Source organism: Hemitrygon akajei, unplaced genomic scaffold, assembly GCF_048418815.1.
Source record: "Hemitrygon akajei unplaced genomic scaffold, sHemAka1.3 Scf000044, whole genome shotgun sequence".
Lineage (NCBI taxonomy): Eukaryota > Metazoa > Chordata > Chondrichthyes > Myliobatiformes > Dasyatidae > Hemitrygon > Hemitrygon akajei.
In genome coordinates this window covers 5,619,900-5,764,078 of record NW_027331930.1, presented here as the reverse complement: position 1 = coordinate 5,764,078, position 144,179 = coordinate 5,619,900, and the positions used below count along the sequence as shown (strand labels likewise).

The 144,179-nt window shown below is 46.0% G+C and overlaps 1 protein-coding gene across 1 annotated transcript; it reads left to right on the top strand.

The window, feature by feature from the left end:
• Nucleotides 1-54,247: 54,247 nt before the first annotated feature.
• On the top strand, nucleotides 54,248-106,415 carry LOC140720526 (nuclear factor 7, ovary-like). Its single transcript, XM_073035368.1, has 5 exons — nucleotides 54,248-54,307; nucleotides 87,198-87,431; nucleotides 89,230-89,252; nucleotides 89,340-89,458; nucleotides 105,641-106,415. The coding sequence occupies exons 1-5, from the start codon at nucleotides 54,248-54,250 to the stop codon at nucleotides 106,192-106,194; spliced, it is 990 nt and encodes a 329-aa protein (XP_072891469.1). The 3' UTR covers nucleotides 106,195-106,415.
• Nucleotides 106,416-144,179: the final 37,764 nt, after the last annotated feature.

Genomic DNA, 144,179 nt, shown 5'->3' with positions numbered 1-144,179 from the left:
TCCAATATACTGTTACTTACACTTTGAAATTACTCTAGTACTACTTATTTGAGCACGACAGCACAAAAAGGCCGTTCAGCCCGTCTAGTCCTTACTGAACTATTATTTTGCCTGGTCCCACCGACCTGTACTGGCCCATACCCTTGCTACACATGTAGTCATCCAAACCTCTCATCAATGTTGAAATTGATCTTCCTCTGGCAGCACACATTCCACACACACCACACTCCCAGTGAAAAAGTTCCTTTAAATTTTTCACATTTCACCCTTAATCTATCATCTCTAATGTTGAATTTTTTGAGGAAGTGACAAAGTGTATTGAAGTTAGAGCAGTGGATAGGTGTATTCAGAGAGTCAGGAGGCATGGGATACAGGGAGACAAGGCTGTGTGGATACAGAATTGGCCTGTCTCCCAGAATTAACTTCTAGAAGGCAGAAGGTAGGTGCATATAGAGGGTATTTTGCCTAGAGGTCAGGGACATGTGGTGTTCTGCAGGGATCTGAGCAGAACAATTGTTCTTTGCGATTTTATAACAGTCAAATGCACACAAAATGTTGAAGGAACTCATCAGATCAGGCAGCATCTATGGAGATGAATAATAAATCTACGGTTCAGGTCGAGACCATTCTTGTGGACTGGAAAGGAAGGAGGCAGAAGGGAGAATGAGAATGGTTTAGGAGGGGAAGGAATACAAGCAGACAGGTAATAGATAAATGGGTGAAGGAAGAGAAATGAAGTAAGAAGATGGGAGGTGATAGGGAGGAGAGATAAACATCTGAAGAAGGAATCTGAGAGGAGAGGAGTGCGGACAATTGCAGAACCGTAAGCAGGAGAGGTATCTGAGGAAGGTGCTGGAGATGTGAGGAGAAGACAGGAGGCGAAAGGAAAGCCAAACTGGAGGAGGGGAGAATTTTCTGTCAGTTGGGGAAATCAATATTCATGCTGTAATGTAGGCAGCCGGAGTATGATGTTGCTCCTCCAACCGGGGAGTAGGGTCATCGTGGCAGAAGGGTCGGCCATGGACAGGCATGTTGGAATGGGAATGGGGTGTGGAATTACAATGGGTAGCCAACAGGAGATGCTGTCCATCAGACCGCATGACATAGGAGCAGCGTTAGGCCATTCAGTCCATCAAGGCTGCTCCGCCAGTCCTTCATGGCTGATCCCAAATCCCAATCAACTAAAATACGCCTGCTTGCTTGTCATATCCTTCGATGTCCTGACTAGTCTGGAAATATCAATTTCCGCTTGAAATGTACCCATGGACTTGGTCTCCACCACTTTCCACAGATTCGTTACTTTGACTAAAAAGAAACAAATCTTCTTTCCCTCTGTTCTAAACGGTCTCCCCTCAATTTTGAAGCTCAGCCCTTTAGTTCGGGATACCCCCACCACAGGAAACATCTCTCCGCATCCACCACGTTTCAACATTCGGTACATTTCAGTGAGGTACCCTGAATTCTTCTAAATTCCAGTGGGCATAAGCCCAAAGCTGCCAAACGCTCCTCATACGTATATCCCTTAATCATCCCCGTGAACCCGGAATCATATGCCATGGTGAATATAGCAAAATTACTGAACAAAAATATTCAGGTCTGGTCACTACGGAGGAGACTGGAAAGAGTCCATGTCCCCATCTATCTCACAGGTGAAGGGTCACCTCTCCTGGGGGGTACTGTTTCTGACCTTGAATATTGGTATGTGAGTAGGTGAATAGGCATTTGTAGCACTTGCTGAGATCTGACGTTGATTATAAGCAGAGTTTGGCCAAACATGTTGTTTTCTCTGGAGTTGTGGAGGCTGAAGGGAGATTTAACAAATCTTTGTACGATCACAGAGTTATAGAATAGACAACTGGCATAGTTGTCCCAGGACTGAAATATCACAGACTAGCAGGCATGCATTTACACTGAGGGGAGTTAATTTGAATGGAAATATGCTGGGCAAGTTTTTATTCACATATTTTGGTGGGTGCATGAAATGCCCTTCCAGGGCTGATACTCGAGGCAAGTATGACAGAGGCGATAAAGTCCCTTTTAAATAGGTGTTTGAATGAGCAGGGAATGGACAAGTGAGGGTATTATATCAGCCAATGGCATTAGTTTAGTGGGGCATTAAATGATACTTTAATGATATGTTTCTGGACTTCATTGTTCAGTGTTCAATGTTGATCGGAATGTTGTTCCACCCGGGGACTGGATACAGCAAATCCGGCTGATTATATCAGTTCTTGTGAAATCTTCATCACCATCCACACCCTCATAGCAATAAATCAAACCTACATACTTTCTTGACAGTTCCAAGCAAAGTTATTATCAAAACCCGCATACATTACCACATACCTCATGGGCAGATTCCATTTCTTGTAGCTGCTTAGAAGAAAATTAAACACAACAGAATTTAATAAACACTATGCAGGGAGAGTCAAAGATGGAGAAACAACCAACGTACAGGGAAAATAAATTTGCAAATAAAAAATATATGTCGATGATATTGAGTTGTAGATTCCTTGAATGTGAGTCTGTAGGTTGTGGAACGAGTTGAGATTTGTTGGTGATTTAAGTTAGCCACAGTGGTTCATGAGCCTGATGGTTGTAGGGGAACAACTGGTCCTGAAGGGTCCAGTATCCCTCTCCCAGATGTAGTGATGAGAAGAGGTCATGTCCTGAATAGTCGGCGTCTTTTGGCAGTGTTCCATGGGAATGTATACAGTGGTGTGGATGGGTTTGTCTGTGATGGACGGGGCTGTATCCACCCCTTTCTCTACACTTTCTCTTCAGTAGATCGCTTTAGTAAACATGACAGGAGGTCGTCCAGGAATACAACACCTCACATCTGCGATAGTTTGTCATAAATATTCATTCTGACCTGTCGGGGTATTAAAAGCTGCCTTCCACTCATCCCCTTTATGAATGCGAAATAAATCAGAAGGGTTCCTCAGGTTCAGTTTTGTGATGATCGTTGGAAAAGTCCTGGGAAATTTCCTGGGATCATCATAGGTCAAAAACCTGGGAATGTCAGAGGCAGACTCGGAAACAGGGATTACAGTCTCGGGAACTCGGTGAGCTTCTGGGAGTCAGCCCAGGATGCTGCCATTGGACCATAACAGGACCATGCTATGAAAACCACGGATACCGTCAGGTGAGATTGTCCTCAGGGGAAGAAATGAGGAGAGGTCTATCGGTAACCTCAGGGTCCATCAAACATGACACATGCTTCCTGGTTCAAGATGTTGCTTGTCAGGAGCAGAGGCTCTCAAAGGGTAACCGAACTTAAAGGTTGGTACCCCTACTGGTCGGGTCACCCGCAGATCTAAAAAAATACCTGTGGAAACAAAGTCTATAAACGGCTGGAAGGGCCAGTTCCTTGGTTTCCAAGGCCAGGTTCACCAAAGACTGAGGGATGAGGAGGTATCTTCGAAACTGTCTCTATACTCCCTTTACCAACCAGTAAACCTTTGGACTGTGGGAGGAGATCGGAGCAACAGGAGGAACCCACAGGGACACAGGGAGATTGTACAAACCCATTAAAGGCAGCGTCCTATCTGAAACCCTGTACTGTAAAGCATTGTCACCACTACGCTACCGTGCTGTCTCGTAAACCGGAGTACGGTCGAATGACAATTATACTTCAAAATGAACTTGAGGATTATCGACTGCAGCGCTATCACTTGGAAGGGGGTGTGCTTCCACTGTGTGATGCACCATCAATAACTCTCCGAGACGTGAGGTGAGATATTGGCTTTTATTGACTGGAAGAAAGAATAAGCAGCAATTAACCACCATACTACATCCAGGCCTCAATCGCCTTTATACCGGGGTCTGTGGGAGGAGCCACGGCCAGTGGGAGGAGCCACAGGAGCAGTCAGCAGGGGGGCGTGTCCAGACAGGTATATGTAGTTCACCACACTGTGTCTATTTTGTCCCTGAATCTCTCCGTCTACTCACACTCACGTCCCAGTGGGATTTTGTACCGCTCGGTAAAATCAGAAAACATTCTTCTAAACGACACAAGGAATCTGGAGCAGATTGTTTTACTTTTTTTGTTTGTAAAGAATGAATCTCTGTTGGAGCGTGTTTAATGTTAATGTACTGTTCACTTTCTGACACAGGGGGTCCTGAAACAAAATCAATATTAAGATTCCGCCTCACCAACACCTGATCCAATTGTATTTCTAAACCCGAACCCCTTGCATACATTGAGCGGAATAAAGAAACACACAGACCGGTATCCCAGCAACAGTAAGCACTTGCAGCCGAAGCAGACAAACAGGTTTGGTAAAACAATGCCGAGGACTGTTGGGGGTTGGGCAGAACAGTCCGGGAGGTGGGGGGACGCACAGAAGCTCATGTTTACACGGAGCCCACCTGAGGGGGGTTGGGCAGAACACTCCGGGAGGGGGTGGGGAGACACAGAAGCTCATGTTTACACGGAGCCCACCTGAGGGGGGGTTGGACAGAACACTCCGGGAGGTGGGGGGAGGCACAGAAGCTCATGTTTACACGGAGTCCACCTGAGGGGGGGTTGGGCAGAACACTCCGGGAGGTGGGGGGAGGCACAGAAGCTCATGTTTACACGGAGCCCACCTGAGGGGGGGTTGGGCAGAACACTCCGGGAGGGGGGGGGGAGGCACAGAAGCTCATGTTTACACGGAGCCCACCTGAGGGGGGGTTGGACAGAACACTCCGGGAGGTGGGGGGGAGACACAGAAGCTCATGTTTACACGGAGCCCACCTGAGGGGGGTTGGGCAGAACACTCCGGGGTGGGGGGGGGGAGGCACAGAAGCTCATGTTTACACAGAGCCCGTCTGAGGGGCGAAAAGCAGATTTCCTTGACAGTGTGTAACTGTGGGGGCTCTCCCAGTCCCCCCCATACTGAGCATACACGCAACTTTAAACATTAAAATGAGTTTAACGAGGTGGACGATCCCAATAAAAAACACGTGGGATGCCTGGATAATGAAGACGTGAGCCAATTCAAAGTGGCAGGGTGAAGGGATACGGTTTATCCACTAGCAGGTCACAAACAAGGGGGATATTTCCTCGCTGCTGCATCGTCACATCCTTACCATGAAGCTGGTGGTGTGTTTCAGAATGCGTATGTTGTGTTGGCCATCAGTCGTGGCATTTATCTCAAGAACCATGTTGCAGCTCTCCAAAAGTCTGGTTAGACAACACTGAGAATTTTGTGTCGGGTCTCGTCTCCTCCTGATAGGAAAGACCTGGATGTCTTTCGAGAGGCATAGGAATTTTACCAGGGCATGTTTAGTTTTCGCTGTGTGCTGGTGTACGGCTGAATCACGACAAGCTGGAACTTGAACCTGAAGCGGTCGGGGAAAGGCTGCTGGAATGTAAACATCACTCACTGTAGACAGTTTTAATGTAGCTCTACATTAACCCTCCTTCTCCCGCGGCAGATTCCTACACTTCTGAATGTGAAGACATTTGAGGATTCTGTACAAAACCGGGCCCCAATGGTTACGCTGTGGATAAAATCTTCTGGAATGATGAGCTGGATTGTTGTTACCTGTGAGACTGGCCACACTCAGGGTGGAAGGCTGATCATCAGCAGACATCCTACCATCGTGATGTAGGAGCCACACAACATGTTTAAATAACAAAAACACACAGTAAAAAACAAATAAAAATTAAATCTGAATCGCTGCTGCATGTCGGTTACTGGTTCATATCCGCTTTACCTTGGGAAAATCACTGTGAGAGGGCAGAAATGCGGGATCCACTGTCAGAGAGCCGCTGCTGACCCTGGTGAACATAGAATCATAGAACCGAAACAGACCATTCGGCCCATCTAACTGGTGCCAAACTACCATGCTGCCTAGACCCATCGACCCGGTACCCCTCTTATACATGTACATATCCAAATTAATCTTAAACGTTGAAATCAAATCCGTTTCCACCACTTGCGCTGGCAGCTCGTTCCACACTCTTACTACCTGAGTGAAGTTTCCCCATCTCACCTTCCCGTTGAGCATTTCGACAAAAATTGGCTGAAATCGCTTCTCACTTTTATGCAAGAGCTCTTGCATAAACAGAATTATCTGTCTTTATCCAGTATACAAACGACATGTACACATTTACCCATCCCCATTACCAGAGACATTAAATATTCCACCGTGTGTGTTGGGAAACGCACCACAAAGCCAACCCGAGCGTGTCCCCTCTGTTTAAAACCCTTTTATGAACACATTGAATTGAGTACATTCAGCCGAACGACAGCAGAACGGCGAGTGTGTAAGGAGTGTGTTTACCGAACGCTCTCTGTCACAAACCGAGAGGCCAAGTCCTGCTCCTATATATTATGGTCTATGGTCAGAGATCCCTCAAAGTAGCTGGTCAAGTTGGTAGACAAAAGACCGTGTTACAAAGGGTTAGGCCATTCGGCCCATCGAATCTGTCCTGTCGTTCCGTCATGATTGATTTCTTCTGCTGTCGGATCTCTCTTCATTTTCTCATCCTACTGTTCGACAGGGAGTCAAACATAACGTGTGACCTTATGTTCAAGATTTTAGCTTATCTCAGAGGACAAGCTCAGAAATAGTAAGGAAACCATACACAGAGCTGAGAAACGATGCTAATGCTAAGAACTGTAAGGCAAAGAAATAAAAGCTGGTGCTTCTTAGGGCTATTATTTTGATAATAAAAGACTATTCACAAGATACCAATTTATTAACTAATAGGCTACTAAACTCTTCCAGGGCTTCCAGCCGGGTGCAGGTATCGATTCAAACGATATTCCGATGACAACCTCTGCCATCTTCATCAGGGATGATGCAGGGACATGTCTAGTCCAATGATGCCCAGCCATCATCATCCGGAGTCATTTCAACTCGCCTGCAGTGGCTGGCGTCTATCCACATACTTTTAACTTCTACCTGAACTGCTGAATTGGTAATCAACCGTACTTGGTCAGGAGCTTCCCGCCGAGCTTCCAGGGGTTCCTTATGCGGTTTCCTGACCAGGTCCCAGTCGCCATGGATCAAGCGATGTCCTCCTGCTAATGGACCACTTCAAGCAACAGAAACCTGTTGAGAATCAGACTGAACAGATTTGTCAGTTTTGCAAAATTATCTACTAAACTATCTGACATAACATGTCTATCAGCCTCTCTGAGATCGAGAGCTTCCTAGAGGTCGTCCCGTCACCACTTCTAATTGGCTACATTTCATTCTCATTGTTGGGGCTGTCCTGATGCTCCATTTCATCAAACAGGGGCCATGGTACGTCTTCCTTGTGAGAGCTGGTCAGCCGTTGTTTGATGATGCCCATTTATTCTCTCAACTTGTCTTAATCTCTCTGGTGGATGTGAACAATGAAAAGCCAGTCAATATTCATCATTCAACATAATTATTGACAAACATTTCCAGTGAGATGTGGTTCTGGTTTCTACCCATCCTGCAAATGTGTCCACTGCTGATATAAATATCCTTGGCTCGTTGGTGAAGTGACGTCATCCACTTGCAGATGTAAAAATGCATCAGGTGGGCAGCAGAGCTTGGTTGAGGTAGCTTCCCCGGTGATCCAGGTCTGTTTTCTGTTTCATACATCTCTCGGCTGTCAGTCGGGCTTGCATCATGATCTATGGATTTCACTTCCACTGGAAAAATCCGTCAATTACCTTTTGCACTCGAGTGTGTCCTCGGGAGTGGATTAGCCGAGCGAGATAAGGAAGCAGTTCAGCTGGCGCTACCAGACTATGAGTATTACCCCAGTCAGCGTCAGAAAAGTTTCTGTTATTCCCACTCTCTGTCTGCTGCCAATCAGCCAATGCTTTATCCATGCTACTATCATTCCTGAAATACCCTTCACTCTTATTTTCTTTAGCAGCCTCACCTTGTCAAAGGTTCTGAGAATCCAAGTGCACGATACCTACCACTTTTCCTGTCATGCTTTTTAAAGTCCTCAACGAAGTCAAACTGATTCGTCAGGCAAGGGTTTCTCTTCAGGGAACTCTGCAGACTCTGGCCTATTTTCTTATTTGGCTCCAAGTACCCCGAACCCTCATCCTTACTAATCGACTCCGACATCTTCCCAACCTCTGAGCTCAGCTACTCACTCCTTCCCTTCTTGAAGCATGGAGTGACATTTGCAATTTTAGACTTTCAGACATTTAATCCTAACTCCCTTTGCACATCACCATCAAATCTCAACTGATTCCTCAAATGACAGCCTCTACAACTCAATGTTATCATCATTTTTGTTTTATTTGCACCCTTTATTTTCACTGCACATCAGTTGTTTCTCTATCTTTGTCTTTTCTTGTGTAGTTTTAATAAAATTGGTTGTGTTTTTTTCATACAGTATAAGCAGCAACAAGAAATTGATTCTCCATGAAGTATGTGATTTGATAATAAATTTACCTAGAACTGCTAAGAAAGGATTGTTGGCTTGATTTATTGCTAAAAGCGTTTGAACGATGATCACGGTTTCAAAAGAACAGATGCAATCAGCCAAATTTGCTATCTGCCAATATAATGTCCCTAATTGTCCATTCCCTGCACATTCATTTACCTATTTAAGAGCCTCTTGATCCCGCCTGCCATATTTGCCTCCAGTATCACTCCTGGAAGGGCATTTCATTCACCCACCACAGTGTGTCAACAAAAAATTGCCCCGCACACTTCCTTTCAGCTTAAACCATCTCAGCTAAATGCTTGCTGCCCAGTCTGTGATATTTCAATCTTGGGACAACAAAACCAATTTTCTATTCTGTCTGTGACTCTGTAATCTTACAAACATTTGTTAAATCTTCCTTCAACCTCCACAGCTCCAGAGAATACAAATTTGTCCAGTGTCTGCTTATAACCTACGTTGCATCTCAACAATTGCTACACCTGCCCATTAACCTCCTCACATACCAATATTCTAGGTCCTAAACAGTGCCCCCAGATGAGGTAACACTTCGCTTGTGAGTTTGACCAACTGTTCCCCGTCCCCTCTGCAGTGACCAGATCTGACCACTAGAGGGAACTACTTTTCTCCTTTCCGGGTGATTCCGTGTTCACGAGGATAATTCCGGGAACGAAGAAGTTAACGTATGAGGAGCGTTTGGCATTTGGGCCTGTACTCCCTGGAATTTAGGTGAATGCGGGGGGAGGGGGGGCGGTCATTGAAAACTACCGAGTGTTTGAAAAACTAAATAAGGTCGATATTGAAAGAATTTTTCCTGTGTTGGGGGAACTACATGACAGAGCCTCAAAACTGAGGGTATTTTTTAGCCAGAGAATAATGGATCTGTGGAATGTGCTGGAGGTCAAGTCCGTGGGTAGATTTAAAGTGGAAGTTGACAGTTTCCTGTCTGCTCTGGACGTCAAAGCATATGGCGAAAAGATATGGAGTTGTTTGGGATCCGGAGTCAGCCATGCAGTGATAGTGGAACAGACTCGATGGGTTGAATGGCCTAATTCTTCTCCTACGTCATATGATCTTATGAAAAGCACCTCCTGTTGGCTGCTCATTGTAATTCCACTTCCATTCCCATTCCAACATGCCTGTCCATAGCCTTTCCTACCGCCACAATGAGATTACTCTCAGGTTGGAGGAGTAACATCATACCCTGGCTGCCTACCAACCTTACAGCATGAACATTGATTTCCCAACTTCCAAGAATTTCTCACCCCCCCCCCCCCATTCTCCATGTTGGCTCCCCTCTCATCTCACCACCTCTCCAGCAACTTTATCTGGTACCTCTCCTCCTTATCATTTTCCCACGGTCCACACTCCTCTTCCATCAGGTTCCTTCTTCAGCTGTTTATCTCTTCTCCCTATCACCTCCCAGTTTCCAACTTCACATCCTTTCCCCCAACCACTCACCTTTCCCCTCATCTATCACCTGCCCCCTTGAACTCCTTCCACTCCCACACCGCCCTTATTCTCCCTTCTGCCCCTTTCCTTTCTACTCTGCAAGAAGGGTCCCGTCCTGAACCAGTAACTCATTATTCATCTCCAGAGATGCTGCCTGATCTGATGAGTTCCTCTAGCATTTTGTGTGTATTACACTGTTATATAAATAGGAAAGAGAAAATCCCTGCAGAGCACCACCTCCAGGAAGAATACTCTCTATCTGCAACCACACTCTACCTTCAATGGAGAAGACAATTCTGTATCTGCACCGTCCAGCTCAGATCCCTGCAGAACACCACATGTCACTGACCTCCAGGCAGAATACCCTCTATCTGCCACCACCCTCTACCTTCAATGGAGAAGACAATTCTGTATCCACACATCCCAGCGCGGATCCCTGCAGAACACCACATGTCACTGACCTCCAGGCAGAATACCCTCTATCTGAACCACCCTCTACTTTCCATGGAGAAGACAATTCCGTATCCACACATCCCAGAGCGGATCCCTGCAGAACACCACATGTCACTGACCTCCAGGCAGAAGCCCCTCTATCTGAACCATCCTCTACCTTCTATGGAGAAGACAATTCCGTATCCACACATCCCGTGCCTCCTGACTCTGAATGAGCTTACCATGAGGAACTGATGCCTTGTTAATATCCATATACACCACATCCACTGCTCTAACTTCATCAATACACTTTATCACACCCTCAAGGAATTCAATACGATGTTTACGAAGATGTTACTGACACCAGAAGCTCTTGGTTATAGGGGAAAATTGAATGGGTTAATTTCAGTTCGAAGGAGAGGTGATTTGATAGGTGTGTATATTTTACGAGGGTATAGATAGGGTGGCTAAAATTTTCCAGTTAGCTTGGGCGAACTACATGCGGAGATGATCGGTTAAGGGTGAAAGGTGAAAATTTTAAGGGAACATCTTCACTGAGAGTGTGGTGGGTGTGTGGAACGAGCTGCTAGCAGAAGTTCAACATTGACGAGAGTTTTGGATGACTACATGTGTGGGAGAGTTCAGTACAGATCGGTGGGAGCAGGCAGAATAATAGCTCGGCAAGGTCTAGATGGGCTAAATGGCCTGTTCTGTGCTGGAGTGTTTAAATAAAATATGCTAACGTGAAGGGAAACTGCTGGCAAGGTCTAGAAGTAGAGACATAGATTGGAGCAGTGGCAACACCCAAGTTTCAGGAACTTCACTGATGATATTATAATGTGTAGCACTTGTTGTCATAGAGAACTGGCTTTGCTATTAGACCTGGGCATCAGCATTTTATTCAGCCAACAGGACCTAGTCTGTTACTTCGTTAAGTCTTTCTGTAACCACCGACATTCTTGGTTGCCGGTGTCAAATTACTGTTAGTGACAGGATCGTCATTGTGAGGTAAGTCTAGTGGCTGTAATGTGTCAGTCTTGTTGGATGCAATTGACGCAGATTTGTTCTTCAGCTGAGCATTCAATATCTGGTCCATGTGCCGTCTCCATACAGGGTCTCCAGCATCCACTTGTCCTCTTGGTAATCACCTGCTAGGACCTTTTCTCCAATCTTGAAGTTCCGTGCCAATCTGCTCAACTGCTCTTCCTCCATAGATCCGGTTTCAGGATGTCTCGTCAAGATCTCAGACTCCTGTTCATGAACATCATTGCAGGTGTTTGATTTGTCGTCGCATGGACTGAGTTCCAATGCACTAAAAAGAAAAAACCTGTTCACCTTGTGTTTCAGAGAAATGTCCTCCTTGTCCATAGTTTTGTTCGAATGCTTGAAGGTTTGGATAAAACTTTCAACTAACCCATTCGTTTCTGTGTGGTGGTGAGCTGATTTGAAATATCTGATGCCATTTCCCTGCATGAATAGTCTAAACTCCCCTGACGTCTATTCTGGTCGATTGTCACACATAATTTGTTCACCATCAGCAACTTGTGGAGAAGTCAGTTGTCAGAGTGGAGGAAGAGCAGTGATTGAGTTCACTGGTATGACCTTCTGCCACTTCGAATGAGCATCCACAGCAGCCAGAAACTCGGAATCCATGAATATCCCAGCAAAGTCAATATGCACATCTATCCACAATGAAGATGGCCATTCCCACAGGTGTAACGGTGCTTGTAGGGGTGCATTTTGAACTTTGTGGCATCCCAAACAGCTTTTGCCCAAGTCTGCAATCTATCTCCTATTCCTGGCCAGCACACGTAACTCCGGACGAGACTCTTCATCTTCACTGTATCCAGCTGTCTTTCGTGCAGAGTTTCTAACGCCCTGGTGCACAGTTTAGAGGGAAACACGGCACGAGGCACATCAGCGTTCTTTGACTTACCAACAGTTGGTCTCATCTCACTGAGAGCGCTGGAAACATAGGGCTGCCTATGAGCTGGCCATTCTCGCATGGTGATTTCATAGACTTCCCACAATGTTGGGTCATTCCTTGTTTCTCTTTCTGTTACTGAATGTGTTACTGGAGTTGATCCACCAATGAAGTCCCAAAATGTCGACTGCACTCTTTTCCATAGATGCTGCCTGGCCTGATGAGTACCCCCAGCATTTTGTGTGTGTCGCTTGGACTTCCAGCATCTGCAGATTCTCTCGTTCTCCTTTAAAAAGGGAGCATGCCTTATGAAAAGGGAGCTTTGCATATGAGAATAGGGTTGAGTGAACACGGCCTTTCCTCCTTGGAGCGACAGAGGATGAGAGGTGACCTGATGGAGGTGTACAAGATTGTTATGGGTGATGAACAGACCTGATGGACAATGGGGTGAAGAGTTAACCATTCCCCCCCCCCCCCGAGAAACACGAACTATTACTGTTGCTATGCTGACCATGAGAAAGAGAGATGGAAAAACAAGCAAGAACATCGGCGACAGGTAAGAGAGAGGGGGAAATTGCTGATTAACCGTATTGTGACTCCTTTTTGAATTATTTACTGTTTCGCTGCAAGGACAATAGTTTGCTCATAAACATTCCTCAGCGGACTGAAGGAGTAGCCTTATTTGATGGACACAGTCATTCAGGAGTGATGGATAGCTGAGTCCCCGTGAGTAGGGATAAAAGACAGGTCTGGAGAGACACCCTCCAGACACGCCAGTGGACACTGATTGAGTGTTGTAACCCACAAGAAAGGTGGGGGCTTCGGAGGTCGTTCAGTAAAGCTCACAGTGTTAAAACATGGCCGGTGGGGACTTGTGTGTGTGTGTCCACTCATGCCAGAGTGACGAGTCCACCACAGAAGAACGGTCTAACAGAAGGACGGAGAGGTCATAACTGAATGACCACACCGATACGACGGATTAAGAAAGCAAAGGAAGGTTTGCCTGACTGTAGCTGTTACATCTCGATCGCTCGCTCTCTCTCTCTCTCTCCGATTACAATACAACAACCATAATTACATCAGCACTCGTGAACTGAACTGAACTTTATACTTTTCTATGACAATTTATTTACCCCTAGACATCGATAGAGCTTGTTTATTATTGATTATTATTATTCCTACACTTTTAGGTTTGTTACTGCTAACTTGTTTTATATGTATATTTGCATTATTGATATGGTCTTTGCTTATTTTTATTAATAAACACCTTTAGTTTGTTACCACCAGACTCCAACCAATTCTTCTTTCTCTGCTGGTTAGACACCCAGTTACGGGGTAGGTAACAAGATAATGAGAGTCATTGATCGTGGGGTTAGTCAGAGGCTTTTTCCCCAGGGCTGAAATGGCTAGCACGAGAGGGCATAGGTTTAAGATGCTTGGAAGTAGGTACAGAGGAGATGTCAGGGGTAAATTTGTTTACGCAGATTGTGGTGAGTGCTTGGAATGGGCTGCCGGCGGCAGTGGTGGAGGCGGAAACAATAGGGTATTTTAAAAGACTCCTGGATGGGTATATGTAGCCTAGAAAAATAGAGCGCTATGGGTAAGCCTAGGTTGTTCTAAGGTAGGGACTTATTCGGCACAGCTTTGTGGGCCGAAGCGCTTGCATGGAGCTGTAGGTTTTCTGTGTTTCTATGTTACATACCTCGAGCAGACTAAGCAAACACACAGGCCGGTATCCCAGCAACAGTCAGGACTTGCAGCCGAAGTAGACAAACAGGTTTGGTAAAACAATGCCGAGGACTGTTGGGGGTTGGGCAGAACACTCCGGGAGGGGGAGGCATAGAATCCCAACTTTAAACGGAGCCCGTCTGAGGGGCGAACAGCAGATTCCCTTGAGAAAGCCTCAGGACAGGGCGACACTGTGTTGTCTCTCCCAGTCCATCAGTAATAACCCCACCAGCTGAACATACAGGTAACTTCAAACATTAAAATGAGGTTAATGAGGAGAAAGATCACAATAAAGACACTTGGGGGACCTGGATAATGAAGACGTGGGCCATCTCAAAGTTGGGATAGTGAAGGGATACGGTGTATCCACGAGGAGGTTGACAAACCTAGAGGGATATTTTCCCCGCTGCCCACATCATCATATCCTTACGATGAAGCCGGTCGGGTGCTTAAGAATGCATATGGAGTGTTGGACTTCATTAGTCGGGACATTAATCTCAAGGGCCATGTTGAGCTCTCTGAAAGTCTACTTAGACGACACTGAGTTCTGGTCTCCTCCAGATAGGAAAGTCGTGGAGGTTTTAGAGAGGGAGGGTAGGAAATTTACCCAGGGCATTGTTTTGTTTCAGCCAGTATGCGGGTGTACGGCTGAATCACGGCAAACTGGAACTTGAACTTGAAACGGTTGGGGAAAGGCTGTAAACATCCCTCACCGTAGACGAGCCAGTTCTACATTAACCCTTCATCTCCCTCGGCAGATTCCAACACTTCTGAATGTGAGGACGTTGGAGGATTCCCTCAAAGCAGCTGCACAGGTTGATAGACCGAAAGGCCATGATAGAAAGGATCACAATGGGAACATTAGGCCCGTCGAGTCTGCCTGCCATCCCACCATGACTGATTTCTTCTTCTGTGCAAATTCTGTTTGATTTCTGATCCTCAGGATTCTTCCACGCCCGTGGGCGTATAGTGACGCAGTGGGCAGAAGCTTCTGGAATGATGAGCTCAATTGTTGTTACCTGTGAGACTGGCCACACTCAGGGTGGAGGACTGATCATCAGCAGACAGCCTCCCATCGTGATGTGGGAACCACGAGCCATATTTAAAATGACAAAAACATAAATTTTAAACAAACAAATAAAAATAGCCGAATCAGACCAAATCGTTGGTCACTGATTCCTACCCGCTTTACCCTGGCCAAAGCAGCGTGAGGGGAGAGAAATGCGGGACACACCGTTAAAGAGTCGCTTCTGACCGTGAACATAGAATTATAGAACTAAAAACAGGCCATTCATCCCACCTATCAGACGCCAAACTACGGTGCTGCCTCGAGCCATCGACCGGATGCGTCGCTCCCCAAATCCCAGCCCTCATTACCTGTGCAGATCACTCTTAAATGTGGAAACCGAAGCCGCATCCACCACTTGCGCTGGCAGCCCGTTCCACACTCTCACCCCCTGAGTGAATGTTCCCACCTCACCTTCCCCTTCGGCACTTCAATGAAAAAACATCTGACATAGCTTCTCACATTTTTGCAAGAGCGACCAGGCCCATTTATTGGGCACCAGGACACACCATCTTTAATTACCCACAAAGTTTATTGAAGACTGCACCCAAACTAGACCATGATGCACCCCACAATGTAGTTACGATCATGTTACAAAATATACATAATTATCTATCTATATCCGGTATACAAACAACACATACACATTTACACATCCCCATCACCAGAGACATTGAATATTCCACCGTGTATGTTCGGAAAGGCACCACAAAGCCAACCTGGGCATATCAACCCAGTTTAAAACACTTTATTAAATATAACGAGGAAGACATTGAAGTGCATACAGACAGCTGAATGACAACAGAACGACAAGACAATGTTTGCGTGTGTAAGGAGTGTGTTGATCGAGCGCTGCCCGTCACAAGCCGAATGGCCGAATCCTGCTCCTGTATCTTATGGTCTCCCATCGTCGTGGAGCCTCAAATGCGGCTGCACATGTTGATAGACCGAAGGGCCATGAGATAAAGGAGCAAAATTAGAACATTAGGCCCGTCCCATCTGCCTGCCATCCCATCATGACTGATTTCTTCTCCTGTGGAAACTGGTTAATTTCTGATGCTTAGAGTTCTTCCAGGAGTTAAAAATAACTAGTGACCTTAATTTCAAAATTTCGGTTTATCTTAGAGTGCAAACAAACATACAAATCCTCATCAAACTAAACAAAGAGCTGAAAACGATGGCAAGAAGTGTAAGGCAAAAAAGTCAGCGTTTCTGAAAAATCTATCACTTCTATAATAAGATAAAGGAACTTACTTCGATGATGATGAATATTTTAACAGGATAATAAATTCTCCTGCTTCCAGCCGGGTAAAGGTGTCAATTTTAACCGATGTTTCCATTACAAACTCTGCCATCTTCATCGGGGATAATGCCTGGGCATGTCTATTCCAGTGGTATATATATTTCCGTCAGCCGCCCCGATTAGACATGCCCAGGCGTCGTCCCTGACGAAGATGCAGAGTTTGGTAATGACATATTGATTAAAATAGACACCTGTACCCGGTTGGAAGCCTGAGAAGAGTTTAAACGTCATCAACGCCAGGAAATCACTGGGTCCTTTATTTTAAATTAATACGCTGCATAATTTCAGTAAATGCAGCGCATGTGTAATGTGCTCATCCTTAAACAATGAAAAGTGAGAAAGGTGATATATCGGTATGGAGAGGCCACTGCACAGGATCGGAAAATGCTGCAGAAAGTTGTAAACTCAGCCAGCTCCTTCATGGGCACTGGACTCCACAGCATCCAGGACACATTCAAAAGATGATGCCACAAAAAGGTGGCATCCATCATTAAGGACCCCCATCACCCAGAACATGACCTCTTCTCATTGCTACCATCAAGGGATGGTACAGGGGCCTGAAGAGCCACTCACTGTTTCAGGTACAGCATTTTTTCCCTCTGCTATAAGATTTCTGAATGGACAACGAGCCCATGAACACTTGCTCAGTATCTTCCCTCTCTTTTGCACTACTTTTTAAATATAATGTTGTACATACTTCTTGTAATTTATACTTTTTATTACTATGTATTTCCATGTACTGCTGTCACAAAACAACAAATTTCACCACATATGCGGGTGATATTAAACCTGATTCTGATACACAAACACACACAGCTGGGCTCAGACATACAACACTCCCACATTCCTCCCTTTGTGACACCCTGCTTGCTCCGTGGCCCCCGGTATGAAGCTCAAACTGTTGCAACACCTGCCCTTTAAATTCATGGCTGAGGCTGTGTTGTGTCTGTTCACTGCATGAGTTCGATATTAAATGAAGAGCATTGAATGAGAAGGAAGGTTTGAATAGAAGAATAAAGATCTCCTCTGAAGGTATATGGGGTCCTGGTGAGAGCGTACAATGGAACACTGTGCACAGGTCTGGTCTCTCTCCCAGAGAGTCAGTCTGTGGAATGAAGGGAATGAAGAGAAGGTTTCCCAAATTGTTTTGGGTGGAGGGAAGGATGAGGAGGTGTCCTTAGAGAGATTATACGGACAGGGTAGCGGTAGGTATGATGTTTCCCGGCTGTGGTTTGGAACCAGGGATCCAGACTCAAAATCAGAGGTCAGCTCAGCAAGACAGAGATGAGGGGAAAGTTTCTCACCCAGAGTGCAGTAAATATTTTGAAATTTCTCCACAAGGATTCTGAATTGAAAAGGCAAATTTGGTGTCTCAGCGATGTTGGGAACATTGCATGAAAGTGGCGCTGAGGTGAAAGGTCAGGCATGATTTATTTTCTAAAGCACATGTTTGCCTTTGCGGTGAGAGCACCTCAGATCCATCAGCAGCCGCTGCAGTTATTTCATGTTCTCGTTATTTATTTCCCGAGAAAAATAAAAACAAACAAAACGCTAGAGGAACTCAGCGGGTCAGGCAGCAACTGCAGCGATCTGTGGAGGGAAGTGGACAATCGACATTTTGGGTTGAGACATTCCAGATGAAGGATCTCGACCAGGAAAGGCGACTGTACATTTCTCACCACAATTCTTCCAGGATAATGTTTCTTACTGCAGGTTCCAGCATGTGCAGTCTCTTGGGCCTCTCTGTTCAGAACTTCTCCCTTTCAGTCCGGCCTCAGACTGAACCAGACTCTTCTCTCCGGCTTCATTTCTGTTCTGCTTCCTCTTCAGCCCATCACGCCTACGGGTCGCCAACAGCAGCTTGCCAGAGACCCCAATCCAGGGCCTGGGTTGGTGGGCCCTGTGGCTTCTTTTTTCACCACACGACTTCAAACGTCTTCCGGGGATCGTCCTTCTGATCCCAGGGATGGTCCTTCTGATCCCGGGGATGGTCCTTCTGATCCCGGGGATGGTCCTTCTGATCCCGGGGATGGCCCTTCTGGTCCCGGGGTGGTCCTTCTGATCCCGGGGATGGTCCTTCTGATCCCGGGGATGGTCCTTCTGGTCCCGGGGATGGTCCTTCTGGTCCCGGGGATGGTCCTTCTGATCCCGGGGATGGTCCTTCTGGTCCCGGGGATGGTCCTTCTGATCCCGGGGATAGTCCTTCTGATCCCGGGGATGGTCCTTCTGATTCAGTTGACGTTTCTGTCGCACTGTTTTTTTGTCACAAGCCCAACCCTCCTCCTTTCACAGCTGGGCTTAGGCAGTCCAGGGCCACGTTTTATTCACTGTTCCCACCCTGATATGGAAATAGCCACATTTTTCCTGAATGAACACATCCAGCAAAACCACTGTCAGTGCCCGACACTGCAGCGTGCAGGGGATCAGCAGCTCCCCGAAAGTGAAAGCATTCTGAATCAGGAAGTGCTGGGAGTTAACATGGCTTCGAAAGGACAGGCCGAGAGTTGGACCGAGGAGACAATTTGTCCCGTCTGCCTGGATTTCTTCACCGATCCGGTTATACTGGAGTGTGGACACAACTTCTGTCGCTCTTGTATCACACGGTGTTGGGAAAGGGAGGAGAGAAACTCCTGCCCGGAATGTAGAGAGGAGTTTGCTGACCGCACCCTCAGGGTGAATCGGGCCTTAGCAAATCTGGCTGAAAAAGCTCAAAATCTAAACCTGAACCCGAAAGGGAAGGAAAGTAAACGTCACTGCGAGGAACATGAGGAAGAACTGAAGCTGTTTCGTGAAACGGACAAGACACTGATCTGTCTGGTCTGTAGAGATGCGGAGGAACACAGAGAACACCGCTTCATGCTGATTAAAGAAGCTGTTAAAATCTACAAGGTAAAATCAACCTGAATTCAATACTGACCCCATCGTCAAGTTTATCTCCAAAGTCCGATCTACCGCAACACGAGCCTCTATATCCAACTTATCCTGACATCTTTCACCATCTCCAGCCGGATTCTACCACCAAACACATCTCTCCCTACACCCAGCCCACTCAGAATCGCTGTCTACGTCACTCCTTTATCCACTCGCTCCTCTCCCTCCTGGCACTGACACCTGCAAGCGGGACAAGTGCTACACCTGTCTCCTACCTGTCTCCTGCTGCTGTTATGTATTGAACCAGAGGTGATTAGGTAAAATAACCCTTAGGAGACAGTGCTCACAACATGATTGAGCTCAACTTGAAATTTGATAAGGAGAAAGTAAAGTCTGATGTTGTAGTATTTCACTGGAGTAAAGGAAATTACAGTGGTCTGAAAGAGGAATTGGCCAAAGCAAACTGGAAGAAGATGCTGGCAATGATGACAACAGAGCAGAAATGGTGTCAGCTTCTGGGAAAATGAGGAAGGTGCAGGATCGATGTATTCCAAAAATAAATAAATACTCAAATGGCAAAAGAGTATAACTGTGGCAGACAAGGGAAGACAAGCTATTGTAAAGGCAAACGAGAGGGTCTACAACAAGTCAAACATTAGTAGGAAGACAGAGGATTCAGAAGCTTTAAATACCTACAGAGAGGAACTAAAATAATCATTGAGAGGAGAAGAATGAAATTTGAAACCAAGCTAGCAAACAATATCAAAGTGGATAGCAGAAATTTTTTTTCCCAAGTAGGTAAATAAAATAAAAGAGATGAGAGTGGTAATAGGATCGCTAGAAAATGAGGCTGGATATACATTAACGGGGGACAAAGAGATGGCAGATGAGCTAAATGAGTACTTTGCACCAGTCTTCACCGTGCAAAACACCAGCACTGTGCCCGGTGTTGAAGGGTTCGAGGGAAGAGAAGTGAGCGCAGTTACTGTTACAAGGGAGAAGGTGGAGGACACTAGCACTGTGCCCGGTGTTGAAGGGTTCGAGGGAAGAGAAGTGAGCGCAGTTACTGTTACAAGGGAGAAGGTGGAGGACACTAGCACTGTGCCCGGTGTTGAAGGGTTCGAGGGAAGAGAAGTGAGCGCAGTTACTGTTACAAGGGAGAAGGTGGAGGACACTCGCACTGTGCCCGGTGTTGAAGGGTGCGAGGGAAGAGAAGTGAGCGCAGTTACTGTTACAAGGGAGAAGGTGGAGGACACCAGCACTGTGCCCGGTGTTGAAGGGTGTGAGGGAAGAGAAGTGAGTGCAGTTACTGTTACAAGGGAGAAGGTGCTCAAAAAGCTGAAAGACCTAAAGGTACATAAGTCACCCAGACCAGATGAACTGCACCCTAGTGTTCTGAAAGAAGTAGCAATAGGCATTCTGGAGGCATTTGAAATGATCTTTTAAACATCATTTGACTCTGGCATCGTGTCAGAGGACCTGAAAATTTCAACTGTCGCTGCTCTCTTTTAGTAAGGAGGAAGGCAGCAGAAAGGAAATTATAGACCACTTAGCTTCACCTCTGTGGTTTCGAAGATGTTGGAGACAATTGTTAAGTATGCCCATATGGAATACTTCGTGACACAGGACAAAATAGGACACAGTCAGTATGGTTTCCTCAAGGGAAAATCTTGCCTGACAAACCTGTTGGAATTCCTTGAGGAGTTACAAGTAGTATAAAGGGGATGTAGCAGATCAGGGGTGTCATTTTAGGTCACGGGCCGGATTGGGCAAAATACAGCTTCATGCGGGCCGGATCAGTCGGGCGCGTGCGAACGCAGCTTACGTTGCCTCCGTTTTCTCAGCCTGCTCTCATGTGTCTCAGTCTCTGCTATAACTACAAAGTGTTTCACTTCACAAATTCTGTTTTTCATGAAGAAGACTGCCGAGCAAGCATTATTTTTATGATTGGTATTAACTTATAGTCATAGGCTTCAAGAAAGTTGTGCTGAGGGAGAGAGAAAAGTGATGCTACGTTGGCTGAGATTGTTTTGGGAGCCACACCCTTTACGTTAATAAACTATTTGAAATTGAGCATCAGCAGACACAAATGTAGACCTAACGAAACAAATTGTAAATGTAGGCTGCACAACTGCACCTAATTCTTATTAGCCTGCTTCCAGCAATCAAACCCAGAAAATGAACGGAGTTAGCCTCTATTTTTTTTATTGAAGTGATCACAATTTACAATAATAGAATAGTCAGAAATTGAATGAATCACAATATTATGACACAATATTCCATAATGCATTCTGCTTACATGTCGCAGAGCATCAAACAGTGTCACTCATTTTTCACTTGATGCTTCCAGACACCTGACATCTGTTGGTCTTAACCAGCCTGTCAACATCAGGGACCAGTTTCTGTGCAGTTCCGATTTTCATAATGTCATTTAGATGTTTGTGTGTCAGCTGCGAGCACAGTTTGGATTTGTTAATGTTCATTATGGGGAACGCCTGCTCACAGAGACATCTTGTCCCGACCATGCAAAGGATCTTTGAGGCAAAGTCTGTCATCTTGGGGTACATCGGTCCGAGGTATAGATAGAATGAGTCCAGACTCACAGTCTCAAATTTATATTTCAAAGCCGAGTTACACTGAATTTCAATCAGTTCCATTTGGAGTTCCTCCGGCACATCCGATGCTGCGGTGACGGCAAACGCCGAGCAAAATAGTGAGAATTCCTTCTCGAGCTGACTGAAGACTTGAAAATGATTCTGAAACTTACTTTCCAGCCGTGATATTCTGTCCTTATAGCTGTCCATGTTGTCATTATTACCATAAGCGACATACATAGACTGCAAAGAGGGGAATTGAGCTGGGTTGCTCCGGGATAGTTGCACCTCCCACAGGCCTAATTCAATTTGAAAGGCACAAATGCTGTTGTAATATTCCATAACAAGTTTGTTTGGGCCTTTGCATGTTAACATTAAACACATTTAAGTGCTCTGTTATATCCACCAAAAATGCAAGATCGTGAAGCCAGTCTGGGTCATCGAACTCTGCCACTGGTTTCCCTTACTCATTGATGAATAGTCAAATTTCCGCTCGTAATTGAAAGAAAATGTTTGAGCACAACACCTCTGCTCAACCAGTAGACTTCAGTGTGGTCGGGTAGGCCGTGTCCAATAATACTTTTGGACAAAAGAGTGTGAAATTGCCGATCGTTGAGTCCCTTGGCTGTAATAAAATTAATCGTTTTGATTACTACATCCATGACATTGTCCATTATCAGGCTCCTGCTACATAACGCCTCTTGGTCTATAATACAATAACAACGCCAGAACTCTTGCTCTGGATTCTCTGTCTGAACTTTCTCTCTGAGTTTCGCAACAACACCTGCCTTTTTCCCGACCATGGACGGTGCGCCATCTGTTGCCATGCTGACTCCAGTCAACCCCTAGTCTGTCCAAGGCCTCAACGAGGCCGAAGAAAACATCGTTCGCCGTTGTGGAGTTTGTCATGGACACCATCTCCACAAACTCCTCTATGACGGTCAAAGACACCACGATATTCCCAATTGAGCTACATCAGTCACGTTGGTGCTCTCATCAATTGCAATAGAGAAGGCAATAAATGACTTCACTTTGACTTTTAGGTGACTGTTCAAATCTCCTGCAAGGTCCCCGATTCTCTCTGCCACAGTATTCCTTGACAAGCTGATATTACCAAAAGCCTGTCTCATCTCAGGGCACACCAGCACAGCCGCCGTCAGCAAGCATGCTTTGATGAATTCCCAATATGAGAGGTCAATACTCCCCAATGCCATTAGGCTTTACAATTCTACCTCCAGGACTTAAGAACTTTTTAAAAGCTATTAATGCTTTTTGAGACGGTGATTTAGATGCATATCATATTTTTTTACTGAGTTAAGTATTGTATGTAATTAGTTTTGCTACAGCAAGTGTATGGGACATTGGAAAAAAAAAGTTGAATTTCCCCATGGGGATGAATAAAGTATCTATCTATCTATCTATCTATCTATCTTTCTTCGTATGGCTTTGACGCAGCAGCTATTTTGTTGGCAATAACATAGCTGGCCTTGACAGATCCATCATGAGTCTCTCGACTTTTAGTGAACACTGATTGCAATTTTCTCACATCTGCTTCAAGCTCGTTCTGAGTGGTCCTGTGTATTTGTCATATTTCCTCCGTGTGACGTTTCATGGTGCCATTTGATATTGTACTCTTTCGTCACAGCCACTGGTTGCGAGCACATCAGACACAAAGGTTTGCCGTTGACCTCACAGAAGAATAAATGATCTCTCCAATTATCATTGAATATCGGACCTTTGATGTCAACTTTTCTTTTCTTGGAAAGCATTTTGAACCTTGAGTATTGTGAACAGTTTCGGGCTCCTCATCTAAGGCTACATCCACACTACGCCGGATAAATCCGTAAACGAAGCTTTTTCTCTTCGTTTTTACCCCCCCCCCCCCACACTAAAACGGCATTTTTATCCCCCAAAACCAGAGCTTTTCAGAAACACTTTCCAAGGTGGGTATTTTTGAAAACGCTGCTTGGGAAGCTCAGTGTGGATGGAGTAACCGGAGACTTTTGAAAACGCTATCAGATGGCAGAGCGCTATTTCATTGTTTTCTTGAACACAACCTAACAATTTCAGAACAGACGGCAACGAGACTGAAGCAAGAAGAGTTAGAAATGTACTCAGCAAATACTTTAACCCATAATTTACTGAATAAATAAGTATACTGTACTCACTTTGCCGTTGTTTGTCCTTGCTCATATGAAGGTGGTTTACCTATTTACGCAAGTACTCCTCTGACAATAGATGTGTAACAGCCTAATGTAACATTGTATGGAAATACAAGATAATACTTGTTATACATATAACAAGGCGCTCTATTAATGCAACAGAATTAGTCAGTTTTTCAATGTTCGTCGTCAGCCTGGTCAATCTGTCCGTACGCTCCAGTATTTGTTTTTTTTTTTAACTTTTAAGTTCTCCTGCGCGAGAGCCAGCAGCTGTCCGTCATTTTAAGTTTTTCTAGTCTGTAACTACACAAACGCGCACTTTTATGGCGAGATTCGAAACCAAACATGTAGCTTGTTTTCGGTAGATGTGTCCTGAGGAGGAGATTCGCCGAGTGTGGACGCCAATCATTTTTACGTGAAACCGGCGTTTTCAAAATTATCCGGTCCAGTGTGGATGTAGCCAAAGAAAAGATGTGCTGGGATTGGAGAGGGCTCAGAGGAGGTTCACAAGAATGATTCTGGGAATTAAAGGGTTATCATACAAGGAATGTTTGATGGCTCCAGATGTGTACTCGCTGGAATTTACAAAGAATGGTGGGGGGGGGGGGGGAAGATCTCATTGAACCTTTTGAATGTTGAAAGACCAAAACTAAGTAAATATGGAAAGGATGTTTCCCATCGTGTGGGAGTCTAGGACAGCCTCAAGATAGAGTGGCATGCATTTAAAACAGGTGCAGAGAAATTTCTTAAGACAGAGGGTGGTGAATATTTGGAATTTGTTACCACAGGCAGCTGTGGAGGCTGTCGTTGAGTGTATTTAAGTCAGAGCTTGGTTGGTTCTTAATCGGCCACAGCATCAAAGGATATGGGGAGAAGGCCGGGCAGTGGGGCTGAGGAGGGAAAGAAGGAACAGCCATCATTGATTGGCGGAGCAGACTCGATGGGCCAAATGGCCTAATTCTGCTCCTATGTATCATGGTCTTAGGGTTTTATAGTTATCAAACCACCACATTGAACCAATGTGAGACTGAGCCCAGGCGCACCAACAAGCATTGACATGGGTCAAGATTTCATCTTGGGAGAAGCACACACAGCATAACTGGCCTGGCAAAGCTCCCTCACACACATACACAGGAAGGATTGGCAGATTGTAATCAGAGCATCAGCAATGTACCTTGTTATTGCCTTCAGCAACCTGGAAACCAATCTATTCAGACATGGTAATTTATTTATTTAAACAAGTCAACACACACCAGACATGTGATGACACACTGTGACATACAAATACTTCAATGTGTACACACACCATCTGATATTTACCATAATCAACAGACACACACAGAGTAACACAACCCATACATACTATTAGAGTGTGACACACCGTCATCAGGAATGAAATCTGTCTGTCCTGTGGCACAAAGCTGCTGTCTGAAGTGTCGTCACATCAATAGTTCACAGACAGAGGCTGAGATTCTTCGGGAGGATGATCACGGGAGGGTTTTAGCAGATGTTGAAATGAAATCCTTCGGGAGAGGTAACATAGGATTGGAAGTTGTAGAATCATTGTGAGTAAAGTTACAAAACTACCAGGTTAAAAAGACCCTGATGAGAGTTATGTACAGGCCTCCAAACAGTAGCCATGAATAGAAATGGTATACAAATTTCACCAGGAGATGGAAAAAAAGCACAAGGTGACGGTTGGAATGAGGGATTTCAACATGCAGGTAGATCAGGAAAAGTCATGTTGGTGCTACATTCCAGGAAAGGGAATTTGTCGAATGCCCGCGAGATAGCTTTTTAGATCAGATTATGGTTGAGCCCAATGGGAGAAAGGCAATTCTGGAGTGAGATTTGTATAATGAACCAGATATGATTTTGGGAGATTACGGTAAAAGAACCTTTAGGAAGCAGTGATCATAAAATGATAGAATTCAGCCCAAAGTTTGAGAGGGAGATGAAGTCAGATGTATCAATATCAGAGTGGAGCAAAATTAATTGCAGAGGCATGAGGGAGGAGCTGACCAAAGTTGATTGGAATGGGACACGAGCAGGGATGAATACAGAACAACAAAGACTGGAGCTCCAGGGCAATTCGGATAGATAAATCTCAGAGAGGAAGAAGTATTATACAGGGAGGATGAGGTAACCGTGCTTGACAAGGGAAGTCAAAGACGGCATGAAACCAAAAGAGAGGGCGTATAACAGAGCAAAAATCAGCAGGATGTTGGAGTATCGAGAAGGTTTCAATAATCAACAGAAAGCAATTACAAAGTGATGCACCATCAATAACTCACGCTGAGAGGTAGGAAGTGAGATATCGGCTTTTATTGACTGGAAGAATAAACAACTGGAAAGAGGGAGAGCAGCAGCCTACAGTCACCTTTATACAGGGGTCTGTGGGAGGAGCCAACAGGAGCAGTCAGCAGGGTCTGTGGGAGGAGCCACAGGAGCAGTCAGACAGGTATATCCAGTTCACCACATTCACCTCCCCACCCCCCCCCCCTTTGTTTTAAAAGAGTCCCCAAGTATATTTACAGGTTAAGTCTATCAGGTGGTCGAATCGTCTGCTGCGATCTGCGTAGCTCCGGCTGCAATTGCACAGGTGCCGGAGGTGGTGTTTGCACCGGAGGCGGAGAGTGGGTTGGTTCTGTCCCAACTGGAGGTGTCAAGGATCCCTCGCGTGTGAGCGAGGCCCCCGGAATAGACGCGTACGAGATGCCCGGTACATGAGCGTCGTGAGGAGTCTGGGTGTGGCACGGTGTGTGCGGTGTCACCTCGGGTACAGGGTTCATAGTTACCGTGGAGTGTACGGGGTAGTGGTCTGCTGCTCCGGCGGGCGCCAGGTCGCGGACAGAGACCGTGTCCTCCCGCCCATCAGGCAAGACCACGTAGGCATACTGGGGATTAGCATGCAGGAGGTGAACCCTCTCGACCAGCGGGGAGTACTTACTACTCCTCGCATGTTTACGTAGCAGCACTGGCCCCGGGGACGTCAGCCAAACTGGTAGGGTGGTCCCAGAGACAGACTTCCTGGGAAAAGAGAATAGGCGTTCGTGCGGGGTGGCATTAGTGGACGTACACAACAGGGAGCGGATAGAGTGGAGTGCCTCAGGGAGGACCTCCTGCCATCGGGAGACCGGCAACCCTTTTGACTTAAGGGCTAAAAGTGTGGCCTTCCACACTGTGGCATTCTCCCGCTCCACCTGGCCATTCCCCCGGGGATTATAACTCGTGGTTCGACTAGTAGCAATGCCCCCAGCTAGCAGGAACCGGCACAACTCGTCACTCATAAAGGAGGACCCTCTATCACTGTGGACATAGCAGGGATATCCGAACAGAGTGAAGAGCTGGCGCAGGGCTTTTATGACCAACGTGGTAGTGGTGTCGGGGCAGGGAATGGCAAAGGGGAATCGCGAGTACTCGTCAATAATGCTGAGAAAATAGACATTGCGGTCGGTGGAGGGAAGGGGGCCCTTAAAGTCAACACTCAGTCGCTCAAAAGGGCGAGTGGCCTTGACAAGCTGCGCAGTGTCAGGACGGTAGAAGTGCGGTTTGCACTCAGCACAGATCCGGCAGTCCCTGGTCATCGCCCTGATGTCCTCCAGGGAGTACGGCAGGTTCCGGGCTTTAATGAAATGATAAAATCGGGTGACCCCCGGATGGCAAAGACGGGCATGAAGGGCATACAGCTGGTCGAGCTGTGTGCTAGCACACGTTCCCCGGGATAGGGCATCAGAGGGTTCATTGAGTCTGCCAGGCCGGTACAGGATATCATAATTGTAGGTGGAGAGTTCTATTCTCCACCGCAAAATTTTATCATTTTTGATTTTGCCCCGCTGTTGGTTGCTGAACATGAATGCAACCGAGCGCTGGTCGGTCAGCAAGGTGAACCTTTTGCCGGCGAGATAGTGCCGCCAGTGCCGAATAGCTTCCACTATGGCCTGGGCTTCTTTCTCCACCGCGGAGTGCCGAAGTTCAGAGCCTTGAAGGGTACGAGAAAAAAACGCCACTGGTCTGCCTTCCTGATTGAGGGTAGCAGCCAGCGCGACGTCAGAGGTGTCACTCTCTACTTGGAAGGGATTGGTCTCGTCCACCGCATGCATCGCTGCCTTGGCAATGTCTCCTTTAATGCAGCTGAAGGCCGCGCAGGCCTCAGCAGAGAGGGGAAAGGTGGTAGACTTGACCAGGGGGCGGGCCTTGTCTGCGTAATGGGGAACCCATTGGGCGTAATAGGAAAAAAAAACCCAGGCACCGCCGGAGGGCCTTGAGAGTAGTGGGAAGAGGAAGTTCTAACGGTCGGGGTCAGGGCCAATGACCCCGTTCTCCACGACATACCCAAGGATAGCGAGTCGTGTGGTTCTGAACACACACTTGTCCCTGTTATAAGTGAGGTTCAAAACGTCGGCCACTTGGAAAAATCGTTGGAGGTTGGCGTCGTGATCCGACCAGTCGCGATCACAGATGGTGATGTTATCTAGATAGGGAAATGTGGCCTTCAGTTTGTACTGATCCACCATCCGGTCCATCTCCCTCTGGAAGACTGAGACTCCATTGGTGACACCAAATGGAACGCGCAGGAAGTGATAGAGCCTGCCACCCGCCTCGAAGGCAGTGTAGGGGCGGTCTTCTGGGCGGATGGGGAGCTGGTGATAAGCGGATTTCAGATCTATTGTCGAGTACACCTTGTACTGAGCTATCTGGTTGACCATATCCGCGATGCGGGGTAGGGGGTACGCGTCAAGCTGCGTGAGTCTATTGATGGTCTGGCTATAGTCCACAACCATCCTATTTTTCTGCCCAGTCCGAACAACGACCACCTGGGACCGCCATGGGCTTGTGCTCGGCTCAATAATCCCCTCCCCGAGCAGCCGCTGCACCTCTGAATGAATAAAGGCCCTGTCCCCTGCGCTGTACCTCCTGCTTTTAGTCGCCACCGGTTTACAGTCCGGGGTCAGGTTGGCGAACAGTGATGGGGGTGGGATCTTGAGGGTGGAGAGGCTGCAAGTAGTGTCAGTAGCACAGCTATCGGCATGGTGCTGGGCGGGATGTGTGGTTCGGTGTGTATGTGCGTGTGGTAACTGAGTATCTGGCGAAGTCCCACCAAACTGAGGATTCCGGACAGTGAGTGGTGGGAGGGGCCCATCATATGTCATAGTCACACTTTCGAGGTGGCTCTGGAAGTCGAGCCCCAACAGCACAGGTGCGCACAGTCGAGGCATGACCAGTAGCGCAAAGTCCCGATATTCTGTGCCCTGCACCACCAATGTCGCTACACAACCCACCCGGATGTCTGTGGAATGCGACACAGAAGCCAAGGTGATCTTCTGACGTACTGGCCGCGTCACGAGTCCACAGCGTTGCACTGTGGCCGGGTCAATAAAACTCTCAGTGCTGCCCGTGTCAAACAGGCAGCTAGTCCTGTGCCCCTCCACCAGGATGTCCATCATCGACCTTGCGAGCTGGTGCGGGGCGCTTTGATCGAGGGTCACGGAAGCCAGCGTCGAACGGGGCGAGTCGGGGGCGGGGCCTGGTGACGCCGTCAAAGATGGCCGCTCACATCCGGGCATGCAAGATGGCGGCTCCCAGGTCGCACACGGGTAGGTAGGGGCGGGGCCTGGTGACGCCGGCAAAGATGGCCGCTCACATCCTGGCATGCAAGATGGCGGCTCCCAGTTCGCACACGGGTAGGTAGGGGCGGGGCCTGGTGACGCAGGCAAAGATGGCCGCTCACATCCTGGCATGCAAGATGGCGGCTCCCAGTTCGCACACGGGTAGGTAGGGGCGGGGCCTGGTGACGCAGGCAAAGATGGCCGCTCACATCCTGGCATGCAAGATGGCGGCTCCCAGGTCGCACACGGGTAGGTAGGGGCGGGGCATGGTGACGCCGGCTAAGATGGTTGTTCACATCCGGGCATGCAAAATGGCGGCCCCCAGGTCTCAGACGCAGCGCTGCTCGACCCCGCGCGCGGTTTAGATTTACAGACCTTGGCGAAATGGCACTTCTTCCCGCAGCTGGAACAAGTCGCTTCGCGGGCCGGACAGCTTTTTCTGGAATGTTTCCGAAACCCACAAAAGTAACAAAGGTTGGCGCTTGGCGAGGTCGGGGAGTTTGGGACACCGCGACTGGCAGCGGCGTTGGCGAATTCGCCCGCAGGAACCGGTGGCGGCTGGGAATCGCGCGGCTGTACGGCTTCGGCGTACAGCTGTGCAGCCTCCAGCGTATCCGCCGTCTCTATCGCTGAGCGTAAGGTCAGATCAGCTTTTTCCAGCAGCCGCTGGCGCAAATACACTGACTTGACCCCGGTCACAAAGGCGTCTCGGACCAGGAGTTCCGTATGCTGTTTCGCTGTGAGCGTTTTGCAGTCACAAGTCCGCACGAGTGCCTGTAGAGCTCGGAGAAATTCATCAGCCGACACCGTAGGCCGCTGTTTTCGGGTTGCCAAGCGATGCCTGGCATAGACAGCGTTCACCGGGCGCAGGTACTGTCTTTTGAGGGCGTCAAGCGCTCCTTCGTAAGTCGAGAGGTCTCTGATGAATGAATAAACTTTTGGGGCGACTCTCGAGAGCAGAAGTCTGTGCCTAACAGCGGGGTCGGTTGCCCGAACCTCCTCCAAGTATGAGTGGAAGCACACAAGCCAGTGTTCAAAGGCAAGAGCTGCGTAAGGGTCCCGGGCGTCCAAATCCAAATGTAACAGGGTTGCCATGTTTTAACTTCCAGTCAATAAAATTGATGCACCATCAATAACTCACGCTGAGAGGTAGGAAGTGAGATATCGGCTTTTATTGACTGGAAGAATAAACAACACTACATCCTGGGGAAAGAGGGAGAGCAGCAGCCCACAGGCACCTTTATACAGGGGTCTGTGGGAGGAGCCAACAGGAGCAGTCAGCAGGGGTCTGTGGGAGGAGCCGACAGGAGCAGTCAACAGGGTCTGTGGGAGGAGTCACAGGAGCAGTCAGCAGGGTCTGTGGGAGGAGCCACAGGAGCAGTCAGCAGGGGTCAGTGGGAGGAGCCGACAGGAGCAGTCAGCAGGGGTCAGTGGGAGGAGTCACAGGAGCAGTCAGCGGGGGGTCTGTGGGAGGAGCCACAGGAGCAGTCAGCAGGGGTCTGTGGGAGGAGTCACAGGAGCAGTCAGCAGGGGGTCTGTGGGAGGAGCCACAGGAGCAGTCAGCAGGGGTCTGTGGGAGGAGCCACAGGAGCTGTCAGCAGGGGTCAGTGGGAGGAGCCACAGGAGCAGTCAGCAGGGTCTGTGGGAGGAGCCACAGGAGCAGTCAGCAGGGGGTTTGGGAGGAGCCACAGGAGCAGTCAGCAGGGGTCAGTGGGAGGAGCCACAGGAGCAGTCAGCAGGGTCTGTGGGAGGAGCCACAGGAGCAGTCAGCAGGGGGTTTGTGGGAGGAGCCACAGGAGCAGTCAGCAGGGGGTTTGTGGGAGGAGCCACAGGAGCAGTCAGCAGGGGTCAGTGGGAGGAGCCACAGGAGCAGTCAGCAGGGTCTGTGGGAGGAGCCACAGGAGCAGTCAGCAGGGGGTTTGTGGGAGGAGCCACAGGAGCAGTCAGCAGGGGCCAGTGGGAGGAGCCACAGGAGCAGTCAGCAGGGTCTGTGGGAGGAGCCAACAGGAGCAGTCAGCAGGGTCTGTGGGAGGAGCCACAGGAGCAGTCAGCAGGGGGTCTGTGGGAGGAGCCAACAGGAGCAGTCAGCAGGGGTCTGTGGGAGGAGCCACAGGAGCAGTCATCAGGGGTTTGTGGGAGGAGTCAGCAGGGGTCTGTGGGAGGAGCCACAGGAGCAGTCAGCAGGGTCTGTGGGAGGAGTCAGCAGGGGTCTGTGGGAGGAGCCACAGGAGCAGTCAGCAGGGTCTGTGGGAGGAGTCAGCAGGGGTCTGTGGGAGGAGCCACAGGAGCAGTCAGCAGGGGGTCTGTGGGAGGAGCCACAGGAGCAGTCATCAGGGGTTTGTGGGAGGAGTCAGCAGGGGTCTGTGGGAGGAGCCAACAGGAGCAGTCAGCAGGGGTCTGTGGGAGGAGCCACAGGAGCAGTCATCAGGGGTTTGTGGGAGGAGTCAGCAGGGGTCTGTGGGAGGAGCCACAGGAGCAGTCAGCAGGGTCTGTGGGAGGAGTCAGCAGGGGTCTGTGGGAGGAGCCACAGGAGCAGTCAGCAGGGTCTGTGGGAGGAGTCAGCAGGGGTCTGTGGGAGGAGCCACAGGAGCAGTCAGCAGGGGGTCTGTGGGAGGAGCCACAGGAGCAGTCAGCAGGGTCTGTGGGAGGAGCCACAGGAGCAGTCAGACAGGGTCTGTGGGAGGAGCCACAGGAGCAGTCAGCAGGGGGTCTGTGGGAGGAGCCACAGGAGCAGTCAGCAGGGTCTGTGGGAGGAGCCACAGGAGCAGTCAGACAGGTATATCCAGTTCACCACACAAAGCCATAAGGAGTGAAAATGAGATATGAGGGAAAGCTTGCCAACAATACTCGAGGACAGAAAAACGGAAAGTGTAATAGAGAGGCAAAAGTGGATATCCGACTCCCTAGAATAGAGGTCGTCAACCCGTCGATCTCGATCTTTGAGACTTTCCCAGTAGATCCCGAAAAAAAAGAAAAATAAATACACAAATACAGTTCAGTGATTGTTTCCGGGTTGCGGGGTTTTCGTTCCGTTCTTTTTGCCCAGTGCGCACGCGCATACCCCCCCCCCCCCCCCCACGCAGTGTACTTCAGTGGTCCCCAACCACTGAGGAAACAATATGAGTCTGTTGCACCTTTCAATGTTCCCTATCACAGCCACTGTCGAACTTGAATCCACGGGAGGTCATCAGTCGCCTAAACGCGCGGCCGGCGGGAATACCCGATGCTACTGGCCCGGCCGGTGGGAAATGCCGATGCTACTATCCCGGAGCGCGGCTGGCGGGAATGCTCGATGCTACTGGCCCGGAGCGCGGACAGATGGCTCTGAAGCTGTTTAGCACACCGAATGTTCGTGGGGAATCCCCTGCTAAAATATTCGCAGACGACCTAATTCGGGCTCAAGGTTTCGTAAGTATCAGAGCAGCTACCGCGCTACGATCTGCTAAAACAAACTTTTGTCTGTCGATAGATCCCACAAAGGGCGCGGGCCTCTCGGTCGGTCGCTCTGTTCAGACTGCGACCGCCGCGGCCCTGGCACGGGGACCTCCGACCCTGACCTTGTCCTCTCACCCCACCCATGACCAGCCACACCTGGCCAGGGCATTTGGCGGCGAGCGGGCAGAGGATGGAGTTCGGGCCTGGAGGCTGTCTAATGCGGCAGTGAAACCCTCTAAACTGCTTCGGTACCTTGAGTCCAAGCACACTGCACTTAAAGACAAACCCGTTGAGTAAAAAAACATGACCAGGGCGGGACAGCAGCTAAGTGGCAAGAGTCGCAGGATTTTACTTCCGTTCGTTTCTGCCCCGGTGCGCATGCGTCTGACTAATCAATTTGGAGTCGGTCTCGCCTTTTACTGAGGCCGAGGTAGTAGATGTTGGGCTTATAAAGGTTGGTGACCACTACCCTAGAAAATGACACTGGAGAGGAGAGATGTGACAAAGGACATGGCAGAGGTACTTATTCAATATTGTGTGTCAATCCTCACTGTGAATGATAACAGCTGTGCGTCAGAAATGTGAGAGTGTCAGGGGAGAGAAATGAGTGCTGTTGCTAATACTAAGGAGAGAGTGCGTGGGAAGATCGAAGGTCTGAAGGTACCTGGACCAGGTGGACCACACCCCAGTGTTCGGAAAGAGTTAGCTGAAGAGAATATGGGGACATTAGTAATGATCTTTAAAGAATCAATAGATCATTCAAGACGATTGGAAATTGCAAAGGTCACTTCACCCTTTAAGAAGGCAGAGCAGCTGGGGAAAGAAAATTACAGGTGAGTTAGTCTGGATGTGGTGTGCTTGGGAAGATGTTGGAGTCCAGTATTAAGGACGAGCTTTCGGGTACATGGAGGCACATGATAAAATAGGGCACAGACAGCATGCCTTCCCTTAAGGGGAAACCTTGCCTGAAAAGTCTGTTGGAATTCTTCGAGGAACACAAAGCCAAGATAGACAGAAGGATGATTTGGATGACTTTGTGGCCAAGCTTGCAGACGATATGAAGATAGGTGAAGGGGCAAGTAGTACTGCAGAAGCTCGGAATCTGGGGAAGGACAGAGACAGATCAGGAAATGGGCAAATACGTGATAGATGGATTATCGAATAGGGAAGTCGTGCATGCACTTTGGTAGAAGGAATAAAGGCACAGACAATTTTGTAAACAGGGAGAAAATTCAAAAAACAGAAGTACAAAGGGACTTGGGTGTCCTTGTGCGGGATTCCCTAAAGGTTAACTTGCAGTTTGTGTCAGTGGTAAGATCGGCAAACTCAATGTTTGCTTTCATTTTGGGAGGATTAGAATACAAGAGGAAGGATGTAATGCTGAGGTTTTATAAAGATTAGTCAGACCATATCTGCAGTATTGTCAGCAGTTTTGGACCCTTATATCGGAAAAGATGTGCTGGCATTGGAAAGGGTCCAGGAGGTTCACAAGAAAGATTCTGGAAATGAAAGAGAACATATGAGACATATTTGATGGTTCTGGGGCTGTACTCACTGGAGTTTAGAAGATTGGCTGATTTATTATCCCCCTCAACCCTATTCTCCCGCCTCCTCCCCATAACTTTTGAGACTCTGACTAATCAAAAGTTTACCTATCAACTTGTGCTTTAAAGATCACACATGAGAAAATCTGCGGATGCTGGTAATCCAAGCTACACAGGTCCTGATGAAGGTCTTGCCTGGTCTCCTGTCTGGAGAGAGTTGATGTCTGGAGGATGTGGGTGGGTCGAGGACCAGATGGCACAGCCCCCGACTGGAGGATGAAAATCTGCGGATGCTGGTAATCCAAACTACACAGGTCCTGATGAAGGTCTTGCCTGGTCTCCTGTCTGGAGAGAGTTGATGTCTGGAGGATGTGGGTGGGTCGAGGACCAGATGGCACAGCCTCCGACTGGAAGATGAAAATCTGCGGATGCTGCTAATCCAAGCTACACAGGTCCTGATGAAGGTCTTGCCTGGTCTCCTGTCTGGAGAGAGTTGATGTCTGGAGGATGTGGGTGGGTCGAGGACCAGATGGCATAGCGTCCGACTGGAGGATGCTCATTTAGAACAGAGATGAGGAGGAATTCCTTTCGCCAGAGAATAGTGAATCTGCAGCAGGCAGCTGCGGAGGACAAATAATTGTGTATACTTAAACTAGATTAACACACACAAAATGCTGGAGGAACTCAGCAGGCCAGGAAGCATCTCTGGAAAAGAGTAGACAGTCGACGGCTTGGGCTGAAACCCTTCATCAGGACCTGTGTTGCTTAAGGATCTGTGCATTTTCATCCCGTGTCCTAATGAGGGGTTGTGGGCGATTGGGTTGTGGGAAAAGGGACAAAGGAATACTCATCCCCCAACTTTGTTCCCCTCCAACTTCTTGTTACGTCTACACACACAGTTCACCCACAGGCTTTCCACCCCTCCCCCTCCTGGTTCTGGTTCAATCGCCCGTTCATCTCTCCCCTACTGGTTCCCATTATCACCTCCTTTACTGTCTCAAACCATCACACTCCCCCACTTCACACTCACAAATGAAAGTGAACATTGAATGAAGGGCCTGTTCCTGTGCTGTACTGCTCTATGTTCTCTGTTCCCAGTTTCGAAGAATGAGAGCAGATCTCAGGGAAACACAAAATTCTTTCAGGGATCAACAGGCAGGAGTGAGGGAGGATGTTTCCCCTGTCTGAGGAGTCAAAGGTCAGGGGTCACTGTCCGTTTGGAATTATCAGCACGTGGGTGCATACAGCATAGAAATGTTCCCTTTGACCCATCACCTCTGTGCTGATCTATTTACCCATCTACATTCATCCCATTGGCCGGCATTAGGTCAGTCTCCCTGTGTGTCTTGCCTGTTGAAGTGTCTGTCCAAGTGTCTCTTAAACACAGAGGACTGGAGGCCTGTGACCTGCAGAGGCCGGGTTGCTTGTCATTCATATTAATGATTTGTATGAGAATGTAGATGACACAGTTAGTAGGTTTGTGGGTGACACTAAAATTGATGGTATAGTACACCGGGCTCTTGATCAACTGTAGAGTTGGGTACAGTGACAATGTTTTAAAATTCATCTTGCCAGGGACGTGGATAAGAAAGGTGGAAAGGAATAATGGGCAAATAGACCAGCTCATTAAAGCAAGCTGGTCGGCACGAACAAGTTGGGCCAAAGAGCCTCTGTGACCTCCTTTCACTCAACCCCTTCACATCTTAATCCACCCCTTTCCCGCACTCGTTTCTGCTGTCTCTCTCCCCTATTCATTTTTGTTCTTGTGGGAAGATGTCGATCTGAAACGTAGACTGTCCAACTCTCTCCACACATGCTGCCTGACCCGCTCGGTTCCTCCAGCATTTTGTGTCTGTTTGATTGGGAAATCTCTGCCCTCCGTCCAGCGGAAAGATATTGGAGAGATATTAGTTGCCCACCCGCTTCCCTGGGAAAGGTTGCCTGTCAGCAACCCGACTGCGCCTGAGGCCCACGGGCGTTCCACTGGTCCTGGGGACACTTTCCTCGAGTGTTCCCCCAATCTCTGGGGCAGCGCTGCCTAAGTCTCCCCCCAATTCCCGGGGACTCTCTAATTCACTGCTTCTCCCCCCAGTCTCTGTCACACTGGATGTGGAAACAGCGAATCCATGGATCGAGGTGTCTGAGGATCGGAAGAGTGTGAGATGTACCCGGACCCGGAGGGATCTCCCTGACACTGGGAAGAGATTCACAAATTTGGCTTGTGTGCTGGGATCGGAGGGATTCACATCGGGGAGACATTACTGGGAGGTGGAGGTGACGGGGATTCGGATTTGGGGTCTGGGAGTCACCGCAGGGTCTGTGAAGAGGAAGAGAGGGGTCGGATTGAGTCCGGAGACCGGATTCTGGGTCATTGGGTGGTATTGTGACGTGTTATATCGGGATTATGACATGATGAAAGTTCGTAATTCCCCAGAGACCCGTCTCGCTGCTGGTCCCATCCCCGGGAGGGTGGGAGTTTATTTCAGTTACGAGTCCGGGACAGTTTCATTTTACAAAGCGGAGACCAAGTCCCATCTCCACAGCTTCACTGGGAAACTTTATCCTTACTTTGCGACTGGGGATGAAAACAAGTGGCTGAGAATCTGCTCCGGTTCCGCTCCGGGTCTGTAAATGGGTTGGGTCCTGGGACTGGCGTCAGGAGTAAGATCACTGTAAATGTAAATGTGCGGAGAGTGAAATAATCATGAGATGAGAGTTGTCGATCCATTAATTTTAACTCGTTCACCGCGTCCAACAACAGACTAGAATAGTGTCCTGAGCTCCCCCGGGTCCTACAGTCCACCTGAACTGAGACAAGTTAAATGGGACAAGTGGGGGTGGTGCTGACCGGAAAAGACAGTAAAGATTGTTCATTAAGTTCATCTGCCATTTCTTTGTCCCCCATTACTACTTCACCAGCATCATTTTCCAGTGGTCGAGTATCAACTCTCATCTCCCTTTCACTCTTCATGCAACTGAAAACTAAACTTTCAGTAACCTGATTTATATTACTGGCCAGTTTGCCCTCATATTTCGTCTTGACCATTCTTATGGCTTTTTTCATTGCCTTTTGTTGGATTTTAAGAGCATTCCAATAATCCAACATCCCGCTCACCTTTGCTACCTTATATGCCATTTCCTTAGGTTTAACACAGTCGTTAACTTCCCTTGTCAGCGACAGATTCCTACGCCTGCCATTTGAGAACTTCTTCGGTGGGACATGTCTCTCCTGCTATTCCGACATCCGTCAGCCACCTCTGTTAAGCCGTCATCCCTAGAGTAACGTCCCGATACAATTGGGACATCACCATTATTATATGCCTTTGCCTGTTCAATACTGTGAATTAAATTAAAGTCAGTCCTACAACTTAATAAAGTTTTTATCTGAAAACTATCAACCCCTCAAAGATTGTACTGAAGATTGCATTTGATTTTTTTCACCCATATCTGCTTCACACTGAAATAGATAGATAGATAGATAGATAGATAGATAGATAGATAGATAGATAGATAGATAGATAGATACTTTATTCATCCCCATGGGGAAATTCAACTTTTTTTCCAATGTCCCATACACTTGTTGTAGCAAAACTAATTACATACAATACTTAACTCAGTAAAAAATATGATATGCATCTAAATCACTATCTCAAAAAGCATTAATAATAGCTTTTAAAAAGTTCTTAAGTCCTGGCGGTTGAATTGTAAAGCCTAATGGCATTGGGGAGTATTGACCTCTTCATCCTGTCTGAGGAGCATTGCATCGATAGTAACCTGTCGCTGAAACTGCTTCTCTGTCTCTGGATGGTGCTATGTAGAGGATGTTCAGGGTTTTCCATAATTGACCGTAGCCTACTCAGCGACCTTCGCTCAGCTACCGATTTTAAACTCTCCAGTACTTTGCCCACGACAGAGCCCGCCTTCCTTACCAGCTTATTAAGACGTGAGGCGTCCCTCTTCTTAATGCTTCCTCCCCAACACGCCACCACAAAGAAGAGGGCGCTCTCCACAACTGACCTATAGAACATCTTCAGCATCTCACTACAGACATTGAATGACGCCAACCTTCTAAGGAAGTACAGTCGACTCTGTGCCTTCCTGCACAAGGCATCTGTGTTGGCAGTCCAGTCTAGCTTCTCGTCTAACTGTACTCCCAGATATTTGTAGGTCTTAACCTGCTCCACACATTCTCCATTAATGATCACTGGCTCCATATGAGGCCTAGATCTCCTAAAGTCCACCACCATCTCCTTGGTCTTGGTGATATTGAGACGCAGTATGTGTTTAAAAGTTTCATAATGACAAAATGTACACAACAGTCAAGGTTAGTAGAGCTGGGACTTTTCTCTTTGGAGCGTAGAAGAATGAGAGGGGACTTGATAGAGGTCTACAAGATTATGAGAGGCATAGATAGTGTGGATAGTCAGTACCTGTTTCCCAGGGCACCAATAGCAAACACCAGAGGGCATAGGTACAAAATTAAGGGATGGAAGTTTATGGGAGACATCAGGAGTAAGTTTTTTACACAGAGGGTTGTGAGTGCCTGGAATGACTTGCCAGGGATGGTGGTGGAGGCTAAAACATTAGGGGTATTTAACAACCTCTTGGACAGGCACATGGATGAAAGAAAATTAGAGGGTTATAGGGTAGTGTGGGTTTAGTACTTTTTTAAGGATTATATGGGTCGGCACAACATGGAGGGCTGAAGGACCTGTTCTGTGCTGTCATGTTCTATGGTTCTATGGTCCTATGAGACAGAATGAAGTTTTCTAATTAAGGCATAATTAAGCATAGTGTTGGCAATTCTAAGTCGTGTCAATATCATCCCTTCCCTTCCTGTTTTAAGCCCTTCTTCCATAAACCCAACTTGTTTATGTATTCTGTAAAGGCATCAGTCCTTATGTCAATTTTCCTACAGATCTTGCCATAAGTCCTGAATTCTTAACCCTACCATCCGCTTAGCTTCTGATTTGCGAAGTGGAATGTCTGTATTCTCAGTTGAACTTCTAACAGGTTTTGTTGCTAAACAGTCAACCCCATCATTTCCCTCAACAGTGCGATGTGCAGGGCCCATAAGCTGCAGACATATGAACCGAACTTTGTATATGAAATAATGCTTGATGAGTTTCCAACAGTCAATCTGACCTACTGCTAGAATGTCCTGTTTTAAGGCTCATCAAAACCGAAAGAGAATCTGAACAAATTACAAGTTTGCAAGGACCAATTTCCTCCACACACTGTAACCCTAAAATCAAAGCAAAGAATTCTGCTCCATAGACCCACAAATGGCTGGTAAGTGATTTCTTTATCATTACCTGCAACTCAGGCGCACACAAAAAATGAAAACAGACACACCAACATTCACAGTTAAATTATGTTTTAATCCATCTGTAAAAATGCTGACCGTATATTAATAACTTTCATTAATATACTTGTGAACCAACAGACTCTCAGGCAGAACGGAATCCAGTTGTGTAACCTAAAATTAACTACAGTCATTGGAAAAAACAACAAAGTGGGGTTACCGAGAAAGCTACAGTGGAACATACTGTATCATCCAATACACCCATATTCCCAGCGTATTAAGAACCCAGCCACCCAGAACTGAAAGCATTCTTCTTGTGATGTTCCCAACCACCCTTTAGCACAGGATGTTCAATCCAATTTGTTAACATCATCTTCCACCTCTGTCCCTGTAAGGGCAATTGTCCCATTTCATCCAGTAAAGCTGAAACAGGGGACGACCTGACTTAACCACAACACAATCTTAAAGCACGAAATGTATCACACCCAAACATCATAAAGTTGAAGAGGAAGGTGATCAATAAACCACAAACATAATCAAGAACAGATCGTTTAAACAAACGAGATTGGTCAACAAATATTTTCATGTAACACCCCAGAATACTCACAGAGATAATGAAGAGTATTTAAAGTTTCTTTACATTTATCAATTATTTTCTGATCCGGTGCTGCCATGTCAGCTGGAATGCCTCAAAATCTTACCACTGACACTTTTTAAGGAGTTTGACCATATCATTTCCAATCAAGTGCAGGTCCATTAATCCTGTTTGTAAAGCACATGACTTGTGTTTTTGCTACTGAAAACTTAAATCCCATCTATTTGCCGACTGTTCGACCTTACTAATTGTTAACACATCCTATATACAATAAAAGTGAAATTTCTACCTCTAATCCATAAACCTCCATCATTTGCATATAAGGATTTATAGAATGAAAAACCTATCTCAGAGAAAAATATTATTAATTATAATATAACAAATACTGTCTACGGGATCCCAGTCTCAATCTCATAACAACCTGAATATAACTTTCCCACCCAAACCTGACACAAAACGTTCAATTAAAACAACTCAAAGTTAGATAACAGCCCCTCCATCCTCATTTCCACAATTTCATAAAAATTCTTTCCTTCCATAAATACCATCTGCCTTTTGAATAGTAAAAATACTGCTGTTACAACATCTATATTTAACTGGCTTTACTAATACCATCTTCCAAATATAAAAATGAATTCAATGTCATACTTGCCCACCCATACCTTTACAAGACGTACAAATAGAAACAATCAGAAAATATTGTACAACAGCCCTCTCAATTGCATTTCCAAACATTAATCAAAAGTCCATCCTTCAATAAATATTATTTGCCTTTTCAATATCAAAAATATTGCTATTACAACATCTTTATTTAACTGTACTTTCCTAATATGATCTTCCAAACCCAAACTGATTCCAATGTTATTTAAGGCAGAGATTGCCAGGTATCTGAGTAGCCAGGGTATCAAAGGTTCTGGTGAGAAGGCGGGGGAGTGGGACTAAATGGGAGAATGGATCAGCTCATGATAAAATGGCAGAGCAGACTCGATGGGCCGAATGACCGACTTCTGCTCCTTTGTCTTATGGTCTTATTCTACCGTTCCAAATTCCCCTCTGATAAAACATGAAATTACCTCTTTTATCGAAAATATAATTCAAACACTCGATTACCATACATTCCACAAGTTTACATAAATGAGACTTTAATGATATTGGCCTACAAGAAGGAGGATCAGACGGGGAGATCCAGGTTTTAGAATGGGAACTACTACAACCATTTTCCATGAGAAAAGTAGATGGCCAAACCTCCAAATACAATTCAGAAAGTTCATATTTTCACAAAAGAAAATTACACATACCTGTTGAATCAAGATTTTCTACAAGTTCATGATACATTTTATTCCCTTTCACAACACTATACTCTGCCCCTTTCCTTATAAAACTGACAACACCACCCCTCTACCAACTAACCTGTCAAGCCAAACGACAATATAATCCTGCGCAGGAATGAAACTTAAAATGTGCAGGTTTCCTGAACAGATATAACATCGGAAGAATCTGACAAATCAGAAATAAACTGCTTAAAGTGTTGACCATGTAAAATCAGGCTTCTTGAATTTCACTTCAATATTTCAATCCGATTACATATCTTCACAAGTAGACTGGGATGCAGAAACCCCCACAAATCAGAGCTACATTTACAGCTTCCCACATAACACTAGTTACACCAAGATACCTTTCTGCAGCTTTCACAATAATTTTAACTTCCTCAGTAGGATGAGATGTCTGAGCAGTACAATTCACCACATTGGTTATAAACATCACAAACTTCATTTTATCCAGCAGTGAAGTATCTTTGGTGAGAGAACTGTGATGCCGGCACATATCCACTGACGTCACAGTCTGTTCTCTGAGTGGGATCACTTTATCCAGTTTACCTGCTCTGCTTGCTGTACTTGTCCTTGAACTGGCCCTTCTGCTCACTGTGTTGTTCTGAACCAATTGAACTGGTCACTTCATGCCTTACTAAACCAATCCCTTCTGCCTACACAAGGAACACTTCCCTCCATTCTCCTCACATTCACGTGGTATCTAATAGCCTCTATCACATCTGCCTCCACCACCACCCGATATTCACTCCAGACACCCACCACTATGGGAATGTAAAACAAAACTTGAAACGCAAAACACCTTTAAACATCCTGAGTCAGGTTTTTAACATCATTGTCTTTTCTAATTGTTTTTTTTTCCAACAGCAGCTATGCAGAGAAAAGATACAAAATTACACTAAATTACAAAATACTTCAATAGTGCAAAAAGGACCAATGAGGATGTGTTCCCCCTTTCTCCTGAAGTGCATGCCCACTGGCATTGGACATTTCCTCCTTACAGAAAAAATCCCGGCTGTCCACTCTGTCTGTGTCCCTCACATTCCCGTAAACGTCTGTCAGACCTCCCTCAGCCTCTGCCACTCCGGAGAAAATTACCCGAGATTGTCCGGTCTCACTTTATCCAGGCAGCATCCTGTTTAGCCTCTTCCACTCACCATCCAAAACCTTCGTCTTATTCCTGTCTTTGAATGCAATTCTCCAGATGTGATTAAACTAGAGATTTATACAACTGCAACATAACTGCCTGACAATGGAACCACTATCTGGGAGTTATGAACTCGGATTCCAAGATCCCCCTGTAGATCAACACAGTCCAATCTCGCCCCATGAATATAACAGCAACGAGATAATGCTTAGGCTTTATAAGACACTAGTCAGGCCACACTTGGAGTATTGTCAACAGTGTTGGGCCCCACATCTCAGACAGGATGTGTTGTCATTGGAGAGAGTCCAGAGGAGGTTCAGAAAGATGATTTCAGAAATGAAGGGTTTAAAATATGAGGAGCACTTGGCAGCTTTGACCCTGTGCTCACTGGAACTCAGAAAAATGCGGGGCATCTCATTGAAACCTACCGAATGTTGAAAGGACTGGATAAGGTGGATGTGGAGAAGGTATTTCCTGTGGTGGGGCACAGCCACAAAGTTGAGGGGCCACCTTTTCAAACAGAGTTAAGCAGCTTATTTTTTTATTAGCCAAGGTGTATTGGATCTGTGGAATGCTCTGCCACAGACTGCAGTGGAGCCACCTTTCCATCATGGCTGGCTCAATGGGCCACGGATGCAGTGCCGGAGGATTGGAGGGTAGCTCTTGTAATTCCGTTGTTTAAAAAAGGCTCCAATAGTAAACCAGGTAATTACAGGCCAGTGAGCCTGACATCAGTAGTATGTAAATTTTTGGAAGGTGTTATGTGAGATCGGATATACAAGTATTTGGACAGCCAAGGGCTGATTAAGGATAGTCAGTATGGCTTTGTGCGTGGTAGATCATGTTTAACAAATATTGTAGAATTTTTCGAGAAGGTTTCCAAGAAAGTAGGTGAAGGAAAGGCTGTGGATGTTGTCTGCATGAACTTTAGTAAGGCCTTTGACAAGGTCCCACATGGGAGGTTAGTTCAGAAGGTTCAGACACGAGGTGTCCATGGAGAGGTTGTAAACTGGATTTGAAATTGGCTGTGTGGGAGAAGACAGAGAGTGGTACTGGATGATTGCTCCTCAGACTGGAGGCCTGTGACTAGTGGTGTGCCTCAGGGATCTGTGCTGGGACCATTGTTGCTTGTTGTCTATATCAATTATATAGATGTGGTAAATTGGATCAGCAATTTTGCTGATAACACCAAGATTGGAGGCATTGTGTTTAATCTGGACCAACTGGAAAAATGGGCCAGAAAACGACAGATGGAATTTAATTCAGACAAGCATTAGGTGTTGCATTTTGGAAGGACAAACCAAGGTAGGACATACACAGTAAATGGTAGGGCACTGAGGAGTGCGGAGAAACAAAGGGATCTGGGAGTCACAAGTAGACAGGGTTGTAAAGAAGGCCTTTGGCATCCTGACATTCATAAATCAAAGTACTGAGTACAGGAGTTGGGATGTTATGCTGAGGTTGTATCAGGCATTGGTGAAGACAAATTTGGAGTATTATCTGCAGTTCTGGTCACCTAACTATAGGAAGGATATCAGTAAGATTGAAAGACTGCAGAGAAGATTTACTAGGATGTTGCCAGGTGTTCAGGAGTTGAGTTACAGGGAAAGATTGAACAGGTTAGGACTTTATTCCTTGGAGCATAGAAGACTGAGGGGGGATTTGATAGAGGTTTACAAAATTATGAGGGGTATAGACAGTAAATGTGAGTAGGTTCTTTCCACTTAGATTAGGAAAGATAAAAATGGGAGGACATGGCTTTAGGGTGAAAGCGGAAAGGTTTAGGGGGAACATGAGGAGGATCTTCTTCACTCAGAGAGTGGTGGGAGTGTGGAACGAGCTGCCATCTGACGTGGTAAATGTAGGCTCACTCTTAAGTTTTAAGAATAAATTGGATAGATACATGGATGGGAGAGGTCTGGAGGGTCACGGACTGGGTGCAGGTCAATGGGACGAGCGGAATAAAGTTTCCGCACAGACTAGAAGCGCCAAATGGCCTGTTTTCTGTGCTGTAGTGTTCTATGGTTCTATGGAGTGAATTATCGATCGATTAATTTTAACTCGTTCACCACATCCGTCAACCGAACAGAAACACCGGGGATTCAGCAGCAGCTGCGGGCGGCGGGTCCTGAGCTCCCTCGGGTCCTAAAGTCCACCCGTAATGAGACAGGTTAAATGGGACAAGTGGGGGCGGTGCTGACCGGAAAAGACAGTGAAGATTGTTCATTAAGTTCATCTGCCATTTCTTTGTCCCCCATTACTACTTCACCAGCATCATTTTCCAGTGGTCCAGTATCAACTCTCATCTCCCTTTCACTCTTCATGTAACTGAAAACTAAACGTTTAGTATCCTGATTTATATTATTGGCCAGTTTGCCCTCATATTTCGTCTTTACCATTCTTATGGCTTTTTTCGTTGCCTTTTGTTGGATTTTAAGAGCATCCCAATAATCCAACATCCCACTCACCTTTGCTACCCTATATGTCATAATGTGCAGACATATAAATCAAACTTTATATATGAAATACCGTTTGACAAGTTTCCAACAGTCAATCTGACCTACTGTCAGAATGACCTGTTTAAGACTCATCAAAACCGAAATGTATTCTGAGCAAATTATAAGGACCAATTTCCTCCACCCACTGTAAGCCTAAACTGTTGGGAAAGAATTCTGCTTCCTATGCTGATAAATGGCTATAAGTCATTTCTTTACCATTACCTGCAATTCAGGCACACAAAAACAGCCACACCAACATCCCCAGTAAACTTAACTTTTGATTCATCTGTAAAAATGGTTACTGTATGATAATAACTTTCATTAATATACTGATGAACCAACAGACTCTCAGGCAGAACCGAAACCGATCGTGTAACCTAAAATCAACTGAAGTCATTGGAGAAAACAAGGTGGGGTTACGGAGAAAGCTACAGTGGGACTTATTGTATCATCAAATACACCCATATTCCCAGCGTGGTAAGAACACAGCCACCCAAAACAAAAAACACTCTTCTTGTGATGTCCCCAACCGTCCTCCAGCACACCTTTAACAGGATGATCATTTCCTTGCCCCCGCAAATTAATCCAGTATGTTGACATCAACTTGAACCTCTGTTACTTTGAGGGCAATTGTCCCATTGCAATCAGTAAAGCCAAAACAGGAGACGACATTACTGCACCAGAACACAATCTTAAAGTCTGTAATTGTATCACATACAAACATTTTTAATTTGAAGATGAAGCTGATCCATTAGCCACACAGACATAATCAAGAACAGATCAAATTAAACAAATATAATTGGTCAACAAAGATTTTCAAGTTGCACCCAAGAATACCCACATAGATATCTGAGGAGATTTAAAGCTACTTTACATATATCAATTATTTTACTGATAGGTGCTTCCATGTCAGCTTATTATCCATCCACATTCTGAGAAATCTTGCCACTGCCACTTCCTCAAGACATTAATCATATAATTTAAAATCAAATGCAAGTCTATTAATGCTGTTTGTAAACCACGTAATGTGTTTTAACGACTGAAAGCTTAAAATCCTCATCAATCTGCCCACTGTTTGACCTATTAATTGTAAATTGCAATTAAAACCTCTAATCTATAAAGCTACGTCATCTGTATATTGTGATTTACCCAGGGTATCCCATTTTCTCATCTCAGAGAAAATATCATTAATCATAATATTAAATAATGAAGGGCTACAAATACTGCCCTGTGGGATCCCATTCTCTATCTCATGGAAACACAAACATAACATGCCGACCGGGACTTGGACAGTCCATCCAAAAAAAACTCAAAAAAATTATACAATGTCCCCTTCACTCCTAATTTAATCAAAAGTCCTTTCTTCCATATCATTTCCCTTTTCAGTATCAAGAAATACTGCTATTACAACATCTTTATTTAATTGTGTTTTCCGAATATCATCTTCCAAGTCTAAAACTGAATCTAATGTCATTTCACCCTTCCAAAATCCACTCTAATAAAACACTTTATCACCACTCTTTCCAAAATATAACTCAAGCGCTTGATTACCATACATTCCATCAGTTTACATAAATGAGACATTCACGATATAGGCCCTTAACTAGAAGGATCAAATGGGGATCTGCCAGGTTTTAAAATTGGCACTACTATTTCCATTTTCCATGAGGAAAGTAGATGCACAATTCAAACATTTAATATTTTCACAAAAGCGAATTAGAAACAATTACAATTTCAAATATCACTCTTTTTTGGGAACACCTGACCTGCATTATTAATAGACTTGTTAAATTCATACAAAGAAATCTCTCCATCAGTGATACTATCATTACTACAGCTGACTTCCAGCACATCATTCCAGCACTGAAAAACATATCCCTACATTGTTTAACTTCTTCACTTAAATTATCCTGATTATGAATCTCAGCAAATGACCCAGCCAGTAACACAACCTTCCCTGTTTCAGTAACAATCATTTTGCCCTCATTAATCAACACTGGAATATTATGATCCCCACAAATCCCCCCATTTTCTAAATCATATCCCAAACAATTCCAAGTTTGATATCCCTTCCAATATTATCTCCATATAAACTCCAGTAAATCACCTACTTCCTCACCACGGCCTTTGCCCTTTTATTGTTAATAATGTCACTCGGAGACTGATGCACCATCACATAAAAACTCACATTTCTCCCAATTTGCTTCCTGTCCCGTTATAAATCCAAATCCAAACTCATAAAGACAGGAAGGCTGACTGACGTTCACATAAACGTTCACATAAACGTTCACATAATCACCCTCCGAGTTCCCATTTGAGCGACATGCACCACAGCCAATGACAGCAGGGGTCAGTGTTACATCTGAGCTACGATAGGCTGGAGGGAATCGGCCCATGATCAGCCCCTCCTCTTCCGCTCCATCGCCATGGCGGAGGTCAGCGATTCGCTTCTGTCGCTGTTGCCGGCCTCGGCGCCCACAAGGACGGGTGTGATTCCCCTTCGCGCCTCGGTGGGTCTGTTTCGGTGACGTCTGTGGTGGCTGACGAAACATGCTTTGACAGGGAGCGAGCGAGGACAATGACTACAACTCCCAGAAGGCCCCACTGATGACGTTGTGGTGTTGTTCAGGGGTAAGTTATCAAAGAAAATGGAGGGAAATGTAATGCATTACGTTTTCTGTACTGTGTCGTGCCTTCAATAAAAAAATAAATTAAAAGAGAGATTCCAGCTAGAAATAGATAGAACATAGAACAATACAACACAGTACAGGCCCTTCGGCCCACAATGTGCCGTCCCTTAAACTCTGCCTCCCTAAACTTAAATTCCTCCATATATCTGTCTAGTAGTCTCTTAAACTTCACTAGTGTATCTGCCTCCACCACTGACTCGGGCAGTGCATTCCACGCACCAACCACTCTCTTGAGTATAAAATCTTCCTCTAATATCCCCCTTGAACTTCGCTCCCCTTACCTTAAAGCCATGTCCTCTTGTATTGAGCAGTGGTGCCCTGGGGAAGACGCGCGACATATCAACTATACCGCTGTCATTTCTCCTCTCATCCTCCTTCTCTCCAGAGAGTAAAGCCGTAGCTCCCTTAATCTCTGATCATAATCCATACTCTAAACCAGGTAGCATTCTAGTGAATCTCCTCTGTACCCTTTCCAATGCTTCCACATCCTTCCTATACTGAGGTGACCAGAACTGGACAGAGGACTCCTTGTGTGGCCCAACCAGAGTTTTATAAAGTTTTATCCCCATGGGGATGAATAAAGTATCGATCTATTTATCTATCTATCATTACATCGCGACTCTTAAACTATTAAATCCCTCGATTTATAAGTTAACAACCCATAAGCTTTCTTAACTACTCTGTCTACCTGTGAGGCAACTTTCAGGCATCTGTGGACATGTAGCCCCAGATCCCTCTGCTCCTCCACACTTCCAAGTATCCTGCCATTTACTTTGTACTCTGCCTTGGAGTTTGTCCTTCTAAAGTGTACCACCTCACACTTCTGCAGGTTGAACTCTATCTGCCACTTCTCAGCACTCTCCTGCATCCTATCAATGTCTCTCTGCATTCTTTGACAATCCTCTTCACTATCCACAACTCCACCAACCTTTGTGTCTTCTGCAAACTTGCCAAACCATCCTTCTACCCCGATATCCAGGTCGTTAATAAAAATTACGAAAGGTAGTGGTCCCAGAACTGATCCTTGTGGGACACCACTAGTCACAACCCTCCAATTCGAATGTACTTCCTCCACCACAACTCTCTGCTTTCTGCAGGCAAGCCAATTCTGAATCCACCTGGTCAAACATCCCTGGATCCCATGCCTTCTGACTTTCTGAATAAGCCTACAGTGTGGAACCTTATCAAATGCATTACTAAAATCCATGTAGATCACATCCACTGCACTACCCTCATCTATATGCCTGGTCACCTCCTAAAAGAACTCCATCAGGCTTGTTAGACACGATCTGCCCTTCAGAAAGCCATGCTGACTGTCACTGATCAGACCATGATTCTCTAAATGCCAATAGATCCTATCTTTGTGAATCTTTTCCAACAGCTTTCCCACCACAGATGTAAGGCTCAATGGTCTATAATTATCTGGACTATCCCTACTACCCTTTTTGAACAAGGGGACAACATTCGCCTCCCTCCAATCCTCCGGTACCATTCCCGTTGACAATGAGGACATAATGATCCTAGCCAGAGGCTCAGCAATCTATTTCCTCGCCTCGGATGCAGAACTGGGAAGTGGCAGAGGGAGTTCAACACAGATGAGGAGATTCATTTCTGCAGGTCAAATTTGAACACAGAATATAATATTAATGGTAAGACTCTTGGCAGTGTGGAGGGTCAGAGAGATCTTGGGGTCCATGTCCATACGACACTCAAAGCTGCTGTGGAGGTTGGCAGTGTTGTTAGGAAGACGTCTGGTGTGATGGCCTTCATCAACCGTGGGAATGAGTTCAAGAGCTGTGAGGTGATGTTGAAGCTATATTTCTCCTAACCTGTTCATAAGTAATTGTAATAAGATGATGAGAGGCTTTGACCATGTGGATAACCAGAGGCATTTTCCCAGGCTTGAATTGACTAACACGAGGGGACGTAGTTTTAAGCTGCTTGGAAGTCGGTACTGAGGGAATGTCAGGGGTAAGTTTCTTACACAGAGAGTGGTAGGGGCATGAAATGTACTGCCGGCAGCGATGGTGGAGGTGGATACAATAGGATATTTTAAGAGACTCTTAGATAGGTTCATGGAGCTTAGAAGCATAGAGGGATATACGATCAGGAAATCCTAGGCAGTCTCTAGAGTAGGTTACATGGTCGGTACAACATTGTGGGCTGAAGAGCCTGTAATGTGCTGTAGATTTCTGTGTTCTGTGTCAAAGACAGGCAGAGGGATTAGTTTAAATGGACAGGAGGACAGCATGGAAAGGTTGGGCCAAAGGGCCTGTGTTAGTGCCGTAAGGGAGGGGTTCTGTCCCAACTATCGACTCTATTCCCCTCAACAGATGCTGCCTGACTTGACAACGTTCTTGAAAAGTTACATTCAGTTCCGCTTAGCATTCTGTACAAAGGATGTTTTGTGCTGGAAGAGTGCAGAGGAGATTCATCATGATTGAGGGGGCTTGTGTTCATAAGTCCATAAGGCATAGGAACAGAATTAGGCCATTCAGCCCATTGAGTCAGCCACCTTTCCATCATGGCTGATCCCAGATCGCACTCAATTCCAGATATCTGACCTCCCGCCATATCCTTTGATGCCCTGACCGATCAGGAAACGGTCAACTGCCGCCTTGAATAGACCCAGACACTCGGCCTCCACCGCAGTCTGTGGCAGAGCATTCCACAGATCCAATACACCTTGGCTAATAAAAAAAGTAAGCTGCTTAACTCTGTTTGAAAAGGTGGCCCCTCAGCTTTGTGGCTGTGCCCCACCACAGGAAATACCTTCTCCACATCCACCTTATGCAGTCCTTTCAACATTCGGTAGGTTTCAATGAGATGCCCCGCATTTTTCTGAGTTCCAGTGAGCACAGGGTCAAAGCTGCCAAGTGCTTCTCATAGTTTAACCCCTTCATTCCCAAAATCATCTTTCTGAACTTCCTCTGGACTCTCTCCAATGACAACACATCCTGTCTGAGATGTGGGGCCCAACACTGTTGACAATACTCCAAGTGTGGCCTGACTAGTGTCTTATAAAGCCTCAGCATTATCTCGTTGCTGTTATATTCATGGGGCGAGATTGGACTGTGTTGACCTACAGGGGGAATCTTGGAATCCGAGTTCATAACTCCCAGATAGTGGTTCCATTGTCAGGCAGTTATGTTGCAGTTGTATAAATCTCTAGTTTACCCACATCTGGAGAATTGCATTCGAAGACAGGAATAATGCGGAGGTTTTGGATGGTGAGTGGAAGAGGCTTAACAGGATGCTGCCTGGATAAAGTGAGACCGGACAATCTCGGGTAATTTTCTCTGGAGTGGCAGAGGCTGAGGGAGGTCTGACAGACGTTTACAGGAATGTGAGAGACACAGACAGAGTGGACAGCCGGGATTTTTTCTCTAAGGAGGAAATGTCCAATGCCAGTGGGCATGCACTTCAGGAGAAAGGGGGAACACATCCTCATTGGACCTTTTTGCACTATTGAAGAATTTTGTAATTTAGTGTAATTTTGTCTTTTCTCTGCATAGCTGCTGTTGGAAAAAAAACAATTAGAAAAGACAATGATGTTAAAAACCTGACTCAGGATGTTTAAAGGAGATTTGCGTTTCAAGTTTTGTTTTTCATTCCCATAGTGGTGGGTGTCTGGAGTGAATGTCAGGGGTGGTGGTGGAGGCAGATGTGATAGAAGCTATTAGATACCACATGAATGTGAGGCGAATGGAGGGATGTGTTCCTTGTGTAGGCAGAAGGGATTGGTTTAGTAAGGCATGAAATGATCAGCTCAATGGGTTCAGAACAACACAGTGAGCAGAAGGGCCTGTTCAAGGACAAGTACAGCAAGCAGAGCAGGTAAACTGGATAAAGTGATCCCACTCAGAGAACAGACTGTGACGTCAGTGGATATATGCCGGCATCACAGTTCTCTCACCAAAGATACTTCACTGCTGGAGAAAATGAAGTTTGTGATGTTTATAACCAATGTGGTGAATTGTACTGCTCAGACATCTCATCCTACTGAGCTAATTAAAATTATTGTGAAAGCTGCAGAAAGGTATCTTGGTGTAACTGGTGTTTTGTGGGAAGCTTTGAATGAAGTTTTGTTGTATCTGTATCCCAGTCTACTTGTGAACATACATAATAGTATTAAAATATATCAAGGAAATGCAAGAAATCTGATTTATAATGGTCAAGACTTTAAGAAGTTTATTTCGGATTTGTCAGACTCTTCCGATGTTACATCTGTTCAGGAAACCTGCACATTTTAAGTTTTTGTTCCTGTGCAGGAATATATTGTCGTTTGGCTTGACAGGTTAGTTGGTAGCGGGGTGATGTTGCCAGTTTTATAAGGAATGGGGCAGGGTATAGACTTGTGAATGGGAATAAAATGTGTGACGCACTTGTAGTAGAAATTCTTGATTCAACAGGTATGTATGTTGCATCTTGTGTGAAAATATTAACTTTTTGAATCGTATTTGGAGGTTTGGCCATCCACTTTCCTCATGGAAAATGGTTGTTGTAACAGTGTCCATTCTAAAACCTGCACCTCCCCGTCTGATCCTCCTTGTTATAGGCCAATATCATGAACGTCTCTTTTATGAAAACTTGTGGAATGTGTGGTAATCGAGAGTTTGCATTATATTTTTGATAAAAGAGTTGATCTCACGTTTTATCAGTCGGGAATTCGGAAAACTTTCGAATCAGTTTTGAGTTTGGAAGATCATATTAGGAAACACAGTTAAACAAAGATCAACACGTACAAACAAGCTGGAGGAACTCAGCAGGTCAGGCAGCGTCCGTGGAAACGTTTCGGGCCGAGGCCCTTCGTCAATACTGAAGAAGGAAGGGGCAGGGGCCCTACAAAGAAGGTGGGTGAGGGTGGGAAGGAGAAGGCTGGTAGGTGCCAGGTGAAAAACCAATCAGAGGAAAGATCGAGGGGTGGGGGACGGGATGCAGGGAGGGGATAGGCAGGAAAGGTGAAGAAGGAATGTAAGGGGAAAGCACTATGGGTAGTAGAAGAAGGCAGAATCATGAGAGAGGTGATAGGCAGCTGGAAGAGGAGGCAGAGTGAAAGTGGGATGAGGGAAGGGAGAAGGAGGTAATTACCGAAAGTTGGAGAATTCGATGTTCATGCCAAGGGGTTGGAGACTACCTATATGAGTGTTGCTTCTCCAACCTGAGTTTAGCCTCATCATGGCAGTGGAGGAGGCCATGTATGGACATATCCGAATGGGAATGTGAAGCAGAGTTGAAGTGGGTGGCAACCGGGAGATCCTGTTTGTTGTGGCAGATGGAGCGGAGGTGCTCGACGAAGCGATCCCCCAATCTGCGTCGGGTCTCGCCGATGTAGAGGAGACCGCACCGGGAGCACCGGAGGCAATTCATGCCCCGACAGACTCACAAGTGAAGTGTTGCCTCACCTGGAAGGACTGTTTGGGGCCCTGAATGGAGGTAAGAGAGGAGGTGTAGGGACAGGTGTAGCACTTAGGATAAGTACCCGGTGGGAGATCTGTGGGGAGGGACGTGTGGACCAGGCAGTCGCGGAGGGTACGATCCCTGCGAAAAGCAGAGAGGGGTAGACAGGGAAAGATGTGCTTAGTGATGGGGTCCTGTAGAAGGTGGCGGAGGATAATATGCTGGATCCGGAGGCTGGTGGGGTGATAGGTGAGGACGAGGGGAACACGGTCCCTGTTGTGGTGACGGGAGGATGGGGTGAGGGCCGGAATGCATCCTGGGCTCCCGGTGTGGCCATCCACACCGCAATGCCATTAGCCCAGGAGTCAGTGTAGATGTGGATTGGTCCGGTGGTGTTTTGGAGGGGGAGGGCTACTGCTGCCAGCTCGGCAAGTTGACTGGAGCCCCCCTCCCTCTCTGTGGTTAAATTTCCCCGTGGCGGGATGAAGTGCTGCCGCTGTCCACAATGGTTCCCCCTTTCCAGCGGCTGGAGCCGTCTGTGAACCAGCCGTGCAGTTTGTCGTCGGGATCGAGGGAATCGAAGGGTTGACCCCAACACGCTGGAGGGTTGTACCTTGGGGATGTCCGGGGCAGGGTTCTGGGACTGGGGGAAAGCCATGACTTGTTCATGGGGGCGGCTGATCCCTTCAGGACCGGGTTCAGCCCGCTCCACATTGTAGCTTCCACTTGACAATGGAGGACGGCCCTCTCTGTGGGAGGAATCAGGGGGCTTGACCCATCGCATTATGGGGAGATGGGGGCGGAGGACGACAGGGTCGGGGCCTGTTTGGCGTTCTGCGTCGATGAACGCCAGGTAACAGGCTAGTAGCTGCCGCTCGAAGGGGCTGTAGCGCGCTCTGCGGCGGGATTGCCTGGGAGGATGGTGTGCTGGGCACCTGTATCGACAAGTGCCATCCACCTCTGCGTGTTTCCCTTTCCCCAGTGTACTACGACAGGTATATGTGGCCTCAGGTCCCCCGGGCGGGAGAGGGCGAGAGAGCAAATGCACCGGTGGCCCTGGCCTTCATCCTGTGAGGTGGGGGGAGAAGGTGTGCCACCCCTGTGGTGAGGCGCCTTGGTGGCTGAGGTGGGACATTTCCCGTCTCAGGAAATCTCTGAGTTCTGCCCTCAGGCAGTTTCAGGTAAGGGAGGTGCAGAGTGTGGTTTGGTGTGGGCATGGTCTGGCTGGGCGGTCTTGTTGTAATGCAGAGAACGAAGTGAGATTGGCGAGAAGAAAGACGGGGGAGTGGGGAGAGGAAAGAAGGGGGAGTGGGGCCTGGGAGAGAGAGATGAGGGAGAGAGGGCAATAGAAGAGAGAAGGGAGTGTGGAGTCCGGGAGAGAGACGGGGAGTGGGTATGAAGAGACGGGGTAGTAAAAGAGAAAAGGGAGTGTAGGGGAAAAGAGAGAGAGGGAGAGGGAGAGGGAGAGGGAGAGGGAGAGGGAGAGGGAGAGGGAGAGAGAGAGAGGATTGAAAGAGGGAGAACACAGAGTGGGGAGATGAAGAGAGATAAAGAGAGATGAAGAAGAAGAATAGGGAATAAGTGAAGAGTAAGGACCAGTGTGTTGTGGAAGAGGGATTCTGGAGAAAGGGGAGTACAACAGTGTCACTCCACTCTTCAGGAAGCGAGAGAGGCAGAGGGAAGGAAACTAAAGGCCAGTTGGTCTGACCTCAGTGTTTGGGAAGATGTTGGATTCGATTATTAAGGATGATGTCTCAGGGAACTTTGGGCAAATGATAAAAAGGGCCGGAGTCAGAATAGTTTCCTGACAAATCTGTTGAAATTCATTGAAGAAATAACAAGCGGGATAGACAAAGGACAATCGATTGATGTTGTATACTTTGAATTTCAGGCCTTTGAAAAGGTGACAGACATGAGGCTGTTTAACAAGCTACGAGCCCATGATATTACAGAAAGAGTCCAGCACAGATAAAGCAGTGACTGATTGACAGGAGGCAGAACGTGTGAATAAATGGAGCGTTTTCTGTCTGGCTGCAGATGTCCAATGGCATTCCACAGGGGTCTGTGATGGACCGATTATTCTCTGCTATATGGCGATGACTTGGATGATGTATTTGATGGCTTTGCTGCAAAATCTGCAGAGGACATGAACAGAGATGGAGGGAAAGGTAGTTCTGAGGACGTAGAGAGGCCACAGAAGGAGCTGGACAGATTAGGATTGGAAACGGCAGATGGAATACAGAGCATTCATTTCATGAGGACTAAAAGGTAAAAGCAAGGACGAAATGCTGGAACATTAAAAAGCTCTGGTGGGGCCTCACTTGTAGTATTTTGAGCAGGTTTGAGCTCCTTGTCTTAGAAAGGATGTGCTGAATCTCCCGGGGGTTCAGAGGAGGTGCACGAAAATGGTTCCAGTATTGAATAGGTTGTCATATCACCAGTGATGTCTCTGGGCCAGAATTCAGAAAAATAAGGGGTGAACTCGTTGAAGGAGGAGCCTTGATAGAGTGGATGTGGGCAGGATTTTTCCTGTGATTGGTGGGTCTAAGACCGGAAGAGCCATTACAGAGGGCATCCTGTTAGAACGGAAATGAGGAGGAATTTCTTTAGCCGGAGTGGTGAATCTGTGGAATTCTTTGCCACAGGCAACGGTGGAGGCCGAGTCTCTCTGTACATTTACTACAGAAGGTCATATATTACTGATTGTTCAGGGTGTGAAAGGACACGGGGAGAAGACAGGAGATTGGGTCTGGGATGAAATTGGATCAACCAGGATTACATGGTGATATGTTAAAGCAGAGTCGATGGGCCAAATGTCCTAATCTACTCCTGCACCTTATGGTCTTATGGACTATCTGCCTTTTGAACAGTTCTGTCTCTTTGGGATGTGTATATCCTGCGCTTTCTGAATTGCTTCCCGAAATTCCACCCAGTCTTGCTTTGACGTTATCGGTGCCAAAGGTCTTTTCCAATCACTTTTGGCCAGCTCCTCTCTCACGCCTCTGCAGTTTCCTTCATTCCACTGCAACACTGCATCTACGTTGTGCTTCCCCTTCTCAAATTGCAAATTCAATCCCAGTTCATTGCATCACACCCTATCCTGAATAGCAGAGCCCTTCGTGCAGTGGTCCCCAGCCTCCAGGCCGCCGACCGGTATCGGGCCGCGTGGAAATGAAATGATTTGGCGATAGTGGGTTTAACCACGAGCTGCTCTCTGAAGCCACCTCGCAGGCATTCTAGAAATTCTCCCTCGGGGCATCCAGCACCATCCGGGTTTTCCCAATCTATTTGTGAACTGAAATCCCACATGACTATTGTAACGTTGACCTGCTGACTTGCATTTTCTATCTCCCGTTGTAGTTTGTAGACTACATCCTTACTACTGTTTGGGGGTCTGCACATACCTTCCACCAGGGTTTTCTTTGCACTTGCAGTTCCTTAGCTCTACCCACAACGACTCAGCACCTTCCGACCCTATGCCAGCTCTTTCTGATGGTTTGATTTTATTATGTTTACCAACAGGGCCACGCTTTCAGTGATGCCCACAACCTCATGTATGCCAGTCTGTAGCTCTTCCTCCACGTCAGTCTGTACAATGCGCGCATTCAAATGTAATACCTTCAGTGCTGTGTTCAGCCTTTTAGATTCTGTGCGTCTTTTCCATTACAACTCATCCTGTCGACTGCCAGGTTGCCCTATCAGCAGCCTCTCATTGCCAGCAGTCTCACAACATACTGTCTCTGTCTACAAACCAACTACCTCATCCTCAGCGGTAGCACATCGGTTCCCAAACCCCTTACCTAACTCACAAAATTTCTTTTCAGGGCCTGCTGACATTTTCTACCTGTCATTGGTTCCAATATTTACCAACAAGTCTGGTTGCTCGCCCTCCCCCTTTAGAATGCCAGGGACCTGATCGGAGTCATCCCTGTCCCTGGCACCTGGACACATCTCACCATCCGGGTGTCTCTATCGCCACCACAGAACCGCTGGTCTTTGGTTGACAACAGGAGGAACTCTAACCCTGTTACGGCGGAGGGAGGATCGGGTGAGAGTTAATGATCTGGAAATGGAGGGGTTGCCTCATGGATCAGAGGGAATGAAAGGTTGGAGAGGCTTCAGTTGTTTCCTCTGTAGCGATGGGGGCTGAGGGGAGACCAGAGGCAGACTGAGGCTGAGTAGAGATCAGAGAGAAGAGAACCAACATCGGTTCTTCATCAGGTGAATATCTCAATTACCAGAGGACGTGATTTCAAGGTGAGTGTGGGACAGTTCAAAGATGATGTTTACCTGTGCCCCGGTACTCCACTCTGCTCCACAGTCCTCTCTCTCTCTCTCCCTTTCTCCCTCTCACTCCCCCTTAACTCTCTTATCTCTCCGTCTCTCTCTCTCTCACTCTCTCTCTATACATATACAATTCCTCAATTTCCCTATCTCATCTTTTTCTCATCCGTACTCTTTTTCACCCTCCTACTCTTTCCTCCAAACATTCTTCACTACACAGTCACTAACCTGCATCTATCCCTTATTGTCTCTTCCTCCGTTTATGCCTAACCTTTCGCTTGCCTCTCGTTTTCTCCCCAATTCCCCCTTTCCTGTAGCTTGCTGTCTCCGCCACCCACCCGTCCAGACCAGCAACCCTCCCCCACCCCGCACTAGAATGACGGTTTTACACACTCAGTGGATTACAGATGCTGTATAATTTCTCGTCGGTTGGAAAGATTCAATGTTCTCTCAGAAGATAAAGGCTTGTGGTTTCTGGGAGAGGCCTGTAAGTTTCCGTTTAGTGTGCTACAGAATAGGCGGCGGAGGAGTGTGGAGAAGGGGGGAGAGGGAGGGTAAGTGAGGAGGTAAGAGAGGGGAAAGGAGAGGGGTAGAGAGAAGTGGAAGAGAGAGAGAGACAGAGAGAGAAAGAGAGTGACAGGCAGAGAGAATGAGAGAGGGGGGAGAGAGAGAGAAGAGGAAAGGAGAGGTGAGCGTAAATTGGGACATTTGCTTTCAATGAATCAAGGTACAGTGATAATTTTTGATTCGCATCCCGTCCATAAAGATCAATTCATCACCTCGAGACTGGGAGTGCGGGGTTGCGAAATGTGAGGGACAATTAATTAAATGAACGAATCATACAGACCAATTAATCACAACTGCATTAGGGAGATTGTGAAGTTAGTGGTCCATCTCTCAGGAAGTCAGAATGTTCGACGTGTGTGGGGTCTTTGATAATGTGGACTGTTTTATTGAGGCAGAGAGATGTGTAAACAGTGTCCACAGTTTCCATGATGTACTGAACTTGTTCACAGCTCTCTGCAGTGTTTCCGGTGGTGGCCAGTGTTGTTGCCGTGACAACACGACTAGTTTCCGCACAGGATGTGTTCTGTAAAAATAGAACAGGCTGACTTCCTGTTGTCAGTAACCAGCTCTATTGTGTTGGTGAAATAGAGGAGTTGGGGAGGAGGTAGACTAAGGGATGATGAGATGTGGGGAGAAGTAAGTGAGTAGAAGGAGGAGAGATATAACAGATAAAGAACTCGGGGGAAGTTGAGAAGCAGGAGATACTGGGAAGATGGAGAAACAAGACTAAATGGAACCAGACAGGAGAGGAATTTCACTCTCACCCTCTCCATCTCCCTCTCCATATCCGTCCCCCTCTCTCAATCCGTCCCCCTCTCTCACTCCCCCTCCTCTCTCCCTCTCTCTCCCCCTCTCTGTCTCCCTCTCACGCTCTCTCCATCACTCTCTCTGCCTCTCTCTTACTCTCTCTCTCTCTCTGTCTGCTTGTCTCTCACTCTCTCCACATCCACTCTCTCTTCCCCTCTCTGTCTGTCTCCCTCTCTCACTCTGTCATTCCCTCCCTCTGTCTCTCCCTCTCCCTCTCTGTCTCTCTCCCTCTCTCTCTCACTCTCTCTCTGTCTGTCTCTCTCTGTCCCTCTGTCACTCACTCTCTCTACCCACCCTCGCTGTCTCTCTCTCTCTCTTTCTCTCTGTCTCTGTCTCTTTCCCTCTCTCCATCTCTCCCTCTGTCTGTCTCTCTCTCACTCTGTTTGTCTCTCTCTCTATCTCCAACTCTCTCTCCATCTCAGTTCCTCTCTCTCTGCCTGTCTCTCTCCATCTCTCCCTCTCTGTCTGTCCCTCTCTCTCTCTGCTCTTCACTCTCCCTCTCTCTGTCTGTCTCTCTCTCTCCCTCTCCCTGTCTCACTCTCTCCCCACCCTCTCTGTCTCCCTCTCTTTCTGTCTCTCTCCCTCACTCTCTCTCTCCCTCTCTCTCACTCTCCCTCTCTCCCCCCCCCTCTCTCTCTCTCTCTCTCTCTCTCCCTCCTCTCTGTCTCTCTCTCACTCTCTGTTCCTCTCTCTCTGTCTCTAACTCTGTTACTCTCTCTCTCTCTCTCCCTCTCCCTCTCTCTCGCTCCCTCTCTGTTCCTCTCTCACTCTCTGCTCCTCTCTCTCCGTCTCTCTGTCTGTCTCTCTTTCCCTCTCCCTGTCTCACTCTCTCCCCACCCTCTCTGTTCCTCTCTCTCTGCCTGTCTCTCTCCATCTCTCCCTCTCTGTCTGTCCCTCTCTCTCTCTGTTCTTCACTCTCCCTCTCTCTGTCTGTCTCTCTCTCTCTCCCTCTCCCTGTCTCACTCTCTCCCCACCCTCTCTGTCTCCCTCTCTTTCTGTCTCTCTCCCTCACTCTCTCTCTGTCTCTCTCCCCACCCTCTTTCTCTCTCTCTCTCCCTCTCTCTCTCTCTCTCACTCTCCCTCTCTCTCCCCCCTCTCTCTCTCTCTCTCTCTCTCTCTCTCTCTCCCTTTCCCTCTCTCTCGCTCCCTCTCTGTTCCTCTCTCACTCTCTGCTCCTCTCTCTCCGTCTCTCTGTCTGTCTCTCTTTCCCTCTCCCTGTCACACTCTCTCCCCACCCTCTCTGTCTCTCTCTCTGCCTGTCTCTCTGTCTTTTTCCCTCTATCTCTGTCTCTCACTCTCCCTCTCTCTCTGTCTCTCTCTCCCTCTCTCTGTTCCTCTCTCTCTCTGCCTGTCTCGCTGTCTCTCTCACTCTCTCCCAGCCCTCTCTCTCTCTGTCTCTCTCCCTCAGTCTCCCTCTCTTTCTCTATGCCTGTCTCTCTCTTTCTGTCTCTCTGACTCTCTCCCTCTCTCTCTCTCCCTCTCCCTCTCTCTCTCACTCTCCCCACCCTCTGTCTCTCTCCCTCTTTCTCTCTCACTCTCTGTTCCTCTCTCCCCCTCTCTCTCTATCTCTCTCCCTCTGTCTCTCTCTCCCTCTCTCTCTCACTCTCTCCCCACCCTCTCTCTCTGTCTATTCTCCTCTCTCTCTGCCTGTCTCTCTGTCTCTCACTCTCTCTCTTGACCTCCTTCTCTCTCTGTCTCTCTCACTCCCTGTTCCTCTCTTTCTCTCACTCTCTCTCCTTCTCTGTCCCCCTCTCTCAATTCTCTCGGTCTCCCTCTCCCTCTCTGTCAATCTCTCACTCCCTCTCCCTCTGTCTTCATCGGTTTCTCCCTCTCTCTCCCTCTCCTTCTCACTCTCTTCGTCTCTCACTCTCTCTCTGTCTCTCTCTGTCCCTCTCTCTGTCTCCCTCTCTCTCTGTCTCTCCCTCTCTCCTTCTCTCTCTTCCTCTCTGTCTCTCTTCCACTGTTCCTCTCTCGCTGCCTCTCCCCCTCTCTCTCTCTGTCTCTCTTTCTGTCAATCACTCTCTCCCCACGCGCTCTCTCTGTCTCTCTCCCTCTGTCTCTCTCCCTCTGTCTCTCTCCCTCTGTCTCTCTCCCTCTCTCTGTCTCCTTCTCTTTCTCTGTCTCTCTCTCGCTCTCTCTTACTCTCCCCACCCCCTCTCTCTCTGCGTGTCTCTCCTTCTCTCTCTCTGTACCTTGCTCTCCCTCTCTCTCCCTCTCTCCCCATCCTCTCTCTCTCTTTCTCTCCCTCTCTCTGCCCCTCTCTCTCTTTGCCTCCTTCTCTGTCTCACTCTCTCTCCAACACCCTCTCTGTCTCTCTCCCTCTCTTCGCCCCACTCTCTCTCTCTCACACTCCCTGTTCTTCTCTCTGTCAATCTCTGTCCCTCTCTCTCTGTGTCTCTCTCACTCTCTGTTCCTCTCTCTCTGTCTCTCTCTCCCACTTTTCCTCTCTCTCTCTCCCCCTCTCTCTGTCTCTCTTTCTGTCTCTCTCACTCTCTTTCTGTCTCACTCCCTTCCTCTCTCTCCCCCTCTCTCTCTCTGTCTCTCTCTCCCTCTCACTCAATCTCTCACTCCCTCTCCCTCTGTCTTCATCTGTCTCTCCCTCTCTGACTCCCTCTCTCTCACCCTCTCCCCACCCTGTCTCTCCCTCTCTTTCTCTCTGCCTCTGTCTCTCTCTCTCTCACTGTTCCTCTCTCCCTCTCTCTGTCTCTCTCTTTCTGTCTCCGTCTCCCCCTCTCACTCTCTCCCCACCCTCTGTCTCTCTGTCTCTCTCCCTCTCTGTTCCTCTCTCCCCCTCTCTCTATCTCTCTCCCTCTGTCTCTCTCTATCTCTCTCTGTCTCTCTCCCACTCACTCTCCCTCTCTCTCTCACTCTCTCTCTCACTCTCTCCCCACCCTCTCTCTCTGCCTCTCTCCCTCGCTCTCTGTTCCTCTCTCTCTCTGCCTGCCTCTGTCTCTCCCACTTTCTCTCTTGCCCTCCCTCTGTCTGTCTGTCTCACTCCATGTTCCTCTCTCTCTCACTCTCTGTCCCTCTCTCTCTCACTCTCTGTTCCTCTCTTTCTCTGTCTCTCTTCCTCTCTCCCTCTCTCTCTGTCTCTCTCTTCCACTTTTCCTCTCTCTCTGCCTCTCTCCCCCTCTCTCTCTCTTTCTGTCTCTCTCACTCTCTTTCTGTCTCTCTCCAATTCTCTCTCTCCCCCTCTCCCTCTCCCTTTCACTCTCTCCCCACCCTCTCTCTCTCTACGTGTCTGTCTCTCCTCTCTCTGTGTATCTCGCTCTCCCTCTCTCTCCCTGCCTGTTACTCTGTCTCTCTCTCTCTCTTGCTCTCCCACTCTCTCTGTCTCTCCCACTCCCTGTTCATCTCTCTCTCTCACTCTGTTCCTCTCTCTCTGTCTCTCTCCCTCTCCCCACTCTCTCTCTGTCTCTCACCCTCTCTGTCTCCCTCCCTCTCTCTGTCTCCCTCTCTTTCTCTGTCTCTGTCTCTCTCTCTCTCCCCACCCTCTCTCTCTGCCTGTCCTTCTCTCTCTGTACCTCGCTCTCCCTCTCTCTGTCTCTCTCCCTCTCTCTCCATCTCTCTCCCTCTCTGTTCCTCTCTCCCCCTCTCTCTCTATCTCTCTCTCCCTCTGTCTCTCTCTATCTCTCTCTGTCTCTCTCCCACTCACTCTCCCTCTCTCTCTCACTCTCTCTCTCTCACTCTCTCCCCACCCTCTCTCTGCCTCTCTCCCTCGCTCTCTGTTCCTCTCTCTCTGCCTGCCTCTGTCTCTCCCACTTTCTCTCTTGCCCTCCCTCTGTCTGTCTCACTCCATGTTCCTCTCTCTCTCACTCTCTGTCCCTCTCTCTCTCACTCTCTGTCCCTCTCTCTCTCACTCTCTGTTCCTCTCTCTCTCACTCTCTGTTCCTCTCTTTCTCTGTCTCTCTTCCTCTCTCCCTCTCTCTGTCTCTCTCTTCCACTTTTCCTCTCTCTCTGCCTCTCTCCCCCTCTCTCTCTCTCTTTCTGTCTCTCTCACCCTCTTTCTGTCTCTCTCCCCTCTCCCTCTCCCTTTCACTCTCTCCCCACCCTCTCTCTCTGCCTGTCCTTCTCTCTCTGTATCTCGCTCTCCCTCTCTCTGTCTCTCTCCCTCTCTCTCCATCTCTCTCCCTCTGTCTCTCTCCCACTCTCTCTCCCTCTCTCTCTCACTCTCTCCCCACCCTCTCTCTCTGTCTCCCTCCCTCTCTCTCTGTTCCTATCTCTGCCTGCCTCTGTCTCTCTCACTCTCTCTCTTGCCCTCCCTCTCTGTCTGTCTCTCACTCACTCCCTGTTCCTCTCTCTGATTCTCTGTCTCTCTCTGTCTCTCTCACTCTCTCCCCACTCTCTCTCTCTGTCTCTCTCCCTTTCTCTCTCTCCCCCTCTGTCTCTCTCTCCCTCCCTCTCACTCTCTCCCCACCCTATCTCTCTCTGCCTGTCTCTGACTCTCCTCTCTCTCTCTGTATCTCGCTCCCTCTCTCTCTCCCTCTCTCCCTCTCTCTCTGTTCCACTCTCTCTCTGCCTGCCTCTGTCTCTCTCACTTTCTCTCTTGCCCTCCCTCTCTGTCTGTTCCTATCTCTGCCTGCCTCTGTCTCTCTCACTCTCTCTCTCTTGCCCTCCCTCTCTGTCTGTCTCTCACTCACTCCCTGTTCCTCTCTCTGATTCTCTGTCTCTCTCTGTCTCTCTCACTCTCTCCCCACTCTCTCTCTCTGTCTCTCTCCCTTTCTCTCTTTCCCCACCCTCTCTCTCTCTACGTCTCTGTCTCTCCTCTCTCTGTGTATCTCGCTCTCCCTCTCTCTCTCTGTTCCTCTCTCTCTGCCTGTTTCTCTGTCTCTCTCACTCTCTCTCTCTTGCTCTCCCACTCTCTCTGTCTCTCCCACTCCCTGTTCATCTCTCTCTCACTTTGTTCCTCTCTCTCTCCCACTCTCCCTCTCTCTCCTTCTCTCCTCTCTCTCTGCCTCTCTCCCCCTCTATCTGTCTCTCTCTTTATCTCTCCCTTTCTCTCTCCCCCTCTGTCTCTCTCTCCCTCTCCCTCTCACTCTCTCCCCACCCTCTCTCTCTCTCTGCCTGTCTCTGACTCTCTCCTTCTCTCTCTCTCTCTCTGTATCTCGCTGCCTCTCTCTCCCTCTCTCTCTCTGCTCCACACTCTCTGCCTGCCTCTGTCTCTCTCACTTTCTCTCTTGCCCTCCCTCTTTGTCTGTCTGTCTCACACCCTGTTCCTCTCCCTTTCACTCTCTGTCCCTCTCTCTCTCAGTCTCTTTCACTCTCTTTTCATTTCTCTCTCCCTCTCTCCCTCTCTCTCTCCCTCTTTTCCTCTCTCTCTGCCTCTCTCCCCCCTCTCTGTCTCTCTCTCACTCTGTTTCTGTCTCACTCCCTTTCTCTCTCTCCCCACTCTCTCTTTCTCCCTCTCTGTCTCTCTCTCCCAATCCCTCTCACTCTCTCCCCACCCTCTCTGTCTCTCCCTCTCTCTTTCTCTCTGTATCTCGCTCTCCCTCTCTGTCTCCCTCTCCCTCTCTCCTACTCTCTCTCTTCCTCTCTCCCTCTGTCTCTCCCACGTTTCCTCTCTGCCTCTCTCCCCCCCTCACTCTGTCTCTCTCTTTCTGTCTCTCTCACTCTCTTTCTCGCTCTCCTCCTCTCTGTCTCTCCCTCTCTCTGTTCCTCTCTCTCTGCCTGTCTCTCTCACTCTCTCTCTTGCTTTCCCTCTCTGTCTCTCTCTCACTCCCTGTTCCTCTCACTCTCTCTCCCTCACTCTCTGTCTCTCCCTCTCTCTCTTCCTCTCTCTCACGCTCTCTCCATCACTCTCTCTGCCTCTCTCACTCACTCACTATCTCTTTCTCTCTCTCTGCCTGTCTCCTTCTCTCTCTCTGTATCTCGCTCTCCCTCTCTCTCCATCTCTCCCTCTCTCTGTCTCTCTCTCTCTCTCTCTCTCTCTCTTACTTGCTGTCTCTCTCCCTCTCTCCCCACCCTCTCTCTCTCTGTCTCCGCCCCCCTCTCTCTCTCTCTCTCTCTCTCTCTCTCTCTCTCCCTCTTTCTCTCTCTGTCTCACTCTGTTCCTCTCACTCCCTCTCCCTCTCTCTCTCTCTTTCTCTCTCTCACTCTCCCCACCCTCTCTCTCTGTCTCCCTCCCTCTCTCTGTGTTCGTATCTCTGCCTGCCTCTGTCTCTCTCACTCTCTCTCTTTTGCCCTCCCTCTCTGTCTGTCTCTCACTCCCTGTTCCTCTCTCTCACTCTCTGTCTCTCTCACTCTCTGTTCATCTCTCTCTCTCTCTCTCTCTCTCATCTCTCTCTCTCTCTTACTTGCTGTCTCTCTCCCTCTCTCCCTCCCTCTCTCCCCACCCTCTCTCTCTCTCTCTCTCTCTCTCTCTCTCTCTCTCTCTCTCTCTTTCTCTCTCTGTCTCACTCTCTGTTCCTCTCACTCCCTCTCCCTCTCTCTCTCTTTCTCTCTCTCACTCTCCCCACCATCTCTCTCTGTCTCCCTCCCTCTCTCTGTGTTCCTATCTCTGCCTGCCTCTGTCTCTCTCACTCTCTCTCTTTTGCCCTCCCTCTCTGTCTGTCTCTCACTCACTCCCTGTTCCACTCTCTCTCTGTCTCTCTTCCTTTCTCTCTCTCTCCCCCTGTCTCTCCCTCTCCCTCTCCCTTTCACTCTCTCCCCCACCCTCTCTCTCTACGTGTCTCTGTCTCTCTCCCTCTCTCTCTCTCTTGCTCTCCCACTATCTGTCTCTCTCACTCCCTGTTCCTCTCTCTCATTCTGTTCCTCTCTCTCTCTCTCCCTTTCTCTCTCTCTCCCCCTCTGTCTCTCTCCCTCTCTCCCTCTCCCTTTCACTCTCTCCCCACCCTCTCTCTCTCTACGTGTCTGTCTCTCCTCTCTCTGTGTATCTCGCTCTCCCTCTCTCTCTGTTCCTCTCTCTCTCTGCCTGTTTCTCTGTCTCTCTCACTCTCTCTGTCCCTCTCTCTTCCTCTCTCCCTCTCTCTCACGCTCTCTCCATCACTCTCTCTGCCTCTCTCACTCACTCACTCTCTCTTTCGCTCTCTCTGTCTGACTCTCTCCACACCCTCTCTCTCTGCCTGTCTCTCCTTCTCTCTCTCTCTGTATCTCGCTCCTTCTCTCTCCATCTCTCCCTTTCTCTGTCTCACTCTGTTCCTCTCTCTCCCTCTCTGTTTCTCTCTCTCTGTCTCTCTCTCCCACTGTTCCTCTCTCACTCTCTCCCCACCCTCTCTCTCTCTCTGTCTCCGCCCCTCTCTCTCTCTCTTTCTGTCTCACTCTCTCTCTGTCTCCCTCTCTATCTCTGTCTCTGTCTCTCTCTCACTCTGTTCCTCTCACTCCCTCTCCCTGTCTCTCTCTCTTCCTGTCTCTCACTCTCTCCCCACTCTCTCTCTGTCTCTCCCTCTCTGTCTCTCTCCCTCTCTCTCCCTCTCTCTCTCTGTCTCTGTCTCTCTCTCACTCTCCCCACCCTCTCTCTCTGCCTGTCTCTCCTTCTCTCTCTCTGTATCTCGCTCTCCCCTCTCTCTCTCCCTCTCTCTCCATCTCTCTCCATCTCTCTCCCTCTGTCTCTTTCCCACTCTCTCTCCCTCTCCCTCTCTCTCACTCTCTCCCCACCCTCGCTCTCTGTCTCCCTCCCTCTCTCTCTGTTCCTATCTCTGCCTGCCTCTGTGTCTCACTCTCTCTCTCTTGCCCTCCCTCTCTGTCTGTCTCTCACTCACTCCCTGGTCCTCTCTCTCTCACTCTCTGTCTCTCCCACTCTCTGTTCATCTCTCTCACTCTCCCCACACTCTCTCAGTCTCTCTCCCTTTCTCTCTCTCCCCCCCTCTGTCTCTCCCTCTCCCTTTCACTCTCTCCCCACCCTCTCTCTCTGCGTGTCTCTCTGTCTCTCTCCTTCTCTCTCTGTGTATCTCGCTCTCCCTCTCTCTGTCTCTCCCTCTATCTGTTCCTCTCTCTCTGTCTCTCTCCCTCTCTCCTTCTCTCTCTCTGCCTCTCTGTCTCACTCTCTCTCCAACACCCTCTCTGTCTCTCTCCCTCTCGCCGCCCCCTCTCTCTCTCTCTCACTCCCTGTTCCTCTCTCTCTCTCAATCTCTGTCCCTCTCTCTCTCTGTCCCACTCTCCCTCTCTCTCTTCTCTCTCTGTCTCTCTCTCCCTCTTTTCCTCTCTCTCTGCCTCTCTCCCCCCTCTCTGTCTCTCTCTCCCTCTTTTCCTCTCTCTCTGCCTCTCTCCCCCCTCACTCTGTCTCTCTCTTTCTGTCTCTCTCTCACTCTCTCCCTCTCTGTCTCTCTCTCCCTCTCCCTCTCACTCTCTCCCCACCCTCTCTCTCTCTGCCTGTCTCTCTCCTTCTCTCTCTCTATGTATCTCGCTCTCCCTCTGTCTCTCCCTCTCTCTCTGTTCCTCTCTCTCTGCCTGTCTCTCTGTCTCTCACACTCTCTCTCTTGCTTTCTCTCTCACTCCCTGTTCCTCTCTCACTCTCTGTTCCGCTCTCTCTGTCTCTCTCCCTCGCTCTCTGTCTCTCCCTCTCTCTTCCTCTCTCCCTCTCTGTCACGCTCTCTCCATCACTCTCTCTGCCTCTCTCACTCACTCACTCACTCACTCTCTCTTTCTCTCTGTCTGTCTCTCACTCTCTCCACACCCTCTCTTCCCCTCTGTCTGTCTCCCTCTCTCACTCTCTTACTCCCTCTCTCTCTCTCTTTCTCTCTGTCTGTCTCTCCCTGTCTCTCTCTGTCCCTCTCTCGCTCAGTCTCTCTCCCCACCCTCTCCCTCTGTCTCCCTCTCTCTCTCTCTTTCCCTCTCCATCTCTCCCTCTGTCTGTCTCTCTCTCACTCTCTGTTTCTCTCTCTCTTTCTCTGTCTCTCTCTTTCTGTCTCTGTCTCTCTCCCTCTCACTCTCCCCACCCTCTGTCTGTCTCCCTCTCTGTTCCTCTCTCTCTCTGCCTGTCTCTCTGTCTCTCTCCATCTTTCCCTCTCACTGTTCCTCTCTCTCCCCACCCTCTCTTCCTCTATCTGTCTCTTTCCCTCTCTCCATCTCTCCCTCTCACTCTCCCCACCCTCTGTCTGTCTCCCTCTCTGTTCCTCTCTCTCTCTGCCTGTCTCTCTGTCTCTCTCCATCTTTCCCTCTCACTCTCTGTTCCTCTCTCTCCCCACCCTCTCTTCCTCTCTCTGTCTCTTTCCCTCTCTCCATCTCTCCCTCTCGCTCTCTTTCTGTCTCTCTGTCCCTCTCTATCTGTCTCTCTCCCTCACTCTCTCTCTCTCCACCCTCTCTCTGTCTGTCTCCCTCTCTCTCTCTGTCTCTCTCCCTGACTCTCTCTCCCCACCCTCTTTCTCTGTCTGTCTCCCTCTCCCTCTCTGTCTCTCTCTCACTCTGTTCCTCTCTCTCCCTCTCCCTCTGTCTGTCTCACTCTCTCCCCACCCTCTGTCTCTCTCTCTTTGTTCCTCTCTCTCTGCCTCTCTGTCTCTTTCCCTCTCTCTATCTCTCCCTCTCGTTCTCCCTCCCTCTTTCTCTGTCTCTCTCTCACTCTGTTCCTCTCTCTCCCTCTCCCTCTCTCTATCTCACTCTCTCCCCACCCTCTCTCTCTCTCTATCTCTCTCCCTCTCTCTCTGTCCCTTGCTCTCCCTCTCTGTCTCTCTCTCTTTCTGTTCCTCTCTCTCTCTGTCTCTCTCCCTCTCTTCCTCTCTCCCTCTGTCTGTATCTCTCCCTCTCTCTATCTCTCTCCCTCTCTCTCTCTCTCTGCCCCCTCTCTCTCTCTCTCTCAGTGTACTTTGAAGGCACGGAAGGAGGGAAGGATATGCAGTCGGGGAGCAAGGTGGAGCTGGGGTCACTGAACGAAGCCAATGCCGATACAATCAATTGCTGACTCGATCAGTTTCACTCCTCCCTCTCCATCTGCGTCTAACTCTTTTCCCTCTCTCCTTGGCCGAAGGACAGATGTGACAGTGGTGAAGAGAGAAAGAGAGTGAGGGAGAGAAATGTTCAGAGACAAAATGTTGAAGAGTGTAAGAGTGGGATGAGCGAGTGGGTGCAGTGATAGAGGGTGAAGAGAGGCACCGAGGGAAGAAGGAAGATGGAGGGTAAGAACGTGAGCAAAGATAGAGGGTGGGGAGGCAGAGAGGGAGAACAATTTTACGTGAAATTTGAGCAAACGAGAGAAGGAGAGCAGGAGAGCGGGAACAGGGGTGTGATAGAGAGGGAGGGAAGGAGAGAGGGAGAAAGGAAGGAGTTGACCAGCGTGGAGGTGGGAGAGATGGAGAGGGCTGGAGCGGAGGAGAGTGTGGGAGTGATTGCGAGAGTAATACAGGGGAGAGGTCTGTGTGTTGTGTGTGTGTGTGTGTGTGAGAGAGAGAGTGATAAAGGGGGAGAGAGAGAGAATGCAATGAACAGTCGGGGTGAGAGAGGGACAGAGGGAGTGAGAGCGCGTGGGAGAGATGGGTAAGAATGGAGGAAAGGAGAGAGGTGCAGGAAATGGGAAAAGAATGGGACAGAGAGGAGGAGGTGTAACGGAGAACAACACACACAAAATGCTGGAGGAACTCAGCAGGTCAGGCAACCTCTATGGAAAATAATAAAGAGTGGACGTGTCGGACCGAGATCAGCAAGATGAGAGGATTCGATCAGTGGGGAGTGGGAACTGTCCGAGGATGCTGCGGGATTGTTTGTTAGGTTACAGTAAGTGAGAAGTACAATATATAATGAAAAACACAATCCCAAGTCTAAAACAAAGTGAAAGAATTGATGAAGGAACAAGTGATACGAACAATCTACTAAACAAGTGTAAACAGAGCACAGAATCATTGATCTGAGAGAAAGGGTGAGGGGGAGTGGGGGAGACTGGAGAGGGGTGGAGAAAGGGGAAAAGGGAAGGGGAGAGGGAGGGAAGAGAGTGAAAGAAAGAGAACGTGGGGAGAGAGGGTTCAAGAGTAGGAGAATGGGGTATACTGGGGAGGAAAGAGTGAAGCAGAGAGTTGGGAGAGAGTGGGAAGTGTGGGGAGAGAGTGAAAGGGGAGGAGAGTGTGAGAGAGGAGAGAGTTGAGAAAGTTGAGGGAGGGGAGGGAGAGAGAGAAGAGAATGGTAGGGAGTGAAAGCCAGGTTTGTAGGCAAGAGAGTAGGGAGGGGGGAGGGACAGAAATGGATGGGTATGGAGTGGGAGGTGCCTCACCTCATCTTGCCCTGATGACGGATGCTGCTTTTCCTTTTGTTAAGGCAGAGGTTGATGGACTTTCGATCGGTCAGGGCATGATTACACAAGTGTAATTACAAGAAAGCAGGAACTGTCTGTCCTCAGTAGTATGGCCGAGCACATCATAGTAGATATGGCCCAGCACATCACGGGTAAAACTCTCCTCACGACTGAGCACATCTCTGCGGAGTGCTGTCGCAGGAAATCAGCATCCATCATCAAGGACCCCCCACCACCCAGGCCATGCTCTCTTCTCAATGCTGCCATCAGGAAGAAGGTACATGAGCCTCAGGAGCCTCAACCCCAGGTTCAGGAACAGTTATTACACTCAACCAACAGTCCTTCTTTCTTTTTACAATATTTTTATTCAGAAGAAAAAAAAGATTTAGAGTGCAACACATAGATACATCTCAACATAACTTGTGTACATTCATATAGTGTAATAAAATTGATCAAAATGTTATAGCATAACACAAAGTTATACCACTCTGTAATCAAACATTTAAAGATAGGTCATACATCATAAAATAATTTTGTTATATATATATAAAAAGTCAACCCCCTACCAACTACCAAAGAAAAAAACTAATGGATGACAATCGATAATTAGAAAAAAAACGTATTCACTTAAGAAGAGAAGATAAAAATATACATAAAAGTCTGTGCACTGTTAAACTTTATAAATTGGAAAAGTAATTTAAGAAAGGTCCCCAAATATCATAAAAAAGATTGTTTCGAATTTAAGACTGAGCAGCGGATCATTTCTAAATTTAAATATGACATAATTTCATGTAGCCATTGAAGATGTGTAGGAGGGGTAGACTCCTTCCATTTAAGCAGGATTGCTCTTCTTGCTAAAAGAGAGGTAAAAACTAAAACCTGTAGGTTAGGGGTATTTAAAGTTATATCTTCATTTGCAATAATACCAAACAAGGCAGTAAGGGGATTTGGGTCAAATTGGACCCTAAAAATTTGAGAGAAGGTATGAAATACTTCCCGCAAAAACTTTTCAATTGTAGGGCAAAACCAGAACATATGAATTAAAGAGGCATCAGCAGAGTTGCATTTATTACAAAGTGGAGAAACATTCGGGTAAAAAACTGGAGAGCTTCTGTTTAGAAATGTAAGCTCTATGAACCACTTTAAATTGTAGAAGAGAATGAGGAGCACAGAAAGATGATTTATTAACCCGCTTAAGAATTTTATTCCATCTATCATCAGAAATCTGACAATTTAGGTCATCCTCCCAAGCTTCTTTTTATTTTATCTAAAAAGTCTTGTCTAGAATCAATCAACAAGTTATAGATACCGGTAATAGAACCATTAACAAAAGGTTTTAAATTTAAAAGATCGTCCAGTAAATTTTTATCAGGACCTATAGGAAAAGTAGCTAATTCGAAAAGTAGAAAATCTCTAATTTGAAGGTATCTGTAAAAATGTGATTTTGGGAGTGCAAATTTATTTGACAATTGGTCAAATGATGCAAGAGATCATGAGATAAACAAGTCCCAAAAACACTTAATACCTAGTTCATCCCAATCCTTAAAGACTTTGGCAGTCATGGAAGGGATAAAAAAAATAATTAAGGAGAATGGGAGATGATAATGAAAAATTCGCTAAACCAAAAAATTTTCTAAATTGAGACCAGATCCTTAAACTTTGCTATTCCCACAACCAATGGACACAATCAACAGCTCTTCATCTCATGTTCTTGAAGTTTATTTCTGGATTATTTATTACCGTAGATTTATTTCTTTTGTATTTGAATTTTGTTGTCTTTTGCACATGGTTGTTTTGTTTGTCCTGTTGGGGGCGATCTTTCATTCATCTTATAATGGTTCTTGAGTTTACTGAATTTACAATATAATCAAATCCCAGGATTATACATGGTGACATGCCTATACTTTGATAATAAATTTACTTTGCACATTTTAAATTGTACATTTCAATTTGTAAATAACTCTGAAACACAAGAGCGGGTTGTGAGCTCAGTCTGCTGGGTAAATTATTTTGTTCTGATCTGAATGGTCGGGCCAACACTGTGACCCGTCTTTCGAGGCACACCAATTACTGGAAATATTCCTGAATTGAACTGGAAAGCCTCAAGTACTCTGTCTCTCTGCTCAAGCGTGCGAACACACACACACACGTTTCAAAACATCGACAATCATACCAGTACCTAAAAATGCCAGGGTGACCTGACTCAACGACTGTCGCCCAGTGACGCTCACTACTGTGATGAAGTGCTTTGAGGGGCTGGTCATGACTAGAATCAACCCCTGTCTTGTGTGCAGGGAACCACTGCAATTTGCCAATCGCCACAATCTGTCAACAATTCTCACTGGCTCACACTCGGCCTCAGATCACCAGGACAATAGCAATACACAAGTCAGGCTGCTGATTACAGCTCAGCGTCCAACACAATCAAGACCCTCAATTGTAATCAACAAGCTCCAAAACCTGGACCTCTCTACCTCCTTCTGCAACTGGATCCTCACCAGGAGACCACAGTCTGTGTGGATCAGAAATAACATCTCCTCCTTGCTAACAATCAACACTGGCACACCCTCAACGATGCGTGCTCAGCCCACTGCTCTACTCTCTCTACACCACGTCTGTGTGTCTAGGCTCATCTATAAACTTGCCGATGACACAACTATTGTTGGTGGAATTTCAGATGGTGACGAGGAGGAGTACAGGAGTGAGATAGATCAGCAAGTTGAGTGGTGTCACAGCAACAACCTTGCACTCAACATCATGAAGACAAAGTAATTGATTGTGGATTCAGGAAGGGGAAGTCGAGGGAACACACACCAGTCCTCATCGTGGGATCAGAAGTGAAAAGGGTGAGCTGATTACATTTCCTGCCTGTCAACATCTCTGAGGAACTATCCTGGGCCCAACATAGTGATGCAGTTACAATGAAGGCACAACATCGGCTATATTTCATTCGGAGATTGAGGGGAATCGGTCTGTCACTAAAGACACTTGCAAATTTCTACAGATGTACTGTGGAGAGCATTCTAACTGGTTGCATCACTGCCTGGTGTGGAGAGGCCACTGCACAGGATCGGAAAATGCTGCAGAAAGTTGTAAACTCAGCCAGTTCCTTCATGGGCACTGGACTCCACAGCATCCAGGACACATTCAAAAGATGATGCCACAAAAAGGTGGCATCCATCATTAAGGACCCCCATCACCCAGGACATGCCTTCGTCTCATTGCTACCATCAAGGAGGATGTACAGGACCCTGAAGACACTCTCGCCATTTCAGGAACAGCTTCTCCCCCACCATCAGATTTCTGAATGGACAATGTGCCGACAAACACTTCCTCAGAATTTTCCCTCACTTTTTGCACTACATTTTAAATATAATTTTACACATACTAATTGTAATCTTTAGTTTTTATTACTAAATATTGCAATCTACTGCTGACAAATTTCACAATATACGCCGGTGATATTAAACCTGATTCTGATACACAAACACACACAGCTGGGCTCAGACATACAACACTCCCACATTCCTCCCTTTGTGACACCCTGCTTGCTCCGTGGCCCCCGGTATGAAGCTCAAACTGTTGCAACACCTGCCCTTTAAATTCATGGCTGAGGCTGTGTTGTGTCTGTTCACTGTTTGAGTTCGATATTAAATGAAGAGCATTGAATGGGAAGGAAGGTTTGAATACAAGAATAAAGATCCCCTCTGAAGGTATATGGGGCCCTGGTGAGAGCGTACATGGAACACTGTGCACAGGTCTGGTCTCCCTCCCGGAGTCAGCCTGTGGGATAAAGGGAATGAAGAGATTTCCCAGATTGATTTAGGAGGTGAGGTAGTGTCCTCGGAGAGATTATACTGACAGGGCCTGTCTCAAAATTAGAGAAATAAAAGGCCGTCTGACTGAGACAGACACAGTCTCACAGGGTATTGACAGGGTAGAGGCAGGAATGATGTTTCCTTTGGCTGTGGTGAGGAATGGGGGTCACAGAATCCGAGTTCACCTCAGCAGGACTCAGATGAGGAGAAATTTCCTCACCCAGAGGGCAGTGAATCTTTGGAATTTTCTCCACAAGGTTTCTAAATTCGAAGGACAAATTTTGGGGCTCTGCGATGCTGGGAACGTTGCGCGAAAGTGGCGCTGAGGTCAAAGATCAGGCATGTTCTGAGTGAAAGGCAGAACAGACACAAAGGGCCGAATGGCCTGCTCCTGTTTGTTATTTTCTAAAGTCCGAGTTTACCTTTGCGCCTGGTTCTCCCTTGACCTTCAGCCTGTCCTTTTGCACAGGGGAGCGCTCACAGCTCCGGAGTTCCGTCGGCAGCCGCTGCGGGCCAGCTCCCGTATCCCAGCAGCAGGAGACAGGTCTGGGAGGAAACTCCGGACAATAGGCCCCGATCCACGGCGGGGAAAGACCGGGCACCCCCTGTGTGGCTGAAACATCTCACGGAATCTCCGCCCGAATCTTCACCTCCGCCATCGGAAGGATTCAAAACTCCGGCCGCTGTTGCAGCCTTTACCCGGGGAGCTGCTCCCAATCTCGGGTCTCTCACCGGGTCCACTCGTTCCCTGTTCCAAACTTCGGTCCGCCCACTGACACTCCTCAGCCAATGGAGGCAAGAGTATCCCAGTGGTCTTCTCTGATTGGCTGTGAGTGTGTCCGAGGGAGGGCTGCTACCGGAAGATGGAAATGTCAGTCACTGTTTGTTCTCAGAATCAAAGCAAGTTCCCCGAGGCTCAAAGTTCAAAGTAAATTTTATTATTATTTTTAAATTTTTTAAATTTTTATTAAACACAATCAAAAACAGAAACACTAAACATATGCTAACAAAGCCAGGGAGTCACACAAAAGCAGCAACAAATATATAACTATTAACTTTAAATATACAAATAAACAAGGAAATCCACTCTAAATACTGTTGGGCAGAAGGAACTATATCTAAGAGGAGTCACAAAACAGGATCATTTACAGAGATAACCCAAAACGTTGACAGATTTGTACAGTCTTTACAGCTTTCTGGTTATGGGAAGTTTTCAGAGGATAAACGTATAGTTTGAAGTCTGACATCAAAATATAAATGAAGGTTTCTTATTGCTGTGATTGCATTTATGGATATAAAATTTGCTGTAAATTAACAAAAGATTTATGATAAAGAAATGATCCCTATGAGATTTGGCGTTATTAGTAAACCCAAATAAGACATTTTGAAAACAAAAAGTAAAATCCACATTAATATATTGATCTATAAATTGATCAACATCAACCCAAAAAGTTTTAACATATTCAAAATCCCAAAACAGATGAAGTAAATTCTCTGGATATAAACCACAAAAAGAACAGTTAGTTTCAATATCAGAATTAACCCTTGTCAAATAAACGCTGTTTGGATAATATCTATCTATAATTTTAAATAAGCCCCAAATACTCCTCCACTTCAGATTCCCCAAGCGACTATTCCAAAAACTAACAGAGTACATATAAGTCACCACATACAACTCCTACAAACATACAGAGCAAAGCTACAGAACGGTAACTATATCTGGATCACTGAAAGATCAACCAGAATGCAGAAGACAACAAACTTCGCCAATGCAAATAAACAACGAGAACATAAAATAACCGCAGGGGCTGCCGATAGATGTCCGGTGCTCTCAGCGCTCCCTGTTCAATCTGACAGGACAAGAAACAGTGAGGCGCAAAGGTAGACTCGTGTTTCAGAAAATAAGAAATAGAGAAGGTGTGGCCATTCGGCCCATTGCGCCTCTTCTGCCCTTCACTCAGAACATGCTAGACTTTTGACGTCAGCACCGCTTTCCTGCAAATTTCCATCACCGCTGAGCCCCAGGATATGTCTATTAAATTTAGAAACCTTGTGGAGATAATTGCAATGATTCACTGCACTCTGGGTGAGGAAATTTCTCCTCATCTCAGTCCTGCTGAGTTGTCCTCGGATTTTGAGTCTGTGACCGCTGGTTCCACACCTTATGGGAAACATCATTCCAGCCCTTCCGCTGTAAATATCCTGTGAGATTGTATTTCTCTAATTCTGAGACAGGAGTGTGGTCTGTCTCAGTCAAACCACCTCTTATTTCACTCATTTTGAGACAGTCCCAGTACGATGATTTGTTGTGGGAGCATCTCTATGGACAGCAAGTGAGGGCAGCTATCCTGTATTGTTCCGCAGCCTGATGGCTGAGGGGTAGTAACTGTTCCTGACCCTGGTGGGGTTAGTCCTGAGGCTCTTGTACCTTCAACCTGATTACAGCAGTGAGAAAAGAGCCTGCCTGTGTGGTGAGCCTGATCACAGCCGCCTGTATCACCGTCCACTCTGGCCTGCCCTATCCGGGACCAAAGGGATTGTGGAGAGTAAATGTGGTACTCTGTCGAGTATCACTGTGACCCGTCCCCTCTGGCCTGCCCTATCCGGGACCAAAGGGATTGTGGAGAGTAAATGTGGTACTCTGTCGAGTATCACTGTGACCCGTCCCCTCTGGCCTGCCCTATCCGGGACCAAAGGGATTGTGGAGAGTAAATGTGGTACTCTGTCGAGTATCACTGTGACCCGTCGCCTCTGGCCTGCCCTATCCGGGACCAAAGGGATTGTGGAGAGTAAATGTGGTACTCTGTCGAATATTACTGTGATCCGTCTCCTCTGGCCTGCCCTATCCGGGACCAAAGGGATTGTGGAGAGTAAATGTGGTACTCTGTCGAGTATCACTGTGATCCGTCGCCTCTGGCCTGCCCTATCTGGGACCAAAGGGATTGTGGAGAGTAAATGTGGTACTCTGTCGAGTATCGCAGTGATCCGTCCCCTCTGGCCTGCCCTATCCGGGACCAAAGGGATTGTGGAGGGTAAATGTGGTACTCTGTCGAGTATCACTGTGATCCGTCCCCTCTGGCCTGCCCTATCCGGGACCAAAGGGATTGTGGAGAGTAAATGTGGTACTCTGACGATTATTACTGTGATCCGTCGCCTCTGGTCTGCCCTATCCGGGACCAAAGGGATTGTGGAGAGTAAATGTGGTACTCTGTCGAGTATCACTGTGATCCGTCACCTCTGCCCTGCCCTATCCGGGACCAAAGGGATTGTGGAGAGTAAATGTGGTACTCTTTCGAGTATCACTCTCATCCGTCCCCTCTGGCCTGCCGTACATGGGACCAAAGGGACTGTGGAGAGTAAATGTGGTACTCTGTCGAGTATCGCAGTGATCCGTCCCCTCTGGCCTGCCCTATCTGGGACCAAAGGGATTGTGGAGAGTAAATGTGGTACTCTGACGATTATTACTGTGATCCGTCGCCTCTGGTCTGCCCTATCCGGGACCAAAGGGATTGTGGAGAGTAAATGTGGTACTCTGTCGAGTATGATTGTGATCCGTCCCCTCTGGCCTGCCCTATCCGGGGCCAAAGGGATTGTGGAGAGTAAATGTGGTACGCTGTCGAGTATTACTGTGGACCAGGCTCTATCCCTGCCCCTTATTATTGTTGTCTGTGATTGCAGTGCGACAATCTCTGGCCCAATGTCCCCTCTTTCTACAAACCCCGTTTCTGTCCTTAGCCAACTGTCCTCTTCATCTGCACCGTCCGCACGATCCTGCCACCCGTTCTGGGTTCTTCGTCGGGACCCGAACTCCATCTCCTCACTACCGGTTCTCTGTGCACACTCTCGCTTTTCCCCAGTCCCTTTAAAGAGTCAATTGCGCTCCCTATTCATCAGAATTTATGTCACCCGGGGCCCGGTCTGACACAGCGAATTGAGATTAGTTAACTTAAAGGAGTGGGCAGGCTTGGGTCTGAGACAGTTTAGAAAAGTCTGCACTGCCAGTTGGACACACTGATCTGTCCAGGGGTTTGCCGGCATTGGACTCTCACGTATCCTTAAAATGAGCTATAAATTACGCAAGGGATTCTCCTTTTTTCTGTAGTTATCGGGTAAATTCACCAAACTCCGCGTGCAGTCGGGCTGTCATTCAAATGGGTTCCCTTACCTCAGTGACCCACCGTGCCATGGCTTGTATTACATCAGCCCCTCTGGAGGCTCCCGGTCACCTTCAGGCGTCTGCCTGAGAAACGGGAACCCACTCCCTGTCCCTGTCCGAGAGGTTCCATATATAACCCTGAGGAGAGGCACGTCCCCGGGCAGGGTCTGGAAAGGGGAACCCACTCCCTGGCCCTATCCGAGAGGTTCCATATATAACCCTGAGGAGTGGCACAAGTCCCCGGGCAGGGTCTGGAAAGGGGAACCCACTCCCTGTCCCTATCCGAGAGGTTCCATAAATAACACTGAGGAGTGACACAAGTCCCCGGGCAGAGTCTGGAAAGGGGAACCCACTCCCTGTCCCTGTCCGAGAGGTTCCATATATAACCTCTGAGGAGTGGCACAAGTCCCCGGGCAGGGTCTGGAAAGGGGAACCCACTCCCTGTCCCTGTCTGAGAGGTTCCATATATAACCCTGAGGAGTGGCACAAGTCCCCGGACACGGTCTGGAAAGGGGAAACCACTCCCTGTCCCTGTCCGAGAGGTTCCATATATAACCCTGAGGTGTGCAGGCAAGTCACCGGTCAGGGTCTGGAAAGGGGAAACCACTCCCTGTCCCTGCCTGAGAGGTTCCATATGTAACCCTGAGGAGTGCAGGAAAGTCCCCGGTCAGGGTCTGGAAAGGGGAACCCACTCCCTATCCCTGTCGGAGAGGTTCCATATATAACCCTGAGGAGTGGCACAAGTCCCCGGGCAGGGTCTGGAAAGGGGAACCCACTCCCTGTCCCTGTCCGAGAGGTTCCATATATAACCCTGAGGAGTGGCACAAGTCCCTGGGCAGGGTCTGGAAAGGGGAACCCACTCCCTGTCCCTGTCCGAGAGGTTCCATATATAACCCTGAGGAGTGGCACAAGTCCCCGGGCAGGGTCTGGAAAGGGGAACCCCACACCCTGTCCCTGTCCCTGTCCGAGAGGTTCCATATATAACCCTGAGGAGTGGCACGTCCCCGGGCAGGGTCTGGAAAGTGGAACCCACTCCCTATCCCTGTCCGAGAGGTTCCATGTATAACCCTGAGGAGTGGCACAAGTCCCCGGGCAGGGTCTGGAAAGGGGAACCCACTCCCTGTCCCTGTCCGAGAGGTTCCATATGTAACCCTGAGGTGTGCAGGCAAGTCACCGGTCAGGGTCTGGAAAGGGGAACCCACTCCCTATCCCTGTCCGAGAGGTTCCATGTATAACCCTGAGGAGTGGCACAAGTCCCCGGGCAGGGTCTGGAAAGGGGAACCCACTCCCTGTCCCTGTCCGAGAGGTTCCATATATAACCCTGAGGTGTGCAGGCAAGTCACCGGTCAGGGTCTGGAAAGGGGAACCCACTCCCTGTCCCTGTCCGAGAGGTTCCATATATAACCCTGAGGAGTGCAGGCAAGTCCCCGGTTAGGGTCTGGAAAGGGGAACCCACTCCCTGTCCCTGTCCGAGAGGTTCCATATATAACCCTGAGGAGTGGCACAAGTCCCTGGGCAGGGTCTGGAAAGGTGAAGCCACACCCTTTTTCAATGAATTCAGGAAAAGTCCCTGGTCCAGACGGTTATACTTCTGAATGTTTAAAATCCTTTTCTTCTATACTCGCTCCTAGGATTTGTAAAATTTTTAAAGATGCGTTAACTGTAGGTAAATAACCACAATCTTTTTATGATGCCTCCATTTCTCCAATTCTTAAAAAAAATAAAGACTCCACTGAATGTGCATCCTATCGGCCAATATCCTTGCTGAATACGGATTCTAAGATTTTTACCAAAATTTTGGCCAACAGATTAGAAAATGTATTACCTCAAATTATCTCTGAAGATCAGACCGGATTTATTAAAAACTGTTATTCATCTTTTAACATTAGAAAATTAATTAATATAATTTATACTTCTTCATCTAAAATACCAGAATGTCATTTCCTTAGATGCTGAAAAAGTGTTTGATTGAGTTGAATGGCTATATTTATTTAATACGTTGCAGAATTTATATATTAGGTGGGTAAGGGACTTATAAGTTATCATTATATGCTGATGATTTGTTACTATACATATCTGACCCTGAGAGATCTATTCCTGCTATTTCATCCTTGCTTGCTCAGTTTAGTAGCTTTTCTGGCTACAAACTGAATTTTAATAAGAGTGAATTATTTCCATTAAGTATGCAAGTTCCAATTTATAAACACTTACCATTTAAGTTGTCACAGATCATTTCACTTATTTGGGTATTAAAATTACCAAGAAACATAAGGGTTTATTTAAAATTAATTTTTTACCTTTAATTGAACAAATCAAGCAACTTGTTACCAGGTGGTCCCCATTATCTCTGTCATTGGTTGGTCAAATTAATACTATCAAGATGATAGTATTACCCAAATTTTTATATTTATTCCAAACATTACCAATTTTTATTCCTAAATCTTTTTTTGATATTATTGACTCCAAAATATCCTCATATGTGTGGCAGAATAAAAATCCTAGATTAAGTAAAAAATATTTACAGAAGCCTAAGAAGGAAGGTGGATTTGCTTTGCCAAACCTGAGATTTTACAGTTGGGCAGTTAATATTCAATATTTAATATTTTGGACACAAGAATCGGTCATAGTACCTTGCCCACAATGGGTAAATTTGGAGTGTAAATCTGTACAAGACTTCTTATTGTTTTCTATTTTAAGATCTTCGCTTCCTTTTGCTTTATCTAAACCGAATAATCAAATAACTAATCCTGTAGTTAAACATACATTAAGAATATGGTTTCAATTTCGTAAATTCTTTGGCTTGAATAATCAAGCCCTATTATATCTAACTTCTTTTTCCAGCCCTCTTTTATGGACCAAGCCTTTGTGTTATGGAAAACAAAAGGTATAACATGTTTTCGTGATCTATTTTTAGATAACAGTTTTATGCCCTTTGAACAGCTATCCAGCCGAAAACTCATTTTTTTTTTAGATACTTGCAAGTTAGAAATTTCTTGAATGTTAGTATTTTCTGAAATTATGTCCAATGGACATTACAGAAAAAATTCTAGCTCTGAATCCTTGCCAGAAGGGTTAAGTAGCCATAATTTATCATATGATCATGAAAATACAGCCAGGAATATCAGAAATAATAAAGAAGGAATGGGAAAAAGAACTTCACTGTCTTATACCCACAGAGCAGTGGGAGAAAATTTTACAATTAGTCAATTCTTCTTCTATTTGTGCTAAACATGCCTAATACAATTTAAGGTTGTACATAGGGCTCACATGTCCAAGGATAAACTCGCTCGATTTTATTCTTATGTTAATCCAACCAGTGACAGATGTCATTCTGAAGTCGCTTCATTGACCCACATGTTCTGGACTTGCCCCTGTTTGCAAAATTAATGGAAAGATGTTTTTGGTATTATTTCAACAGTTCTGAATATCAAATTGCTACCGCATCCTATTACTGCAATTTTCGGTTTACCAATGGTGGATAATAGTCGTTTATCCCCCCTCAGCCTGGCGGATGATTGCATTTGTTACATTAATGGCTAGAAGATCTATCCTATTGAACTGGAAAGAAATTAATCCTCCAACTATATTTCAGTGGTTTTCTCAAACTATTTCTTGTTCGAGCTTAGAAAAAATTACAAGTGTTGCCTTTAACCCTTCAGTTAAATATGAAGAAACTTGGAGACCATTTTTTCAACATTTTCATATAAGCTAAACTGACTTTCCCTAAACCTTACTTTTATTGTCCTTAATTAGTTGGATGGAGCTGCGGAGTTATTGACGCTACTGTGTATAATTGATATAATGCAATGGCCCATGTCGGTTAGGATTTTTTTCATTTTTTGGGGGGGAGGATTTCTTATTTTCCCCATTTTTTGTAACCACTATGAATTTTGGAGGTTATTATCATCTATTTGTATTTATACCTTCACCTATTAATTATGTACTCTCAAGCTCTTTGTATTCATGTTTCATTTTTGTGTTTGTTTAAAATCAATAAAAAGATTTAAAAAGTATTCTGAGGAAAGGGTGGAATAGGCGCAACGGGCCGAGCGGCCAGGTATGCTCATGTTACTTATTTTCTAAAGCACGAGTTTACCTTTGCGCCTTGTTCTCCCTTGGTTTTCAGCCGTTCGGATTGCACAGGGAAGCGGTGAGAGCTCCGGAGATCCATCGGCAGCCGCTGCGTGGCAGCTCCCGTCTCCCAGCAGGAAGGGACGGGTCTGGGAGACAACTCCAGACAACAGGCCCCGATCCTCGGCGGGGAAAGGCCGGGCGCCCTCCGTGTAGCTGAAACATCTCACGGAATCTCCGCCGGTCTCTTCAGCTCTGCCTTCGAAAGGATTCACGACCCGCCGGTGGTGCAGCCGAAACCCGAGGCTCAGCTCCCGGTCTCCGGCCTCACTCGGTCGCGGTTCCAAACACAGGCCCGGCCGGGCGCTCAGCGTCCCGCCCACTGACACCCCTCAGCCAATGAGAGCATCCTTCTCCCAACGGTGATCGCTGATTGGCTGTGAGTGTGTCTGAGGACGGGCTGCTGCTGGGAGCTGGAGATGTCAGTCACAGTTTGTTCTCAGAATTAAAGCAAGTTTCCCGAAACTCAAATTTCAAAATAAATTTTATTTTCAGAGTCCAGATAAGTCACCACATACAACCCCGAGAAGCATTTTCCTGCGGACATACTTAGAAAAAGTATAGAATAGTAACCACAACAGAAGCAGGCAGTGAAAGATCAGCCAGAGTGCTGATCTGTGCAAATGCAAATACAAAAATAATGATAAAGAACAAGAACATAAAATAACCGCAGCGGCTGCCGATGGATCTCCGGAGCTCTCACCGCTCCCCTGTGCAATCCGACAGGCTGAAGGCCAAGGGAGAACAAGGCGCAAAGGTAACCTCGTGATTTAGAAAATAAGAAACAGGAACAGACGTTGCCATTCGGCCCGTTGCGCTGTTCTGTCCCTCACTCAGAACATGGCTGACCTTTGCCCTCAGCACCACTTTCCTGCAACGTTCCCAACATCGCCGAGCCCCTAAATATGTCGGTTTAATTTAGAAAACCTGTGGAGAAAACTCCAAATATTCACTGCACTGTGGGTGGGGAAATTTCTCCTCATCTCAGTCCTGCTGAGGTGACCTCGGATTTTGAGTCTGTGATCCCCGGTTCCACTGCCCAGCCAGGAGAAACATCATTCCTGCCCCTACCCTGTAAATACCCTGTGAGACTGTGTCTGTCTCAATCAGGAAGCTTCTCCATGTGAACCTTGTGTTCATGAAATTGATGACAGTTCTTTCAGACCAGCTGCTTTGTCCACAAGAACACCAGACAGTGGTCAGCACGGAATGTCCTGCAGTGACTGCAGGAGAAGGACTGGCTGGACACAGTGGAGTGGTTCCCTGAGCAGACAGTCCAGACCATCTGGCAGAATGCCTCCTCACCAGATCTCCCCAACAGGCACCAAGACCTCACCTGTCTGGCGCCGAGAGGGCCCCTCCCAGTCTGATCCTTGCTGCATGCCCGGAGATCACTCCCACAGCGCGCTGCCCCGAGATTACTGCAGTGGAGACGAGAGGGCCCCTCCCAGTCTGATCCTTGCTGCATGCCCGGAGATCACTCCCACAGCGCGCTGCCCCGAGATTACTGCAGTGGAGACGAGAGGGCCCCTCCCAGTCTGATCCTTGCTGCATGCCCGGAGATCACTCCCACAGTGCGCAGTGGAGACGAGACGGTCACTCACCTCTTTGCGGACTGTGGGCTGGCGAAGATCTGTGGAGAAAGATGCAAGGGCCTGTGCCACAGCAGCTGCGTGACAGAAGGCTCACTGATCCTCGGGCTGTTCCCAGGACGCGCAGGAAAACGGACAGCGAGTGCTGCTGGAAGATCATCAACTCGGGGAAAGACGCTCGAAACTTGTTGGCCTGCCATCACATCGAGATGTCCGGAGAGCAGGGGTTCCCAACCTGGGTACCACGGTTACTGGTATTGGTCCTTGGCATAAAAATGTTTGGGAACCCCAGTCGTACAGGAATGCTGCCGACTGGCTCATTCCAGACTACAGGGACACCATTGGAACTACAGGGATCCTCTACACTGGACAGGGAGTGGCCGGGTTAGCTGAGGAAGCCTCACAGTTATTGTAGTAGTGAACCACCCCAGGGAGGCACATGGCTTCTCCTTTCAGCGCAGGACTTCAATCATCTTCCAGGGGAAGGTCCTTCCGACCGCAGGGATGAGGCCTTTGGAGATTCAGCTGACGTTTTTGTCGCACCAGGTTTTTAAGAGATGGGGTTGCTGGCCATATGGCCAACCCTCCTCCGCTCGTAGCCGGGCATAGACAGTCCATGGCCGCGTTTTCTTATCTGCTGCCTGTTTAATGTGTTTTTGATCCCACACTAAACATAGAAGTGGTCAGAATTTCCACTGAACACATCCAGTAAAACCATGTTGATTCCCTGAGCAAACACGAGGAAATCTGCTGATGCTGGAAATTCAAACAACACACACAAAATGCTGGTGGAACACAGCAGGCCAGGCAGCATCTATAGGGAGAAGCGCTGTCGATGTTTCGGGCCGAGACCCTTCGTCAGAACTAACTGAAAGGAGAGATAGTAAGAGGTTTGAAACTAGGAGGGGGAGGGGAAAATGTGAAATGATAGGAGAAGACCGGAGCTGGAAAGGTGATTGGCAAAAGGGATACAGAGCTGGAGAAGGGAAAGGATCATGGGACAGGTGGCCCAGGGAGAAAGAAAGGGGGAGGGGATAACCAGAGGGAGATGGAGAACAGGCAGTGATGGGGAGAGAGAGAGATAAAAAAACAAACAACTAAATATGTCAGGGATGGGGTAAGAAGGGGAAGAGGGGCATTAACGGAAGTGAGAGAAGTCAATGTTCATGCCATCAGGTTGGAGGCTACCCAGGTGTTGTTCCTCCAACCTGACAGCTTCATCTTGACATTAGAGGAGACAATGGATAGACATATCAGAATGGGAATGGGACGTGGAATTAAAATGTGTGGCCACTAGGAGATCCTGCTTTCTCTGGCGGACAGAGCGTAGGTGTTCAGCGAAACGGTCTCCTAGTCTGCGTCGGGTCTCACCAATATATAAAAGGCCTCAACGGGAGCACCGGATGCAGTATACCAGACCAGCTGTCCTGATGAAGGGGCTCGGCCCGAAACGTCGACAGTGCTTCTCCCTACAGATGCTGCCTGGCCTGCTGTGTTCCTCCAGCATTGTGTGTGTGTTGTTTGATTCCCCGAGTCTGCAACGCGCGTAGTGGACAATCGCGGTACTGCTGGGGATCAGCAGCTCCCGGAAAGTGAAATCATTCTGAATCAGGAAGTGCTGGGAGTTAACATGGCTTCGAAAGGACCGGCCGAGAGTTTGAGCGATGAGGTAATTTGTCCCGTCTGCCTGGATTTCTTCACCGATCCGGTTATACTGGAGTGCGGACACAACTTCTGTCGCTCTTGTATCACACGGTGTTGGGAAAGGGAGGAGAGAAACTCCTGCCCGGAATGTAGAGAGGTATTTGCTGACCGCACCCTCAGGGTGAATCGGGCCTTAGCAAATCTGGCTGAAGAAGCTCAAAATATAAATCTGAATCCGAAGGGGAAGGGAAGTAAACGTCACTGCGAGGAACATGAGGAAGAACTGAAGCTGTTTTGTGAAACGGACAAGACACTGATCTGTGTGATCTGTGCAGTGGCGGAGGAACACAGAGAGCACCGCTTCAAGCCGATTAAAGAAGCTGTTAATCTCTACAAGATAAAACTAACGTTAATTAAATACTTAACACATTTCTTTTATCCAACATATCATCACACGAGCCTCTATAACTAACACATGATTCTCTGCAACTTCCACCTTCTCCAACGGGATTCTAGCATCTCTCCGTCCCACAGCCCACCTCCTCACCCCGCAAGTCTCCGCTCTCGATACGGATCGCTCCACGTACTGTATCGCCCTGATCCACTCGCTCCTCCCCACTGATCTCCCTCCTGGCACTGACAACTGCAAGCGGGACAAGTGCTACACCTGTCTCCTAACCTCCTCCCTCGTCACCATTCACGGCCGCAAACAGCCCAGTTCCTCCCGTTTCTTCCATGGTCGATTGTCCTCTCGAATTAGATTCCTTCTTCTCCAGCCCTTTACTTCTTCCACCTGCCCCTCTCAGCTTCTCACTTCATCACCCTCCCCCACGTTCCCCCTCATGTTGTCTCACCCGTCACCTGTCAGCTGGTTCTCATCCCCAACCTTTTTTATTCTGGCTTCTGTCCCATTCCTTCCCAGTCCTAATGAAGGGTCTCATCCCGAAACACCGACTGTTTATTTCCCCTGAATAGATGCTGCCTGACTCACTGAGTTCCTCCGGCATTTTGTGTGATAATCGGGTTTGATCACCTGTTTCTTTTGATGCATCTTTGTTTCTATTTCCTTCACTCTCTGACTTCCAGGATCAGCTAAAATCTTCCTTAGACTCTCTCACAAAAAAGAAATCAGACTTCCAGGAAAAGGAGCAACAACTGAAAGAGAAGATTTCCGGAGTTCAGGTGAGGCTTCCTGAGCGGAATTTCAGATATTACTGTCGAATTTTGCTCCATTTAATGCAGAATAGCCGAGTATCGCAGCTCCAGTGACCTGGGTTCGATCCTGACCTCTGCTGCTGTCTGTGTGGAGTTTGCATGCTCCCCCTGTGACCACGAGAGATTCCGACACATATCAAGGACATGCCGGATGAATAGCTAATTACCGTTAACCGTGAAAAGGTGGGGAGGGTGTGCATGAATCAGATGGGAGTTTATGGGTCAATAAGTGAGAATAGGTTTCAGGAAAACGTGAGGGAATGGTGTTGGCGGGAATGCTCTCAGAAGTAGCATGGACTCTAACAGACCGAACTTAACGACAAAAGGAAACAGAGCACAGCAATGCAGTATATTAATCTTCACCTTTCATTCGATAGGAACAGTCACACAGCCTTCAGTCCCACATCACATCCCAGTTTGCTGAACTGCGCCAGATTATCACTGAGAAAGAGCAGAGCTTACTCAGGGATCTCAGGGAAGAAGAGAAGAGGATTCTCAACCCACTGGAGAAAAATCTTCTCGCTTTTCAAGAGAATATAAGGATTATTCAGGAGGAAATCACTAAGTTAAAGGAACAGATGGATCAAAAAGACAGTGTGATGTTTCTCAAGGTGAGGGATTATATTTCAAATTGTTTCTGTCAAAGGGCACTAAATGAACAGTCGTATATTCGAAATAAACACAGCACAGCGGCCAATTCTAACAAATCAATTGCCGCTGCTGACGACCTCACACAAGTTGTTATATTTGCATGATGCGCCATCCCATCACTCCAATAATGACATTTCAAAATGTCCAAGATACGCTTTCAGTCCTTCATTAGCAAAATACAATCTTGAAGCGATGAAACTTCAGGGTAATTCATTGTAAAGTAAGCTGCAACACAGCGGTCAAGAACAGAATTTCATCCGCCCGTCCCCAGCTCAAAACCGCCCGGAACAAAGTACAGATACGTAACTTTTTCCCTTCACTTTTACCACGTCCCCACTCACGTGGCGAGTTACCATAATAAACACGTAACACAGAATACAATGCAGACGGAAAACAGATGCGTTGCTCCGACACACAGCATTTTAAAATGACAGTAAACTGTTTCTCACCAGACAATTGATGCATCTATTCAGGGTTGTTGTTGTCCCATAATAATAAGATTATTAAGGGATTGGACACGCTGGAGGCAGGAAGCATGTTCCCGCTGATGGGTGAGTCCAGAACTAGAGGCCACAGTTTAAGAATAAGGGGTAGGCCATTCAGGACAGTGATGCGGAAAAGCTTTTTCACCCAGAGAGTGGTAAATATGTGGAATGCTCTGCCCCAGAAGGCAGTGGAGGCCAAGTCTCTGGATACTATCAAGAGAGAGTTAGATAGAGCTCTTATAGATAGCAGGGTCAAAGGATATGGGGAGAGGGCAGGTACGGGGTACTGATTGTGTATGATCAGCCATGATCACAGTGAATGGCAGTGCTGGCTAGAAGGGCCGAATGGCCTACTCCTGCACCTATTGTTTATTGTCCCAAAACTGGGCTTCCACAACTTCTGTACATCCCAGGACAGAATGCAAATCTCTCTGAAATTATTTACTCTGATCATAACACAGAGCTGCTGACTGTTTCCTTAATTACCACATTAAATATCCTCTAAAACTCCCATTAACACCCAGTTCCAGTCACAGGCTGTGAGTGGGTGTGAGGGTCTCTCTGTCAATCAGTGAGAACAAAGAATGTGACCCACACATCAGACTTATCTTCCGTGTCCGGTTTCCATCAGATTACGGAAATTTTCACTGCCTCTTTATTTTTTGGATATATTTCGCATGGGATTATATCCCATTCTCTATCATAAACAGGCCATTAGGTCCATCTTCTATCAGTTTCCCTGCTTCACAATCCTCCACCCACCTACTCACCACAACCAGCAAGAGTGCCCCGAAATCTCTGGTCCCTCATGTGTTTATCCAGCCTCCCCATTACATTCAATCTCTGCTGTTCCATTTCAGCCACTCCTGTGGCACTGAGTTCCACATCCTCCTCACTAAATTTCTTGTGGAATTTGTTAAAAGTCCATCTGGAATTACATCTTCCCACAAGTCTCCCCATAAATAGAGGTACTTCCTCCACCCGCACAAAATCACATACATCATTGATCTTAAATTCCTCCATCCTATTACACTGACGTCATATCCAGATGAAAATGCACAGCCTGTCCTGTCTTCCCTGTAAGTTTCATCCTCTCAGTAATGGTCTGACATTCAGAAACTTTCCCTGTCATTTACCCCGTGGTTCTGTATTGTCCGTGTGTGTGAGTGATTGCGGGAGTGGGAATTTTCAACACCTTGTAATGATTTGGATGAAATTCAGGATGTGGACGGTAAGTCCAAGTGTAATCAGATTTGTGTTTTATTTATTTCAGGAGGAAGCTCGTCGGAACAGAAGGTAGGACAGGCTCTTTACTAAAACCCTGAATGGATTTGTAAAATAGTTCAGAATATCAATTTATAACCAGCAATTTAATACTTACAGGATTAATGACGATGTCCAGGAATTGGCAGTGACAGATGAGACCCTACCAGTTGAAAAATTCGATCACCTCTATTTGTTGAACACAGTGCTGAGAGAAACGCTTGATGCTATTAATCGAGGTAAAACTTACAAAGATTCATTTCTCCTTGTTTATGAAGCTCAATTTAGTTCCAATTTGATGCAAAGATTGTGTGTAATACTGGGCTGAAGGGGAACTGAAGTTTATTCGACATCAACCCCACCGACTGGGAGGCATTGCTGTCACATGGTTAGCTGGAGATGTCAGACCCCTGAACACGCCAGCACAGTGTCACAATACAACCAATACACGGACTGGCAGATGAACCACTGTGTTCCAATCCCAGGCAAATACACTAACACACCAGGACATGAGTTTGGATCTACCAAAGGAACTGGGAATTTAATACTGACGATGATATTGTAGGGAATAAAAGCGGGTATCAGTGTGGTGAGCGGGATTGTCAGGAAAATACACAAGTCCTTCATGTGCCCTGTGAGTGCAGACTCTGACTGACACAGGTGTTCCCCCTTCCGGATCAGCATCTCTCACTGTTGTTCGAGGCAGAAGAGGGGAGTGGTCGTGATCGGGGACTGAATCGTCAGGGGAACAGACAGGAGAATCTATTGGTGTGAACGGGACACTCGAATGGTATGTTGCCTCCTGGGTGCCAGGGTCAGGGATGCCTCGAATCGTGTCTGCAGCATTTTAGAGAGGGAGGGAAAAGAGCCAGACATCTTGGTAAATTTTGGGACAATGACATTGGAAGTAAAAGCAAAGAGGTCCTGAAAAGAATCTGGCTAGCTTGGTAGAAAGCTCAGAAGCAGTACCCCCAGGGTTGTAATTTCTGGATTGCTGCCTGTGCCACGTGCTGGTGAGGGTAGAAACAGGATAATTTGACAGATAAACATGGCTGAGAAGATGATGCTGGGGACAGGGATTCAGGTTCTTGGATCATTGGGATCTCATCTGGTGGAGGAATGACCTGCTCAAAAGGGATGGGTCGCACCTCGACCCGAGCGAGAACAATATTCTCACAGAGAGGTTTGATAGAGCTGTTGGGGAGGGTCTGAACTAATTTGGTGGGGGGGGGGGGGTGCTCGGGAACTGGAGTGAAGAGATAGAACTGATGATAAAAATGCAAACATAGCGTGCAGTCAGACTGTCAGATAGGGCAGACAGATGCGAGGACACAATTGCAGCCAGCAGGGTGAGTATCAGTGCATTCGTGATGCAGAATTAAAAAGGGTAGCAGATACAGTACATAAAGTGTTATATCTCAATGCATGGAGTATGAGAAATAAGGTGGATGATCTTGTTGCACTATTACCGATTGTCAGGTGTGATGTTGTGGCCATCACGGAAACATGGCTGAAGGATGGTTGTAGTTGGGAGCTGAATGTTCAAGATTACACAATGTATCGGAGGAAGGAAGGAAGGCTGATGGGGTGGTGTGGCTCTGCTGGTAAATCAGCAGCAAGATGTGACATAGGATTGGAAGATGTTGAATCCTTGTGGGTTGAGGTAAGGAACTGCAAAAGTAAAAATGACACCGACACCAGTCATATACAGGCCTCCCAACAGTCAGTGGGATGAGGCCCACAGATTACAACTGGAAATAGAAAAGGCTGATGAAAAGGACAATGTTATGATAATCCTGGGAGATTTCAACATGCAGGGCAATTGGGAAAATCAGGTTGGTAAAGGATTTCAAGAAAGTTTGTTGAATGCAATGTGATGGTTTTCTGGAGCAGTTTGTCGTTGAGCTTACTCGGGGAACAGCTCTACTGGATTGGGTGTTATGTATTGAACCAGAGGTGAGTAGTTAAAAGAAACCTTAGGAGGCAGTGCTCACAACATGACTGAGTTCAACTTGAAATCTGATAAGGAGAAAGTAAAGTCTGATATTGTATTATTTCAGAGAAGTGAAAGAAATTACAGAGGTCTGAGAGAGGAGTTGGCCAAAGCAAATTGGAAGGAGATGCTGGCAGGGATGAGAGCAGAGCAGAAATGGTGTCAGTTTCTGGGAAAATGAGAAAGGTGAAGGATAGATGTATACCAAAAATAGATAAATACTCAAATGGCAAAATAGTAAAACCGTGGCTGACAAGGGAAGACAAGTTAATGTAAAGGCAAAAGAGAGGGTATACAACAAAACAAAAATTAGTAGGAAGACAGAGGATTGGGAAGCTTTTAAATATCTATAGAGAGGAACTAAAAGGATGATTGGGTGGGAAAAAATAAACAAGAAATCGATTTGAATTGAATTGACTTTATTACTTACATCCTTCATATACATGAGGATGAAAAATCTTTACATTACATCTCCATCTAAATGTGCAATGTGCAATTTATAGTAATTTATGATGAATTATATGTATAACAGGCTGGTCAATATAACACAGAAATACAGTTAGCATGAGTTAAGTCTGATGGCCTGGTTGAAGAAGCTGTCCCGGAGCCTGTTGCTCCTGGCTTTTAATCTGTGGTACCATATCCCGGATGGTAGCAACTGGTACAGTTTGTGGTTGGGGTGACTCTGGTCTCCAATGATCCTTCAGGCCCTTTTTACACACCTGTCTTTGTAAAACAAGTTAGCAAACAATATCAAATTGTTTTTCAAGTATTGTAAAAAAAAACAGAGATGAGACTGGATATAGGACCGCTGGAAAATGAGGCTGGATATATAATAACACAGAATAAAGAGATGGCAGATGAACCAAATATTTTGCACCAGTCTTCACCGTGGAAGACACTAGCACTGTGCCCGGTGTTGAAGAGTGTGAGGGAAGAGAAGTGAGTGCAGTTACTGTTACAAGGGAGAAGGTGCTCAAAAAGCTGAAAGACCTAAAGGTACATAAGTCACGCGGACCAGATGAACTGCACCCTAGTGTTCTGAAAGAGATCGCAGTAGAAATTATAGAGGCATTTGAAATGATCTTTCAAAAATCACTGGACCCTGGCATGGTGTCAGAGGACTGGAAAATGGCAAATGTCACTTAACTCTTTAAGTAAGGAGGAAGACAGCAGAAAGGAAATTATTGACCAGTTAACAATCACACCTGTGGTTGGGAAGAAATTGGAGTCAGTTGTTAAGTATGAGGTTATGGAATACTTGGTGACACTGGACAAGACAGGACAAGTCAGCATGGCTTCGTTAAGGGAATATCCTGCCTGACAAACCTGTTGGGATTGTTTGAGGAGATTACAAGTAGGATAGATAAAGGGGATGCAGGGATGTTGTAAATTTGGAATCTCGGAAGGCCTTTGACAAGGTGCCACACATGAAGGTGGTAACCAGGTTAAGAGGCCATGGAATTACTGGAAATTTACATATGTGGATAGAGCGTTGGCTGATTGACAGGAAACAGAGAGTGGGAATAAAGGGATCCCATTCTGGTTCCACAGGGGTCCGTGTTGGGGCCGCTTTTTACGTTGTACATCAACGATTTGGATTATGGAATTGATGGCTTTGTGGCTAAGTTTGCTGATTATACAAAGATAGGTGGAGGGGACGGTAGTGCTGAGGAAACAGAGAGTCTGCAGAGAGACTTGGATAGATTAGGAGAATGGTCAAAGAAGTGGCAGATGAAATACCATGTTGAAAAGTGTATGGTCATGCACGTTGGTAGAAGAAATAAACGGGCAGACTATTATTTAAATGGAGAGAGAATTCAAAGTTCTGAGGTGCAATGGGACTTGGGAGTGCTCGTGCAGGATACCCTTACGGTTAACCTCCAGGTTGAGTCGGTGGTGAAGAAGGCGAATGCAATGTTGGCATTCATTTCTAGAGGAATAGAGTATAAGAGCAGGGAAGTGAGGTTGAGGCTCTATAAGGAACTGGTAAGACCTCACTTGGAATACTGTGTGCAGTTTTGGGCTCCTTATTTAAGAAATGATGTTCTGACATTGGAGAGGGTTCAGAGAAGATTCACTAGAATGATTCCGGGAATGAGAGGGTTAACATGTGAGGAACATTTGACCGCTCTTGGACTGTACTCCTTGGTGTTTAGAAGAATGAGGGGGTACCTCACATAAACATTTGAATGTTAAAAGGCATGGACAGAGTGGATGTGGCAAAGTTGTTTCCCATGATGGGGGAGTCTAGTACAAGAGAGCATGACTTAAGGATTGACGGGCGCCCATTCAGAAGGGAGATGCGAAGAAATTTTTTTAGACAGAGGGTGGTGAATCTGTGAATTTCTTGCGGCAGTGGAGGCCAGGTCATTGGGTGTATTTAAGGCAGAGATTGAAAGGTATGTGAGTAGCCAGGGCATCAAAGGTCATGGTGAGAAGGTGGGGGAGTGGGAATAAATGGGAGAATGGATCAGCTCATGATTAAATGGCGGAGCAGATTCGAACGACCGAATGGCCGGCTTCTACTGCTTTGTCTTATGGTCTTATTTGAATGAACCAGTATACGTAATAAGGATCTTGTAGCACAGGTAGAGTTTGGCAAGTACAAACCTAGGCAGGTACGCCTTTGGTCGAAGGAATAAAGACATAGACAATTCTGTAAACAGTGCGAAATTCAAAAATCAGAGTTGCAAAGGGACATGGATGTCCTTGTGCAGGATTCCCTGAAGGTTAACTTGCAGTTTGTGTCAGTGGTAAGATTGGCAAACTCAATGTTTGCTTCCATTTATAACCATATAACAATCACAGCATGGAAACAGGCCATTCCGGCCCTCCTAGTCCGTGCCGAACTCTTAATCTCACCTAGTCCCACCTACCCGCACTCAGCCCATAACCCACCACTCCTTTCCTGTCCATTTACCTATCCAATTTTACCTTAAGTGACACAACTGAACTGGCCTCTACTACTTCTACAGGAAGCTCATTCCACACAGCTATCACTCTCTGAGTAAAGAAATACGCCCTCGTGTTTCCCTTAAACTTTTGCCCCCTAACTCTCAAATCATGTCCTCTCGTTTGAATCTCCCCTACTCTCAATGGAAACAGCCTATTCACGTCAACTCTATCTATCCCTCTCAAAATTTTAAATACCTCGATCAAATCCCCCCTCAACCTTCTACGCTCCAATGAATAGAGACCTAACTTGTTCAACCTTTCTCTGTAACTTAAGTGCTGAAACCTAGGTAACATCCTCGTCTCTGCACTCTCTCTAATTTATTGATATCTTTCCTATAATTCGGTGACCAGAACTGTACACAATATTCCAAATTTGGTCTTACCAATGCCTTGTACAATTTTAACATTACATCCCAACTCCTGTACTCAATGCTCTGATTTATAAAGGCCAGCGTTCCAAAAGCCTTCTTCACCACCCTATCTACATGAGACTCCACCTTCAGGGAACTATGCACTGTTATTCCTAGATCTCTCTGTTCCACTGCATTCCTCAATGCCCTACCATTTACCTTGTATGTTCTATTTGGATTATTCCTGCCAAAATGTAGAACCTCACACTTCTCAGCATTAAACTCCATCTGCCACCATTCAGCCCATTCTTCTAACCGGCATAAATCTCCCTGCAAGCTTTGAAAACCCACCTCATTATCCACAACACCTCCTACCTTAGTATCATCGGCATACTTTCTAATCCAATTTACCACCCCATCATCCAGATCATTTATGTATATTACAAACAACATTGGGCCCAAAACAGATCCCTGAGGCACCCCGCTAGTCACCGGCCTCCATCCCGATAAACAATTATCCACCACTACTCTCTGACATCTCCCATGTAGCCACTGTTGAATCCATTTTATTACTCCAGCATTAATACCTAACGACTGAACCTTCTTAACTAACCTTCCATGTGGAACTTTGTCAAAGGCCTTGCTGAAGTCCATATAGACTACATCCACGGCCTTACCCTCGTCAACATTCCTCGTAACTTCTTCAAAAAATTCAATAAGGTTTTTCAAACATGACCTTCCACGCACAAATCCATGCTGGCTACTCCTAATCAGATCCATTCTATCCAGATAATTATAAATACTATCTCTAAGAATACTTTCCATTAATTTACCCACCACTGATGTCAAACTGACAGGTCTATAATTGCCAGGCTTACTTCTAGAACCCTTTTTAAACAATGGAACCACATGAGCAATACGCCAATCCTCCGGCACAATCCCCGTTTCTAATGACATCTGAAAGATCTCCGTCAGAGCTCCTGCTATCTCTACACAAACTTCCCTCAAGGTCCTGGGGAATATCCTGTCAGGACCCGCAGATTTATCCACTTTTAAATTTCTTAAAAGCGCCAGTAATTCCACCTCTTTAATTGTCATAGGTTCCATAACTTCCTTACTTGTTTCCCACACCTTACACCATTCAATATCCTTCTCCTTAGTGAATACTGAAGAGAAGAAATCGTTCAAAATCTCTGCCATCTCCCTCGGCTCCACACATAGCTGACCACCCTGATTCTCTAAGGGACCAATTTTATCCCTCACTATCCTCTTGCTTTTAATATAACTGTAGAAACCTTTCGGATTTACTTCCACCTTATTTGCCAAACCAAACTCGTATCTTCTTTTAGCTTTTCTAATCTCTTTCTTAAGATTCCTTTTACATTCTTTATATTCCTCGAGCAATTCCTTTACTCCATGTTGCCTATATCTATTGTAGACATACCTCTTTTTCCGAACCAAGTTTCTAATATCCCTTGAAAACCATGGCGCTTTCAAACCTTTAACCTTTCCTTTCAACCTAACAGGAACATAAAGATTCTGTACCATTATAATTTCACCCTTAAATGACCTCCATTTTTCTATTACATCCTTCCGAAAAAACAACTTGTCCCAATCCACTCTCTCTAAATCCCTGCGCATCTCTTCAAAGTTAGCCTTTCTCCAATCAAAAATCAAAAAAGGTTAAAAACTCTAGGTCCAGTCCTGTCCTTCTCCATAATTATATTGAAGCTAATGCTATTTTGATCACTGGACCCGAAGTGCTCCCCAACACATACATCTGTCAGCTGACCTATCGCATTCCCTAACAGGAGATCCAACACTGTCCCATCTCTAGTCGGTACTTCTATATATTGTTGCAAAAAACTATCCTGCACACATTTCACAAACTCTAAACCATCCAGCCCTTTTACAGAATGAGCTTCCCAATCTATGTGTGGAAAATTAAATTCTCCCAAAATCACCACCTTGTGTTTACTACAAATATCTGCTGTCTCCTTACACATTTGCTCTTCCAACTCACGCTCCCCATTAGGTGGCCTATAATACATTCCTATCAGTGTTACTACACCTTTCCCATTCCTCAATTCCACCCAAATAGCCTCCCTAGAGGAGCTCTCTAATCTATCCTTCCAAAGCACCGCCATAAGATTTTCTCGGACAAGCAATGCAACACCTCCTCCTCTGGCCCCTCCTACTCTATCACACCTGAAGCAACTAAATCCAGGAATATTTAGTTGCCAATCACACCCTTCCTGCAACCATGTTTCACTAATAGCTACAACATCATAATTCCAGGTATCAATCCACGCTTTAAGCTCATCCACCTTTCTTACAATGCTCCTAGCATTAAAATAGATACATTTAAGATACTCTCCACCTCCTCCTCTCTTTTCATCCCTAACAATGCATTCAAATTTATTATCCTTTTCTTTCTTCTCCCCTACATCTTCGGGCTGAGCGCATCCCTTCTCCATCACCTGCCTTTCCTCCCTCACACACTGTCTACTTACTTGCTCTACTGGTGAACTAACCTCCTCTCCCATAGTTTCCTCAAATTGATTTCCATTCCCCCATCTTACTAGTTTAAAGTCTGCCCTGTAGCCCTAGCAAACCTCCCCGCTAGGATATTGGTCCCCCCAGGATTCAAGTGTAACCCGTCCTTCTTGAACAGGTCACGCCTGCCCCAGAAGAGGTCCCAATGATCCAGAAACTTGAATTTCGAGAGGATTAGAGTACAAGAGCAAGGATGTAATGCTGAGGTTTTATAAGGCATTGGTCAGAACACACGGAGTATTGTGAGCAGTTTTGGATCCCTTCTATCGGAAAACATGTACTGGCATTGGAGGGGGTCCAGAAGATTCACAAGAATAATTCCGGGAATGAAAGAGTTAACATATGAGGAGTGTTTGATGGCTCTGGGCCTGTACTCACCGGAGTTTAGAAGAATGGCTGATTTATTATCCCTTTGAACCCTATTCTCCCGCTTCCTCCCCATAACTTTTGAGAATCTGACTAATCAAGATGTTTACTTATTAACTTCTGCTTTAAAAATCAAACAGGAGAAAATCTGCAGATGCTGGTAATCCAAGCTACACAGGTCCTGATGAAGGGTCTCGCCAGATCTCTCTGACACCTGTCTGGAGAGAGTTGATGTTGGGAGGATGTGGGTGGGTCGAGAACGGTAAGCACAGCCTCCGACTATAGGGATGTCCATTTAGGACAGAGATGAGGAGGAATTCCTTTATCCACAGGATAGTGAATTTGCCACAGGCAACTGTGGAGGCCAAATAATTGAGTATATTTAAAGCGGAGTATCAAACACAAATTGTTTGTGGGGGGGGGGGGGGACGTCACGTGATGACGTGGGATCGAGACGCGGATATCCAGCTCTCCCGTAAAAAAAAACTAATAAATTAATGTTTAAGTGAAGAAAAGTTAGTAAATATTTCCTAAAAACTACGTCTAAACTACTCAGGATTTTCCTTAGATATGCCTCCTAAATAGACAAAGAAGAAAACTATTACTTTGAAGATAGTACAAGTTGAGCCTGCCACCATGAAGAAGCCTCGGACTCAAGTGCATCTCAATCAGGCGACACAGAACAGAAATCGCCCGCAGCATCAATCGTCTCCAAGAAGGAACAACAGGAACTACGCGTGTGCGCGCCGGAAAGGGCATGCGCAAACATTAGCACATTGAACTACAAATCCCAGCTCCGATTGGAAGCGGAAGTGACAATGAAGCCGTGGTGGATTCGGATTCTCTGGAACATACAGATGAAGATGAACATGTAAAAGAAGAACAACAGGAAGAGATTGGAGGTGGGAGATATTCTGGACACATAAGAGTTCCTTCTTTGGTGCAAATAATGCATGAATTAAAAGAAATTAAAATATTAAAAATAATACAAGAAGATATTAAAAATATGAAGGCTATGTTTGATAAAATGGTGAAAAAAACAGGAGAAAATGGACAAGAAAGTTAAAAACCTGGAAGAAATAACGGGAGACACTATTGAGAATGTGAAGAAAATGGAGGATAATACTCTTGCCTGGACATCAGAAAGAAAACGACTGTTGGAAAAAATAGACGTGCTTGAAAATTTTATATTGAAAATAATATTAAAATTGTTGGTCTCAAAAGAAGGGATAGAAGGAGAGGATCCAATAAAATGTTTTGAAAAATGGATCCCGGAAAATTTGGAAATGGAAGAGGGAACCCAGTTGATTGAAATCGAAAGGGTCCACAGAGCTTTAAGATCAAAACCCACGACCAATCTTGATAAAATGCTTAAGATATCAAGATAAAGAAAAGATCTTGAAGGCGGCTGCCCAATATGCCAGAAAGAAAAATGAGCCATTGATGATAGAAGGGAAAGCAGTTCTTTTCTATCCTGATATAAGTTATGACCTTTTGAAGAGAAAGAAGAAATTTAAGCCAGCGAAAAATGTTTTATGGGAAAAGGGTTATAAATTTCTATTGCGCCACCCAGCAACACTGATAATTTTTTTGGATGACGGAAAAAGAAGATTTTTACTGATCATCGGGGTGCAGAGGAGTTTGCACAAGAACTCCCAAATATTCGCTAGTCACAGTAAAGATTTAAAAGTGAAACAGATTAAAGATGAAGACAGGGACACTGAAGTGAGTTGATGGACATTAAGGACAGAAGAATATTTAAATATACTTTTAATTATATGATACAGGTTAAAATTTGAGAAATATTAATCGAGAGTAGTGATATTTTTTCTTATATATACTTTTTTCATGTTACGGGGAGCTGGGGGAACTTCGGATCGATCGCTACGGGATTCACGTGTGTAATCATGGTGTTTGCCATGACCCGCACAACGGAGGGGGGTAATGTTGTGTTTTTTTTATTCACAAAATTACCAGGGGTTTTATTTTTCTTTTATCTTTCTTTCTTTGCCTGGATGATCGGAGGGGAGACACATAGCAACATGGAGAATTTTAAAATAATTCCCCAAGGTACTATGAGAGTTGAAATATTATGTATGATTATAGGCCGGAGTAACCACGTTAAAAATAATGACTAATTTCCTGATTTTTTAAAGTCTTAATGTTAATGGGCTTAATGGTCTGATGAAAAGAAAAAGAATTTTAACATACATTAAGAAAATGAAAATAGATATAGCTTTTATACAAGAAGCACATTTAACAGAGATAGAACATCAGAAATTAAAGAGAGATTGGGTCGGAAATGTTATAGCAGCTTCATTTACTTCAAAAGCGAGGGGAGTTGCAATTTTGGTCAACAAAACTTTACCAATTAAAATACAAAATGTACTAATTGATTCTGCGGGAAGATATGTAATTATACATTGTCAAATCTTTTCAGAACTATGGACTCTTATGAATATTTATGCACCAAATGAAAACGATGTAAAATTTATACAGGAGGCTTTTTTGAATTTGGCTGACACACATGATAAAATATTAATAGGCGGAGAATTTAACTTTTGTCCAGACCCAGTTTTAGATAGGTCAGCAAAGGTTGTTACAAAACCAAAAGTAGCAAAATTAACTTTATTATTGATGAAAGATTTAAATTTGATTGATAAATGGAGAAGAATTAACCCAAAAGAAAGAGATTATTCATTTTATTCAAATAGACATAAAACTTATTCAAGGATAGTTTTTTTCTTAATATCAGCGAATATTCAAGACAGAGTGAAAAATATGGAATATAAAGCAAGAATATTGTCAGATCATTCCCTCTTGATAATGACAATGATAATGATGGATAAGGAGGAAGCGATTTACAGATGGAGATTTAATTCAATATTATTAAAACGTCAAGATTTTTGTGATTTTATGAAAAAAAACAGATTCAAGTTTTTTAGATACAAACTCACATTCAGTTAATGATAAATTTATATTATGGGAAGCGATGAAGGCATATTTGAGAGGCCAGATAATAAGTTATACTTCTAAAATTAAGAAGGAATATATGGTAGAAATAGATCAATTGGAAAAAGAGATTACAAAATTAGAAAAAGAATCTCAAAGATATATGACAGAAGAAAAACAAAGACAACTTGTTAATAAGAAACTACAATATAATACACTTCAGACATACCGAACAGAAAAAAGCAATTATGAGAACTAAACAGAGATATTATGAACTAGGTGAAAGATCACACAAGATTCTTGCTTGGCAGTTAAAAACAGACCAGGCTTCCAAAACGATAAATGCAATTAGAACGAGTGTAAATAAAATTATTTATAAACCTTTATAAACTTTTAAATTTTTTTATTCTGAATTGTATCAATCAGAATCACAGAATGATATTGTTGAGATAGAAAGGTTTTTTATCACAAATAACTCTCCCAAAATTGAATTTGGAAGAACAGAAGGGATTAGATGTGCCTTTTACATTAAAAGAGGTCGAAGAAGCTCTAGGATCACTTCAGAGTAATAAATCTCCAGGAGAAGATGGTTTTCCGCCTGAATTTTACAAAAGGTTTAAAGATTTATTAATTCCTCCTTTTATGGAGCTAATACACCAAGCGGAAAGAACACATAAACTTCCAGAAACTTTTTCGACAGCTATTTTAATAGTAGTGCCAAAAAAAGACAGAGATCTTTTAAAACCAACATCATATAGACCTATTTCTTTGTTGAACACGGATTATAAAATAATAGATAGATAGATAGATACTTTATTCATCCCCATGGGGAAATTCAACTTTTTTCCAATGTCCCATACACTTGTTGTAGCAAAACTAATTACATACAATACTTAACTCAGTAAAAAATATGATATGCATCTAAATCACTATCTCAAAAAGCATTAATAATAGCTTTTAAAAAGTTCTTAAGTACTGGCGGTAGAATTGTAAAGCCTAATGGCATTGGGGAGTATTGACCTCTTCATCCTGTCTAAGGAGCATTGCATCGATAGTAACCTGTCGCTGAAACTGCTTCTCTGTCTCTGGATGGTGCTATGTAGAGGATGTTCAGAGTTATCCATAATTGACCGTAGCCTACTCAGCGCCCTTCGCTCAGCTACCGATGTTAAACTCTCCAGTACTTTGCCCACGACAGAGCCCGACTTCCTTACCAGCTTATTAAGACGTGAGGCGTCCCTCTTCTTAATGCTTCCTCCCCAACACACCACCACAAAGAAGAGCAAAGATTTTATCTAACAGATTATCTAAATACTTACCAAAATTAATACACATGGACCAAACAGGATTTATTAAAAATAGACAATCAGCAGACAATGTAACTCGGTTACTTAGCATAATTCATTTGGCACAAAAGAGGGAAGAAATGAGTGTAGCAGTTTCTTTGGATGCAGAAAAAGCATTTGATAGATTGGAATGGGATTTTTTATCTAAGGTATTGGAAAAATATGGATTAGGAGTATCTTTTATAAAATGGATTAAAACCTTCAATACTAACCCCAAAGCTAAAGTGGTGACAAATGGCCAAATTTCAACATAATTTCAGTTAACAAGGTCAACTAGACAAGGTTGTCCATTATCACCTGCTTTACTAGTGTTGGCGATAGAACCATTAGCTGAATTAATTAGAACTGACTCAAATATTATGGGTTTCAGAGTTAATCTGGAGGAATATAAGATTAGCTTATTTGCTGATGATGTTCTGATTTATCTAACTAACCCATTACATTCGTTGCGTAAATTATCTTCTAGATTGGAAGAATATGGGAAAATATCAGGATACAAATTAAATTGGAATAAAAGTGAATTTCTACCACTTACGAAAGGAGATTATAGTCAATGTAGATTAATAACTCTATTTAGATGGCCAATAAATGGTATAAAGTATTTAGGTATAAGAGTTGATAATGATATAAAGAATTTATATAAATTAAATTATTTGCCATTATTGAAAAAAATTCAAGAGGATCTTGATAAATGTTACCAATAACATTAGTAGGTAGAGTCAATGCTGTAAAAATGAATATATTCCCTAGATTACAATATTTATTCCAAACATTACCAATACAATTATCACAGAAATTTTTTCAAGAGTTAAATAAATGTGTGAGGAAATTCCTTTGGAAAGGTAAGATGTCAAGAATATCGTTGGAAAAATTGACATGGAAATTTGACCTAGGAGGGTTACAATTACCAAATTTTAAGAATTATTACAAAGCAAATCAACTTAGATTTATTGCATCTTTTCTTGATGAAGATAAACCAGCATGGATTAGAATAGAATTAGACAAAATAGGAGAAAATATACCAGAAGATTTTATATATAAATGGGAATCTAAATGGATACGGGAAAAGAAAGAATCTCCTATACTAAAACATTTGATTGATTTATGGAATAAGATAAATGTTGATGATGAGATAAAGAAATCTTTATTAGCAAAGAGACCTTTAATTCAAAATAAACTTATCTCTTTTACAATGGATAATCATCTTTTATATAACTGGTTTCACAAAGGGATTAGATATATAGGAGACTGTTTTGAAGGAGGTATATTAATGTCATTTGACCAATTAAAGAATAATTATAAAATATCAAATAACACCCTTTTCTGTTATTTCCAATTAAGGACTTATTTAAGAGGTAAACTGGGTCAAACAATGTTATTGCTGAAACCTAATGAAATAGTAACTTTATTTCATAAAGGAAAAATTTAAGAACATATTTCTGGTATGTATAATTTGATTCAAAAACAGGCAATTAAACAAGGAATTCATAAGTCAAGACAAAAATGGGAAACTGATTTGAATATTAAAATTGATGAAACAAGTTGGTCAAGATTATGTCTTGACAGTATGACAAATACAATAAATGTTCGACTAAGATTAGTACAATATAACTTTTTACATCAAATATATATTACACCACAAAAATAAATAGATTAAACTCAAATTTATCTGATCAATGTTTTCGATGTAATCAAGAAATTGGTAATTTTTTACACTCTGCTTGGTCTTGTTCTAAAGTTCAACATTTTTGGACAAATTTAAGAGTTTTACTGGAACAAATTATTGGGATACAACTTCCACACAATCCATTATTTTTTTTTACTAGGCGATATTGAAGGGATAAAAATTCATAAAAATTGCATTTGTAGTAGCCAAAAAGGCTATTGCAGTTACTTGGAAATCGGATTCATACTTAACTATAGATCGTCGGAAGAATGGAATTTATTGCTGCATTCCACTTGAAAAAATTACTTATAATTTAAGAGATAAATATGAAATATTTCTGAAAATTTGGCGCCCTTATTTACAAAAAAATAGGAATATATAGGAGCTCCGAAGATAAAATTATTGGTTATCTGGGGAAAGAAATAAATATACATATTAAAGCTATTATGAACTCCATGGAGCATGTGGGGATCTTCCGATATCCAGGCATTCTTTCTTTCTTTCTTTCTTTATTTTTTCCTTTTTTTCTATCGCGATGTTGTGGGGAGGGGGAAGGGTTTTTTTCTTTCTGTAACCTATTTGAAAATTAAAGTAACACACACAAATTGTTGGGGGAACAGCAGGCCGGGAAGTTTCAATGGAAAAGAGTAAACAGTCCACGGTTCAGACTGAAACACTGCATCAGGACCTGTGTTCAGGGTCCCTGCAAATTCATCCCCTGTCCTAATGAGGGGCTGCGGGGGACGGGGTTATGGGAAAGGGGACAAAGTATTCCTCATCTGCCATCTTTGCCCCCTCCAGCTTCTCATTACGTCTACACACACAGTTCACCCACAGGCTTTCCACCCCTCCCCCTCCTGGTCCAATCGGCCATTCATCTCTCCCCTACCGGTTCCCATTATCACCTCTTTTACTGTCTCAAACCATCACACTCCCCCACTTCACACTCACAAATGAATGTGAACATTGTATGACGGGTCTGTTCCTGTGCTGTACTGCTCGATGTTCTCTGTTCCCAGTTTCGGAGAATGAGAGGAGATCTCATGGAAACACAAAATTCTTTCAGGGGTCAACAGGCAGGAGTGAGGGAGGATGTTTCCCCTGTCTGAGGAGTCAACGGCCAGGGGTCTCTCTGCTCTCCGTCCAGCGGAAAACCCCCCGATCCCCGGGGCCGCGACGCCCGAGCCTCCCCCCGATCCCCGGGGCCGCGCTCCCCGAGTCCCCCCCCACCCCGATCCCCGGGGCCGCGCTGCCCGAGTCTCCCCCCACCCCGATCCCCGGGGCCGCGCTGCCCGAGTCTCCCCCCACCTCGATCCCCGGGGCTGCGGTGCCCGAGTCTCCCCCCACCCCGATTCCCGGGGCCGCGCTGCCCGAGTCTCCCCCCCCCCCCCGATCCCCGGGGCCACGGCCGCCCGAGTCTCCCCCCCGATCCCCGGGGCCGCCCTAACCGAGTCTTCCCCCACCCCGATCCCCGGGGCTGCGGTGCCCGAGTCTCCCCCCCCCCCCGATCCCCGGGGCCACGGCCGCCCGAGTCTCCCCCCCGATCCCCGGGGCCGCCCTAACCGAGTCTTCCCCCACCCCGATCCCCGGGGCTGCGGTGCCCGAGTCTCCCCCCACCCCAATCCCCGGGGCCGCGGTGCCCGAGTCTCCCCCCACCCCCGATGCCCGGGGCTGCGGTGCCCGAGTCTCCCCCCCCCCCCGATCCCCGGGGCCACGGCCGCCCGAGTCTCCCCCCCGATCCCCGGGGCCGCCCTAACCGAGTCTTCCCCCACCCCGATCCCCGGGGCTGCGGTGCCCGAGTCTCCCCCCACCCCAATCCCCGGGGCCGCGGTGCCCGAGTCTCCCCCCACCCCGATGCCCGGGGCCGCCCTGCCCGAGTCTCCCCCCCCCCGATCCCCGGGGCCGCGCTGCCCGAGTCTCCCCCCACCCCGATCCCCGGGGCCGCCCCGCCCGAGTCTCCCCCCGATCCCCGGGGCCTCCCTAACCGAGTCTTCCCCCACCCCGATCCCCGGGGCTGCGGTGCCCGAGTCTCCCCCCACCCCAATCCCCGGGGCCGCCCTGCCCGAGTCTCCCCCCCCCCCCCGATCCCCGGGGCCGCGCTGCCCGAGTTTCCCCCCGATCCCCGGGGCCGCGCCGCCCGAGTCTCCCCCCCCCCCCCCCGATCCCAGGGGCCGCGCTGTCCGAGTCTCACCCCGATCCCCGGGGACTTTCTAATTCTCTGCTTATCCCCCCAGTGTCTGTCACCCTGGATGTGGAAACGGCGAATCCGCGGCTCGAGGTGTCTGACGATCGGAAGAGTGTGAGATGGACTTGGACCCAGAGGAATGTCCTTTACACCCGGAAGATATTCACAAACTGGTCTTGTGTGCTGGGATCGGAGGGATTCACATCGGGGAGACATTACTGGGAGGTGGAGGTGACAGGGAATCGGAGCTGGTGTCTGGGAGTCGTCGCAGAGTCTGGGGAGAGGAAGGGACGGGTCAATCTGAGTCCGGAGACCGGATTCTGGGTCATCAGGCGGGTTGATGACGTGTTATATCGGGATTATGACGTGTACCGTGATCTCCCCTCCCCCGAGTCCCGTCTCGCTGCCGGTCCCATCCCCGGGAGGGTGGGAGTTTATCTCAGTTACGAGTCCGGGACAGTTTCATTTTACAACGCGGAGACCAAGTCCCACCTCCACACCTTCACTGGGAATAAATTCACAGAGAAACTTTATCCTTTCTTCCGGACTGGGAATGTCAACCAGTGGCTGAGAATCTGCTCCGGTTCCGCTCCGGGTCTGTAAACGGGTCGGATCCCGGGACCGGCGTCCGGAGTAAAGTCCCTGTAAATATAAATGTGCGGAGAGTGCAGCTAAATACGTGGCTAAGGAGATGGTGCAGGAGGGAGGGCTTCATGTTTCTGGACAATTGGGCTTTGTTCCCGGGAAGGTGGGGCCTGTTCCGACGGGATGATTTGCCCCTGAACTGGAGGGGGACTAACATCCTTGCTGGTAGATTTGCCAGTGCTGCTCCGGGGGGGGGGGGGGGGGGGAGGTTGGTAAAAAAGATTTGCAGAGTGTTTGAGCAGATAGTGAGGTGGAGGAGGACAAAGGTCATGCGAGGACTGCATGTATAGACAGAAATCAAAGGTTTGTACATTAGGTTGTAAATTAATTTTCAGAGCTTTAGAAATTATAGAAACTAAAGATTTTGATGAAGAACATGACCAGAACATATGTGAAAAAGTGGCTACTTCAGTTTTACACCTATCGCAATAATTGTCTATGTTAGGAAATATTTTGGATAGTCTCTCCTTTGTTAAATAGTAACAGTGAACAATTTTAAATTGAATTAAACACTGATTGGCACATATTAAAGAAGAATTAACCATCTTCATTAACAAAGGTCATATTAATTTCTCTCTCCCAAACTTTTATTCTTTAGTGATTAAGGGGATCTGTATTTTTTGCAGATTTATTTATTTTTATTATCATTTATTTTCTGATTAGCAAATATTCTCTCATACACACTTACTGCAACATCTTCAGGTTAGACTTTTTTACAAAAATAATTATCTAAGTTTCCATTTTTGCAAGAATCTGATTTGTTGGATACTATTTTGAATATGAATCCTTTAGTAAGAGAATTTGTAATTCTCATTGGTAGAATTTATAATTTATTTTTAATACATTAATACAAAAAGATAACCTCCCACCTGAGGTTTATACATGATAGAAATATTCGTTGTTTCAGACGTGATAGAGGGGGAGGGATGAAAGGGGGAGGAGTGGCATTATTAGTCAGGGAAAATATCACAGCTGTGCGTAGACAGGACAGACCGGAGGGCTTGTCTACAGAGGCCATATGGGTGGAGCTGAGGAACGGGAAAGGTGTGACCACACTAATAGGAGGGCGAGATGGCTTGGAGTTTGTGAAATGTTTTCAGGAAAGATTTCTAAATCAATATATAGAGGTAACTACGAGAGAGGATGCAATACTTGATCTCCTATTAGGGAACCAGACAGGTCAGGTGACAGAAGTATGTGTAGGCGAACATTTTGGATCAAGTGACCATAATGTGATCAGTTTCAAGTTAATTATGGATAAGGATAGGTCTGGTCCTTGAGTTGAGGTTGTAAATAGCAGAAGGGCTAATTTTGTGGAAATGAAAAAAGATCTAGGAAGAGTGGATTGGGGTAAGTTTTTTTTTTCCTGACAAGGATGTGTTCAGTAAGTGGAAGGCCTCCAAATGTGAAATTTTGAGGGTGCAGAGTTTGCATTTTCCTGCCAGGATTAAAGACAAAGTTAGCAGGCATAGGGAACCTTGGTTTTCAACCGATATTGGCGATCTGGTTAAGAAAAAGAGAGAAGTGTATAGCAGGTAGAGGCAACAAAGAGCAAATGAGTTACTTAAAGAGTATAGAAAGCGTAAGAAAATACTAAAGAAGGAAATCAGGAAGAAAAAAACAGACATGAGGTGGCTTTGGCAGATAATGTGAAGGAAAACCTGAAGGGTTTCTACAAGTATATTAAGAGTAAAAGGATAGTAAGGGACAAAATTGGTCCCCGAGAAGATCAGAGTGGTCATCTGTGTGTGGAGCCTTACGAGATGGGGGAGATCTTAAAACAGTTTTTTTGCATCAGTATTTACTCAGGAAACTGGCATAGTGTATGTGGAAGGAAGGGAAACAAGCAGTAGTGTCATGGAACATTTGTAGATTAAAGAGGAGGAGGTGCTTGCTGCCTTACAGCGCATAAAGGTAGATAAATCCCCCGGGCCTGACTTGATATTTCATCGGACCTTGAGAGAGACTGGAGTAGAAATTGCAGGGGCCCTGACAGAAATATTTAAAATATCCTCAGCCACGGGTGCAGTGCCGGAGGATTGGAGGGTAGCTCTTGTTATTCCATTGTTTAAAAAAGGCTCCAATAGTAAACCAGGTAATTACAGGCCAGTGAGCCTGACATCAGTAGTATGTAAATTATTGTAAGATGTTCAGAGAGATTGGATTTACAAGTATTTGGACAGCCAAGGGCTGATTAAGGATAGTCAGTATGACTTTGTGCATGGTAGATCGTGTTTAATGAATGTTGTAGAGTTTTTCGAGGAGGTGATCAAGAAAGTAGATGAAGGAAAGGCTCTGGATGTTGTCTACATGAACTTTAGTAAGGCCTTTGACAAGGTCCCACATGGGAGGTTAGTTCAGAAAGTTCAGACATGAGGTATCCATGGAGAGGTTGGAGAGATTGAAAGAGTGCAGAGATTTACTAGGATGTTGCCAGGTCTTCAGGAGTTGAGTTACAGGGAAAGATTGAACAGGTTAGGACTTTATTCCTTGAAGCGTAGAAGAATGAGGGGAGATTTGATAGAGGTTTACAAAATTATGGGGGATATAGACAGTAAATGCGAGTAGGTTCTTTCCATTTAGATGAGCAGAAAATAGTTGATGAATATCAAGAAACATTAAATATTCTCAGTTATCCCTGTGAGTATTCTGGGGTGTTACATGAAAATATTTGTTAACCAATTTCATTGATCTTGATTATGGTTGTGGTTTATAGATCAGCTTCATCTTCAACTTTATTATGTTTGGGTGTGATACAAGCACAGGCTTTGAGATTGTGTTGTGGTGCAGTCAGGTCGACCCCTGTTTCGGCTTTACTGGTTGAAATTGTGGAGTTTCAATTTAATGTTAACATACTGGTTTAATATAAGGGGAAAGAAATGATTAATCTGTTCAAGGTGTGTTGGAGGACTGTTGGGAACTTCACAAGAAGAGTGTTTTTAGTTTTGGGTGCCTGGGTTTTTATCACACTGGGAATATGTGTTGGTTTGCTATATATTAAGGAAGTTATTGACCTAGCTTAACCATTTTTACAGAAGGATGAAAATATAATTGAACTGGGAATGTTGGTGTTGCTGTGTTATGCGTGAATGATAGGTAATGATAAAGAAACGACCTACCATCCATTTATCAGGAACTGGTCACCATCATTTCGTGCTTACAGTGGGTGCAGGGAATCTGTCCATGTAAAGTTGTCATTTGTTCAGATTCCCTTCGGTTTTCAAAAGTCTTAAAAGAGGTAATTCTCACAGCAAGTCAGATTTACTCATCAAACATTATTTCATATACAGAGGATTGGACTCGGGGTTTGAGGGACTACAGAAGGACTTAGACAGCTTCGGAGACTGAGCAATGAAGTGGCAGATGGAACACACTGTCGGGAAATGTACGCTCATGCTCTTTGGTCTCAGAAATAAAAGGGTTAGTTATTTTCTAAATGGAGAAAAATGCAGAAACTGAGATGCAAAGGGAAGTGGGATTCCGTGTGCAGGGTGAATTTGCAGGAGTGGGGAAAGCAAATGTGATCTCACTATTCATTAGAAGAGGATGAGAATATAAAGACACAGATGTAATGCTGAGTCTTTATAAAGCATTGGTGAGGCCTCACCTGGAGTATTGAAGCAGTGTTGGGCCCTTATCCTGGAAAGATGTGCTGAAACTGGAAAGGGTTCTATGGTTCATGAAAATGATTCCAGGATTAAACGGCTTGTAATGTGAAGAGCGTCTGATGGCTCTGGGCCAGTTTTCACTGGAATTCAGAAGACTGACGGGTAACCTAATTGAATGTTGAAAGACTCTGACAGAGTGGATGTGGAGAGGATGTTTTCTCTGGTGGGCGGGTCTCAGACCAGAGAATGTAGCCTCGGAATAGAGGGTTCTCCTTTTGGAACCGAAATGAGGAGGAATTTCTGTGGCAGAGAGGACTGAATCTGTGGAAATTGTTGCCCCAGGCTGCTACCGAGGCCAAGTCATAATGTATATTTAAGACAGAGATTGATAAGACCCTTGATCAGGCAGGGCATGAAGGGATACGGGGCGGTGTGGAGGGGGTGAGGCAGGAGACTGCGAAAGGCAGGTAAAATGGATCAGCCATGATGAAATGACGGAGCAGGCGTGATCGGCAAAATGGTCCTACGGGGTCTAATACAAGAATGATGAACTCCTCTGAAGTTATCCGGGGTCCTGGTGAGAGAGTACACAGGTCTGCTCCCCTCTCAGAGTCAGTCTGTGGGATAAAAGGAATGAAGAGATTTCCCAGATTGATTCTGGGGTTGTGCTGGTGTCCTCAGAGAGATTACACTGACTGGGCCTGTCTCAAAATGAGAGAAATAAGAGGTGGTCAGACTGAGACAGACACCGTCTCACAGGGTACTGACAGGGTCGGGGCAGGAATGATGTTTCCCCTGACTGGGGTGTGGGACCGGGGGTCACAGACTCAAAATCCGAGGCCAGCTCATCAGGATGAGGGGAGTTTTTCTCAACCACAGTGTGGCGAAACTTTGGAATTTTCTCCACTAGGTTTAGGAATTTAAAGAAAAATTTCGGGGCCCAGCGATTATGGGAACGTTGCAGGAAAGTGGAGCTGATGTCAAAGATCGGGCGTAATCGCAGGAAAGGACAGAACAAGCGTAAAGGACCGAATGGCCACGCCTACTCCTGTTTCTTATCTTCTAAAGCACGGGTTTACCTTTGCGCTTTGTTCTCCTTTGACCTTCAGCCGTTCGGATTGCTCCGGAGATCCATCGGCAGCCGCTGCGGGGCAGCTCCCGTCTGGGAGACAGCTCCAGACAGTAGGCCCTGATCCACGGCGGGGAAAGGGCGTGTGCCCTCCGTGTAGCTGAAACATCTCATAGTCTCTTCACCTCTGCTATCGGAAGGATTCAAACCCCCGGCCGGTGTTGCAGCCTTTACTCGAGATACAACTCGCGATCTGCCGCCTCTCCACGGATCCATGTTCGGCCCGCTCCGAGAGCTCAGCGTCCCGCCCACCTACACTCACCCGCCAATGAGAACATGCGTCTTCCCAGCGACCCGCCCACCTACACTCCTTCGCCAATGCGAACATGTTGCTCCGAGCTCAGCTCCCGCCCACCTACACTCCTCCGCCATTGAGAACATGCTGCTCCCAGCGCTCAGCCTCCCGCCCACCTACACTCATCCACCAATGAGAACTTGTGTCTTCCAGAGCTCAGCGTCCCGCCCATCTACACTCCTCCGCCAATGAAAACATGCTGCTCTCAGCGGTGTTCACTGATTGGCTGATTGTGTTGATGACGCTGTCGAGAGCCGGAGATGTCAATCTCCATTTGTTCCCAGAATCAGGGGAGGCTCCCTGAAACTCAAAGTGCAAAGTAAATGTTATTATCAAAGCACATCCTACAACCCCGAGATTCATTTACCTGCGGAATACTCAGAATGGATGTCAGGAAGTTGAGGGATATGAACATGGTGTAGGTAGGAGGGATTAGTATTCGGGTGCTTTTGATTTGCTTTGGATCTGGCTCGGCACAACACTGTGGGCCGAATGGCCGGTTCCTCTTCTGTACTCTTCTATGTTCCATGTGTCGAGTAAAGCATAAACCATTTGTCTGTTCCCACCTCCTCACCACAATGTAATAGTTATGTTGTTGTTATGCGGATGGAGGGAAAATCATCGCTCTTGTGCTTCTTGATTTCGTCTCTCGGTATTCAGTGTCTCTCCACCCTGCCACATTGCTCTGGCCCGCGGTTAACCACTGTCTTATTGGGATCTTCCTCGCCCTCACACAAATTTTCAGTTTAATTTCTATGAATATGCTAAGGTGATAGACTTACTACTTGTGATTCAAGTGGGGGTGATGTTGGATAGTAGAGCGTGAGTGTCGAGTTTGGAGTTAGGGTTTCTGTGAGTGTTTAGGAGGGGAGTAGGTGTTAGTTTCTGGGTAGGGCTGGGAGTTGGAGATGCAGCCCTCCACATGTGGAGAGCGCGGGGTGGATGAGACCTGGTGTTAATTGCACTTGTTCGTGGGACTCGGGCCAGGGTTAGTCGGGCTGCAGTCCGGGATATTTGGGTTCTTGGCCCTTAGACCTGAGGATTCGGGTGAGCGGTAAGGTTGGGGATGTACATGTGAGGCTGGGGGAGACAGGGTTGTGGAGTTTACGGTGGGGCAGAATGTGGGACTCTGTCAGATCGGGTTGTAAAACAATTTTAATCTGGCCCACGCCTTTCATTAACCAAGTCCAACAACAGTCAGCTTAATTAATTGGGTGGCACTGTAAGGTATCAGTACCGTAAACTGAGGTCTCTGGGTAATTCAAGACTTTAATTACTACTAACCATTACCAGGGCGACATAGCAGGGTTGATCAGGCCAGGTGTGTTATATTCCCATGGACAAAGATACTGAAAACCATGTCATCTCGAGTTTAACGTGTTTCGGACCTCTTTATTTGAATTTATTTTAGCAATTTGGGTCATAAAATGATTTGAGACCGAGTTATAAGGCTTCATCTCAGAGTAAGATGTAACCTCCCTAATTAAACTTTACTGCAATCTGTATTTCGCATCTGGGTGTGGTGGGTCGCCCGGTTTAAATCAGCAGGGTTTACTGGAGATTCAGAGTCACTCCACCCTGTCACGGAGAGATTAGGGCGACCTGTTTTCTTTGGTTGCAGTTTAGCTATCTGGATACCTCTCGTCTTCTTGGTATCTCGGCTTTTTGATTGATCGAGGAAATGAAGAGCATGTTAGGTTAGATTAGGTTGTGATTATGGGGCCAGTGGGAAAATCATTCCTCGTGCTTCAATTCAATTCGTGATCCACTTCTTCCAGTTGTTCACACTCCCCTGCTTCTCCCCATAACCTTTAATTCTCTGGCTAATCAAACACCTATCTATCTCTGCCTTCAATGTACCGAATCACTTGCTCGTGACAAAAAAATTCGGCAGATTTACCACCCTCTGACTAAAGTAATTTCTCCGCATGTCTGGTCTAAATGGACGTCCTACAATCCTGAATTCGTGCCCTCTTTTTCTAGACTCCATTATCATGGGAAATAACTTAGCCATATCTGACCTATTCAGGCCTTTTAACATTTGGAATCATTCTATGAGATCCCTCCTCATTCTCCTGAACTCCAGCGAAAACGGGCCTAGAGCTGCCAGACGTTCCTCATATGGTAACCCGTTCATTCCTGTAATCCTTCTCGTGAATATTCTCTGAACCGTCTCCAATGTCATTATATCATTTTTAAAATAAGGAGCCCAAAACTGCACGCAATACTGTAAGTGTGGTCTGAGGAGTGCTTGTGGAGCATGAATGTTGCATCCCTGTTCCTACATTCCAATAAGAAACAACTACACCAGGTGTATCGAGCTGCAACTCCTTAGAGACCGCGTCTGGGAACTGGAGCTGCAGCTCGATGACCTTCGTCTGGTCAGGGAGAGTGAGGAGGTGATAGAGAGGAGCTATAGGAACGTAGCCGCCCCGGGACCACAGGGCACAGAGAAATGGGTAACAGTTAGGAGAGGGAAGGGCAAGAAGCCGGTATTAGAGATACACCGGTGGTTGTCCCCCTTAACAATAAGTATTCCTGCTTGAGTACTGTTGTGGGGGGGGGGGGGGGGGGGTGATTGCCTACCTGTGGGAAGCAACTCTGGCACAGAGTCCGGCCCATTGGCTCAGACGGGTAGAGAATGGAATAGGATGGCAGCAGCGATAGGAGACTCTATGGTTAAGAGGTCAGATATGCGATTCTGTGGACGCAGGAAAGAACCGCGGATGGTAGTTTGCCTCCTAGGTGCCATGTCCGGGATATTTCTGATCGCGTCCACGATATCTTGAAGTGCGAAGCAGAGCAGCCAGAAAAAGGTCTGCAGGGAATTAGGAAAAAGTTAAGAAGTAGAACCTCAAAGATAGTAATCTCGGGATCACGTGACAGTAAGTTCAGGAATAGAATGAGATGGAGGATAAATGCGTGGCTGAGGGATTGGAGCAGGGGGCAGGGATTCAGCTTTCTGGATCATTGAGTCCTCTTCAAGGGCAGTGAGACCTGTACAAAAAGGATGCTTTGCACTTGAATCCGACGGGAGACAATGTCATGGCGGGAATGTTTGCTAAGGCTATTGGGGAGAGATTAAAGTAGAATTGCTCGGGATTGGGACCCGAACTGAAGTGACGGAGGAAAGAGAGGTTTGCTCACAAATAAAGAACGTTTGGAGACTGTGCGAAAGGGAGGATTAGAGGCAAGTGATAGAGAAGGGAAGCGCTCAATCCGGTGGTTTGAGATGTGTCTATCTGAAAGCAAGGAGTATCTTGAATTAAGCGGATGAGCTTACAACGTGGATCAGCACTTGGAGCTATGGTGTTGTGGACATTACAGAGAATTGGATGGCGCACTGGCAGGAATTGCCACTTCAAATGCCAGTCGTTAGATATTTCAGAAAGGACAGGGAGGGAGGCGAAAGAGGTGGGGACATGGCAGTGTTGATCAGAGATAGTGTCACGGCTGCAGAAAAGGAGGAAGGCATGGATGGGTTGTCTACGGATTCTCTGTGGGTGGAGGTTAGGAATAGGAAGGTGTCAGTAACTCAACTGGGTGTTTTCTTTTTACAGATCACCGAAGCGCAACAGGAACATCGAGGAGCAGATGGGAAGACAGATTCTTGAAAGGAATAATAATAACAGGGTTGCTGTTGTGGGAGATTGTGAGTCAGTAACTCAACTGGGTGTTTTCTTTTTATAGATCACTGAAAAGCAACAGGAACATCGAGGAGCAGATGGGAAGACAGATTCTTGAAAGAAATAAAAGAATAACATGGTTGTTTTGGTGAGAGATTTTAATTTCCCAAATATTGATTAGCATCTCCCTAGAGTGAGGGATTTAGATTGGGTGGAGTTTGTTAGGTGTGTTCAGGAAGGTTACTTGACACAATATGTGCGTAGATAAGTCTACAAGAGGAGAGGCTGCACTTGATCTGCTATTGGGAAATGAACCTGATCAGGTTTCAGGTCTCTAAGAGGGAGAGTTGTTTGGAGATAGTGATCGCAATTCTATCTCCATTAAGACAGCTTTGGAGAGAGATAGGAACACACAAATTAACTGGTTTAACTGGAGTAAGATGAACTATGAGGCTATTAGGCAGGAACTTGGAAGCATAAATTGGAAACAGATGTTCTCAGGGAAACCTACTGAAGAAATGTGGCAAATGTTCAGTGGATAGTTGCGTGGGGTTCTGCGTAGATACGTTCCAAACAGACAGAGAAAGGATGGTAGGGTACAGGAACCGTTGTGTACTAAAGCTGCTGTAAATCCCGTCAAGAAGAAAATCTAACGAAAGGTTGAAAAACTAGGTAATGATATGAATCTAGAAGATTATAAGGCCAGCAGGAAGGAGCTTAATAATGAAATTCGGAGAGCCAGATGGAGCCATGAGAAGGGCTTGGCGGACAGAATTAAGGAAAACCTCAAGGCGTTCTACGAGTATGTGAAGAGCGACAGGATAATACGTGAGAAAATAGGACCAATCATGTGTGACAATATAAAAGTGTGTATTGAACCGGAGGAAATAGCGGAGGTATTTAATGAATACTTTGCTTCAGTATTCATAATGGAACAGGATCTCGGTGATTGTGGGGTGACTTGCAGTGGACTGAAATGCTTGAGTGTATACTCATTAAGACAGAGGATGTGCTGGAGCTCTTGAAAGATATTCAGTTAGATAGGTCGCCGGGACCGAATGAAACCCTTGACTACTGAGGGAAGGGAGGGAAGGGATTGATGCTGAAGTGGTGATAGGTAGGTCATATAGAGAGAAGCAGTTGCACGCAAGGTCACGGCACCGGAAACTGAGTGACAGTCAGGAAGGAGAGTGCAGCGCACCCCTGTGGTCATCCTCCTGAACAACAGGTATTTCACTTTACACACCGGTGGGATGGGGGAATGACCTCACAAAGGAAAGTCACAGCTGTTGGGTCTCTGGCGCTTGGTATGGCTCTGCGGCTCAGATGGGAACAAGGTTCTGCAAAGGAAGTTCAGGAAGTGAGGCGCCAAGTAAAGAGACAGCTCATACAGGGCTGTGATCTCAGAACTGCCATCTGTGCCATGTGCCAGGAATAGGAAGTATAAACTATTTACCGCGTGGCGAAGGAGTTGGTGCAGGAGGGCAGGCATTACATTTTTGGATCATTTGAGCCCACAGGGACTGCGGTGTGCACAGAGTGTGAGTGTGTTCGTGGAGAGAGGACATCGTTGATGGAGGGTGAGTGAGCATGCAGGTCCCTCTCTCTCTCACACACAAACACATGCATTGGAGTGTGAGGGAGGGGAGTGAGAAGGGAAAAGGGAAATGAAGAGCATTAAGTCTCTCGGTGATCGTGGTGTGACTTGCAGTGGAATGAAAAGCTTGAGAATGTAGATATTAAGAAAGAGGTTGTGATGGAGTTTTTGGAAAGCAACAAGTTGGATAAGTCACCGGGACCGGAAGGGATGTACCCCAAGCTAACGTGGGAAGCGAGGGGTGAGATTACTGAGCCTCTGGCAATGGGCTTTACATCTTCAGTGAGGACGGGGGAGGTTCCGCAGGATTGGAGGGTTGCGGGTGTTGTTACCTTATTCACGAAAGTGAATAGGGAGAGGCCACGGAATTATAGGCCAGTGAGTCTCACTTCGGTGGTTGCTGCGTTGATGGAGAAGATCCTGAGAGGCAGGATTTATGAACAGTTGGAGAGGCAGAATATGATTCGGAACAGTTAGCATGGCTTTGTCAAAGGCAGGTCGTGCCTTACGAGCTTGACTGAATTTTTTGAGGATGTGTTAAGCACATTGATGAAGGTAGATCCGCAGATGTAGTCTATATGGATTTCAGCAAGACGTTTGATCAGGTACCCCATGCAAGGTTTATTGAGAAATTAAGGAGGCATGGGATAGATAGATAGATAGATAGATACTTTATTCATCCCCATGGGGAAATTCAACTTTTTTTCCAATGTCCCATACACTTGTTGTAGCAAAACTAATTACATACAATACTTAACTCAGTAAAAAAAATATGATATGCATCTAAATCACTATCTCAAAAAGCATTAATAATAGCTTTTAAAAAGTTCTTAAGTCCTGGCGGTAGAATTGTAAAGCCTAATGGCATTGGGGAGTATTGACCTCTTCATCCTGTCTGAGGAGCATTGCATCGATAGTAACCTGTCGCTGAAACTGCTTCTCTGTCTCTGGATGGTGCTATGTAGAGGATGTTCAGAGTTATCCATAATTGACCGTAGCCTACTCAGCGCCCTTCGCTCAGCTACCGATGTTAAACCCTCCAGTACTTTGCCCACGACAGAGCCCGCCTTCCTTACCAGCTTATTAAGACGTGAGGCGTCCCTCTTCTTAATGCTTCTTCCCCAACACGCCACCACAAAGAAGAGGGCGCTCTCCACAACTGACCTATAGAACATCTTCAGCATCTCACTACAGACATTGAATGACGCCAACCTTCTTAGGAAGTACAGTCGACTCTGTGCCTTCCTGCACAAGGCATCTGTGTTGGCAGTCCAGTCTAGCTTCTCGTCTAACTGTACTCCCAGATACTTGTAGGTCTTAACCTGCTCCACACATTCTCCATTAATGATCACTGGCTCCATATGAGGCCTAGATCTCCTAAAGTCCACCACCATCTCCTTGGGGGTCCAAGGGGGCATTGCTGTGCGGATCCAGAACTGGCTTGCTCACAGGAAGCAAAGAGTGGTTGTAGACGGATTATATTCTGCATGGAGGCCGGTGACCAGTGGTGTGCCTCAGGGATCGTTTTGGCCACCAAATCTTTGTGATTTTTTATAAATGATCTGGATGAGGAAGTGAAGGGATGGTTTAGTAAATTTGCTGATGGCAGAAATGTTGGGTGTGTTGTGAATAGTTTGGAGGGCCGTCATAGGTTACCACGGGACATTGATAGGATAAAAAACTGAGCTGAGAATTGGCAGATGGAGTTCAACTCAGATAAGTGTGAAGTGGTTCATTTAGACAGGACAAATATGATGGCAGAATATAGTATTTATGGTGAGACACTTGGCTCTATGGAGGATCGGGGGGATCTTGGGGTCCGAGTCCATAGGACACTCAAGTCTGCCACGCAGTTTGACTCTGTGGTTAAAAAGGTGAACGGTGTATTGGTCTTTATCAATTGTGGGATCGAGTTTAAGAGCCGAGAGGCAATGTTGCAGCTATATAGGACTCTGGGCAGACCGCACTTGTAGTACTGTGCTCAGTTCTAGTCGCCTCACTACAGGAAGGACGTGGAAACCATAGAAATGGTGCAGAGGAGATTTACAAGGATATTGCCTGCATTGGGGATCATGGCTTATGAAAACAGATTGAGTGAACTCGGCCTCTTCTCCTTGGACCGACGGAAGATGAGAGGTGACTTGATAGAGGTGTACAAGATGATAAGAGGCATTGTTCCTGTGGATAGTCAGAGGGTTTTGTCATAGCTGAATTGACTCGCAGGACAGGGCATAGTTTTAAGGTGCTTGGAAGTAGGTACAGAGCAGGTGATGGGGTAATTTTTTTACGCAGAGTGTGTGGAATGGGCTGCCGGCGGCGGTGGTGGAGGCGGATGTGTGGAGATAGAGCCCTGGATGTCTACATGGGGCTTAGAAAAATCAAAGGCGCTGGGTAAAACCTAGGTAGTTCAAAGGGCTTGTATTCTGCTGTGTGTTGTTATGTTTCTATACCTCTAGAGATGTACGCCAACATTAATTTACCTTCTTCACCACCGACTCAAATGGTGGTTAACCTTTAGAGTTTCCTGCACAAGGACTCCTAAATCCCTTTGCATCTCTGCATTTTGAATTCTATCCCCATCTAAATAATAGTTTGCCTGTTTATTTCTTCAACCAAAGTGCATGACCATACACATTCCAACATTGTATTTCATTTGCCACTTCGTTGTCCATTTCTCTAAACTATCGAAGTCTCTTATGGAGACTTAACATTCAGGAATATGCGGATTTAGATTTCAGACAATAATTTATAGACAAACATGTGGAGTGTTTCATGTCTGATGAGCATTTAGGGATCGGGATGTGACAGGGTTGGAAGTCATATTATATTTAAGGTTAGGGAAGTAGAGAGGTAGAGTAGGATTAGCATTTGGGGACATGGCTCTGGTGGGCGAGATGTCTGGTTAGGGTTTATGGAGAGGGAAGTGTGGTGCTGGAGGTCAGATTAGATTCGAGATTAGGTTGAGAGATGTGGGGTGCCGGAGGTTGTTAGAGTTCAGATTAAAGTTTAGAGACAGTGTTGAGGGGATTTAGAGTTCAGTTTATGATTTAAGGAATGGGATGTTCGGAAGTTAATTTTCATATTATGGTAAGGGGCGGGGATGAAGGAGGTTACAGTGCAGATTACGATCGGGGGTTGGGATGGAATATTGTGAAGGTTCAGATTTAGGCTTGGTGACAGAGGTTTGGGGATTTAGAAGTCAGGACATGTATAGCGGCAGGTTTGTGACGGAGATAAAGATCAGATTGGGTTTAGTAATAAGCATGTGGGCGAGTTAAATATCATGATGGGTTTAGGGACAGGAATATATGGAGTGAGAGGTCAGAATGTGGTTTAGGGTCAATTATGGAAAACTCTGAACATCCTCTACATAGCACCATCCAGAGACAGAGAAGCAGTTTCAGCGACAGGTTACTATCGATGCAATGCTCCTCAGACAGGATGAAGAGGTCAATACTCCCCAATGCCATTAGGCTTTACAATTCAACCGCCAGGACTTAAGAACTTTTTAAAAGCTATTATTAATGCTTTTTGAGATAGTGATTTAGATGCATGTCATATTTTTTACTGAGTTAAGTATTGTATGTAATTAGTTTTTGCTACAACAAGTGTATGGGACATTGGAAAAAAAGTTGAATTTCCCCATGGGGATGAATAAAGTATCTATCTATCTATCTATCTATCTATCTATCTATGTTGGGGTAGTTATGCGTCACATGAAGCGTTAGACGTCAGATATGGGAAGTTGGAATTCAGATAATGATTTAGCCAAGGATGCTGTGTGTTAGAGGTCAGATTAGGAATGAGGGAAAGTGATGTGTTTGTGTAATAATGGGGGGGGGGGTGCGTGTGTGGAGATTGGATGCCAGTTTAGACTATGAAAATGTGTCTTGGCCCGAAAGGTCGACGACTTATAATTTTCAATACATGATACCTGACCCGCTCAGTTCCTCGAGAATTTTGTGCGTTGCCTATCTGACCACTTGTAATCTTAATGCTTGCCGTTCGATTGCCTCTCAGTCTGCTAAGTTTGATGCCCGGCCAACCTGTCTCTATAACACAGGTCACCTTGTACTGGCAACAACTTCGTACACCTTTCGTACACACACACACACACACACACACACACACACACACACACACACACACACACACACACACACACACACACACACACACACACACACACACACACACACACACACACACACACACACACACACACACACACAGTCTCTATTTCCCCAGCCCCCACGCAAGCACTCCACTCAGTCAATCCCAGACGTATCTCTCTTGCAAGCACTTTCCAATCTCCCTCCATTTTCTCGCGGTCCACAGCACTGCTGCTTCCAATGCCCCTTTCAACAGGACGACAGCCCGGGAATAACAGCTTAGAGACTAGACGGTTAATGGGAAAATCTGGAGCTCGGTCTAGATACATTGAAACTGCATCTGGGTTGCGCTCAGGGCGCGACTTTATTAATGAATTGAACCACCGAGGTGATCGGGTATTTCACCGCGCTGATCACCTGCTCCCTGAATTTCGACTGAGTCACCGCGTAAATAAATGTGTTCGTGCACAAGCTGAAATTCCTCATCAAAACGCCGACCTCATGAAATATCCATTCGGAATCATTGAAATTGAAACCAAGAGCTTTGACCTGATAATATATGAAATTTACAACCAGTGTCATCCACAGGAGGATGAAGCTGCCGGAGATGGTGAAGAGTAAAACCACAGACCTCCTCCTGCTCTCCATCTCCGGGTCACTGCGGTTCTCCCCCTTGCTCTGACACTTCAGCCCCTTACGGACCCGACTAGCCACTAAAATGTGCCTGACTGTCAGTGCGTTAAGCAGCAGTATCGCAACAAAAGGGAGGAACGGAGTTAAAACTGTCTCCACCCAAGCCTGTCCTACCCAGCCGGGATTAGTGGTAATATGGCCCTTAAGTTCACAGAACCACGGTACATTATCTATGACCAATTTGGGTTCCCAGAGGAAGTACCGGGGAATGTTTTTCAGACAGAACAGTACGCCGGTTGTTGTTAGAACCACAGCCGCAGTTTTCCCGGTGCAATATTTTGTTTTCTGCTTCTGGCAGCAAATGGCGACAAACCGGTCAAAGGTGAAAGTGACGGTGAACCAGACAGAACAGTCTGTGGCTGTCATCCTCAGTACCTCGGTAACACTGCATACAGGGGTGATATTCAGAAAACTAGACATATAGTAACGCAGTTTCATTCGAAACAAAATGATCTCGAAGACAACGGTCAGTAGATCCGCCGCTGCCATGGCCACCAGGTAGCGAGTGGTGCAGGTAGAGAGGCCGCACTTTCCCCGGGACAGGATCACAATCGCCACTAAATTCACTGGAGAGAGAGAGGGGAGCAGAGAGAGAGAGAGAGGGCGAGAGGGAGAGAGACCAGAGGAGATGAGAACGGACAGTGGGCATTACTGAACACCATCTTCAGGATTCGGCTAAAGAATGTGTAAACAGCTGCTAATCTAACCTCTGACACGTCTCTCACTATCTCTGAAATATTTTATTCACTGTGCAAATAAGACGATGTGTGACTAACTCAGTGCTTAAAAACCAGCTGCATGAACGACCGCGATCGATGCTAATCCTGACCCCATCGCTGATGGGGGCCGTTGGTAAACAGAGGTTGAGTGGCTCCGTTAATGGATTAATTCTACAACGCACAGCAATTCCATAACACACTTCAGTATGCCCGAGGACTCTGATTCAGGTGATAAAACCCAATTGTTAACCAACAGCAGTGGGATCCGACTATGACAGACTCAGCAGGCGACATAAAACACAGGACCAGGTGTTCAGTCTGATCAATATCTCAGAGACAGTCAACTTCACAATGTAAAACCCTCCCGGTCGCCCAGACGCATCTTCGGTGCGGGGAAAATGCCTCTCTCCAGCATGGGGCATAACTCTGGACGAATTCCTAGTAAAACCCTTCCAATCACATCTTGCCAGAGAGCTTCACTGGGACTACTCTGGAAAAGGTGATGTTAAAGGGACGACAAACGTCCGAGTCGATCCCTGCTGGCGGAAGAGAGACAGAAGTTTTGTTTCATTGGTCATTAAATATGAAAAAGCAGTTTTCGAATTGACAGGATTGATATTTCTGACGGATATATGTACAATAATCATCAAGTTGGAAGCTGGTAAACTGATCAGAAATAGGTCCGCATTGGTTAATACACAGCAATACCAAACACTCACCAGGAACTCCAAAAACGGCAATGAACACGTACAATATTTTCTCCACACTCCTGTAACTATCCAATATTGAAGACATTTTCAATAAAATGTTAAAGCAGCAGAAGCCTGGGGTTTTTTAATACTATTTAGCGAATCCGCAGGGAGAGGTTTCAACCGATTCAGAAATAAAGATTTTCAAACTATTTACAAACCGATTACGTCAGACACGTGCAATCCCCACGGTGACAGATAGCGATTAATTTAGTTAATTAATTGTGAAAAGGCAAACAATGAATAATGAGAACGTATTAATGGCTGGAAAATGGGAGTAGCATTCTTCCAGCAAAGGGAACATTGTTTCAAACACCATCAGACCCAGCTCACCACCTCTTGTACGTGTTGTTTTGAATTTACCTTGATTCCTCTTTCCTGATTATCACTAACCCCCCCCCCCCCCTCCATCAGGGTACCGGGGGTATACCAAACTTTGTCCTCGGTCAAAAACATGTCTACGTTCATCGCCATTAAAATAAATGTTTGCTCTGAGAAAAGATACGCTGTTGACTTCCATTTGAGTTACTTCTACATGGAACAGAGAAACGTAAAGCGCAGGAACAGACCCTTCGGCCCACGGTGTCTGTGCCAACCATGACGCCATGTTTAAAGGATCGTAACTAAACCTACATGATCCGTCTCCCCACATTCCCTGCCTTTCCGTATGTCAGCCCCCACAACAGTAACCGTGGGCATTTGGGTCTCTATTCACAGATACCTTTAACCATTTGTGTTAATTAGTTGCCCCCAAAAGGGTGTCTAAACCGTCTGAGCTGTTGTATCAATTACCTGCGATTCCACTGTAATTATGTAGTTGAAATGAACCATTGTTCAGACACAAAATATTGAAATAAATTATGACATTCTAGTTTGTGAAATTGCATCGAATCATCGAGTGCTCCCATTCTCCTCAAGCGCATAAATTCGTTATGTAGATTGTGTTTTGTGGGACACTACCAAGAGGATCTCCAAGAAAATGTTTGTTTGTGGTGATGAATAAACACCATCACCATCAACCCCACCACATCCCATCCCTAACCCTACTCCCTGGCCTGCACACTCAACTGTCTCATATTTACACTTAGTCCAGCGGTCGTGGAGCATTTCTGGAACTTCCAGAAAGTACCCACAGGAGGGTGATTGATAAGTTCGTGGCCTAAGTTAGACAGCTTAGTTATACAGTTCTCGTTACATGCATACGGGGTTCTACGTGTTTGTGTGTCTGTGTATACCTACAGTATTTGTGTCAATGTTTATGTGTGTGTGGGTGAACCGCTGTGTGCATCTCTGTCTGTCTCTGCCTGTGGGAGAGTCTGTGGTAATGGTGGTGTTCGTGATACCATGTCTCTGTGCGCATGCCTGTGCCTGTATGTGCTTTGCTTCTGTTCAAATATGAAACTAACCTTATTAGTAAAGTACTTACATGTCAACTTATACTACATTGAGTTTCGTGTTTTTGCAGATATTCGCAGTGGAGTAGAGAAATGCAATAAAATCAGCAAGAACCTAACACCTAAGGGCTGTCAAACTGATAATATGCACACGGATTTGAGGTACAGATGGATTTGCGGTGGGGTTCCACTCGGATATCGGTGTTCTGACCGATTTGTGGTGTCTGCGTTTTTGGAGTTGTGACGAATCTCAAAGTTGTTTCGTTTATAGATACTTTAATAGAAGATGCAGTTATGAACTTTGTTCTTGCTATGTTTAAGGTAGAGACAGAGATTTTGTTGGAATAGTTCTTGTTTGGGATAATCGAATTTTCATGTGGGTGTATCAGTAGTTTCGGGATGTGGATAGATATGGAGGTGCATACGGATTTGGAGGTGCGCACGGAATTCGGGTCCTCACGGATGTGGGGTCTCTGCAGATTTGGAGTGTGACCAATCTCAAATTGCTTTCATTGATAGACACGTTAATCGTACTTTTAAACTTTGATCTCAGCTCGTAAATTTTTATGGTTCAGTTTGTGAACTGTTTGAAATTATTCTTACTTTGCGAGAATCTAATGTGCATGTGGGGTTGTCAGCGGGTTTGGGGTGCTCCTTTATTTGTCGATGTGCGTACACCTGGAGACGGACATTGATTTGGGGATACGCAGAGCTTCAGCGGTGGGTTGTCAGATATGGTGGTGGGCGCAAGGGTTGGTGATGTGCACAGTCTCAGGGGTGCGTTGTCGAACGTGGGGTTTACGCAGATTTGGGTTTAACACAGGTTTGCTTGACTCGGCGTATCAAGATTTGCAGAAGAATTTTGGGCTCCGTGCAGATTTTTAATGTCGAGGGAGATATTTCCTGAAATGTTTGAAAAGATTCTTGCTCAGGGACCATCTAATGTGCATGTGGGTGTGGCAGTGTGATTGGGGATAACCTGAGGTGTATGTCGGGATATCTGTGGGTTTGGGGTGTTCGTGAATTTGTGGAGGCACACGGATTTGCGTTCCACAAGGATTTTACACCCATGTGGATTTGTGGATGTTCTCAGATTTATCAGCGCATCGGCAAATACGGATTTCGAGGTGTCGGTGCATTGTGCGCGGGGAGGGAGAGCGACACATCTCAAGGATGTTTCTTTTATAGAAACTTTAATGATAATTGCACCTTGAATGTTGAAAATTGTTCTTGCTATCATTGAAATGTGAGCCAGTTATATTGTGAACTGCTTGATATAAATCTTGCTCTGGGATAATTTAACGAGCATGTGGGAGTGTCAGCAGGCCAAGGGCAGAGACACACTTGAGGATGAAAGGCCAAATACCACGGGGCATGTGTTCAGGTTGAAAGCGGGAACACTACCTCATTAGTCCGAGACTAATGGACTTCCTCATTAGTCCAAAATAACACTGTCCTTCTTTGCAATGTTTATTTCTTTTGTGATTTGGCCTAATTTTGTATATATTTCCTAACTACTGCTGTAAAAAAAAAACAAATTATATAATAGTGTAATGTTAAACCTGACTCCAATGTTTAAAGGAGACGTGCGTTGCAAGTTTATTGTTTTTATACACACAGTGGTGAGTGTCTGGAATGAATGACAGGGGTGGTTGCGGAGGCAGATGCAATAGAGGCTGTTGGATATCTCATGAATGTGAGGAGAATAGAGGGATGTGGACCTTGAGTAGTCAGAAGGATTTTTTTTTAAGGGATGAAATGCCCAGTTCATTTGTTTCTGAACAACACAGTCAGCAGCAGGGCCAGTTCCCCAGCTGTACTGTTCCGTGTTGGTGAGGCCACAGCCGGAGGACTGTGTGTATTTCCGGTCGCTCGCCTCAGGAGGGATGTGATTAATCTGGAAAGCCGCTGTACTGTTCCGTGTTGGTGAGACCACAGCCGGAGGACTGTGTGCATCTCTGGTCGCTCGCCTCAGGAGGGATGTGATTAACCTGGAAAGCCGCTGTACTGTTCCGTGTTGGTGAGACCACAGCCGGAGGACTGTGTGCATCTCTGGTCGCTCGCCTCAGGAGGGATGTGATTAACCTGGAAAGCCGCTGTACTGTTCCGTGTTGGTGAGACCACAGCCGGAGGACTGTGTGCATCTCTGGTCGCTCGCCTCAGGAGGGATGTGATTAACCTGGAAAGCCGCTGTACTGTTCCGTGTTGGTGAGACCACAGCCGGAGGACTGTGTGCATCTCTGGTCGCTCTCCTCAGGAGGGATGTGATTAACCTGGAAAGCCGCTGTACTGTTCCGTGTTGGTGAGACCACAGCCGGAGGACTGTGTGCATCTCTGGTCGCTCGCCTCAGGAGGGATGTGATTAACCTGGAAAGCCGCTGTACCGTTCCGTGTTGGTGAGACCACAGCAGGAGGACTGTGTGTATCTCTGGTCGCCCGCCTCAGGAGGGATGTGATTAACCTGGAAAGCCGCTGTACTGATCCCTGTTGGTGAGACCACAGCCGGAGGACTGTGTGCATCTCTGGTCGCTCGCCTCAGGAGGGATGTGATTAACCTGGAAAGCCGCTGTAATGTTCCGTGTTGGTGAGACCACAGCCGGAGGACTGTGTGCATCTGTGGTCGCTCGCCTCAGGAGGGATGTGATTAACCTGGAAAGCCGCAGTAAGGATTCACGGCTTTTGTAGCCGGGACTGGAGAACTCGAGTCAGAAGGAGACGGGATAATTGCTGTGCACTGATCCCAAACCGGAGGGTGATCCAACACTGATTCTGGCCTCCCCCTCCACAGGCCCCACTGTCACGATGCGATTGTAAGTTTGTGCAAAGGTTGACACGTGACACAAATTGCTCGTAACTGAAGCTGTTGTACATAACTCAGAAACACGCGATTCGCATCGGAAATACAACTCCCGTTGCTCACCGTACGAGATGGACTCACCTTCACTATGAACTACAACTCCTGTCACCGCGCTCAGTCGGCGGCCGCTGACGAACATCCGGGCCATATGGAAGTTGTAGTCCAAATGCTTCGACTCCTCACTCGATCACAGATTCAAAACTCTTCCTCAACCGGCACAAATATCCGCCGGATCGATTCACCAAGACATCGAAAAAAGAACCACGCCCGTTGTTCCGGACACCGTGCCCAACATCACCAAAGGCAGCAACTCGCTGAACTCCGCGATGGATGCTGACAACAAATGAGGAGGGGCCTATCGTAGCTCAAATGAATGTCCATCACTTGCTGTCACTGGCTGAGGTGCCTGTCTGTCAAAAAAGAACGTACACGGTGATTAGTTAATATGAACGTCAGTAATGGAGTGTGGCCTTGAAAAAAATTTAGAGTGTTACCAGTCAGAGAAAAGATGTTGACTTCAGTGGATATACGTCCACATCACGTTTGCCTTACTAACGATATTTACTACTGGATTAAATGAAATTAGTGACGGTTATAACCGATGTGCTGGATTGTACTGATCAGACATCTGGTCGGACTGAGGAAATTAAAATTATTGTGAAAGCTGCAGAAAAGTATCTGAGTGTAACTAGTGTTATGTGGGAAGCTATAAATGGAGCTGTGATGATTTGTATCCCAGTTTAGTTGTGAAGGTACCTAATGGGATTAAAATATCACAGTGGAATGCCAGAAGCCTGATTTATAAAGCTAATCACGTTGATGTATTGGTGTCATAAAGGAAATATTTGGTCACTCCTGCAAAACCAGCAAAACCTACGTTGTGTTTGAGATGTCTGTACTCATTTCTTTTTGCCGTTTTTAACCTGGAAAAATATTCCTATGTCAAGTGGAGAAGTATACCTGAAACAAGGAAACTGGTGTCAGTTAAAGTGGGCTCGGACACGTACAATTTCCAATGTAACGGTGCAAAATAAGTGAGTACAGTACTGCCTTTTTTCCAGAAAGCGAATGGCCCCTTCCAAAGCGAATGTCGATAACGTCACTCCGCCGCAGTCTGACACATAAACGACCATGTGTAGAGTGTCACTGAGAGGGTGTGGTTTGGGAAATGTAGCCGTGCAGTGAAAAACAATGCTTCCCATCCCCTCTCGAGTAAGGTTGTCAAAGATCACAGAGAGAATACGTTAGAATGGGGTTGACAGGGACAATAAATGAAACACGATGGAATTATGCAAGGATGCATATTCTTGACGTGAAGTGATGTCACACCGCTTTATGCATCAGCGATGTGACATCACTTGGAGAATTGTTATCAGGTTTGGATATCTTACGTCAGAAATAATGTACTGAAACCGGAGAGTTTTCAAAGAAGTCTCGCGCAAATGATTCCAAGATTAATTGGCTCGTCATAGGAAAAGCCTTTGATGGCTCTGGCCTGTATTCACTAGAATTCAGAAGAATGAGGGGTGACCTGTTTGCAACCGATCGACTGGTGAAAAGCCCTGACGGTGGATGTGGAGAGGACGTTTTCTATATTGAGATAGTCTAAGACTAGAGGAGGCAGACTCGGAATAGATGGACGCCCTTTTACAACGGGGATGAAGAGGAATTTCTTCAGTAAAAGAATGGTGAATCAATGGAACTCTTTCCCAGAAAAAGCTGTGAAGGCCAAGTTTTACCTGCAGTATATTTAATACTGAAGGGATACGGCGAGAGGCCAGAAGGTTGATTCTGAGAGGAAAAAATAAATCCGTTATGATGAAATGCCGGGCGTAGCCAACTTGATGGGCCAAATGGAATAAATCTACCCATGTATCCTGTGGACTTAGGGAATGGCGGAACAGATGATGGATCGCATGGGTCAATTGTGTTCCTATGTCTTATGGCCTTACGACAGAAATGAAATCAATACTGAAGAGAGGAATGATTGAAGTACTGAATGAAGAGAGGGCAGCGGCTTGTGCAGAATAAGACCGGGTCTATGTCAAAATGGTGGAAGAAGGGAGACAGATTTCACAGGGAAATATATACAGACCACGAGTTTTACATAGGCTGTCGTAGCTCGCAAGAAAAACATAACCTAGAAGTGTTTGCATTTGTGTATGGTAACACGAAACAGTGTTAGAGCGGGAAGCTGTAATCATCCATTCATCAGTTTACCGGGGAAACGATCAGTATGGAATTTCATCGGCGATCCAGTTTTGCAAAATAATTTTGCATTTACATGTATGTTCAACGCCAATCTGCATTTTCCTTTCGAGTTAATTGTCCTCGTAATTAGAGGGTTCGCTCTGCAGAAGCGTTGAATCTAATATCGTGTGTCTACAACTGTTAAGAATTTTAAATTTCGTAAATCGTGATGTTCTCAGAACAGGACCGGACCAACACTGCACACGTGCCGCGTGTGGATTTCTGTAACGGTAAACGAGAGAAACAATAAACCCTTGCACACTACTTCACTTTTTAAATATATACCATTTCTGTTTTTGCTCGAGATTTCATCTATTCAATATACGTACACTGTCATTCACTTACTTATTTAATATGATTATTATTGTTTTCTTTCTTCTATATTATGCATTGCATTGAGCTTCTGCTGCTAAGTGAACACATTTCACGACACATGTCGTTGATAATAAACCTGATTCCGATTCTGAGAGGACAAAAGATGTTGGCGTTAAGAAGAAGCCGCACTGCATCGTGACGGAGCATCGCGATCCCGGCTGCACTTTCCGTTCCGGCCACTTGATGTCCCCATACCTCCAACCATCCGCAGCTCAATAGCGGAGATTCAGGGAGGAGCCGAGGAATGGACTCAGACATCTCGTGACATTATATATTCGGCTCCGTGGATCAGAAACAAATCCAATTGTAAGTTGTCTTGGTCTACTCAAATAAATCTCTGTGACATTCGTGTGTCTGCTATATACGCAAATAATCAAGTAGCCTTGGCGGGGGGGGATGGGGGGGGGGGCGAACGTCACTGGCTCAGATTCGGAATCAGGTTTAAGATCACGGGAATATATCGTGTAATATATTGCCTACCGACGGCAATACTTCCAACGAATAATAATAAAACCATAAATTAATAAGAAGTTAATAATTATATAAGCAAATGAAAATCAAATCGTAGTGCAAAAAGGGATGGAAAATACTGAGGTAGTTTTTATGGATTCTCTGTCCATTTAGAAATCCGATGGCATCCCTAATTAACCTTTTTCTTTCGGGAGCGGGAGAAGCTGTGTTTTTTTTTTTCTCATCGATGTTGGTTCTTCTAAGAGTTACCGGGAACCAGAGAAAAGATGCATCTCGAAATTCTTCGCTCATTCCGTCGGCAACTCAATTTCATAGCTCTACCTGATTAACATTTTCCACTTAGTAAAAACCCTGAAACCCATTTCCTAATGGGCATCCTCGGCAAATCTATAGAAGTGTACGTATGATGGATCAATGGAAGCTCAACCAGGGTGCAAATACAACAAACTGTGCAAATGCAAATATAAATAAATAGCAATAAATAAAGAGACATGAGATAATGAGACAAAGACACCTGGAACGTGACAGCATTGGTTGCGGAACATTTCAATGATGAGGAAGTGGAGTTCATTGTCGGTTTGCCCTTTTAATCAAGAGCCTGATGGTTGAGGATAGTAACTGTTCCTGAACCTGGTGGTCTGAGTCCTGTGGTTAGGGATCTCTATTGAACATTTCAATGATGAGGAAGTGGAGTTCATTGTCGGTTTGCCCTTTTAATCAAGAGCCTGATGGTTGAGGATCGTAACTGTTCCTGAACCTGGTGGTCTGAATCCTGAGGTTAGGGATCTCTATTGCTCGATGCCGCCTTCCTGCGATAGCGTTTCATATATATGAGTTCGATAGTTGGGACGGCTTTAAGCGTGATATACTAGGCCAATTCCGCTAATTTTTCAATGATTTTCCCTTCAAAGGCAGCGTTTCCATACCAGACTCTGTTGCAACCTCTCAATATACCCTCCACTGCACATCTGTAGAAGTTCTTGGTAGCGGGTGAGGTGCCGAAGGATTGGAGGATAGCTAATGTTCTTCTGTTATTTAAAAAAGGCTCCAAAGATAAGCCAGTGATACTGACAGTATTGTATTCTAAGGAACCAAATATATAAATAGTGTATTGCGCTTAACTGGGCCATTGGTTAATTAGGGTAACTGCTTATTCGGGACAACTCTTAAAGAACAGAATCTAAAAGAGAAAATAGCTGGGCTTTCCTATGCCGCTTAATTGGGACGGAAAGTTTCCAATTAGCGTCAGTTATTTGCACTTATGTGGCCGTTTTGAATCTACACCGTGCATAGATCAAACATTTCTAAAACAGCCTCCGTTGTGTATGCTTGTGTTACGTTGATCATCTGTGTCAAAGGAAGCAGAATTAAAAGAACGGGTCTATTTTGACTTCCTCTACTGGAGCAAGTCGATAAATAGGCAGATAAAAATTTCAGCATGGTATAGATGGGCCGAAGGGTTTGATTCTGTGCTGTTCACTTCTGTGAAGCTATGACTGCAATTCCAATCATTCGACTACCCACCCCCGTCGCAATCTCACTAATCGCTGAATCTACTTGCATACCAGCTGTCATATCTTTTGTCCGAACTCGCTGCTTCCCGTTCCCCTGCTAAGTTAGCTTGAGCTCTTGCCAACAGCTCCAGGAAAATTGCACGCAAAGATATTGGACTCCCTCGAGTTCAAGGGTAACCCATCTTTTTTGTACATGTCATAGTCATTCCCAGAAGAAATTCCAATGACCTAGAACCGTGAAACCCTGCCCCTTGCACCAATTCGTCAGCCACATATTCATCTGCCAAGTCACCCTATTCTTCCCCTCAGTGGAGCGTGGCATACACAGCCACCCAGCGATTACTCGCCCTGTGGTCCTGCGTTTCAGGTTGCTGCATTGTTCCCTATATTCTCCATCCAGGATCTTCGTCGCTATCTTCCCCTATGATTGGTGCCTAAATGCACTACGACATCTGGCTGCTCGCCCTCCCGTGTTAAAACACTGTGATCCCAATCTGAGACATCCCTGACCCTGGCATCTGGGAAGCAACATACCACCCGGGAGTCTCTCTCCATCTCCAATGCTCTCATTGGCTCGACCATTTGTTTCCGAACCACAGAGACAGACTCAGTTCCAGAGACCTGGTTCATACAGACGGTATTAGGGAACGGAAGCTGCAGCCGGATTATCTTCGGCTCGTACGGAGAATGAGAAGATGAAGGGACGGAGCTGCAGAGAGATAATGCCTTCCTCCACCCCCTCACTATCAGTTCCAATATTGTGTTGATGCCACAGGTTGATGTCAAGAGCGACTGAGGTTTCTCATAGTAAGTTCCGGCTATCCAGCCATTACAGTTAAAATGCTCAGGGATCTTGACAAGATGAATTTGGAAACGCGGTTTGCTCTTTTGTGTGAAAAGTCTCGCAGGATCTTGGGAGATATCACAATGGTCCATGCACCCATGAACACTACATCATTAATCATTTTTTCAATATGTTTCTGTGTAATTTATGGTAATTTTATGTATTTGCACACTAATCCTGCCGCAAATCAGCAAATTTCTATCATATAAGTCAGCGGTAATAAAACTGATTCTGATTTAGAAATGGAGGTATGAAGGGTGGCAACGTGCTTCTTCAAAGGACAGAAGAGGAAGTATTTGAGTACATTTAGAGATGGATGAATTAATGATCGGCTCAAAGATGAACAACAACAGAATGCATATTTCAGGCGGCAATTCGATCATTCGTGAGCGTATTAAACAGGTCATAGACTCTTAGAAAAGAACAGCAAGGAAACAGGCCCTTTGGCCTTTCAAATCTATGCTGAACCATTTAACCTAACTACACGCATTGACTTGCACTGAGAACATAGCCGTCCAGATCCCCACCATCCATATACCAATCCAAACTTCTCTTAAACGTTGAAATGATATTCGCATGTACCATTTGTGCTGACCACTCACTGAGTGAAAAAGGTTCCCCTTATACTTTTCATCAGTCACCCTTATCCCATGACTTCCGTTTGTAGTCCCAGCCAACCTGAGTGGAAAAGGCCTGCTTGCATTGGCCATATCTATACTTCTCATTCAGTGTACCTCTATCAAATCTCCTCTCAATTATCTACGTTCCCAGGTACTAGTTCCCAGGAACTATTCAATCTGTCATTATAAATCCGGTCCCCTAGACCCAACAACATCCTTGTAAATCTATACGGCACTTTTGTAACCTTATTTTTATCTATCCTTACATAGATGACCAAATGTGCACACAATACCCCAGATTAAGCCTCAACGATGTCTTATGCAAGTTCAACGTAGCATCCCGTCTCCTGTAATCTACACTTTGATTTATGATGCGCAATGTGTCAAAAGCTTTCTTTCCCGTTTCTACCTGTGATTGAATATCGAATTGTATTCTCGAAGCGGAAAAACATAGGCTATCATGTAATCCTCTGGCATCTCACCTGTCGCTTAGGATGATTGAAATATCTCTGCTAATTTCCTAGCAACTTGACTCTATTGGGTCCGATGGCTCCTTGTCAGACCAGGGGATTTTATCCACCCTAATTGAGCACAGGACAAGCACCTCCTCCTCATAAATCTATGTAGGGTCCATGAATTTAATATCACTTTGTCTTACTTCTATAGACTCTGTGTCGGACTCCCGAATATATAAAGACGCAAACAATATTTTAAATATCGTCAATCACTTTTGGCTCCATGAACGAATTATCATCCTGGTTTTCCAGAGGACGTCTTTTGTCCTCTGGACGTTTCTTAAATATTCTCCTGCATTTCTTATAACACACAAGCACATCGCTTGTTCCTATCTGCTATGGACCTCCTTTTTTTTCTTAACCATGGCCTCAATATCTCTTGAAAACCAGGGATCCCTAAAGCCGTTTAGTTTAGTTTACCTTTCATTATTAGAGATACCTACAAGGTTTGAACTATCAGAATATCACTTTTAAAGGATTCTCACTTGCAAACCGCACCTTTGCTATAGAACAGTCTATCCGAAAGCACAGATCGTTTCTGATATCATCAAAATTGGACTTTGATGGTCAACACGTCCTACTTTTTTTCATATTGACTTTGAAACTAACTGCATTGTGGTCACTCGATGCAAAGTGTTGTCCTACAGAAAACACCTGTCACCTGTCCTGTTTCATCTCCTAACAGCAGATCAAGTATCGTTCTTTCAGCAGCTGCAGTTATTTCTATATCCGTAACAACATTGAATCTAATTCAGTTCCGCATTTGCCCGGCAGATGTCAGTCAAAGAAATGCTTCGGAATGCCACGCACAAGTTACTCGTTGCATATGTCCATCTGTTCCCATTTCACATTCTGACCTTCCCAAACCTGGCCACAAAGCCAAAAAGTCTGTGATCCAACTCACTGACATAGAGGTACAGAACCCGGTCCCGAGTCAGACCCCTGTAGAAATCCACGAGAGATTATCAGACAGCCAGAAAAGACTCCCTTCGTTCCCACTTTTTGTCACAGATGGCAGGTGACAGATGTGTGCAAGGGAACACTTTGGGATCTGAACACATGAGACGATTTTCAGCTGAACTACAAGGAAATTAATGCCCAGTTTGTATGTGATAGTTTCCCTCACGAGTCACACCATACCTTCTCCTTCAATCCTGATTTTAGAGGGATATTGAGGAGCTGTTTAAGAAGAGGAAAGCGGAGCATATCAGAAATCAGCCATTAGGATCTAATGAGTCACTTCGGAAGTGTAAGCAATACATGCAATACTTAAGAGAAAATTTGGGATGGCTAAAAGAAGGCATAAGCTTTCTCAAGTAGATAAGGTGAGGAGCATCCCTTAGTGTGTCCAGAGATATGTGAAGAGTAAAAAGGACTGCAATGGACAAATGCGTGTGCTTTTGACGATCAGAATAGTCATCTACGGATCGAAGTAAAAGAGATGGAAAAGGTAGTAAAATGTTTTGCATCTGTATTTGTTTGTAAGACAGACACATGGACAAAGGAATTGGGCCAAAACGGTAGAAAGGTCATTGAAAATATACAGATTACACAGGAATAGATGTTTGATGATTTTAGCTAAATTAAAGCGGGGTGAATGCTCAGGTCCTGTAATTATTGCAGTTGGGGAGTGCAGAAATTGCAGACACCTTGACAAAGGCACTTAAAATGAACTTAGCCAGGGGGTGCGGTGATACAGGTTAGATTTCGTTATTCAAGAAAGGCTCAAAGAATACGACGGAAAATTAAGAGTAGACAAGGAGGTTACCAGTCCTGGTTCAATTATAGGAGGATCTTCTTAGGGACAGGATATGTAGGGTACGGTAAACTGGATTTGCAGATGACACCTGGATGCAGAGCGGTGTGGACAACAAAGACACTTGCAGAAACTTGTGGGCGTGAGTGGAGCCGATCTATAAGTGCCTGAAAAATGGAATTTAATTCAGACAAATGTGCGGTGATGTGAGGAAATCTGCAGATGCTCGAAATTCAAACAACATACACAAAATGCTGGCGGAACACAGCAGGCCAGGCAGCATCTATAGGGAGAAGCACTGTCGACGTTTTGGGCCGAGACCCTTCTCTCAGCCTCCATTTTCTGCCTGCTCCCGTAACTCTTCATGCCCTGACTAATCGAGAATCTATCAAACGCCATATAATAAGTCTTCCAATTCCAGAATCATTTTTGTGACCCGCCTTTGAACCCCTCCCAATGTCAACACATTCCTTCTTAGATTGGGGGCCCACATCCGCTGACAATACACCAAGTGATTTATAAAACCGCAGTATACCATTCTTGTTTTTATATTCAAGTCCACCCAATTTGCTTTTCACTGATACAACGTGTAAAATTTACCTTTGAAGAAATTTCCCCGAAGAGTGCCAAGTCCCGTTTCACCGCAGATTCTTGTTTGATTGTTCTATCCACTTATGAAACAATCTACTCTTTTATTTATTCCAGCAAAGAATATGCCCATGCAATTCGCGGCGCTGCATTTCTTCTGCCACTTCTTCACCCATTCTCCTTGTCTACCTAAATCCTTCTGTAGCCTTTCTAGTTCCTCAAATTACTTGCCCCTCCACCTATCTTACAAACCTGCCTACAAAGTATCAATCCTTTCATCTATGTCATTAACATATAACGTAGAAAGAGGAGATCCCAGCACAGACCTATTTGAAACACCTCTGGTCATCGGCAGTCAACCAGAAGAGGATCCCTTTGCTTCTTGTCAGTCATACACTGCTTTATCCTTGCTGGAATATTTCCTGTAATACAATGGCTGCTAACTTGTAAAGCAGCCTCATGTGTGAAACCTTGTCTAAGGTCTTTCTGAAAATCCAACATATACAACATCAAGAAATTCTCCTTTCTCTGTCCAGCGTATTATCTCTTAAATGAATTCCAATAGAGCTGCCAGGCAAGATTTTCTCTTGAGGGCACCATGCTCACGATGGTCTATGTTATCATGTACCTTCGAGTTCTCTGAAACCAGCTCCTTTACGATTGACTCCAACATTGTTCCAACCACTAAGTCAGACTTTCTTCTGGCTCTCTTCCTTCTTCAAGAGTCACGTGACAGTTGAAATTTTCCGTTCCTCTGGAACTATGCAGTATAAATTAATTAGTGAATTGTCATTACTAATGCCTCGACAATATCTCCACCAAACTCTTTCAGAGCCCCAGGGTGTTTCCAATCTGGACAAGTGACGTAGCTATCTTCAAACCTTTTATTTTCCCAAGAACCCTGTCCCTAGTAATGTCCACTTCACACACTTCTTCCCGCTGAAACTCCCAAACTTCTGGCATACTGGTCGTGCCATTCACTTTGAAGAAATTTGCAAAATTCTTATTCAGTTCGTCTACCATTCCCTTATCCCCCCAAAAAATCTCCAGCTTTATTTTCCAGAGTTCCGATATCCACTCCGTCTCTCTTTTAGTCAGATCATTGAGCGCGTGAAATATCTTGTAATGTTGAAGTTGTAAAGGGCGTTATTCTGGACATACTGGGGAGTATTGTGTGCAGTTCTCGGCACTAATCTACAGGAAAGCTATCAATAATCTTGAAAGGGTTACAGATAAAATTTATAACGAGATTGCTAGGACGTGAGCTACAGGGAAATATTTAGTAGGTTTGGAGCGCTTCCCCTCAATTTGGATGAGACTCAAATAAGGGGTAATATATTAAGGATGAAAGGTGAAATGTTTAAGGGGGACATGAGAGGGAAGTTCTTCCATCAGAGGGCGTTTAGAGTGAAATTATTTGCTAGAGGAAATGGGGAATGCAGGCTCAATTGCAACATTTAGAAGACGCTTGATATGTACATGGTTGGGAGGGATATGACAATCTATGGCCCTGGTGCAGGTCGATGAGACAAGGCCAGAAAACAGATCACAGGTTGGAAGAGGAAGGCGGTTTGTTTATGTGTGTGGTGTTCGATAAGAATCCTCTCCAGTAACTTCGCATTTTAAGAAAGTCTAAGAATTCGGTTATGCCTGATTATGTTCTGTTATGCCTGTTCTGCAGTTTTCTGTTAATTCTGTTGGTTCAACAGTATATTACGGAAATTTATAATGATATGTTACCCATTGTTGCAGAAGTGTCAGAAGACAATTTAACTGGGATGTTGGTGTGGATGTTTTTGTTTCTTAATAAACGGTAACATTAAAGAAACAATTTACCAACCATTTATCAGAAAAATACAGTAGAGTTGGTTGCCATCATTTTCGGCTTACAATGTGTGCAGGAAATTTATCCATGTAAAGTCGAAATTTCTTCATATTCTTTTTCGGTTTTGATGAACCTTCAAACAGGTTAGTCTCGCAGTTGGTCAGATTTCCTGTTGGAAACTCACCTGACATTATTTCATATTCAATGTATTGGCTTATATGTCTGCATCTAATTGGCCCCTGCACACAGATGTGTTCAGGGGAATGTGCAGGTTGTCGGTTTCGTTAGAAAAGTGTTGAAACTTCTAATGTAGATGAAGACGGGCCACTTAGCAAATCAGAAGCTAAGGTATTCAGAAGGTTAACAATTAAGCTCTTTTGGCAAGACTGGTGGGATATGGGCATAAGGGGAGACACATTTACAGAACACTTGTAAGTGTTGGGTTTATCGCAGAAGGGGGTAAAAACAAGAAGGGAAGTAATTATATTGACATGACTTACAATAGACCACACTCTGCTTAATTATTCATTCTGTCGTGTTGGGAAGCATCATTATTGGTCGTGCAGATAAACGAATCAAATGAAGGCTTCATTGCTATCTTTGGGGCTGAAAGCATTCATTTACAAACTTTTTCTTTAAGTTACAGGAGTGCCATTAATTTAATTTACAGTTTTGTTTCGTTATATCCAATTTATAGGACGTTTTGGAGTAATTTAGCTTTCATTTGAAAACAAAAAGAAGCTGTGAGGATTTTATTTCCAAATTCTCTACACCACATTCCAGTTCAGTTCGTAGCGGGAATGTGCCTTTAAATCCCGCGTCAACCGCCGTTTATCGAAACCCAACCCGATTTCTTCATGTTAGCCAGTCATTCAAGCGAAAGGCGGAGACTGATGTGATTGACATTGGATTGGCTAAAGAGCATTAGACTTGAGTCCGTACATCTCATGCGAAAGTCAGGCCCTGAGGATGGTGGGCTGGAATGGGAACAGATGGAGCAATTGATGTGCGGTATACCGGAGTAGTTCTTTGCTGTAATCTGTGGTAGCCAATGAGGTAATGATTCTTAAGGACGGTGCTGGGCCCCTCCCCCCACACATAATTCTGATGTCAGGACCTGCCAGTCGATGGAACACTCGCCCGAGAACAATGCTTGGAAGATCGGGCGGTGAATATGAGGGGCTGCAGAACGGTCTGGGGTGGCGACAACCGCTTCTGGCTTTTGATCAGGTCGCGGCTTTATTAATGAACTGAAGCACCGAGGTGGCCGGATATTTCACCGCGCCGATCACCTGATCCCTGAATTTCGACTGAGTCACCGCGTAAATAAATGTGTTCGTGCAGCAGCTTAAATTCCTCAGCAAAAACCCAACAGAAATAAAGATCCCCTCAGATTCATTGAAATCAAATCCTGTCCCTGAGACTTGGTAATATATGACATTTATAAACTGTGTCATCCACAGGAGGATGAGGCTGCCGGAGATGGTGAAGAGTAAAACCACAGACCTCCTCCTGCTCTCCATCGCCGGGTCACTGCGGTTCTCCCCCTTGCTCTGACCCTTCAGCCCCTTACGGACCCGACTGGCCACTAAAATGTGCCTGACTGTCAGAGCGTTGAGCAGCAGGATCCCAGCGAAAGGGAGGAACGGAGTTAAAACTGTATCCAGCCAGTCATATCCTACCCACCCGGGGTCAGTGAAGTAACTGCCTTTGATCACACAGAACCACGGTACGTTGTCGATGATCACCCAGGGTTTCCATGTGAAGTATCGGGGAACGTTTCTCAGACAAGACAGTACACCAGTTGTTGTTAGAACCACAGCAGCGGTTTTCCCGGTGCAATATTTTGTTTTCAGTTTCTGGCAGCAAATGGCGACAAACCGGTCAAAGGTGAAAGCGACGGTGAACCAGACAGAACAGTGTGTGGCTGAGTACGTCAGTACTTCGATAACACTGCACACAGGGGTGATGCTCAGAAAACTCCACCGGAAGTAATACCGTTTGATTTAGTACAAAATGACTTCGATGACAATGGTCAGTAGATCCGCCGCTGCCATGGCCACCAGGTAGCGAGTGGTGCAGGTAGAGAGGCCGCACTTTCCCCGGGACAGGATCACCAACGCGACTAAATTCACTAAAGAGTGAGAGCGAGAGAGAGAGAGAGAGAGAGAGAGAGAGAGAGAGAGAGAGAGAGAGAGAGAGAGAGAGAGAGAGAGAGAGAGAGAGAGAGAGAGAGAGAGAGAGAGAGAGAGAGAGAGAGAGAGAGAGAGAGAGAGAGAGAGAGAGAGAGAGAGAGTAGACACTGGCCATTATTGATAACATTCTCCGAGAGTAACAAGGAATGGGGTTTCAGCTCTATATCACACTGTTTCTGCCCTGCCTCCTTCAGTGTGGAAATACAAAGGTGAGCGGTCAGTCGTCGGCGATAAAAACGAGCTGCATGAACAACAACGATTTTTGCTGATCCCGATTCCAGGGGCCGGTTTCACTAATTTATCCGTGACTGAGCAGGCCTCTAGAATGATGCGGCCGGGAAGGGATACAGAGGGGGTGGCAACACACAGAATACCGGAGGAATTCATCTGATCAGGCTGAGACCCTCATTCAGGAGAAGCTGTGCCCCAATTTACAACGGGACTCAGAGGGAAAACAAAAACAGTTTAGCAATCCGAGATTGCGTGGCTCCGTTAATGGATTACAGCGCAGCTCAATTCGATAACACTAGTCAGCAGATCCGTGCACACCGCTTCAGTTGATCAGACCCATTTACTGACGAAGAGGCAGTGGGACTCTGCGATTCCACAGGGATACGTGAAAACCGGGCCAAGGGATCGATAACGTAGAAAGTGATCTTCAAAATGTAACCACCACCCCCGGTCACACCTTCTTGGACAGCTGCCTGTACCTGGAACTGGGACAACGCAGGACCAGGTGTAATTGAAACCCTCCCTGTCTCACCTACTTCCAGCACTGGGACAACTCTGGGTAAGGTCAGATTGAAACCCAGCCAGTGACACCTTTCGGGAGAACTGCCCGTCCCCAGCACTGGGACAAATCTGGACCAAGTCTCATTAAAGCGCTTCCAATCACCTCTTCCCGGAGAGTTGTCCGTGCCCAGCACCGGGACAAATCTGGACAAAACTTCAATAAAACCATTCCAAACACCTCTCCCCGGAGAGCTGTCTGTGCCCAGCACGGGGACAAATCTGGACAAAACTTCAATAAAACATTTCCAATCACCTCTCTCCGGAGAGTTGTCCGTGCCCAGCACTGGGACAAATCTGGACAAAACTTCAATAAAACATTTCCAATCACCTCTCTCCGGAGAGTTGTCCGTGCCCAGCACTGGGACAAATCTGGACAAAACTTCAATAAAACATTTCCAATCACCTCTCTCCGGAGAGTTGTCCGTGCCCAGCACTGGGACAAATCTGGACAAAACTTCAATAAAACCATTCCAAACACCTCTCCCCGGAGAGTTGTCCGTGCCCAGCACTGGGACAAATCTGGACAAAACTTCAATAAAACATTTCCAATCACCTCTCTCCGGAGAGCTCCCGGTGCTCAGCACTGGGACAAATCTGGACGAAGCTTCAATAAAGCCCCTTCAGTCATCTCTCCCCTGAGATCCCTGTGTGCCCAGCACCGGGACAAATCTGAACAAGGTGTCATTAAATGTAAGAACGACGTTCGGACCTATCCAGTCAGTTAGATAGGAGACTGAGGTTCAGTTCTGCTTTTCATTAAAGATGAAAAATTTGAATGTTTTATTGACAGGATCTATAGCTCTGACAGATATTTCTACGATATTCATCAAGTCGGAGGCTTGTAAAATGGTCGTAAATAGGTTAACACCGGTTAACACACAGAAATAACAAACATGAATTGCTCTGCTCGCTCACCAGGAATTCCGATAACGGCGATGAACACGTACAATATTGTCTCCACACTCCTGTATCGATCCCACATTGCAGACATTTTCTCTGTCCAGTGTTCTGTCCGCCTGATCTCTCGGAATGAAATGTCGAGGCGGCTCATGCCTGGGGTTTTTAATAACACTTCGCTACTCCACAGGGAGAGATTACAACAGATTTAAAAATAAAGGCTTTTAAATTATGTACAAACCGATTACATCACACAAGTGCAATCCCCACGGTGACAAATGTGAGTACTTTACTCAATTAATATTTCAACCATTTGTCTTAGCTGGTTTGCCCGAACAAAGGTGATTGAACCTCCTCATTTACATTATCAATTAAATGTGATTCCACTGTAAATACGGTGCTTCAAAGGAACCATTGGTCAGACACAGGATACTGAACTAAATCTTGCAATTGTTGCTTGTGAAATTGTATTGAATCACCCGCTGTTACCATTCTCCTTAAAAGTATGAACTCTTGATGCAGTTTGATTTTTGGGGGACTTTACCGAGAGCATCTCAAGAAAATGTCAGTTTGTGATGATGAACGAACACTTGTATATCCATTAAATCCTCCAAATTCTTCCGTGACTGTTCTCAGCCAGAACATTTGGCGGCTCGTACAGGACCTACCATAACTGTAACATCAAACTCAGTAGTCTCGTAGGGGTGGGGGGGGGAGGGTTGCGTATGTTTTAAACGTGTCACCCCGTAATGTGATGTGTCACAGAGCACGGCTAAGAGTTGTGAAGACGGATAAGAAAGTGTAGGGGGGTGTGTGTGTGTGTGTGTGTGTGTGTGTGTGTGTGTGTGTGTGTGTGTGTGTGTGTGTGTGTGTGTGTGTGTGTGTGTGTGTGTGTGTGTGTGTGTGTGTGTGTGTGTGTGTGTGTGTGTGTTTGTCTTTTTCTCTGTCTCTGCAACTTAGTGTGTGTCAGTGTGTTTCTGGGTAGACCCATTGTTTCTGCCTGATCCTGTCTGAATATACACGTGTAGGTATACCACGAATTCAGTTTATCCCCTTTTGTTCAGTCCCTTCCTATCTGTCTCTGCAAATTGCACGTCCTCTCGATCTCTCATATCAAACACTTCACAAAATTGCTGCCTGAACCATTATAACAAATCAAGAGCAGACGTCAAACTTAGAATTGCATTTATGATTAATGTCTGTACATATGAAACAACCTAGAGATTCGTCATTGTTCCAAATCGGCAGACGCCTTACAGGCACATTGGGTTATCACAGAGCAAGAATCAGTTCAAATAGTTTAGAAAACGGTTGACTCCACCTGAGAAAATGGCAACAACAAATTTCAACGTTCAAAGTGCATTTATTATTAAAATATCTCTTAATAATACAACTTTGAGAATCGTCACACCTCCAAATCCTGAGAAGACTGAAATACATGCGCACCCCCGCATTCAAAACCATAGCCTTGCATGCTCCAAAACTATATTCCACACAATCCATGTGCACCGTCTTCCCCAAACTCTGCACACACCGAAATCCTCCTGCACTCACTAATAAGTGTGCAACCCGAATTCCCTGTGCGCACCGAACTCATAAACGCCAGTTCATTCTCCACCGCCCGCAAATCTGGATGCACCCGAATAATCCCAGACAACCACCCATTTCTGTGCACATCCCCAAATCCCGGTGCAACTCCATATCCCCCAAAACACCCCAGCTCACCCGTAAACCCGCACTGAACCTTTGAATCAGCCTCCCAACTCTGCACATATCTGCACATCAGCGTGAACCAACAAAGGGGTGCTCAGCAGCAAACCCGCGTTGAACCCTCAAGTCAGTGTGTACCATAAATCAGCTGACACCACAAAATGCCAGTGCACCCACACATTCGCTGACAGTAAATGTTCGCACGTCCGTTAAGCCGCATGTGCGACACAATCCGTCTGCAGCCGCAGATTCACCACCAACTCCGAAATCTGCGCATATCTCCAAATCCGTGCGCAGCCCAATCCCTTCATACACCGACACATGAGACTATCCCAGAGCGGGAATCATCTCAAACACTTCACAAAATAGATGCCTTGACATTAGGAAAAACAAAGCAACAACAGTTCAATATCCAAACACACGTCCACGCGCGTACTTACCCACATATCCGTTGTCGTCGCCGTAAATTAGGGCATATCCCAAATCTGTAAGCATCGGCATTCCGTGTGCACACGAGAATCAATGCACAATCCCAATTCAGTGTCACCCCAATTCCGTGCGCACCCTAAACCAGCTGACACCACCACATGCACATCAGATTATCCCAGAGGAGGAATCACTTTCAGCAGTTCCACGTTAATAATATAACAAAAACAAGCAACAAATTTCAAACTGCATTTATTATTAAAATGTCTATAAATGGAGCATCTTGTAGATTTCCCACAGCTCCACATCCCGAGACGGCGAAATACCGGCCAAATCCATGAATACCTCCAAATCCGCTGACATTTCCAAATCTGTGCACCTCCTCA

What these genes read in the sequence shown, in the direction of transcription:
- LOC140720526 (XM_073035368.1), top strand. Translation starts at nt 54,248, where the DNA reads ATGGGGGCGGAGGACGACAGGGTCGGGGCCTGTTTGGCGTTCTGCGTC. An exon ending in TCTGCGTCGATGAACGCCAG is followed by an intron (nt 54,308 to 87,197) that starts GTAACAGGCTAG and finishes TTCATTCGATAG; the next exon opens with GAACAGTCACACAGCCTTCA. An exon ending in ACAGTGTGATGTTTCTCAAG is followed by an intron (nt 87,432 to 89,229) that starts GTGAGGGATTAT and finishes TATTTATTTCAG; the next exon opens with GAGGAAGCTCGTCGGAACAG.